At 36.3% G+C, this 144,179-nt stretch overlaps 1 protein-coding gene and 1 pseudogene across 1 annotated transcript; both read right to left on the reverse strand.

The window, feature by feature from the left end:
• Positions 1-52,782: 52,782 nt before the first annotated feature.
• Positions 52,783-112,133, reverse strand: LOC148951855 (regulator of chromosome condensation-like). Its single transcript, XM_089089364.1, has 8 exons — positions 112,119-112,133; positions 84,577-85,021; positions 78,854-79,047; positions 72,810-72,990; positions 68,957-69,181; positions 61,973-62,266; positions 59,660-59,821; positions 52,783-56,850 (listed from the first exon to the last, which is right to left on the reverse strand). The coding sequence occupies exons 1-8, from the start codon at positions 112,131-112,133 to the stop codon at positions 56,675-56,677; spliced, it is 1,692 nt and encodes a 563-aa protein (XP_088945490.1). The 3' UTR covers positions 52,783-56,674.
• Positions 112,134-131,743: 19,610 nt separating this feature from the next.
• The window catches only part of LOC148951856 (kelch domain-containing protein 3-like), a 36,042-nt pseudogene continuing 23,606 nt past the window's right edge, over positions 131,744-144,179 (reverse strand).

Below are 144,179 nucleotides of genomic sequence, written 5' to 3' on the forward strand. Positions count from 1 at the left end.
TTCGTTCTAACGAATTAAGCTTTGTGACATCTCCTTTGTTTTTTCTTGGTATTTCAGTAGGAGTTTCAAAGATCAGAGGAAATGGTTCTCCATCTAAAACTCCTTTTTGTTTCCAAATACTGTGTGGCCTCAGTAATTCTTCTGGATTTTCAATTGCATCATTTAAAAATCTAGAACGTTTAGAATACCGATCACCAATGTCGGTATTTTCTGATAATTGTTTTTCAAAATCCTTTGAATTCTCCTCTCCAGTTAGTAGCGGTATAGTAATAGGTCTAACGATGGTATTTGTTACAGGATAATTCAAGCCATTTGTGACTATATCATCTGCCGGACCACCCGTCAAAAGTTCTATCCCTATGCCTCCACTACGAGCAAATTTCCCATCGAAAGGTACCTCAAAACTTTCATCTCTTGAAAGGTGGCTCTTTTTATGGATTATTTTCCTATGTTTATCGTCTAAAATAAAGGGAACACCCTCTCTAACTACTCTTTTAACGCCTTTTGCAGTTTTATTGGTTTGCTGGGTTGATTCTTTGAACAGCGATGACTTAGGTTGTTCCGTAATTTTGACCACGTAGTTATCTATCTTACTATTTTCAGGAACTCCTCTTTTGATTTCCTCACATTCCTCAACGGTGAGGGATCTGTATCTATCCGTATCTATATATGGCTCTGGTAATTTGGAACAACATGTACATATTGAACAAATACATTGTGCGCACAAAGCCCAGGTGACTACACATGGGCAAACGCAATTAAACAACATTTTTCCATCACAGTCACAAGCAGGAAGGCAGAGACCGTCTTGAACAGCGTATCTATAGCAGTTTAACCAGTCTTGACACGTCGGAATGCATTCACACATTCGTGGTGGCTCTCGACAAACTGGACAACAGTCACACGGTGGGTGGTCATCTTTTTCGACTGGGTAGCTTTTTATCTTTGAGCCAACACGAAGATTAATTGTATTCGGAATAGCTAATATTGCTTTTCGTAATAATAAATCGATATACTTTCCATGCAAATTTTCAGCTTTATTGCTTATATGATAGTCAATGACATTTTGTAATGGTTTTGATCCTTTTACAAGGAACAGACTCTCCGGATAGTTTACCTTCAATGCAAGGATAGCAATGATGTTTTGCACTGGCGTGGAGGATGTTAAAATACTCCTCAAGTGAATAACAAGCTGTTTGTTGCGTTTAAGAAACTTCTCGAACCATTCAAATAGAGGCTTCTCAGACGGCGAGTCTGGATTTAAGGCTAAGCGTCCTATAAAACCTTCAAAAACTCTGGGTTTATTTTTTTGATTCAATTGAAAGTCACCTTGATTACGTTTGATCAGCTCAATTGCTTTTTTTAAAATTTCTTCAATTACAGTGGGCTGGATTTTTTCTTCTATAGACATAGAGAACAACAGTCTGCGGAACCGAATTTTTTCATTTTCTTTAAAAATCTCATCCCTTGATGTGTCAGCTATTCCACAGCATAGCATAGCTTTTATTTTGTCATAAAATATAAATCTTTTAAATAAATGTATGAATATATCCAGTTCAGACTTTTTTAAAATAAAATTCTCTAACGATCTGTTGAATCAAATCAAAAATACCAACTAAAATTCAACTATGGCTCAAACTTTTGATATTTAATCTTAGGTTTTTTGAATTGTTGTAAACCCTTATTAAAATATATGGGAATAATCTTGCAGTTAGCAGATTTTCGATTTATAAGCCCTTTGAAATAAACTCTCCTATATATGAAATTAAACTTTTCATCATTTTCATAAAATTACGACCAGCAACGGTAGCTAGCAGTCTATTAAGAGACGATCACGTCCCATACTAAGAATTAGTTACTATATGCCGTGGTTTGTTCTTTATATAATTCTTAATAAAATTACAAACAGGGTAAAGCCTACGGCTTTTTATTAGTTTGAATAGTAAGAGATGAATTTCAGATAATCAAGCAGGTAAGTAAGTAAAATATTATAAAATACCCAGAAAAGTTTACCAATCATAATATACTCTTTTTCAATAACTGTTTTTCAATATTTTCTCGAAGCATATAATCTTTCATAACACACAAGCTTCGGTAGCTTGGAGGGTAGAGCGTAGGTCTCTTAATTTTAAGGCCATGAGTTCGATCCTTTTCCAGTGCAACATTTTTAATTGTTTTCAAATGCATGATGACGGTTTCTAAGAAACTAATGTTTTATTACAAAGTTTTAATCTCTTTATGGGCTTTACTGTTGGTTCTTTACTTTATAATTTGTTTAATGTGAAATTTCAAACAAGAAAAAGCCTATTGCTTTTTCTTAATTGGAAAAGCAAGAGACCACATGGCTACAACCTACGATTATGACGTCATTAATCTATCTTTAACATGAAATATGCAGTTTTTCATAAAAAAATTGATTTTATTTTAAAAAGAATTTGTTTTAATTTCAAAAGGTTTTTAACCCCATTAATTCCCTTTAAAATGAACCATTGAACAACTCTCAACAATGTTCCAGTGCCAAGCTATCTGTGGAAAAGAAAAAAAGAAAAACAGATGCCGTTTAGGCAGAATGCCTTAGTAGATTCTACAGCAAAAGGTTTTCTACATAGGGGTATCGGACTAGGTGGTTCTAATGGTGTACTGTTTGTTCTTGTAAGACTCAATTTTTCAGAGTTATGGGTTATATTTCTTAACATTCGACATGGTCGTCTCTTACTAGGTTGTTAGCTACCGCTGATACCCGGATTATATGACATAATGAAGATTGAATATGTGTTATTTCGTGTCACTAGGCCGATCGAAAAACCCAAGCAGTGTCTCAACTGCCAAGGATCCAGACATCCTTGGATGTCTGGATCCAGACATCCTATATATATATATATATATATATATATATATATATATATATATATATATATATATATATATATATATATATATATATATATATATATATATATATATATATATATATATATATATATATATATATATATATATATATATATATATATATATATATAACTTTCTAGTTTATCACGGGCACAATGAAGACAATATCATTGAAATGTGCAAAATTCTAGTTTCAGCAATGAAAAATAATGTGAGCATGCCAAAATTTGTCATCTTTAACCCCTGCTCGGTTCCAGTCATCGGAGATGCGGTGAATGCAACAGTTACTGCCAAAGTAAATGAACTCTCTCGGAAGCTTGATAATTTTTTAGCTACCCAGTCCGGTCCAGCCACCAGTATTTTCACAAGCAGTCGTAGTGCACCTGAAACGTCCAAGCCCAGAAACTCTACCTATTCTGTTGTCTTGAAAAATCCCCCCAAGGAGCTCAATGGCCCAAATGACCAGAAAGCTTTCATAGACAGTTTCTGTGAAAATACAAATGACATTAGTGAACTTCGCAAATCTGCAAACGAATGGAAGCTTGTGGTCAGGTCGAAAGCTGCAGCAGCGAAAATCGTTGAGAAAGCGAAATCTTCCAAGCCCGATCTCAAAATTACTGTTCGAGAACCCCTACACATAGCTGTGCTTCGAAATGTCCCTGAGGATATAAACCGTGAAGGACTAAAAAATCTAATCCCGAATAGTACGAAGACTGAACAGTGCGGAAAATCCCGTTCTTTCAAAGTGTATTTTGACACTTTCAGTGAGCTCCAACAATTTCTGAGTGTTTCGGTGATTATCGGCTATGAGCGGGTACCTGCTGATCCATTTAAGTTCTTGCCAAGACGATGCTATAACTGTCACAAAATCGGTCACCTCGCTTCCCAGTGTACAGCTGAACCTTTATGCTCTAGATGTGCCTAAAGTGAACATCGTTCTACGCAAGATGAACTATGCAGACAGCCGACATTCTGCGTTGAATGCAAAATCGGCAGTCACACGTGTTACAGTGTAAAATGTCCCTCAAAAAGTAATCCACAAAAGAAATGACATATGAAGCTTCTACAGTTAAATGTTTATCGTGGAACCTTGATGGCTCGTTCGCAAATAAAATTCCGATCTTAGATGTTGTTTTTGAGCAAAATGAAGTTGTCTGTTTACAAGAACATTTCGTCACAAGCCGCAGTAAAAGTATTCTTAGTTTTAATAGTTCAGTATCGGTTTATTCAGTTTCAGCGAAGCAGCTAAGTGGAAAAGGGCGACCCTCCGGTGGTATTGCCACTTTTGTTCGTTCGACTCTAAGATCTAGAGTATTTGAAGTCAATGATGATTTTCTGGCGATTCGTGTTGAGGGCTGTGTTTTTATTACTGTATATTTGCCTACAAATTACCATGATGAGCGTTCGGAGCGTGCTTTTACTTATTCTATTGATAAACTCGGCTAGTGTATTAACCGTATTAGATCCTTAAGCCTTCAATGCATATTAGTTGGTGACTTCAATTGCGACTTGAATGAACCGCTCTTATCTAGGTCTTTACGTCCTACGTTGTTGCTTAGTATTTTTGGAGACCAGTTTGACCTCAAGTGCAAAGATTTAAATTTTACACACGTACACACCTCAATGTCCACATCAGATCTCGATCACGTCGTTGCGTCCGCATATTTCAGGATTTCGCCTGTCAAGGTTTGGCTTGATTTTCAGCTGTCTGATCACTTACCATTAAAGCTCTCAGCCAAGATTATTTGCCACAGCTTGGATGCACAAACGCAAACAATTTCAAAAATACCTCCTAGGTCTTGCCGTGATTGGTGTAAAATTAACCCTGTTTTATTTCCAGAAGAAGCCGCCAGAGTCCTTAGTAAGATCCGTGTCCCTTTTCATCTTCTCTCTGAATTAACTGCTCTTTCAAGGGAGGAAACACAACTATCAGTTGACTTTTATTGTGCGGAAATTGGCCATGCCCTTCACTGTGCTGAAAAAGCTACCGTCCCTCTAAGTAGACCCCGTCATCATACCCTTCCTGGCTGGTCTGACAATCCAGAATTATTGGATACCCATTCTAAGTCTAAATTTTGGCTTCAACTTTGGGTTTCTTGTGGACGACCTCGTTCGGGGGTAGTCAATTCAATCCGCCTGCTCACAAAAACAAAATTTGCAAAGGAGCTGAAAGCTCACAGAAAAAAGATGATTGATATCGAATCTACACGGGCCAAAATTAATCCTTCTCTCCTTTGGCGTTTTCTGTCCTCTAAAAGCGATGAGTCTTTATCCGCATCTGCTAGCCCTGATTCTGAACGGTACGCATATTATGAGTCAGAATTTTCGCCTCCTGACCCAGCCCTCAACGAAAGATACGAAGCTGAGTTGGACGACTTCTTAGATAGTTGTCCTCGGAGTGATTATCTTGTAACGGAGGGAGCTGTATGCAAGGCCATCTCTCACCTAAAACCTAAACAATCTTTTGGGATTGACGGAATCAGTGCACTCCATCTAAAAAGTGGTGGGCCCGCTCTCATTAGTCATGTAACCTTCCTGATGCAGATTATCCTCATTCAGGGTATTGTCCCAACCACTTTCTCAATTGGAGACCTTACGCCAGTTCCTAAAAAAGGAAATGTTACCAAGAAATGCTCCTCTTTCCGTCCAATCACGGTTGCTACCTCTCTCTGCAAGTTATTTGAACTTTTATTCGTAGATGAGTTTGAAAAACTGTGTTGCAGTCCACCCAGACAATTCGGTTTCCAACGCGGCATTGGTTGTATGGACGCACTCCATGTCATTGTATATGCACTACTGGATGCACACAAATCAGGAGACAGTCTAACGATCGAGGGTTTAGACCTGCAGAGAGTGTCTGATTCATTGATTCATGCGCTTAATTGGCCAAATTCAGCTAAAAGAGGAGTAAACTAAAATATCATCCGGGCTTTCCGTTATCTTTATTCTCGCCTTCGCGTACGACTCAAACTCCTTCCCGATAAAGGCCTTCCGCCAGCCCCGCGGTCAGCTTTGATACCAGTCCGTAAAGGTGCCCGTCAGGGAGCAGTTTTATCCCCCAATTTCTTCAACAACTACATTATTGAACCTCAAGACAGCTGTCCTTCATCATGCACTCTGAGTTCCATTGACATCTCCCTAGTATGCTATGTTGATGACACGCTGAATCTCAGCCGGACGCTTAACCGCCTTTCAGAAATATTCTCATGTCTGCAGTACAACTACGAGAAAGTCGGTCTGAGATTTAACTCCCAAGACTCAGAAGTCTTGCTTAACAATTGGAAGAATGACCCTCCTACTAATATCACACTAGGTGATTGCTCAGTAAAACCAGTTGATAAAATAGTATATCTGGGGCTGCCAATAGGTTCCTCATTACAGCATACCCGCTCCCTCCTGATCTCACATCTTGAACGGCGAATTTCCAGCTCCTATGCTTTGATCGTTAAATCCATTCTGAGATTTAACCGTCCACTACTGGCAAGTATTTACAACCCTACCGCTCTGCCACATATATTATATGTGACCCCTTTCTGGAAATTATTGGCAAACCGTGAAAAGTCTAAAATCCGCTCTTTATTTTTCCGTTTTGCAAAGTACTTGCTAAAATTGCCACCTTGAACAAAACATAGTTTTCTGATTCGGCACTACAACCTAGCGGACCCAAATCTAGCTGTTGAGACACTTATTAGCCGGTAAAAAACACAACCAGCAATTCTAAAGCATGAGTGGGCAAGTTTACTTATTTAATTTTCCCTCTTGTTTTCCGTTTTTTTCTTTTTTTTTTCTCCTTTCAGAAGTTGTTGTCTTTGTTGCTATTTTTGGAGAAGTTGTTGTTTCTGTTGTAATCTTTGAGTATGTTATCTCTCTGTTTCCACTTTTCGTACTATTTTGTATATTATTTAAGAAGTTTTTGCTTTTGTTGTTATTATTTTTTTCCTTAGTATATTATCTTTTTGTTTCCTCTTTTCGCATTTTTGCATTGAATATTGGTTATTTCGTGTCACTAGGCCGATCGAAAAACCCAAGCAGTGTCTCAACTGCCAAGAATCCAGACATCTCGCTCGGGAGTGGGTCAAACCCGACCAAATGTAGTAGATGTGCGAGCGATCATAGTAATAAGGACAAAGCGTCCCAAGCGGACATAAAATGTACAAACTGTGGAAAAGCCCTCAGAAGTAACAGCTTGATATGTGCAGAAACGAAAAAAAAACCTTCCCACTCAAGGCCAAAGAAATAATGCTACAGCCCTAAGGCGTTAAAAATCCATGTCAGTATTTAACAGAATATAAATTGTGCCCGTGATAAACTAGAAAGTTATATATATATATATATATATATATATATATATATATATATATATATATATATATATATATATATATATATATATATATATATATATATATATATATATATATATATATATATATATATATATATATATATATATATATATATATATATATATATATATATATATATATATATATATATATATATATATATATATATATATATATTCGTCATGTCTTGAAAAACTTGAAAAAGTTTTTCCAACTTACAAATAGCACGCGAAACCATGTAATCTTATACTAAAAAAAAAACAAAAGATATGTTTATTCCATTAAAAAGACTATAACAATGAAAACGAACAGAAATTACAGAAATTACCGAGTCAAACTTAAAACGAGCAACAATTGACATGAGTATGGCATACAACCCTTATGCCCTCTCAATACCAGGACATAAAGTTGCACGTTACTGAAAACAAAATACATGTTAAATGTTTTCTTTTCTTTTACTTTAATAAATGAAAAACTATTAAAACTCTAAGGAATAAATGTCTGCATATGCATATTAAACTGACAATCCACGATCATTTTTTTTTTCAGTAAATTGCAAATTATGTTCTGGTCTTGAGAAGGCATGGGGGGTTGTCAGCCTAGTAATGTTAATTTTTGATCGTTTTGAGTTTGACTCGGTCATTTTTTGTAATTTTTGTTTGCTTTGAGTTTTATTTATTTATTGATGGTGATTTGTTGTAGCTTTACCCTTGGAAGGTATTTGACTTTATTTCTGCTTATTTTTGGCTTAGTGAAGCTCTTTATCTTTCTTTGAAAACTTATTTTGTGGATTTTTTTTTTAAATTAATATATGTAAAAATGCGGTACACTGCATAACTTACAGCCCCCTGTTTCAAATATCCGCCGGGAAATTTTTCCAGAAACTTTCTTCTTCACGAAAACTTCTCCTGGTTGGAAATCTCCCCTCCCCTCCCCAAAGAAAACCAGACCTTTTATCTATGCTGAATCAAAGGGTCATCTCAAAATCATGATCCGATATCATTAAAGCAAAGAAAAGGCATGGGAGGGGGGTTACAACAGATGCTGAATTAGCTGGTGTTGTCAATCATACAGAAGATTTAGAGTCTATTTTTATCAAAGTAAGGGAAAAATTAGGAATAGAGTTAAAAAAGATTCTTCATCGCTGTGAATCATAGGCACAAAACATAGTATCGAAATTAACATTTCCTAGGATAATCAAACGGATACGGCAATCATAAAATTACACATTCACAAATAGAAACGGTGGAAGAGTTTTATTGTCAAACTATTTTTCTTCCTTGGTTTGCAACAGTAGAATGCGCCTTCTGGATTCTATGGAAGCTATAGGAAAACATTTCTATGGAAGCTATACACCTTTGCAAAGAGAGTGAGTATCCCCTCGCAATGTCGTATGGATTCTATGGAAGCTATAGGAAAACATTTCTATGGAAGCTCTACACCTTTTCAAAGAGAGTGATTATCCTCTCACATGGCCTTACATTCCTATGGAAGCTATAGGAAAACATTTCCAGAGCATGTACTTATGGATTTGCTTGCCTTATGTTCCTTCCTGTGTGATTAAGTTTTGAGGAGATTACGTTCCTTGGCACCTTTGGAGAAAAAGGGTTAAAGTGATTAGCAATTACGAGCGGGGATTCCCCGCTGTGTTTTTTAAAATCGAAAACTAGAGATTGTCAAATTGCGTATTTAGGAATTGTTTTGATCGAAATTTTTGCAAAAAGGGATAAGGAATTCGCAAATTGGACACTATGAACGATATTAATTAATGTTTTGAATAATAGGAGTGTGATTGATTCTAATTAGTGATTGGATAATTTTTTAACATGAAATCTCGGAATAAAATATTTTTTGGGAGATGGGTTGATTGTGTACTGTATAATACACAAGTGATGTTTAGACAGTGTTGTCAACTGTTGCCTGATTCCGTGTGGTTTTTCTTTACTAAGTGCTCATTAAAAACGAAATTTTTGTGTTAAATAAGTAGTTCTTGTATCTTTTAAAAGAGCTTTACGGGGTTTGAGAGACTCTTTTGCCTGATTCAATGTGGTTTTTCTTTACCTGGTGCCCACTAATAACGAAATTTGTGGTTTTTCTTTACCTGGTGCCCATTAAAAACGACATTTTTGTGTTAAATAAGTAGTTCTTTTATCTTTTAAAAGAGCTTTACGGGGTTTGAGAGACTAGGTTGCCTGATTCCTTGTGGTTCCGTGTGGTTTTTCTTTACTTGGTCCCCATTAAAAACGAAATTTTTGTGTTAAATAAGTAGTTCTTGTATCTTTTAAAAGAGCTTTACGGGGTTTGAGAGACGCGGTTGACTGATTCCGTGTGGTTTTTCTTTACTTGGTGCCCATTAAAAACGAAATTTTTGTGTTAAATAAGTAGTTATTGTATCTTTTAAAAGAGCTTTAAGGGGTTTGAGAGACTCAGTTGCCTGATTCCGTGTGGTTTTTCTTTACTTAGTGCTCATTAAAAACGATGTGTTAAATAAGTAGTTCTTGTATCTGTTAAAAGATCTTTAAGGGGTTTGAGAGAATCGATTGCCAGATTCCGTGAGGTTTTTCTTTACTTGGTGCCCATTAAAAACGAAATTTTTGTGTTAAATAAGTAGTTCTTGTATCTGTTAAAAGAGCTTTACGGGGTTTGAGAGACTCGGTTGCATTGTATTTTCCATAATTTTCTTACAAGAAACTAGAGTTTACGGTCAAAAACCCTTATTAGCTCAGATTTTATAGAAATAGTTTTATTTTTCGATCCAAAAATAGACTAAAGTTTCAGATTTGAATCAGAGAATTGTATTTTCCATAATTTTCTTACATCTTTGGAAATCATTAACGATAACAAACATGTTTTCGACCAGATGGGTTTTTGAAAGCACATTCATCATGGCGTGCGCTATTTTTTTTATCATGAACCCTTTAGAGACCAATTTGATCAACTTGGAGAAAGTTCAAATAGAATTGTTACTGATATTGATATTAGTGCGTAAACTACAAACTGACAAAAATATCCAGAACTTTTTTCTTATAGCCTTGACTTTGAGACTTTTTGGGGGTGTTTCTTTCCGTTTTTCGAAAATAAGGCAAATTTTCTCAGGCTGGGTTGTTTGAGTCTTTTTGGTCTGTGTTTGTCTCTTTGGGCCGTTTGTGTCTCTTTGGGCTGTTTGTGTTTCTTTGGGCTATGTGTGTCTCTTTGGGCTGTTTGAGTCTGTTTGCTCTGTTTGTGTCTCTTTTGGCTGTTTGAGTCTTTTTGTCTTTGTTTGTCTCTTTGGGCTGTTTGCGTCTCTTTGGGCTATTTGAGTTTTTTTTTTGGTCTGTGTTTGTCTCCTTGGGCTGTATTTGTCTCTTTGGGGTGTTTGTGTCTCTTTCGGCTGTGTGTGTCTCTTTAGGCTGTTTGAGTCTTTTTGGTCTGTGTTTGTCTCTTTGGGTTGTGTTTCTCTTTGGACTGTGTGTGTCTCTTTCGGCTTTTTGTGGCTCTTAAAGCTGTGTGTGTCTCTTTGGGATGTGTGTCTCTTTGGGCTGTTTGAGTCTTTTTGGTCTGTTTATGTCTCTTTAGGTTGTTTAAGTCTTTTTGGTCTGTGTTTGTCTCTTTGGGCTGTTTGAGTCTCTTGGGGCTGTTTGAGTTTTTTTTGGGTCTGTGTTTTGTCTCTTTGGGTTGTGTGTGTCTCTTTGGGGTGTTTGTGTCTCTTTGGGCTGTGTTTGTCTCTTTAGAATGTTTGAGTCTTTTTGGTCTGTGTTTGTCTCTTTGGGTTGTGTTTCTCTTTGGTCTGTGAGTGTCTTTTTGGGCTGTTTGTGTCTCTTAGGGCTGTGTGTGTCTCTTTGGGATGTGTGTCTCTTTGGGCTGTTTGAGTCTTTTTGGTCTGTGTGTGTCTCTTTAGGTTGTTTAAGTCTTTTTGGTTTGTGTTTGTCTCTTTGGGCTGTGTGTGTCTCTTTAGCCTGTGTGTGTCTCTTTGGGCTGTGTGTGTCTCTCTGTTGGATGTGTGCGTCTCTTTGGGCCCGTGTACGTCTCTTTGGGCTGTATGTGTCTCTTTGGGCTGTGGGTGTCTCTTTGTGATATGTGTGTGTCTCTTTAGGCTGTGTGTGTCTCTTTGGACTGTGTGTCTTTTTTGGGGGATGTTTGAGTCTTTTTGGTCTGTATGTGTCTCTTTGGGCTTTGTGTTTCTCTTTGGGCTGTTTGAGTCTTTTTGGTCTGTGTTTGTCTCTTTGGGTTTTGTTTCTCTTTGGGCTGTGTATGTCTCTTTAGGCTGTTTGAGTCTTTTTGGTCTATGTTTGTCTCTTTGGGTTGTGTTTCTCTTTGGGCTGTTTGAGTCTTTTTGGTCTGTTTGTGTCGCTTTGGGTTGTTTGAGTCTTTTTGGTCTGTGTTTGTCTCTTTGGGTTGTTTGTGTCTCTTTGGGCTTTTTGTGTTTCTTTGGTCTATTTGTGTCTATTTGGGCTGTTTGTGTTTTTTTGGTCTGTTTGTGTCTCTTTGGGCTGTTTGAGTCTTTTTGGTCTGTCTTTGTCTCTTTGGGCTGTTTGCGTCTCTTTGGGCTGTTTGAGTTTTTTTGGTCTGTGTTTGTCTCTTTGGGCTGTGTGTGTCTCTTCGGGGTGTTTGTGTATCTTTGGGCTGTGTGTGTCTCTTTAGGCTGTTTGAGTCTTTTTGGTCTGTGTTTGTCTCTTTGGTGTGTGTTTCTCTTTGGCCTGTGTGTGTGTCTCTTTGGGCTGATTGTGTCTCTTAGGGCTGTGTGTATCTCTTTGGGATGTGTGTCTCTTTAAGCTGTTTCAGTCTTTTTGGTCTGTTTGTGTCTCTTTAGGTTGTTTGAGTCTTTTTGGTCTGTGTTTGTCTCTTCGGGCTGTGTGTGTCTCTTTAGCCTGTGTGCGTCTCTTTGGGCTGTATGTGTCTCTTTGGACTGTGGGTGTCTCTTTGAGATGTGTATGTCTCTTTAGGCTGTGTGTGTCTCTTTGGACTGTGTATCTTTTTGGGGTGTTTGAGTCTTTTTGGTCTGTATGTGTCTCTTTGGGGTATGTGTTTCTCTTTGGGCTGTGGTCTCTAAACAGTTCATGATAAAAAAATAGTTTGGGACAAGAAAAAAAAAGGTTCGGCGATACGTATTTCATGGGCTGTGTGTGTCTCTCTGTTGGATGTGTGCGTCTCTTTGGGTCCGTGTGCGTCTCTTTGGGCTGTATGTGTCTCTTTGGGCTGTGGGTGTCTCTTTGTGATGTGTGTGTCTCTTTAGGCTTTGTGTGTCTCTTTGGACTGTGTGTCTTTTTTTGGGGGGGGGGGGTGTTTGAGTCTTTTTGGTCTGTATGTGTCTCTTTGGGATATGTGTTTGTCTTTGAGCTGTTTGAGTCTTTTTGGTCTGTGTTTGTCTCTTTGGGTTGTGTTTCTCTTTGGGCTGTATGTGTCTCTTTGGGCTGTTTTTGTCTCTTAGGGTTATGTGTGTCTCTTTGGGTTTTGTGTCTCTTTGTGCTGTTTGAGTCTTTTTTGTCTGTTTGTGTCTCTTTGGGCTGTTTGAGTCTTTTTGGTATGTGTTTGCCTCTTTGGGTCTGTTTGTGTCTCTTTAGGCTGTTTGTGTCTCTTTGAGCTATGTGTGTCTCTTTGGACTGTTTGAGTCTTTTTGGTCTCTTTTTTTCTCTTTGGGCTGTTTGAGTATTTTTGGTCTGTGTTTGTGTCTTTGGGATGTTTGCGTCTCTTTGAGCTGTTTGAGTTTTTTTTTTGGTTTGTGTTTGTCTCTTTGGGCTATGTGTGTCTCTCTGGGGTGTTTGTGTCTCTTTGGGCTCTGTGTGTCTCTTTAGGCTGTTTGAGTCTTTTTGGTCTGTGTTTGTCGCTTTGGGTTGTGTTTCTCTTTGGGATGTGTGTGTCTCTTTGGGCTGTTTGTAACTCTTAGGGTTGTGTATGTCTCATTGGGATGTGTGTCTCTTTGAGCTGTTTGAGTCTTTTTGGTCTGTTTGTGTCTCTTTAGGTTGTTTGAGTCATTTTGGTCTGTGTTTGTCTCTTCGGGCTGTGTGTGTCTCTTTAGCCTGTGTGCGTCTTTTTGGGCTGTATGTGTCTCTTTGGACTGTGGGTGTCTTTTTGTGATGTGTGTGTCTCTTTAGACTGTATGTGTCTCGTTGAACTATGTGTCTTTATGGGGTGTTTGAGTTTTTTTGGTCTGTATGTGTCTCCTTCGGCTATGTGTGTCTCTTTATGCTGTTTGAGCCTTTTTGGACTGTGTATGTCTCTTACCGATGTTTGTGTCTCTTTGGACTGTAGGTATCTCTTTGGGCTGTTGGTTGATTGGCAGAAGGATGTATTAGCGAAGTCATAGTGGAGGGCGAGTTGCTAGCGAAAAATCTAAGCTAATAAGGGTTTTTGACCGTAAACTCTAGTTTTTTGTCAGTTTGTAGTTTACGCACTAATAGGATTGAATCATAGAGAAACAACGAATTTACATTTTTTAAAAATGTGACTCAAAGACGTTTCGTTCTTTTCACTGGCTTGAAATTGCATACAAACGAGCCAATCAGATGTTACAAACCTTATGTTTGCTCAAAATTCGACAAAGCAACGACGGTTAGGCTAGTTTATTTTGCATGATATTTCTAAAGCCAATTAAGATGAAGAAATGTCTTCGAAGTCAAAGCTATAAGAAAAATAAAGTTCTGGATATTTTTGTCAGTTTGTAGTTTACGCACTAATATCAATATCAGTAACGATTCTATTTGAACTTTCTCCAAGTTGATCAAATTGGTCTCTAAACAGTTCATGATAAAAAAAATAGTTTGGGACAAGAAAAAAAGCCTAAAATAATGTCGTGAAATCATTTTCAACACTCAGAGCAGGAGGGTGTTTGGATTGAATCATAGAGAAACAACGAAATCACTTTTTTTTTAAATGTGACTCAAAGACGTTTCATTCTTTTCACTGGCTTGAAATTGCATACAAACGAACCAATCAGATGTTACAATCCTTATGTTTGCTCAAAATTCGACAAAGCAACGACGGTTAGGCTACTTTATTTTGCATGTTATTTCTAAAGCCAATTAAGATGAAGAAATATCTTCAAAGTCAAGGCTATAAGAAAATAAAAGTTCTGGATATTTTTGTCAGTTTGTAGTTTACGCACTAATATCAATATCAGTAACGATTCTATTTGAACTTTCTCCAAGTTGATCAAATTGGTCTCTAAACAGTTCATGATAAAAAAAATAGTTTGGGACAAGAAAAAAAGCCTAAAATAATGTCGTGAAATCATTTTCAACACTCAGAGCAGGAGGGTGTTTGGATTGAATCATAGAGAAACAACGAAATCACTTTTTTTTTAAAATGTGACTCAAAGACGTTTCATTCTTTTCACTGGCTTGAAATTGCATACAAACGAGCCAATCAGATGTTACAATCCTTTTGTTTGCTCAAAATTCGACAAAGCAACGACGGCTAGGCTAGTTTATTTTGCATGATATTTCTAAAGCCAATTAAGATGAAGAAATGTCTTCATAGTCAAGGCTATAAGAAAAATAAAGTTCTGGATATTTTTGTCAGTTTGTAGTTTACGCACTAATATCAATATCAGTAACGATTCTATTTGAACTTTCTCCAAGTTGATCAAATTGGTCTCTAAACAGTTCATGATAAAAAAAATAGTTTGGGACAAGAAAAAAAAGCCTAAAATAATGTCGTGAAATCATTTTCAACACTCAGAGCAGGAGGGTGTTTGGATTGAATCATAGAGAAACAACGAAATCACTTTTTTTTAAATGTGACTCAAAGACGTTTCATTCTTTTCACTGGCTTGAAATTGCATACAAACGAACCAATCAGATGTTACAATCCTTATGTTTGCTCAAAATTCGACAAAGCAACGACGGTTAGGCTACTTTATTTTGCATGTTATTTCTAAAGCCAATTAAGATGAAGAAATGTCTTCAAAGTCAAGGCTATAAGAAGAATAAAGTTCTGGATATTTTTGTCAGTTTGTAGTTTACGCACTAATATCAATATCAGTAACGATTCTATTTAAACTTTCTCCAAGTTTATCAAATTGGTTTCTAAACAGTTCATGATAAAAAAAATAGTTTGGGACAAGAAAAAAAGCCTAAAATAATGTCGTGAAATCATTTTCAACACTCAGAGCAGGAGGGTGTTTGGATTGAATCATAGAGAAACAACGAAATCACTTTTTTTTTAAATGTGACTCAAAGACGTTTCATTCTTTTCACTGGCTTGAAATTGCATACAAACGAACCAATCAGATGTTACAATCCTTTTGTTTGCTCAAAATTCGACAAAGCAACGACGGTTAGGCTACTTTATTTTTCATGTTATTTCTAAAGCCAATTAAGATGAAGAAATGTCTTCAAAGTCAAGGCTATAAGAAAAATAAAGTTCTGGATATTTTTGTCAGTTTGTAGTTTACGCACTAATATCAATATCAGTAACGATTCTATTTGAACTTTCTCCAAGTTTATCAAATTGGTCTCTAAACAGTTCATGATAAAAAAAATAGTTTGGGACAAGAAAAAAAGCCTAAAATAATGTCGTGAAATCATTTTCAACACTCAGAGCAGGAGGGTGTTTGGATTGAATCATAGAGAAACAACGAAATCACTTTTTTTAAATGTGACTCAAAGACGTTTCATTCTTTTCACTGGCTTGAAATTGCATACAAACGAACCAATCAGATGTTACAATCCTTATGTTTGCTCAAAATTCGACAAAGCAACGACGGTTAGGCTACTTTATTTTGCATGTTATTTCTAAAGCCAATTAAGATGAAGAAATGTCTTCAAAGTCAAGGCTATAAGAGAAATAAAGTTCTGGATATTTTTGTCAGTTTGTAGTTTACGCACTAAAATCAATATCAGTAACGATTCTATTTGAACTTTCTCCAAGTTTATCAAATTGGTCTCTAAATAGTTCATGATAAAAAAAATAGTTTGGGACAAGAAAAACAGCCTAAAATAATGTCGTGAAATCATTTTCAACACTCAGAGCAGGAGGGTGTTTGGATTGAATCATAGAGAAACAACGAAATCACTTTTTTTTTAAATGTGACTCAAAGACGTTTCGTTCTTTTCACTGGCTTGAAATTGCATACAAACGAACCAATCAGATGTTACAATCCTTTTGTTTGCTCAAAATTCGACAAAGCAACGACGGTTAGGCTAGTTTATTTTGCATGATATTTCTAAAGCCAATTAAGATGAAGAAATGTCTTCAAAGTCAAAGCTATAAGAAAAAAAAAGTTCTGGATATTTTGTCAGTTTGTAGCTTACGCACTAATATCAATATCAGTAACGATTCTATTTGAACTTTCTCCAAGTTTATCAAATTGGTCTCTAAACAGTTCATGATAAAAAAAATAGTTTGGGACAAGAAAAAAAGCCTAAAATAATGTCGTGAAATCATTTTCAACACTCAGAGCAGGAGGGTGTTTGGATTGAATCATAGAGAAACAACGAAATCACTTTTTTTTAAATGTGACTCAAAGACGTTTCATTCTTTTCACTGGCTTGAAATTGCATACAAACGAACCAATCAGATGTTACAATCCTTATGTTTGCTCAAAATTCGACAAAGCAACGACGGTTAGGCTACTTTATTTTGCATGATATTTCTAAAGCTAATTAAGATGACGAAATGTCTTCAAAGTCAAGACTATAAGAAAAAAAAAGTTCTGAATATTTTCGTCAATTTTTATTTGACGCAATAATATCAATATCAGTAACGATTCTACATAAACTTTTTCCAATTGGATCTAATTGGTCTCTATACGGTTCAAGATAAAAAAATAGTTTGGGACATGAAGAAAAAACCTAAGATAATGTCGTAAAAATATTTTCAACGCTGAGAGCAGGGGGGTGTTGGGATTGAATCATAGAGAAACAACGAAATCACTTTTTTTTAAATGTGACTCAAAGACGTTTCGTTCTTTTCACTGGCTTGAAATTGCATACAAACGAGCCAATCAGATGTTACAATCCTTTTGTTGGCTCAAAATTCGACAAAGCAACGACGGCTAGGCTAATTTATTATGCATGATATTTCTAAAGCCAATTAAGATAAATAAATGTCTTCAAAGTCTAGGCTATAAGAAAAATAAAGTTCTGGATGTTTTTGTCAGTTTATAGTTTACACGCTAATATCAATATCAGTAAAGATTCTATTTGAGCTTTCTCCCAGTTGATCAAATTGGTCTCTAAACAGTTCATGATAAAAAAAATAGTTTGGGACAAGAAAAAAAGCCTAAAATAATGTCGTGAAATCATTTTCAACACTCAGAGCAGGAGGGTGTTTGGATTGAATCATAGAGAAACAACGAAATCACTTTTTTTTAAATGTGACTCAAAGACGTTTCATTCTTTTCACTGGCTTGAAATTGCATACAAACGAGCCAATCAGATGTTACAATCCTTTTGTTGGCTCAAATTTCGACAAAGCAACGACGGCTAGGCTAGTTTATTTTTCATGTTATTTCTAAAGCCAATTAAGATGAAGAAATATCTTCAAAGTCAAGGCTATAAGAAAAATAAAGTTCTGGATATTTTTGTCAGTTTGTAGTTTACGCACTAATATCAATATCAGTAACGATTCTATTTTAACTTTCTCCAAGTTTATCAAATTGGTCTCTAAACAGTTCATGATAAAAAAAAAAGTTTGGGACAAGAAAAAAAGCCTAAAATAATGTCGTGAAATCATTTTCAACACTCAGAGCAGGAGGGTGTTTGGATTGAATCATAGAGAAACAACGAAATCACTTTTTTTTAAATGTGACTCAAAGACGTTTCATTCTTTTCACTGGCTTGAAATTGCATACAAACGAACCAATCAGATGTTACAATCCTTATGTTTGCTCAAAATTCGACAAAGCAACGACGGTTAGGCTACTTTATTTTGCATGTTATTTCTAAAGCCAATTAAGATGAAGAAATGTCCTCAAAGTCAAGGTTATAAGAGAAATAAAGTTCTGGATATTTTTGTCAGTTTGTAGTTTACGCACTAAAATCAATATCAGTAACGATTCTATTTTAACTTTCTCCAAGTTGATCAAATTGGTCTCTAAACAGTTCATGATAAAAAAAATAGTTTGGGACAAGAAAAAAAGCCTAAAATAATGTCGTGAAATCATTTTCAACACTCAGAGCAGGAGGGTGTTGGGATTGAATCATAGAGAAACAACGAATTCACTTTTTTTTAAAATGTGACTCAAAGACGTTTCGTTCTTTTCACTGGCTTGAAATTGCATACAAACGAGCCAATCAGATGTTACAATTCTTTTGTTTGCTCAAAATTCGACAAAGCAATGACGGTTAGGCTAGTTTATTTTGCATGATATTTCTAAAGCCAATTAAGATGAATAAATATCTTCAAAGTCAAGGCTATAAGAAAAAAAAAGTTCTGGATATTTTCGTCAGTTTGTAGTTTACGCACTAATATCAATATCAGTAACGATTCTATTTGAACTTTCTCCAAGTTTATCAAATTGGTCTCTAAACAGTTCATGATAAAAAAAATAGTTTGGGACAAGAAAAACAGCCTAAAATAATGTCGTGAAATCATTTTCAACACTCAGAGCAGGAGGGTGTTTGGATTGAATCATAGAGAAACAACGAAATCACTTTTTTTTTAAATGTGACTCAAAGACGTTTCATTCTTTTCACTGGCTTGAAATTGCATACAAACGAACCAATCAGATGTTACAATCCTTATGTTTGCTCAAAATTGGACAAAGCAACGACGGATAGGCTACTTTATTTTGCATGATATTTCTAAAGCCAATTAAGATGAATAAATGTCTTCAAAGTCAAGGCTATAAGAAAAAAAAGTTGTGGATATTTTTGTCAGTTTGTAGTTTACGCACTAATATCAATATCAGTAACGATTCTATTTGAACTTTCTCCAAGTTGATCAAATTGGTCTCTAAACGGTTCATGATAAAAAATAGTTTGGGACAAGAAAAAAAGCCTAAAATAATGTCGTGAAATCATTTTCAACACTCAGAGCAGGAGGGTGTTTGGATTGAATCATAGAGAAACAACGAAATCACTTTTTTTTTAAATGTGACTCAAAGACGTTTCATTCTTTTCACTGGCTTGAAATTGCATACAAACGAGCCAATCAGATGTTACAATCCTTTTGTTGGCTCAAATTTCGACAAAGCAACGACGGCTAGGCTAGTTTATTATGCATGATATTTCTAAAGCCCATTAAGATGAAAAAATGTCTTCAAAGTCAAGGCTATAAGAAAAATAAAGTTCTGGATATTTTTTTCAGTTTGTAGTTTACGCGCTAATATCAATATCGGTAACGATTCTATTTGAGCTTTCTCCAAGTTTATCAAATTGGTCTCTAAACAGTTCATGATAAAAAAAATAGTTTGGGACAAGAAAAAAAAAACAACCTAAAATAATGTCGTGAAATCATTTTCAACACTCAGAGCAGGAGGGTGTTTGGATTGAATCATAGAGAAACAACGAAATCACTTTTTTTTAAATGTGACTCAAAGACGTTTCATTCTTTTCACTGGCTTGAAATTGCATACAAACGAGCCAATCAGATGTTACAATCCTTTTGTTGGCTCAAATTTCGACAAAGCAACGACGGCTAGGCTAGTTTAATTTGCATGATATTTCTAAAGCCAATTAAGATGAAGAAATGTCTTCAAAGTCAAGGCTATAAGAAAAATAAAGTTCTGGATATTTTTTGTCAGTTTGTAGTTTACGCACTAATATCAATATCAGTAACGATTCTATTTGAACTTTCTCCAAGTTTATCAAATTGGTCTCTAAACAGTTCATGATAAAAAAAATAGTTTGGTACAAGAAAAATAAAAACCTAAAATAATGACCCCCTCCGGCGCGAGGGGGTTATTATTTTAGGTTTTTTTTTCTTGAACTGTTTAGAGACCAATTTGATCAACTTGGAGAAAGTTCAAATAGAATCGTTACTGATATTGATATTAGTGCGTAAACTACAAACTGACAAAAATATCTAGAACTTTTTTTTCTTATAGCATTGACTTTGAAGACATTTCTTCATCTTAATTGGCTTCGAATTTTGTCGAATTTTGAGCAAACAAAAGGATTGTAACACCTGATTGGCACGTTTGTATACAATTTCAAGCCAGTGAAAAGAACGAAACGTCTTTGAGTCACATTTTTAAAAAAAGTAAATTCGTTGTTTCTCTATGATTCAATCCCAACACCCCCCCCCCTGCTCTGCGTGTTGAAAATGATTTCACGACATTATTTTAGGGTTTTTTTTCTTGTCCCAAACTATTTTTTTATCATGAACCGCTTAGAGACCAATTTGATCAACTCGGAGAAAGTTCAAATAGAATCGTTACTGATATTGATATTAGTGCGTAAACTACAAATTGACAAAAATATTTAGAACTTTTTTTTCTTATAGTCTTGAATTTGAAGATATTTCATCATCTTAATTGGCTTACTAAATAACAAGCAATATTACGTAGCCTACCTGTTACCGATTTGTTAAATCTAGAGCAGGCAATATGACTGGAATTCCTGATTGGCTCGGCTGTATACAATTTAAAGCCAGTGAAAAGAACAAAACGTCTTTGAGTCACATTTTTAAAAAAAAAGTAAATTCGTTGTTTCTCTATGATTCAATCCCAACACCCCCTGCTCTGCGTGTTGAAAATGATTTCACGACATTATTTTAGGTTTTTTTTCTTGTCCCAAACTATTTTTTTTTATCATGAACCGTTTAGAGACAAATTTGATCAACTTGGAGAAAGTTCAAATTGTTCAGAATTGTTACTGATATTGATATTAGTGCGTAAACTACAAACTGACAAAAATATCCAGAACTTTTTTTTCTTATAGCCTTGACTTTGAAGACATTTCTTCATCTTAATTGGCTTTAGAAATGACATGCAAAATAAAGTAGCCTAACCGTCGTTGCTTTGTCGAATTTCGAGCAAACAAAAGGATTGCAACACCTGATTGGCTCGTTTGTATGCAATTTCAAGCCAGTGAAATGAAAGAAACGTCTTAGAGTCATATTTTTTTTAAACTTAAATTCGTTGTTTTTCTATGATTCAATCCCAACACCCCTCTGCTCTGAGTGTCGAAAATGATTTTTTTTTTAAAGTAAATTCGTTGTTTTTCTATGACTCAATCCCAACGCCCCCCTGCTCTGCGTGTTGAAAATGACTTCACGACATTATTTTAGGTTTTTTTTTCTTGTCCCAAACTATTTTTTTATCATGAACCCTTTAGAGACAAATTTGATCAACTTGGAGAAAGTTCAAATAGAATCGTTACTGATATTGATATTAGTGCGTAAACTACAAACTGACAAAATATCCAGGACATTTTTTTTCTTATATCCTTGACTTTGAAGACATTTCTTCATCTTAATTGGCTTTAGAAATATCATGCATAATAAATTAGCCTAGCCGTCGTTGCTTTGTCGAATTTTTAGCAAACAAAAGGATTGTAACATCTGATTGGCACGTTTGTATGCAATTTCAAGCCACTGAAAAGAACGAAACGTCTTTGAGTCACATTTTTTTAAAAGCTAAATTCGTTGTTTCTATATGATTCAATCCTATTAGTGCGTAAACTACAAACTGACAAAAAACTAGAGTTTACGGTCAAAAACCCTTATTAGCTTAGATTTTTCACTAGCAACTCGCCCTCCACTATGACTTCGCTAATAAATCCATCTGTCAATCAACCCACAGCCCAAAGAGATACCCACAGTCCAAAGAGACACAAACAGCCGAAAGAGACATACACAGTCCAAAAAGACTCAAACAGCCCAAAGAGAAACACATAGCCCAAAGAGACACATACAGACCAAAAAGACTCAAAACACCCCAAAAAGACACATAGTCCAAAGAGACATACACAGCCTAAAGAGACACACACATCACAAAGAGACAGCCAAAGTCCAAAGAGACACATACAGCCCAAAGAGACGCACACAGGCTAAAGAGACACACACAGCCCGAAGAGACAAACACAGACCAAAAAGACTCAAACACCCTAAAGAGACACACACAGACAAAAAAGACTCAAACAGCTCAAACAGAAACACAGCCCAAAGATACACACACAGCCCAAAGAGACACAAACAGCCCAAAGAGACACACACAGCCCAAAGAGAAACACAACCCAAAGAGACAAACACAGACAAAAAAGACACAAACAGACCAAAGAGACACACACAGCCCAAATAGACACAAACATCCCAAAGAGACACACACAGACCAAAGAGACAAACACAGACCAAAAAGACACAAACAGCCCAAACAGACGCAAACCGCCCAAAGAGACAAACACAGACCAAAAAGACTCAAACAGCCCAAAGAGACACAAACAGACCAAAAAGACTCAAACAGTCCAAAGAGACACACATAGCCCAAAGAGACACAAACACCCCGAAGAGACACACACAGCCCAAAGAGACAAACACAGACCAAAAAAACTCAAACAACCCAAAGAGACACAAACAGCCCCAAAGAGACAAACACAGACCAAAAAGACTCAAACAACCCAAAGAGAAACAAACAGACCAAAACGACTCAAACAGCCCAAAGAGACACACAACCCAAAGAGACACGCATAGCCCTAAGAGACACAAACAGCCCAAAGAGACACACACGGCCAAAAGAGAAACACAACCCAAAGAGACAAACACAGACCAAAAAGACTCAAACAGCCCAAAGAATAACACATAGGCCAAAGAGACACATACAGGCCAAAAAGACTCAAACACCCCCAAAAAAAAGACACACAGTCCAAAGAGACACACACAGACTAAAGAGACACACACATCACAAAGAGACACCCACAGCCCAAAGAGACGCACACGGGCCCAAAGAGACGCACACATCCAACAGAAAGACACACACAGCCCATGAAATACGTATCGCTGAACCTTTTTTTTTTGTTGTCCCAAACTATTTTTTTATCATGAACTGTTTAGAGACCACAGCCCGAAGAGAAACACATAGCCCAAAGAGACACATACAGACCAAAAAGACTCAAACACCCCAAAAAGACACACAGTCCAAAGAGACACACACAGCCTAAAGAGACATACACATCACAAAGAGGCACCCACAGTCCAAAGAGACACATACAGCCCAAAGAGACGCACACAGGCCGAAGAGACAAACACAGACCAAAAAGACTCAAACAACCTAAAGAGACACAAACAGACCAAAAAGACTCAAACAGCTCAAAGAGACACACATCCCAAAGAGACACACACAGCCCTAAGAGACACAAACAGCCCAAAGAGACACACACAGCCCAAAGAGAAAGACAACCCAAAGAGACAAACACAGACCAAAAAGACTCACACAGCCTAAAGAGACACACACAGACCAAAGAGACACAAACACCCAAAATAAACATACACAGCCACAAGAGACAAACACAGACCAAAAAAAAACTCAAACAGCCCAAAGATACGCAAACAGCCCCAAGAGACACAAAAACGCCGAAAACACACAAACAGCACAAAGAGACACAAAAATAACAAAAAGACTCAAACAGCCCAAAGAGACACACATAGCCAAAAGAAACACAAACAGCCCAAAGAGACACAGACAGCCCAAAGAGACAAACACAGAACAAAAAGACTCAAATAACACAAAGAGACACAAACAGAACAAACAGACTCAAACAGCCAAAAGAGACACACAGCCCAAAGAGACATACATAGCCCAAAGAGACACAAACAGCCCAAAGAGACATACACAGCCCAAAGAGAAACACAACCCAAAGAGACAAACACAGACCAAAAAGACTCAAACAGCCCAAAGAGAAACACATAGCCCAAAGAGACACATACAGACCAAAAAGACTCAAACACCCCAAAAAGACACACAGTCCAAAGAGACACACACAGCCTAAAGAGACACACACATCACAAAGAGACACCCATAGTCCAAAGAGACACATACAGCCCAAAGAGACGCACACAGGCTAAAGAGACACACACAGCCCGAAGAGACAAACACAGACCAAAAAGACTCAAACAACCTAAAGAGACACAAACAGACCAAAAAGACTCAAAAAGCTCAAAGAAACACACATCCCAAAGAGACACACATAGCCCTAAGAGACACAAACAGCCCAAAGAGACACACACAGCCCAAAGATAAAGACAACCCAAAGAGACAAACACAGACCAAAAAGACTCAAACAGCCTAAAGAGACACACACAGCCCAAAGAGACACAAACATACCAAAGAGACACACACAGCCCAAAGAGACAAACACAGACCAAAAAAACTCAAACAGCCCAAAGAGACTCAAACAGCCCAAAGAGACAAACACAGGCCCAACAGACTCAAACAGCCCAAAGATACACACACAGACCAAAAAGACTCAAACAGCCCAAATAGACACAAATAGCCCAAAGAAACACAAACAGCCCAAAGAGACACAGACAACCCAAAGAGACGAACACAGAAAAAAAAGACTCAAATAACCAAAAGAGACACAAACAGACCAAAAAGACTCAAACGGCCCAAAGAGACACACAGCCCAAAGAGACACACATAGCCCTAAGAGACACAAACAGCCCAAAGAGACATACACAGCCCAAAGAGAAACACAACCCCAAGAGACAAACACAGACCAAAAAGACTCAAACAGCCCAAAGAGAAACACATAGCCCAAAGAGCCACATACAGACCAAAAAGACTCAAACACCCCAAAAAAAAAGACACACAGTCCAAAGAGACACACACAGCCTAAAGAGACACACACACATCACAAAGAGACACCCACAGCCCAAAGAGACACATACATCCCAAAGAGACGTACACGGGCCCAAAGAGACACACACATCCAACAGAGAGACACACACAGCCCAAAGAGACACACACAGGCTAAAGAGACACATACAGCCTGAAGAGACAAACACAAACCAAAAAGACTCAAACAACCTAAAGAGACACAAACAGACCAAAAATACTCAAACAACCCAAAGAGACACACATCCCAAAGAGACACACACAGCCCTAAGAGACACAAACACACCAAAGAGACTCAAACAGCCCAAAGATACACACAGACCGAATCTACAAAAACGGTCTAAAAAGACACAAACAGGCTAAAGAGACATACACAGCCAAAAGAGCCACACAAATCCAGAATAGACAAATACAGCTTAAAGACCCCCCACCAGACCAAAAAAACTCAAAAAGCTTCAAGAGACTCACACACCCGAAAGAGACAAACACAGACCAAAAAGACTCAAACAACCTAAAGAGACACAAACAGACCAAATAGAATCAAACAGCCCAAAGAGACACACATCCCAAAGAGACACACACAGCCCTAAGAGACACAAACAGCCCAAAGAGACACACAGAGTCCAAAGAGAAAAACAACCCAAAGAGACAAACACAGACCAAAAAGACTCAAACGGCCTAAAGAAACACACACAGCCTAAAGAGACACAAACACCTCAAAGAAACACACACTGCCCAAAGAGACAAACACAGACCAAAAAAAAAATCAAACAGCCCAAAGAGACGCAAAGAGCCCAAAGAGACAAACACAGACCAAAAAGACTGAAACAGCCCAAAGAGACACAAACAGAGCAAAAAGACTCAAACAGCCGAAAGAGACACACATAGCCCAAAGAAACACAAACAGCCCAAAGAGACACAAACGGCCCAAAGAGACAAACACAGACCAAAAAGACTCAAACAACCCAGCCTGAGAAAATTTGCCTTATTTGCGAAAAACGGAAAGAAACACCCCCAAAAAGTCTCAAAGTCAAGGCTATAAGAAAAAAAGTTCTGGATATTTTTGTCAGTTTGTAGTTTACTCACTAATATCAATATCAGTAACGATTCTATTTGAACTTTCTCCAAGTTGATCAAATTGATCTCTAAAGGGTTCATGATAAAAAAAAACAGCGTACGCCATGCTGAATGTGCTTTCAAAACCCATTTGGTTGAAAACATGTTCGTTATCGTTAATGATTTCCAAAGATGTAAGAAAATTATGGAAAATACAATTCTCTGGTTCAAATCTGAAACTTTAGTCTATTTTCGGATCGAAAAATAAAACTATTTCTATAAAATCTGAGCTAATAAGGGTTTTTGACCGTAAACTCTAGTTTCTTGTAAGAAAATTATGGCAAATACAATGCAACCGAGTCTCTCAAACCCCGTAAAGCTCTTTTAACAGATACAATAACTACTTATTTAACAAAAAAATTTCGAACCACACGGAATCAGGCAACCGAGTCTCTCAAACCCCGTAAAGCTCTTTTAAAAGATAAAAGAACTACTTATTTAATACAAAAATGTCGTTATTAATGGGCACCAGGTAAAGAAAAACCACAAATTTCGTTATTAATGGGCACCAGGTAAAGAAAAACCACATGGAATCAGGCAACAGAGTCTCCCAAACCCCGTAAAGCTCTTTTAAAACATACAAGAACTACTTATTTAACACAAAAATTTCGTTTTTAATGAGCACTAAGTAAAGAAAAACCACACGGAATCAGGCAACAGTTGACAACACTTTCCAAACATCACTTGTGTATTATACAGTACACAATCATCCCATCTCCCCCAAAAAATATTTTTATTCCGAGATTTCATGTTAAAAAATTATCCAATCACTAATTAGAATCAATCACACTCCTATTATTCAAAACATTAATTAATATCGTTCATAGTGTCCAATTTGCGAATTCCTTATCCCTTTTTGCAAAAATGTCAATCAAAACAATTCCTAAATACGCAATTTGACAATCTCTAGTTTTCGATTTAAAAAAAAAACAGCGGGGAATCACCGCTCAAAATTGCTAATCACTTTAACCCTTTTTCTCCAAAGGTGCCAAGGAACGTAATCTCCTCAAAACTTAATCACACAGGAAGGAACATAAGGCAAGCAAATCCATAAGTACATGCTCTGGAAATGTTTTCCTATAGCTTCCATGGAAATGTAAGGCCATGTGAGAGGATACTCACTCTCTTTGAAAAGGTGTAGAGCTTCCATAGAAATGTTTTCCTATAGCTTCCATAGAATCCATACGACATTGTGAGGGGATATTCACTCTCTTTGAAAAGGTGTAGAGCTTCCAGAGAAATGTTTTCCTATAGCTTCCATAGAATCCAGAAGGCGCATTCTACTTGCAACAGCCTTAAAAATAGGTTTACTAGATACAGAGACATACTCTGCAGACTTGGAAGCTTTAACTGACTGGTAAACTTCTTTCCCCAGAAACTGATTTCTCCAGAATACGGGTAAACTGATTTGCCCGGGATCGGTAGGAGCAGTGAAGCAGCAGAATGGGAGCTTTGGCACAACAGTTTCCAGTTTACAGTTGGGTCAAGCTCAAGTACTGTAGAACCCAGCTGTCAAAATGAAACTTTCCTACGAGACACCCTAAATGCATGCGACAGTAGTTTTTCCCCAATGTGCGTATGCTATGAAGATTTTTACTACATTGCCAGTTTCTAAACATAAGTTGACATAGTGTTTAAATGTCCATCTTAGTGACATTTTTATGACCATTTTAATGACATTTTTGGTTTTGTCGCTCTCCCTCCTTATTGTTTTTGACCTTTTCAGCTTTCTTTTCGACCTTACTTCCAACGAACTACATACATTCATGGTAACTGCTAATCTGGAATTGGGTCAGTAATAGCAGATAAAGGATCCCTACATTATTAAATAACTCCACTGAATAAACCAATATGATCAGGTTAAGTTAGACTTCAGTTGATTCCGAAAAAATGAAGAGGCCTCCTTTCCCGCTTTTTTTGTGTTCGACCTTGGACTCTTCGGCCTTGCTTCCAACAAACTACTTACAGGCTGAAAGGTATATCAAGCTAAAAGGAATTTTTCCACGTTAAGAAGAAGGAAAACATACCCAAGGAATTTAGTGGTAGAGAATCAGCTGAATGGCCTCGCAAGTTTAATTATTTGCAGAAATGTTTCCTGTGACACAGAAGAGGTAACAGATATTTTGGAAAAAAATGAGCCAAGGTAACTAAATTTACTTTTATGAAATACAATCCTTGTATTTTTCACATCTCGTAATATATTATAATTATTTTATTTACATTAAATGCGTTTTTATAGCCGAATTTCTGGTCTCTGCAGGGTAGTTTGCAGTTTGCAGTTTTGGTCTCTTTCGGTGGGTAGTTCTAATCCTCTTGGTTTATGTAGAAAGCTTGTATCTTAAATATCATTTGGGAAAATTGGAACAAGCTCAAAGCATAAAGCAATCAAAATGCAACTTCGGGCTTTATTGTACAAAATTGTATTTTTTAGACTTTAAATTTCAATTTTTGTGCCTCCCTCTCCCAGTAGGGGTACAAACTATGAGTCTTGCTCACAAGTGCCTTTTTCAAAAATTTTACCCCTTCTGTAAGCAAAACAAATTGATGAGAATCACAAGCGGGTGGATCCAGGCATGTGTCCTTCCGACGAATAACATCAATTTTTAACGATTCACCCACTAATTTCTTACTTTTTTATATCGTTCACTCAGTATTTCACATCCTTTCAAATTTTTCTTAATTAAAGTAAACTTGCAAATTTAATTAACGCAAACTTGTATTAATTAAGCTAATTATTATACTCTAGACTACGCTAGGGGGCGCGCGCCCCTCTTACCCCCCTGGATCCGCCACTGATTTTTAAATAATTTTATTTTCTTATAATTTATTGATTATCAGAATGAATATATTAATACATTTTATCAATATATCAATTATCATTATTATTATTCATACTTTATTTTAATTTGTTTTTTCAAAATGAAACTGTGGTAGCCCGAAAATAAAATGAACAAATCCAATAAGCCATCATAAAAAGCTGTTCAGTTGGTAGGTTACAATCAAAGAGCGAAAGAGATATCGTCGTAAAATAGTTTACGATAAAAAAAAATATCCTTTAACTCTATTGGCTTATTTTTTAGACGTATCTTTGCCTCATCTCACCACTCCTTAAAGTTTATGATCCCTTAGGAAGTTTTTAGAATAGCATATAATAATCAAAATATTATTGATATTATTCATTATACATTGTTTTACATAATTACATAAAGTTTACAACCGAAGAATAGGAACAAGAAGAATAAGTGAAGGTGAAGAGGGGATGTTGGGTAACAAGACGAACAATCAAGTGGATAGCTTCACTTGCATGCGTAGTTTCATTAGAAAAGATGCTGGATGAAGTGAAGATTTTAAAAGTAAAATACCCAAGGCCCAGCGTGTTTTTTCACAGTTGAAAAGAGTTTGGAAAGATTGGAAGATATTTGGTTAACCATGTTTAGAATTTTGAAATCTACAGTGATGACATTTGTCAAGTATGGTTCTGAAGCGTGAGAACTCCGACAAACGGAAAAAGAATTACTAGAGGTTTTCCAGAGAAATTGCCAATGGATTATTTTGGGTGGTCGACTGACTGACAGTATTTCAGAAAGTAGTTTGTGAGAAAAAAGTGGTTCAATCCCACTTTAAAGGGCTATAATGAGAGAAAAGTTCAAATAACTAGGGCAAGTTCTGCGGACGAAAGATGACTGATTGCAAAATACGTCTAGACTGCCAAAGATTGAACAGGGCGGAAGAATATCATAAGAAACGATTTAAGAAAAGCAAGAAATTTAGTTTCGTTGCATTTTTATTTCAACTCGACGCCTTTTTTGATGCGTTTTGGATGGCTTTCGAAATTCTCATCGATTTGTTTTCGCTATAACGTTTAACGTTGAGATCAATAGAAAAAATAAGTTAGTATTCCTGAATCAACTTCGAATTACTATTTTTTCCCAAGACGAAATGCCTTGGTAAAATAAAAAACAGGAAACATATTGTACCCACTTCCCATTTTACATGACGTCATCGCAACATTACAATATATTTTTAATATGACATCATTAATGTGACAACCCGGTTGTAGCCTTTTATATTCATATATGACATCATAGTATGAGCACTGTATGAGCATGTATGAGAAAAATACCGTTGGAGTTCCATCCTCCTGTGCAGCAATAGCATTCTGGTGGGCTATTAAAAATATAGAGAATCTGAAACGGAGGCATGTTTAAGACAATATACTAGATTTGACAATTCCATTCTGATTAACGAAAGTATAACCAGTAAGAGCTGTGTAAGATCATCACTTGTTGAAGAAATCGCCAAGAACGAAGACAATTCTAGTGATACGAAACCTACATCAGCAAATGTTGAGAATGAAGTAGAGTAAGAGCTAAGTGGAGAAGAAACTAAAGACGGAGAAGAAGAGAAAAAGCAAGATGTTGAAGAGATCCCAAAGGACAAAGAAAGCCCTACTGACGTAAAACCTTCATCAACAAATTTTGAAAATGAAGTTTCGAGCGAGGTAACTTCAGACGAAACGAAAGACGGAGGAGAGAAAAACAAGTTTCTGAAGGGATCACAAAAGAAAAAGAAAGCCCTATTGACGAAAAATCTTTATCAGCAAATGCTGAAAACGAAATAAAGGGCGAGCCAACTACAGAAGAAACTAAAGACGGAGAAAGAGCCCAAAAGAAGGATGTTGAAGTCACCAAGGACAAAGAAGGCCCTAGTGACAGAAAATCTTTATCAGGAAATGTTGAAAATTAAATAAAGGGCGAGCCAACAGCAGACGAAACTAAAGACGGAGAAGGGGAGAAAATAAAAGTTGTTGAAGGGATCATCAAGGAAAAAGAAAGCCCTATTGACGCAAAATCCTTATCAGCAAATGTTGAAAATCAAATAAAGGCTAAGCCAACTACAGAAAAAACTAAAGACGATGAAGGAGAGCAAAGAAGGATGTTGAAGTCACCAAGAACAAAGAAAGCCGTAGCGACACAAAACCTTCATCAACAAATATTGAAAATGAAGTTGCGGGCGAGTCAACTGCAGACGAAACTAGACACGGAGAAGGAGAGAAAACAAAAGTTGTTGAAGAGATCACCAGGGAAAAAGAAAGCCCTATAGGTGCCAAATCTTTATCAGCAAATGTTGAAAATAAAATAAAGGGTGAGCCAACTACAGAAGAAACTAAAGACGGAGAAGGAGAGCAAAAGAAGGATGTTGAAGACACCATGGACAAAGAAAGCCCTAGTGACGCAAAACCTTCATCAACAAATATTGAAAATTAATTTGAGGGTGAGCCAACTGCAGACGAACTAAAAAATAAAGGAGAGATTTCTTGAATTTTATGTGAGAGTGTTACAATATGAAAAAAGGGAGGAGCGACAAATGAAAGAAAAGACTATAGAAGTGTTGTTGTCAGCAAAGTCTGACCGGCGACTAATGAAAAAAGAGGAAGAAACAAGAACAAAGAAGAAGAAGAAGGGGAATAAAAGGAGAAATTAAAGGAGAAATTGAATAAGAAAAGAAAAGGAAGAAAGAGTAAGAGTAAAAAAAAGAACTGGAAAGAAATGAGAATTTTTAGAGTGATACGTTAAAACAGGACTGGCCTAAGGTGAAAATTACAAGTGAGCAAGACTCGCAGTTTATGCCCTACGGTGGGAGGTATAAAAATTGAAGTTTAAAGTATAAAAATAGAGTTTTGAACAGTTTTTTACTTATTAGAACATGAAATTAATGTCTCTCAAAATGATTTATTATTGATTTAAATTGATAGGTTCTATACTCTTTCTATTACACGATAGGTTCAACTGGAAAACCAGAAAAATATATCGAGATAGTAGGAATGGGTTATTGACTCCGGGGGAGAGTGACGTCACAGTCAGATTATTGATCCACTAAGGGGACTAGATTTTTGGGAAAATGATTTACATAATCGACTGGGAATTATCGATTCTAACGGGACAGTATCACGTGTCTTTTTCAAGGTCAATCGGGGGATGTTTATAAGTGTATTGATCCACTAAGGGGACAAGATTTCTGGGAAATTTATTTACATAATCAGCGGGGAATTATCGATTCTAACGGGACAGGATCACGTGTCTCTTTCTAGGTCAATCAGGGAGTTACGTAAGGTTTCCTTTACATCACAATTCGCCCTTGAGATTTTGTTTATAATGGACATGCGTTGAGGTTAAATTATCATACAGTCTCAAGACATCATGTAGAGAACATCAGATATTGTTGATTTGGAAGCTTTAGCTACAGAGATTTATAATGTGAGATTTATAATGTTCTGTTAGTAAATTTTCTTAGGTTATTTCCAAATAAAATCATTTTTGTAGTCCCCAACCAGTATATTCAAATTCAGGTTATCCCCCCCAAAAAAAGAAAATCTCCACTATGTGATGTTTATAGTCGTTAGAAAGCGTAAAATACTCTCTTTTTTACCATGTAAACCCCCCCCCTGTTTACGATTTTAATTCTTTCATTGGAAATAATTCCCTTTTTCGACAAATATAAAAAAAAATTTATGCTTTCTATATCCTAGCTAAAAGTGACAACTTACATCCGTCAACTCTTTGATATTAATATACTGATCCCCTTATGACATTAAGCCGCTAAAGTGACTTTTATTATTTCCGTAAAGATTTAAATAGGGGTAATTATTGTAACCCGTCAAGTGCACATCCTATGTAACTCAATTATAATAGTCGGATCGAGCCTATTGTCTGATTAACCAAGAAAAAGGGTTTCACGAAAAAGGATGCTTTTTCCAGTCAAATTGACTACAGTAAATCCTTTGAATGTCTAGGGGTGTGGGTGTTAGTTATGATAAATAGTTTCATATAGTATTTGTTTCCCATTTTGAGTACTCGTTGTTTATATGGGGGGAGGGGGTTAAGAAAAAGACACATACCTACTATGAGAAGGTTTATTGAAGCACAGGTCATTTTAAACTGTATAAACCTTCGATTCTAGAGGAATAATGTGCAAATATATGCGTTGCGTCTCTAGGCATGCTTTAAAAAAATTTTTCTAAATGGTAAAAATAGGATTTCTATACTTTTCGGGTTTATTTCCAACACGGAATGTATTTAATTTTTTCTCTAAATGGTAAAAATAGGAGCTACTGACTGTCGCAGTATATTTCTTGCAAATTTTACTTTTTGCTTTGCTGAAAAGGGGGGAGGGGCTTATTTGGGACAATGGCAGATGCTTTTTAGAAAAAATTATGCCTCACAATAAATTCTGTAGAAGGGGGTACTAATTTTTCTTCTGTAAAAGGGGAGTTGTTATTTTATACTAAATTTTTTTTCTTTGTAAGGAAAATTATGAGAAATGCCCTCCTCCTGAAAAGAGAGCTAGGGTTAATGATGTAACTCCTATGCAACAGCTGGAGATGGCTGGCCCATCCAGAGCCACCCACATCCGTTCCAGACCAGCGCTACCTGCCCAAGTCCAATCCAATCAGACACCAATGCAGCCTGGCAGAAAATTAAAGAGAGAGTGGATGGCTGCTCACACGATTATGAACCCCGCTGGCTCATCTGTGCAAGCCAGTGACATCGCTGCCGCAGCTACACAAGATTGTGAGGTCACCCCCTATCAAACATTACCGGGACCTTCACAACCAATGCAAGGTGAGAATAATGTGGCCCCTACAGCCCCCCACATGCAAGCTGTAGACCTAAATGTAAGTTTAAATTTTATTTCTCGCGAAAGATTTTTTCTCCCAAAGGAAATATAATGCTCTCCTTAGAATCATGTCAAGTGCATGCATTCAGCCTGCTGAATTCTCTTGAATTAGGTTAGTGAAGCCAAAAAAGGCACAGTATTCCGGTCATAATTTCCAATAGTAATTAGAAAAATCCTTTGCAATATTGTTTCTCAAATAAAAACTGCTTTATTAACGAATGATTCATCTTGCCTCTACAGATATCATAAAAACAACTTTCTATCAGAATAAGTTGTGTATCATGACAGGAGATGGCCTGAAAGGGATAGGCTATCCATTTAAAACCAAGTTTTTTTTCCAAAGCAGATAAAGAGTATTAATGTGAAATTTTTAGAGGGGGGTTGTTTGAACAAAATCAAAACCTACTATGTGGTATATAGAGTAGAGTAGGGAACATAGTAGATATATAGTAGATATATAGAGTAGGGAACAGTGAATTAACCAAATGCTACTATGTGCATACTGCTTCTGCTGCTACTACTAAGCGTGTATTAAACAATACGTAAATAATAATCCAATTTTAAAAATAGGGTGATTTAGACACTTTGAAAATAAGCTATTTTCTTTTAAACATTGCATTGGTTCCATATTCTCTGTCTCCCTCCTCATCAGTTGAAGAAGAAGAAACAAGTTATGAACTCATTGACGGATATATGGAATTTCATGCCATTCAGGACAATGAAACATCACCTATCAACGAATGGCATGGTATTGAAATACCTTATGATATTGATGATTTTCTAAGTAATTATTTCAATGTAGATAATGGCACAGTTGAGCAAGGTAATGTAGCTAGTTAAGATTCGGACTTACCATTGCTAAGTCCGAATACATTGCAAATTTTAGATGATTTTGCCAATTTGTTAACTGAGAATCCTTCCCCCTCAAATTGCATTAATATAGTTCCAGTTCAAACAAGTGAAATGACTCCAATGGATTTACATAGCCCTATTATTGAACAAAGCGTGTGTGGAGGGGGGGTACAATAAACAAGAGGGGGATGGTAACATACACAATTTCCAATACTACCAGAATTCTATCAATAAAATTCGATATTAAATACAATAGTTGACTATAGTGCAATCTTTGGGGATCCCTTTAATTGACTTATGGGGGGGAATTTTATATTTGACCCTATAGATATTGTTCATGTATATGTAGAAAAAAATTCGTGCACTGTTAAAAAGCAAGATTCAGGTGTGGGGGGGGTAGGAACTCTATTCAGGCTTCAATTGTTTTAAAGATATTTTATTTAAACGAGGGCAAAAGCGAGGTGTACGGTCATTATGTACACACCGAGATGCTAGTGGTCTATTCTCATTTGGAAAATTATGAAACAGTTTTTATGCAGCGGATAGACCACATTATTATGCATCTCGAAAATTATAATGAAAATGGTAGGGGTTCCGTAGTTTTATTTATTGAAAATTTAAGCGTTAATATTTGTAAATTTAAAAAATATTTTATTTTAAGAGGGGGGCGAGGGGGGAGGGCATAGTTTTAAAATATAATCCAGATTTAGAGGGTTGTCAGGGCGTTCAAAGAATCTGTTTTGAAAATGGCCAAAAATGTTTCATGTACGCTTTCCTCATATCAGCTTTCCGACCTTTGAAAGATGATGCTACAAATACAAATTTAAGATACTGGGCTGTACATGGGAAGGAGGGGTACGATTTCCCCCCTGTAGATTTCTCTTGTTTAGAGGGAAAATTTCCAATAACGCTCAGGTTAACTGATATTTTCGAACGAGCCGATGCCTATTTAAATATCGGCATTGTTGTGGTCACGCGCTATACAGGGTTTGAGGATGCGGCATGTTCTCATAAAAAGAAAGTGACATTATAATTGGGTAGCTCGTCGGTTACATTCATGAAGCATTGGTTTCGTTTGTTACACGAACCACTTACCGAGCCCAATGCAATTGACCATTTCAACCCAATTACGGATAGCAGTAGAGCTATAGGAGGGGGTAAGAAAATGGGGGTATTTTTCTACTCTACAACATGCCTGTCTAGATTTCGTAGTGATTTAAAGTTACAGAATCATATGAAGCATTGTAGATGACATTGCTATCAATCAGTGGAAATAGTTTCGGGTGATAGTGCCATTTTAATATTTGAAAATTTTCAAAATATGCTCCTGCAAAGCAATAAGATCGCTTGAGATTGTGAAGCTAGGCTATCTGATGTGAACGTCGCTCAATATCATAAACAAATCAAAAAGAATCAAGCTATTACTGTTTCCTATGCCCACGCACACAGATAAGGCTCTAACAAAATGCAGTTGTTAGAAATAGTCGAAACATTGGACGAGAATGAGTGCATGATCAAGGCATTGACTAAATTAATTGTCACTGCAAATGGAGCTATTTCTCGTTTGAGAAATACTCATTAACCAATGTTGTTGTCCGCAGAAGATCGTCTGGCGATTAAAAATCAAAAAATATGCTGGGTTTGTAAGGGGGAATTTGAAGAGGGGACTAAGGGGAAAGGGACTAGGGGAAAAAGAGGGGGAGAGGAAAAAGTCAGAGATCATAATCACTTGTGGCAGGAAATATCATCAGGGGGTAGTAATTTTCGTGGTGTAGCACATCAATCGTTCAATGTGAATGTCAGCCAGCAGTTTTTATACCAGTTTTCTTTCACAATTCAAATTATGATTTAATATTCATTTTACCGGCTTTGGAACGTATGCACAGGAAGGGAGGGAGAGTAGATAGTCCATGGGTAAACAATTCATTTGCCTACAATATTATCCCCAAATCAGCTGAGAAGCTGGTACCTCTCGAGCTGAAATGGCAGGTAGTGAATAATGGACATACAGGCTGGAATAGAATCCAGTGATTATACTCATTTTGTTTTTTCCCGAAGGTTCTCTGTCAAGTTATGCAGGTGGGAACAATTAAAAATTTCTGTATTTTCTCTTTAATTAAACAGCACTGTCCAGAAGGTGAAATGTGAGACCAACAGAGTTATAAGGGCATATATACATATGAAAATTACTGTTCTGGCGGTCGGTTAAGCGAGGAGAAGCTCGGTCCAATTGAAGCTTTCTATAATTCACTTACCAATAGTGAATGCACTGTCGAGGAATATGAATTTGCCAAGAGGGTTCGGGCAAAGGGTAATTGTAAAAATGGGTGGGATTATTGTAGAATGTACTTGGCCAGTTACGTTTTAACTATATTAGATATTGTCTGTAAAAACACAGATCAAATTTATTCAGATTTTGGACTAGATATTGGCTACTATTTTTCCACACCACATTTGGTGATGGACTTGATTTTAAAAATTAGGAGGGAGGAAATAGGGTTGGAAAGATCGGTGAGGGGGGGTATGTTTTTCACGGAGATCGCGTTTTAACAACAGATCCAAGTGGACAAGACACTGGTGTAAAGTCTAATGCAGTTTCCACCCGGCAAAGAGTAGTGACGCATTGCCAAGGGGTATAATGAGTTTATGTCAAGGAAAACTGCATTGGACTTTACACCAGTGTCTTGTCCACTTGGACCTGTTGTTAAAACGCGATCTCCCTGAAAAACATACCCCACCTCATCTCACAAGGATTCTCAAGCCATTTATAGTTTCCACACGGCAAAGTTTCCCTCCAAGCAAAAACTGATTACAAATCTAGACCCTAAACATAATATCTTTGTTCACCATGTGCTTTTGCGATGGATGGTGAACAATGGTTTCAAGATCACAAAAATACATAGGGTCCTGCAATTCAGTCAGAAACCCTATTTTAAGACATTTATCGACACCTTTGTCGGTAAACGCTCTAAGGCAAAAAGTAAAGTTGAAAAGGAAATATACAAGTTCATTTTAAATTCAGCCTTTGACAAAATGTGTGAAAGCGTACGAAACAGATCCCGTTGTGACGACGTAACCTACCCCCAAGAATGTGCACGAATTATAGCCGACCCTAATTTTACAACATTCACGAGCATAGAGCCGAACATGGTTTTTCTACAAAGGAAGAAAATAAATTTTGTGCTGAACAAGAATATAGCGGGAGGTAGTTCAGTACTGGAAATTTCCAAAAAGCTCATGTTGTCGTTTATTCACAATGTGTTTAAGGTACAATGGCCAAGGGAGGGTGAGGTTCAAGTTTATTATGGGGACACAGATTCTTTACTGTTAAAAGTTAAAACGGGGGATTTATTAAATGATTTAGAAAATTGGGTGCACATCAGCTCGCGGATGGATTTCACTAACTGGAATGCATCCCTCTACCCCGAGTTGATGAAACGTCAAGCTCCCAATCAGCTACTAATGATAAAATCAGAGACGGAGAGCGATTTAATATCCAATGGGGTGTTACCCGGTCCTAAAGGTTATTGTCTAGAAACCCACGACAAAGATGTAAAGCAAGCGTGTAAAGGGGTGCCTACACATTTTGTAAAAAATAATTTCAACATGAGTGTCTACAGAAACTGTCTAGATAGTTGTCTAGTGCCGAGAGCACAAGTGCTAGCAATTTGCTCTCTGTAGTATAGAAACTATACTCTTAGAGTGGAAAAAAATGCCATGTCATGTATATCTGACAGGGTCTATGTGCTCGAGAATGGTGTAAATATACTCCCCCACGGACACTATCGAATTTCAGACCGGGTATAATGTATAGACTATCGCAACCAACTCGGTATGGATAAATTAAATTAACCCAGCCTCACCTGATAAATTAACTTAAATGCTCAAATAGTACAACCTAACCTAACCTGCAGCAGCAACGGCTATTGTATACAAATTCCCGACCCGCTTGGAGATCGCGGTCCCGGGAAGGAGGGGGGTCCCGGCCACGGCCGGCCTTCGGACTGCGGCTCCCACCCACGGCCGGCCTTCGGCCCAAGGCTCCCGGGGGTGGAAGGTATTCACATCCTTTAAATTCATAGAAATTGTTTCAACTGTGCTACTATTGTTCGTGTTGTAAGTTGTTTTAAGTTATTTTTATGTCAATAAGTCAAAAATAGTGTTGTTGTTGTTGTTGTTGTACAAAAAGTGTTGTTGTTAATAAATGAAAAATGCTATTGTTGTTGTTGAACAAGTAGTGTGTACTATTCTTGTTGTATTTTAAGTTGTTTGTGTTCTTGCTGTACAAAAAAAGTGTTTTTATGACAATGAATGAAAAATGTTGTTGTACAAATATTCTGTACTATTCTCGTTGTATTTAAGTTGTTTGTGTTCTTGCTGTACAAAAAAAAGGTGTTTTTGTCAATAAATGAAAAATAGTGCTGTACAAAAAGTGCTGTTGAACAAATAGTGTGTACTATTGTTGTTGAACAAATAGTGTCTGCTATTCATGCTGTACAGAAAAGTGTTGATTATAATAAATGAAAGAAATATTATTGCTATTGTTCTTGTTGAACAAATAGTGTGTTTACTATTGTTGCTGTACCGAAAAGGGTTGATGTTAATAAATGAATGAAATATTGTTTTTGTTGTTCTTATACTATATAGATCTATGGGAAAATTATTATGTATTCATTGAACAAGTATGGTTTACAGTTAGTTGTAGTCTGACTGTTGTCAACAGTAGCTGCAGTAGTATATATCAATTTAAAACAGCATTCAGATCATTTCTGTGTGGTCCATCAATGTCTTGGAAAACGACGCTTTTAGTTAAGATAATTAAAAATTCTAATAAAATATATTTGCAAAAACCAAAGAAAATTTATTATTGCTATAGTATTTGGCAGGAGTCATACAATCAAATAAAAGCTATTGCCACATCTATACCAATACATTTCTTACGGGGACTTAATGTTTTCAATAGTATTGAACCAAACTCGTGGTTGATTGTTGATGGTTTGACTGAATTAATTGAACAGTTCTCACAGGAAATCCTAAAGCTATTTACCGTTCACTCTCATTATTAACACATTTCTATAACCCTAGTTCTACACAATCTGTTTCATCAGAGCAAATGTATGAGAACCCTTGCTTTGAATTGCACCATCTATGTTATCTACCGAGTTGTTCGTTATTCTAGCTCGCTAATAACTCTCAATAAGCAAATATATCCAGGTGCTCCCAAATTTCTGCTGTCAGCGTACACTCAGGCATTAAATAAGCCCTACGGGTACATTTTGCTAGATCTTAATCAGAATACACCCGTGGATCTACGTGTAGTCACAGTTATTTTCGACAAAGAAATTACTGTATGTCTTCCAGTGAACAGTAGAAAAGGCTATTAGTTGACATCATGACACTGAAGAAACTACACGGACAACGGCATTTACTTTCCGTTTTAGGCACTTCAAAACCTCCACTCAGGAAGGCTATACTCAAATATGGTGTTGACAATGATTTCATTAATCTAATATCTGAACTTTGTTTAAATTGAACTGAGGGCAATGTACACTTGCCAGAAGGTGTTAGACAACAGACAAAGCAACATCGTTCCACTGTACGTGCCTTGGCTTGCAAAAACAAAGGAAATTTTCTTTAAACAAAACGTCTCCTTCAAGCGGGCGGTTGCTTTTTTATACCCTTACTGCCATTATTTGCAGGACTTGTATGTATTTTTCTATAGATGGCTAAAGACTATATATTGACGACAATAGAACTCGTGTTCTAGATCGCGAAGCATTCTTAAGACAAACTAAGAAAGTTTATCAACGACGAGATTTTTGCAGACGATAAAAAGCCAGTTTTACTTCATCATGCATTTAATTGTTTTGAAAAACCGAGATCTTATCATGCGTGACCCAACGCCATCGTCACATATCCCCCTAAAAATGAAACGACTCCTCAAGATTCTGCAGCAGTGCAATCAAATGAGAAGGAATTGAATTCCATAGTGACATCAATTGGAAACCTATTGCCAGTGACCTATCGACAACAGAGTAAAAGATTATTAACATATCTCATGTTGGAAACTGGTGGTGATGACCATCAAGTTCAAGTCGATAGCACAGGGAAACGAATTACAATTCAGGGAAAAAGTTATAATCTAGTTGATTTAATTAGTGATATGGTTACGAATCGTAAAGGACTTTTATCATTTGACAATAATCTATGCATCTTTCTAAATGGATCAAACTTCCCCAAAAGTCTTATTGGCAATAAACAAATTCTAAAGAAACTAAGAGAATATAGTCCTCTAACAACGCCAACACCATTTAAAAAAGAAGAAGATTCAATATTGTAAAATACTAGCAGCAGCAGCAGCAGCAGCCGTAGCAATGATTTTATAACACCAGTGGCTGCTAGACAAAAGTGAAGACGGATTGATTCACCCTCCAGTGTGCAAAAGGGGAGTGGACATTACGCTAGGTGTTTACGTTCAAAATAGATGAAGTTTTAAAACATGTCTATGAAAATATTGGTGAAGCAGGAAGTCTAAGTTCCTCCACAACGCTTTCTAAAGTTGCCTCTGACATAGATGGCAGCACATTAAAAAAAGCAAAAGAGTATCGAGAAAAAGAACCGAGTTACACACTGCACAGGAATCATAGGCTTCGTGACAAACAATATCGACAAAATAAGGGCTTTTTCCCTCTGCATATAATGCAAATTAATCTTTTAACTTTAGATGAGATTCAACAACATCACGATACACCTTACAAATATATTCTAGTAGCAGTTAGTGTATTTAGTCTTTATTCCTATGCCATACCATTGCAATCAAAGAGAGGTGTTGAAGATGCTCAGGCTTTAGAAAGTATTCTTGAACAGCATTGCTAATGAAAAATTCAATCGGATCGCGGTAGCGAATTTGTTAATCCTCATGTGCAAAAGGTTCTATTGAAATATAATACAACGCTCTATCATAGTCACAGCCCGATAAAGGCTGCCTTGGCTGAACGATTGATAAGAACGATTCGTCTATTAATTTTAAGATATTTCATGCTGCAAAATACTGCTGCTTTTATTCATGATTTAGATAAAATCATGCAAATATATAACTAACGACCACATCGATCCCTGTCCAATGTTAGCCCTCAGGAAGTTCATTGCAGTAACAATACATTTGACGCTTTTCTAAAGCAATATCCCAGTGTAAAAAAAAGATGTGAAGGAGAAATTTGTTGTTTGCAATACTGTTCGGATTATTAGTACCAACCCCATTTTTGACAAAGGGAATTACTTATATCGCTCTGTACTATTTAAAGCTTTTGGATTTCTGGGCAGCGTACCTATAGTAAATCAGTCATAAGCCACCGATGGCGTTTATACCCACAGCGGCTCTACTAACTATAAAGTGCGAAAAGTTAGAATTACTAGTGAAGTTTATCCAATTGAAAAGATATTAAAGAGTCGTACTCGCAGGGGCAAGAGACAGTTGCTTGTTCGTTGGCTAGGATACAACTCTGATTTTGATTCTTGGGTAGCAGTTGAAGACATTGACAATTCCCAATGATTTCTATGTGACATTTATGTCCAATGTTTTTGATCCTCTCTAATATGATTTGAATAGAACAAGTGATTTTTGGACGAAACTCTCTCCAACCATCAAGTTCGATGATGAAAAATATGAAGTGGCTCTGGTCGACTGTATTCTCAAAAATACAAATGACTCCTAGTGAGAAGACCACCAATATGATATAAAAATTTAACCCTATGATCGTCCACCAATCCATGCGATGAAGAAGAAATTCAGAAGATCAATTCGATGAATTATCCATATATTCAAGTACCCTATGAAGAACTCACCTGTGTGAATTCTTTAGATTGTTCTATCAATAAAATAATTTCTGCTCGTAAAAGGGAGCTTTTTAGTTCATCTTTGCAAAAAAGGAGGGTACGAACTACATTAGTTCACCCATTGCCGATGAAAAGGTTATTCTCAGTGATAATCTAAAAGATTTTCTTGGCTTTAAGCTCAATATAATCTATTGTAAAAGTGCCGGGAACACTAGTTTTAGTTTTGCTGACTACCCTCCTGCCTTCTCCACGGACACTTTTATATTTCTCTACGCTTTATTTATGGAAACATCCCGAGTTGGCAATGGCAATGTTCCCCTCCTACGAGTTCTTGAACAAAAAACCAATCAAGATAATATTCACCATTACAATATAAAGCCTCTTCATTATATCCCCGTAAACACTTCCTATTTGGAACTCTGTCAGTTAACACTAAGAACTGAATTAGGTAATCCCCTGGTAACATCAAAAGGTTTCGCTGTGATTACCTGCCATTTTCGACCCATTCAACAACAAGATGTCTAATGGAACAGTGGTATTCATTTGTCTTGATATTGACTGCTATGTTAATAGTCTTGGCCAAAGACAACAGGGCAATGGAATGGACTATTACAAAGATCGCTCATCAATGTCTGGCTGTGGTCTTGGCAGTTGGTTTGCTAAACTGTTTCGCTCTGCACCACCTATGGCTAGAAAATATATTGTACCGGCTGCGACTGATTTTGCATCCTCTACACTATACGATTGGAGCTCTGGCAAGGATTTTTAAAAAAGTGCTTCGGAAAATCTTAGGTCCAGTGCACAAACCCTTGGCGAACAATTGACATCTAATCAGAATGGAAAAGGTTTAAAAATGTCGAGAAACAGTTAACACTAAGTTAACACTAAGAACTGAATTAGGTGATCCTCTAGCAATATCAAAAGGTTTGGCTGTGATTACATGCCATTTTCGACCCATTCTTTCGACCCAGTACTGATATTGACTGCTATGTTAATACTCTTGGCCCAAGACAACTGGGCAATGGAATGGAATATTGAAAAGGTCGCTCATCAATGTCTGGCTATGGTCTTGGCAGTTGGTTTGCTAAGCTGTTTCGCTCTGCACTACCTCTGGCTAGAAAATATATTGTATCGGCTACGACAGATTTTGCATCCTCTACACTATACGATTGGAGCTCTGGCAAGGATTTTTAAAAAGTGCTTCGGAAAATCTTAGGGCCAGTGCGCGAACCCTTGGCGAACAATTGAAATCTCTCAGAATGGAAAAGGTTTAAAAAGGTCGAGAAACAGTGCACCACTCATCAGTCTCTTCTCAGGTCAGAAACGAAAGACATCATCTCTGTCAAAGAAAAGAAGAAAAAAGACGACACATACAGTAAACAGAAGAAGAAGAAGTCCCAGGAAGAGAATTGTTTGATCGAAAGTAGTTGTCTTTTCCTGAGATGTCATATCTACCGCATAAGGATTCTCATCCTTCAGTCACCTCATCATTATATCTATTCAATGCAGAAAATTTCAATTTGATTGTAAAATATGGTTACTATAAACAATTTTATTCACAACAACTCCTTTCTAATTATGTCCACTTTCAAATTAATTCAAATGATGAATAATTTATGGACATTTCTTCAAAAATTACAGAATTGCGAATAAAATTCCGGAAATCCGATAACACATTACCAATTCTTGCCGATGGAATATCCAATGAAAACTGTATATTACATAATTTATTTCGTCAAATCAGTGTCTATATAAATGGCACACTGGTGAGCACAAGCAACAATCTCTCAAATTATACAAGCTATATGCAATTTATGCTGATGACACCCAAGTCATACAAGGAATTGAGAGGCACCTCCAATGGATATAAATATACTGCTGATACTGATAGTACAAATGCACTTAAAAATGCTACAACTAGTGAATTACATCTAGTTGGAAAAATATATCATGAAATATTTAATATACCCCAATGACTACCACCCAATATTAAAGTGGATATAAAATTGACGCTTGCTCCATCCAATTTCATTTTACGAAAAGAACTTGCTACCAATCCTGATGTAACTCTCTCCCTCACCTCGGCAATACTACATGTACGCAAACAGCAGGTTATGAGTTCTGTTGCTTTGGCAGTGGAAAAACTGAGAGCCAGTGGAAATTATATTAAACTACTTGTTCCTCATACAATCACCAATCAAGGTCATATTTCCACAGGCTCACTTACCTTAACCGACTCATCCTTTATCAATGGCAAAATTCCGTCAAAATTAGCCTTTGCATTTGTAAAAAGCGCTAGTGCAATAGGATCGTCGACTGGATGCCCAAATATATTTGAAATGTTGGGGCTTTCATATCTTGTCGGCAAAGTAAATGTAGTCCTACCCTACGATCTATCCTTTGATAGATCCTATAGGACGTTGTATGAGTTGACTCTGCAAACCCTAGATCATGATTCACAACTATTTGAAAATGGTATAACCGAAGAAATGTTCGCTAAAACACATGGTATCATTGTATTGGATTTGTCTGGCACCCAGGATATGAGTATAGTAGAACTATACTACGTGTGCGTTTAGAGTGTACATTTGCCGACCCATTACCTGAGAGTATCGCACTAATCTTGCTAAATCAATTTGAAACCTTTTAGGAAATCCCTCCCGAAGGCAGTGTTCTACTAGACCTTGCACCATGAACACCAGTCAAATAATCAATGTATTTAATATGGACCCCTACATGTCCAAATACAGATCCTATTGTCTGCCCTCGGACTTTCTTGGAAAAATTCAAAGTGCCAACATCACCTTAATCCTTGTTGATAGTAGTCCGTCGACTGTGAATACTGGTCATTGGTTGTGCATCTTTCAAACTATAAAGATGGTTGAATTTTTGATCCTCTTGGCCTACCCCATACATTCTACACTCCAAACATCAGAAACTTTATTGTGAGCAGTGGGAAAACTATTATTCAAAATCGGAAGAGAGTGCAGGATCTGACGACTAAGACATGTGGCTTTCATGCACTACTATATTTTGTGTTCCGATGTCGCGGCTATACATACAAGCAGTTTCTCAACATTTATGCAGACAATCCACGTCTGAACAACTTTATGGTGGGAAATATCCTCTCAGACCTGTATAATATTGATTTTAGTGCCCTACGAGTAAAATGCTTTGAAAATGTATGTGAATCTGTTTATCAATAAAGAAATATATATACACAATAACAATGTCTTTATTCATCACTTTAGATTTCTTCTTCTTTTTCGGTGTATAGGCAACTGTCGTGAACCACTAATGCTGGTAGATTATTTGAATTCAGTGTATATTGATCTCGATTGACTGCAAAGTCAGGGTCACATTTTCTACAGTATAAAGTAACTTCACTCTTGTCATATCTCTTTGTATAGTAAATGATACTATTTGCATTCATATTGTAAAATTCACGTGTTTTAATACGTCTATTTGAAGCAATATCACAAACAGTGTTTTCAACTGGTGAATCATATTCGGTAACTGCCAAGTAAAAATCACTAGGTTTATAGTCATAATAGGCAGTGTCGTCACAACGATGAAGTAGAAACCAAATTGCCTTGTTACCCCAACAGTTGAATCGTAGACCTGATTCTTCCTCCCAAAATAATTTAAATCTACGACGATACCAATCTCGTAGAAATAAACTAAAATCACGTTTGGGGTTCTTTCCAATAATACCGGGATAAGTATTCTCCCACTGATCACATTTGTCATAGTGGCAATTAAAGCATAGTTGTCCTCTAGGGTGAGAGTCACAAATCTCTTCAATACATGAATTACATCCTTTAATTTGTACTGCATATCCTCTATGTAATTTAAAAGGATTACATAATTTGCACTTTTCATTATAGTCATCAATAATTGTACAATTCTCACATGATGACCAATTGTCAAGAGTGTACATGCATAGTGGACATGTATAGAACATTTGTTTTTTTTTGGTTTCCGATGTCAACTTTCTCATAGCTAAAAAGAAACTGATCCTCGTTCGATAAATTCAGTGGGTAATGGGAGAGGAGTAGCTCTGTGGCGTTACCTCTTTCGAAGGAGAAGCCATCTACATTGAATCTATGGCAATGTTTTCAAAAGTATATCCACGATATTAATCTGCTTTGTTTCAATTAATATATCAATAAATTGAGTATAAGCATTTGAGTAACATCGTAAAAGCTTCATACAATAGTCCAATGGGGGAGAATCACTTTTCATTATATTGTTATGTGTCCCCTGTAAGAATTTCTTCTGTTGAAGGGATAACTCGAGAAAATCGTCATCCAGAATCAAATGTTTTTCCATAATCACAAGATTCGATCTAAGTCTTTGTTTCTCAATTTTATTCATTTTTCGATCCTATCACTCTCACTGCTGATTCTAGACTAACCATGAATCGTTCTACTTAATCTAACATTCTAACAAAAGGGTGACATTTTCGATTTCGAAACAATTTTATTGTATAATTACAATAATAATATATATTACACATGTACAATTAGCGATACAGCTTATTGTCCTCGATATGCTTCACTATTGCACTTAAAGCACTTTGAAGTCTGTTCACATGTGCTACATCAACCTTTGCGGCGAAGCATAATTGATCCTCCATTTTAAATTTGCTCGAAGATATCACATATCTTGCATATACTTCATCCCATTCCAGACAAAGCTGTGATCCTCTCGTGATTTCCACCGCAATGTTAGGGGCTCTTTTATCAGTGCTACCAACTCCACTATCAACTTCTAATAGTGTAAACATTCCACTCATTATTACAAGTATATCTTAATGAGTAAAGTCAAACTGTTCTCACTCCTTGAGTTCTATTCTCCCACTAATAACAACTATAGCAAAAATCCTTCCTTATATTCACTGCGATCATGTCCCGTTAGTGTTTCCGGCTCCCTGATTGGCCTAGAAAGAGACAAGTGATTCTGTCCCGTTAGAATTCCCCATCGATTATGTAATCAATTTCCCAGAAATCCTGTCCCCTCTTGTCCCAGTCGATTATGCAATCAATTTCCCAGAAACCTAATCTGATCTTGTCCCAGTCGATTATGCAATCAATTTCTCAGAAATCTAGTCCCCTTCGATTATGTTAATCAATTTCTAAGAAATATTGTCCCCTCTTGTCCCATTCGATTATGTAAATCAATTTCCCAACAATCTAGACCCCTTAGTGGATCAATAATGTGACTGTGACGTCACTCCCCCCCCCCCCGAGTCAATAACCCATTCCTACTCGAGATCTTTGTACTTATTTTTCTATTAAGTTTTGATCCTTAAAAAATTAGAATTGAAAATTGCAATAACCGGACCCAAGATGAGTATTTTTTTAAAGTTTAATGGTAGATGGCTTATTTTTCAGCTCATAATATTCAGTAGCTATAATTATTGTTTTCTCTTTTCTTCTAGATTGATATCTTTGTTATTAACCTAAATGATCATGCACCTGCAAGTACTTTTCCACCGCATGAAGGAATGCATACGTACGGGAAATACTGGGGCGCCAATTTGCCGAACTGGAGGCTTGGGCCCAATTATATCGTTTATTGTGAGTATTTTGATTCTTTAATTTTTCTTTAATGGTTCTTTTGTTGAAATTAAAAAGAGCTCTAGTACTTTTAAAACACGATAGACCATTGACAATCATGCGTTTACTTCTTATTTCGTGTGGACCATAAAAAGCTATTAGATGATTTAATCTAAGCGGGGAAATCTGGTCAACGCGTCCTCAGACTTTCTTAGTGGCGTTAATTCACGCAAGTGTAGAAAAAGTAGGCAAGTTTGTTTCACTGAAACAAACTTTGTTTCATTTTTTTCACTGAAGATACAAAAACAAAGCATTTTCAATGAAAACTTCCTTAAAAAAGCTGTTTTTCAAAATCTAGGGAGAAAAAATCCAAGGGGAATCTGCCCCCTCCCCGGATGTCCCAATTCTTATCTAAGACAATACTGCTACGCAAAACAATTTCAGCCAGAAATTTTTTCATGGTCCTGCTAATTTATGATTAAAGATATAACCTAGGATTCAAGCTAGATCCAAAATATTCAAATAGGATTCAATCTAGCTCCATCCATACAGAAACACTATGCGAGGAAAACTTTAACTAAACGGCAACAACAACTCTGATGCCCATTTTATTTATATTATATTTATATTATTTTATCTAATATTTATTTTTATCATAATCAATGTCATCAATAATTTTATTTGATTCAAGACATTTGATAAACACTAAATTACTCATATTAAATTTATGTACCGTATTTGACTGATGTCTATTTCCTGAATAATTCCTAGTCGATTTCGATAATTTAATTTTATAAGAATACCCCTATCCCTAGGTTTTGAAAATAGATTCCCCCCCCCCTACTTTCGTGAACTACAGTGAACACTTAGACAACTTTGCAAAAAAAAACTTCTAGGCTGTTTTTCCATTCTACTGCTGTAAACAGATCAGATTGAAAGTTCCTGGTACAACTATCGACCGAAAATTGTACTGCAAAAATTCATTACGTTTGAGTAATTACGTTTGCGTATCATCTTAAACACTACGTTTGGGTAATCAATGTGTTTGTCGTCCAAATTGTGAAAAACAAAAATCCACCACTTTTCGTTGATTTAAAACCTAAGGTATAAGTCACTTTAAAAAAAAAGCTTTTTTTTTCTTTGAAACCATTGAATTCTTACGAGGTATTCTACTCTTTTAACGCAACTGCAATAAGAAAACAATCTTAATTTCGTCTAAAAACTGCCTTTCTGAGCGATGCGGTCCCAACTTAAAGTCTATACCTGTTCTCTACTCTTTACTAGCTCTCTACAATAGCCAATATAATGGTAAGGAGTAGGCAATGTAATGGAAATAAGGTATTTCTGCTAACCTATATGATTCTCACGACCCTTGCCTCAACAATGCTGCCTTGAGTCCTCCTCAGGCATTGAACCTTTAAAGTAGATAATCTAAGGTCGTAATGAGGGAGCTATAAGTCTTGATGTAGTTGAAGTACCCTTCCCTCTCCGTCGACTTACCCCTAAAAACCCAGAAAGTCCCCGGATATTTGTTTTGAAATATCATAAAATGCCGTCCTTTTATAATCCAGAAAGTGCTTACAGTTTTTGTGTTGTATTCCTTACAAACCGTTGTCCTGTATATATTTTTCTTTCTCATTTGAACTTACATCTAAATCTTCGGAAAATCAGCTAGACTGTCACCTCGGTCTATATAATGTTGATTTAAAAACAAAGTTTTTCTGACGGAAGTAAAGAGTGAAGTTGAAACTTAAAACTAACAAAATGTATTACTTCAGAGCCTATCTAATTTATATCTATAAAACTAGTACGGATAAACCAACTGGTGATATTTCCACGTGCTTGTGGGATTATAAAAACTAGCGCTTAACAGAAAACACAAAAGTCAAGTATAAATAACAAGAATGTTGATTTAGGAGTCAAAAGTGAGTACGTAGCCTCACAACCGAAAACTAATCTATAACGCGAAAACTGTTTTCAGTAAAGCGCTAATTTTCTATAATCCTAAGAACATGGGGAAATATCACCAAGGTGAATTATTTGCACTAGTTTTATCGATATATACTAGATGGGCTGTGAAGCAATAATTTTTGTTCGTTTTAAATTTCAACTTTGCTCTTTACTTCCCTCAGGAAAACTTAGTTTTTTAAATTAATCTTGGTCCGTTTTTAATTAAAAATTATATAGAAGGCACAGAACCATTATTGGAAAAAAAAGCACGAGATACTGATACGCCTGACAACGATACGCGCGTTACCAACACGCCCTATCCGACTTCGCTCTTTACTTTCCTCAGAAAAACTTTTTTTAATTAATAATAAAAAAAAACTGCCTCAAATATAATCTCTTCAGTAAAGTACAAAATGACACAATAACCTTTAAGGGGGCGTAACAAACACTTACATTTGTGACAGTTCTGTTCATTTTAGGTTTTATTTGTTTATTCATTTTAAGTCGTGTTCTTTTTAGGCTTTATTTCTGCTTTTTTTGCGCATTTACATCGCACCTTATCTTTCTTTTCAAAAAAATTTCTGGAAGACATATTTTTTTACAAATTTCTCGTCTTTAATGCATTCAGTTTTATTAAGGGTTAATTTTTGAATATTTGTGAAGTTTTTTAGGCTTTTCTGGCTAAGAACTAAAATACAAGATTGCAATTTTAATTCTAAGAAAAATTTCCTTAGGTCATTCAGTGACAGTGCCACAGCCATTGTTTTTGTCATTATTCTATTAGATTTCTTTTCACTTTAAACTTGGAGGTGGACGGGGTGGGAATTTTTGATACTACGTATGAAAATTCTGCATAATATTTGGTCTTCTACGGGGCTGAAGCAAACTTGACCCCAATCCTGCTGACAACCTTTGATATAGATGTGTTTTAGTCCAACATTTTATTAAAACAACCTTTACAAGTTCAGTCTTGTTATAACCTTTAGTGCTTAAAAAATAATTCTGACTCACTTCTGTAAAAAAAATGAGTCAGGAAAAAATTTCTGACTAGTTTTTACGGGGAGTGGGGGGGGGGTGCTCAATCAAAATGTTTTTCTTACATCAGGGTATCCTTGGTCAGAAAGCTTATGGATGTATGGTTAAAGCCGTTCGGGAAAAAAATATTCGGCCTTTTCAGGTCCTATTTCAAATGCAGTTTTCCAGTCGTTCAAAAAATGTTACACGTACATATATACAGTGAAATTCAATTTTAAAGAATTTTTGGACATTAGAACAATGGTAAAATGGGGATCAGTTCTTGTATTCACTCGGCTTACATACAGGCAACAAAACTTCAACATCGAACTTCAACAAACAAAAATCTTTAAATAGTCAGGTAATAGTAAGGTAGATTAGTAATAGTAATAGTAAGGTGTTAGCGAACCTCTACGAATCACTTGAAAGTGATTTCTACGGTAATAGTAAGGTAAGGTGTTAGCGAAACTCTACGAATCACTTGAAAGTGATTTCTAAGGTAATAGTAAGGTAAGGTGTTAGCGAACCTCTACGAATCACTTGAAAGTGATTTCTCAAAAATTTTGGTCGGCCCAGCTCCTAGTTGGACTAGTCTTGAGTGGAGAATTGATAGCAGGGGCGGATCCCCAGCATAAGAACCACCTTAAAAGACAACAGGCTAGGCATGCACATCTTAGCGGGTAGTCTTTGATCTGAGGGCAAGCTTAGAGGAAAATAGAAAAAGTAAAACATCATTCAAATACAAAATATTTATTTGAAGAAAACTAAATTTCACTGACAAAATAATTGTGCATATCAATTCTATCTCTAACAAGACACCATGGTCTTTATTATACTATCCAAGAGAATTATACGAAAGACAAATGAATTCACTTCTACATACAATTGAGCATCTTTACAAAAATAACTAAGTACATACACTTGGACATTAACAGCATCTGAAATGAATAAATAGAGAATACTTTCATTACTTTTCACAAAGGTAAATCTTAAAGAAGGAATTTCCTTTGGAAATATTTAAAGTACAAAAGTAACGTTAGAACTATTTGATAGAGCGTGAGAATGTGTATGTATTTACGATATGTAAAAATTTGTAAAAAAAAAATAAAAAATAAACGGAGCTTTGCTTTACATTAAGCAGGAGAAAAAAGTCCACTTTTGACAAATAATAATATATTTGTGTAAAAGTTACAACAATAAATATATTTGTGTAAAAGTTTACTCGCTTGTTTTTTGCATTTAAATTAGAAATTTTTCTAATTGAGAAATAGTTTAAAATAAAAGACCTGTCTATTTTTGGAAAAATTTTCATGCTGGATGCATAGAAACGTGAGCTTTGCTTAAACTTCAAATTTCAAAAAAAAAAATTAATTCAACTGAACCCTGTATGGAATTGTTCTAAATTGGGGTGACGGTGCACAGTCAGTCTTGCATATTTTAAGTCCAATAAAGCGCCCAAATTTCCTTATATTCAGGTTCCGATTTTCTTTTATACAAATCTGATCAATATATTAAGGTGTCTAAGGGAAAAGCACGACAGCGATAATCAAAAAATTCTTGTATTATTGAAAATTCCCAGTTTTTCTCTTAAGAAAGAATTCCATAAATAGCAAGATAGTTTACTATAAACTGCTGCAAATAGGCAAACCCCGAACTCCAATTTCCTGGAATGATTAAAATGGATACACCGAAAAGGCACATACAGAATATATTATTTCAGGAGACACATTTCTGGAAGAGGAAGGGGTGAAATTCAATTCCCATAAAGTGCCAAAGTTTCCTTATATTCAGGTTCTAGTTTTGTTTTATACAAATATGGCAAATGTATAAAGTTGACTGAAGGAAATAAAACGACAGTAACAATAAAAAAAAGTTCTTGTATCACTCAAAACTCCCAGTCTTATTTATTCCTTTAAAAAAAATCCCGTATTTAGCAGGATATTCTACTATAAACGGCCGTAAATAGGAAAATACCGAACCCCAATTAATTGGAATAATTGAAATACATACATCGAAAAGGTACGTACAGAATATATTTTTTCAAGGGGGCCCATTTAAGGAAATCTAGGTTTGGAATTTAAAGAAGTCGCAAAAACTGGCAAATTATACTAGAAATATCGTCCCTGTTAAGCCTACAAGTCGTATCTGATATTTTTACGCTTCCAAAGTAATTGTGCAACGTAAATAATCCGAATGGTGGAATAAAGGGCGCATCAGGTGGCGACACAAAGCAGTCCCCGAGGTTAACTATGACACAAGTTATGAACAGATATCATAGGTTTTATCTTTGAATTGATCATTTCTAAAGCAACCACATTTTAATAATCCTACTGCATCAAGAAATCAATTTAGGACGAACAAAACTTGGTTATGTCTCAGACTTTACGAATTGATACAACAGGACCAAAAGCAGCACATAGCAAGACTCAAGCAAGAAGTCTCCCCCCTTTTTCTTCCTCTTTTATAATGTAGATTAAAGATTATATAAATACCAAGCAACATATTGTCACTATTGTCACATACACACAAGCAACATATTGTCACTATTACATCTAAAGTTTTAACATTTTATTGCCAAAAACCTTTCGCTGAGCTGTTCTCAAAGGGAGAATCAGCAGGACAATGTAGATCAGTAGGATCGAAGTGGAATTGAAAATACATTGCTCTGCTGATTCTTCCTTTGAATTAACCTCAGGAAACGGTTTTTGGAAATTATCTCGGAAGTTCGAAAATGTCAGATATGGCCTGAGCAACGTAATCCAGCGATAGTATAGTATAGGAATCATACTATATCCTAACAGCAATCCTAACAGCGATAATATAGGAATCATAGAGAAAATAATAACAATTTCATATATTGGGTAGAGGTGGTTCTAAAGGCCTGCTTTTCCGACTTACGTATTTGGCAAGACAATTACCTTGGAGAGGCTGTTAATTAATAAAAATTATGTTGTAGTTGATTTGACACAAATCAGCAGCACCAGTTCACGAAAATATGAGGGGGGGGGGGCAAAACGTATTTTTCAACATCTAGGGGGCGAGGGGGGTTTTATTTCCTCTGATGAAAATACCAAAAAAAGAATTTTTCAATGAACATACCAAAAAAATGTATTCTTGAAAATCTAGGGGGGGGGGGACATGCCCAACCCCACAATCATACTTTAACATAGCAAAAGGTTGTTTAAGAAAATACCAGAAAAACCACAGTCGGGAGAAGCTGCAATACCATTATTATGGTGAATAATCAACCTGGTCTAAGACAGTCAGGGCCATATCCATAATTTCTTTCCAGTGGGGGGGGGTAACAAAAGAAGAAAGGGTTTACCTCCCCTTGACTTTACCTTAGTCTCAAGTAAGATTTTTCTTTACCTACATTTTCAAGAGCCCGGGAAATATTTCAGAGGGAAAGAGTCAAACCGGATGCCCCTCCCCTGGCTACGGCACTGAAAATAATATATAAAATTTGATCACAATAAAATTGTGTCATCAAATGCTACTTGTTTCATTGCCAGCTATTACGATTACCCATTCACCTTCTTCAGAACTTGAGATTTTCACCTCATAATTTCTTTTTTCCCCTCACCTATTTCACCTCCACGTTTCCAATATCACCTTTAACCTCCCTATTTCTCACTATTCTTTAATGGAAGTGTCTATCTTGAATTTTACTGCATTCTTTAGCCTCAATTCAAAATAGAAAGGCCTTCCAATCATCTCTTAAATTATCACCTTTTCTAAGGGGGGCGGTATACTGGGAAAAATGGCAATTCTTAAATTAGAAGAGACAGGAAAAATAGTCCAAAAAGAGTATCAAAATAAATAAAGAAAGATGAAAGGGGCGAGAAATAACAGGGCTAATAATATAAAATAAAAACGAAATACTAATAGTTAGTTTTTGTTTTCAAACGACAAAATTGAAGCATAGCATGGACTTGCTTGTCTTTAAGACTCCCAAACAGTAGAAAAGGTAAAAAAGAACTTTTAATTAGATCTCAAAATCAGTTTAATTTTTGACAATACGTGTTTTTGACATATACGAAGTTTTGAAATACGCAATCAGTTGATGTTTTGACACTGCTTTATTTGAAAATTAATTTTACAATTTAGTACCACCTTTTTTATTTAATTGTCAAAAGTAATACCGTTTTATTTCCCAAGGTTTATTTATGCTTTATGCAAGGAAACATTATAAAACTAATAGCAGATCAACCCATATTCTTCTTTCCTGGAGACTTGCTCTTAATCATTAGCATTAATTCACCCGATCGACCGTTTCCACGTTTAACTGATTGCATTCGTTTCAGCGGAATACTAGAATTTACGTTCTAATGTTGCTACTTTTTCTTCAAAAACGCCTTTAAAACACGAATTTGAAGAATATTGTGTCTGAAACTACTGGCAAAATACATCTTAATTAGACGCAATAAGCGGCTTTATTAAAATTTCGATTACCCGAAGAGCTGGCTTACTGTCCCTTGTTACGTATATTAGGGGAAGGGGGAAGGAGGTTGCCTAAGGCCATACTCTAACGAAATCTTAGTATTTTCACGATGTGTCACATTATTTTGTATATTTTTAATGCAGTTCACCAATTTGTCACATTTGTTATTTAAGTTGCAACCCACCCCCTCCAAAACAAAAAATAAACCTGCATGCGTGTCTGATAAACAAACGTCTTTTGGCTAAACACAACAGTAAAAATTTTCTCTTTTGGACATTTATAAAATTTCGAAACGAGCAGAAACATAAATTCTCTTGTCTTCTACTCCAAACTTAGTTTCTGCTCCAAACGCGTTTCTATATTTTCTGCTCCAAACGAGCTCCAAACTATAGTTTTTGCTCCAAACGAGCAGAAGCTATAGAAAGTCTTGTCTTCTAAAGTTAATCCCTCACCCATGAAAAAAAAAATCCTACAAGCGTGCCGAACTGATACATGTGTTTCAGCTAAGCATTGAAGTATCCTAACTCTATCCATAAAAAATCCCAGGGTTCTTTTTTAAAGCTAAGCCTCTCTCCCTCCCCTTCCAAACGAACAGGATCCTGAATGCGTGTCTGACTGACAAACCTCTTTTGAAAAAGCACACCAGTAAACATTTGGTCTTTTGGGCATTATAAAATTTTCTAGATGAGCAGAGACACTCTATTTCAAAAAAAGTCTAGAGTTATATCTTTTAAATCTAAGCCCTCTCCCCCCCCCCAGAAAAAAAAACAATAAAAACTTTAAAAATGGCATTTTATATGTTTTTTGTTACTTTTTACGAGTTGGACCAAAATTTCAGAGGGAGGGTTCAAATCCGGTAACTCCCTCCCCCTGGATACGACTTTGTATCTATTAGTTTTGTTCTGGCCGTCCTGATTACGGCCAGCTGGCCGTAATCACCAATTCTAAATTACCGATTGATGTATTACCATTTCTAAATTAGGTAATACATCAATGGCATTCTAGCTAAGTACAACAGCATGTAATTGATCTTTTGAACATTTATAAAAAATTTCTAAATGGAAAATAAAAAAATTTCTTTTGAATAGACAAAATTGTATTCAAGAGAAAAAAAAAACGTATAATTTATCTTTTAAAACTGAACCCCCACCCCAAACAAAAAAAAAAAATCATACAAGCGTGTCTGACTAACAAACGTCTTTTATCTCAACACAATAGGATGCAGTCGCTCTTTAGGACATTTACAAAAATTTCTAATTGAGCAGAAACAAAAATTCTATTTATAAGAAAAATTCTAGAGTTTTATCTTTTCAGAAACAACGAAAAGTGTGTGTTGACCACCACTAGAGACAGCTATAACACGTTTCTCTTGAGTTTCTTTGCTTTGAATATGGTGTGGAGCGTAGATGTCATCTTCAGATCCAGACCCAAGTTGACCATTTGTTCCCATGCCCCATGAATAACAATCACCTAAAAGAAGGGATCATAAAGCAATAGTAGAAAACTAGAAACTCAAATAATTTTTCAATGAAACTTTTACAACGCCATACATCTGATATCAGCAACAAGAAGTCATACGTTAGAGAGAAAAAAAAGGATGAATTAATAATATTAGCAGTTAATGTCATTTTATGATAAAAGATAATATAATACCTCACCAAAGCCGTACCAAGGATTTTGTTCGGGGGGGGGGGGGAAGCTACAATAAAAACTTTAAAAACGGCATTTTATATGTTCTTTGTTACTTTTTACGAGTTGAACCAAAATTTCAGGGGGAGGGTTCAAAGCCGGTAACTCCCTCCCCCTGGATACGACTTTGTATCTATTAGTTTTGTTTTGGCCATCCTGATTACGGCCGGCTGGCCGTAATCACCAATTCTAAATTACCGATTGATGTATTACCAATTCTAAATTAGGTAATACATCAATGGCATTTATCCGGCTTAATTAGGTAATTATGTATGGAAGCACCAGACAGGAAGAGGTCTTTTTTAGAAGGAAAAATCCAAATTTTTCGGTCTAAAAAAAAAAAAAAAAACCACTAAAAAAGCACTAATTTTTGCCAAGGCGAAACCACATTTTTAGAGCTATTACATTTTTAAAACGACTGTGAAACAAGTGGACCAGGTTTGCACAGGGTTCCCACGCCTAGTGATTTATCACTATTCCTAGTGATTTTTTCTCAAAATTTAGTGATTTTGACCAGGCAACCCTGGGTTCATCATCCTGTTTGTATCAGAATGTCTTTGATATTTTTAGGACAGATTAGCATACAATGTGACCGATTAGAGAATATTTTTTTAAGGTTTATGCCGCATTTATTTTTTAAGGGTGCAATGTTGCCCAAGATCTTTAGATACTTGAATATTTCAGGTGTTATTATTGTAAAGGGGAGTTGGTAATCTTGCTAGTTCAGATTAACTATGGATTTAACCACTTTTTTCTGTTAAAGAAAATGTAAAATTATGGTCTTCTAATTTTTGTTATAGCAAAACCGAATTTTTAAAAATCGTTCTACTTTTGAAATAACCGTAGACTTGTGCACCTGGTTCGTCATCTTATTAATATTAGAGCGGTAGTTTTTTTATATTTTAATGACAGGTTAGCAAAGAAAAAGACTGATTATCAAAGATTTATAGTACTACCGATTCACTACAGCACCAAGCCACCTGAGGCCAACGCTTCTACGCACGCTCCTCGTCCACCCCAATCTATTCCAAGCTTCACTTTTCACCACCTCCCCAGAATTTCTATTTCGTCTTAAATCTTCTCTTATCACCTCTTCTCGCCACGTTCGGGGAAGATTTGCTTTTCGTTTTGCCTCAAAAAGCACAACCTTTGGCAATTTTCTTATCTTGAATTTGTAAAACGCGCCATCTCAGCCTTTCTTTCATTACATCTCGAAACAGTTGGATTGAACCTTATTTCCCCTACAGCTCGTTGTTTAACGGTCAGTCAAACCTGTACCTAAAACTACCGGTAGACAATTCCTCCAGATAACATTAAAAAAATCTTCCTCTACCTTTCGAGGCACCCACGGTTCAGAACCTGTCCATACTTAACCACTTTCATTACCGTAGCTTCCAATATTCTAGTCTTGGTTCGCAAACTTATCTTCCTATTCTTCTCTCAAAAGATTCACGGCCGCAACATGCCACGATTGAGCTATTTAAAAGGTTCATCTCCCAATGAACAATCCTTTATATTGACTTTATTAGTGCTATATTACATTTCTAATTTTGAGTCCGGTTCGGACGGGGTCAAACATCAACTATGAGCCAACAACACGACAAGCTGCAGGTACAAAGATATTTGAATCTTTCCAAATTGCTAGGATAATAGTAACAATAACTACATTTTTAGGATCCAGAGCTTTATCCTTTTTCCAATTCAATAGGCTTTGTGTTTAAGGAAATATGCTGAAATAATTTAGACGAAAAGTAAAACTTGATAGTAAAGAGGGAAGAGGAGAAGAGGGGACAGTCCCCTAATATAGCAATTATAGCAATGGGAGGGGCATTATTACCTCCTACCCCACGCTAATAATGAAGGTGTATAGCAAGATACATCACTGGGAATCAAGAGAGATGATTTATCAGTCCCCCCCCCCTTCCAAAAAAAGCATTTTATATTTATCTAGAGGATTAACGAGAGTTAGGATAGCAGAAATTAAAATGAGATCGCTGAATAGATTAGACTTTATTAAGATTAGAATTTCTTATCCTTTTATTATTTAGTCTTCTTATGTATTCAAACTATATAAGAATAATGAATGCATTCACTTTCCTTAGAATTACAGTTCGCGAACTGCTTCCTACCTTTTCGACGGATTGCATGGAAGATTCCATAATCTTTGCAAGCCATCTTGTGGCTCTGATATTAAAAGGGGAATCCTGTTGTAAGTAGTTTCCATTGCAGTTTAAGAATAAGAAGGATAATAGTAACAATAGCTACATTCGTAGGATCCAGAGCTTTATAGGACCAAGTGTGAGGCCCTTTCCAAAGGGTAACAATAGCTACATTCGTAGGATCCAGAGCTTTATAGGGCCAAATGTGAGGCCCTTTGCAAAGGGTAACAATAGCTACATTCGTAGGATCCAGAGCTTTATAGGGCCAAATGTGAGGCCCTTTCCAAAGGATAACAATAGCTACATTCGTAGGATCCAGAGCTTTATAGGGCCAAATGTGAGGCCCTTTGCAAAGGGTAACAATAGCTACAAACGTAGGATCCAGAGCTTTATAGGACCAAAGGTGAGGCCCTTTGCAATCGTAAAGTTACCTTGATCAGTAATCGCAAATGACACACTTGACCCAACAGCAATATCAATCGCACGTCCTGGTATCGCCACAGAGGTTGGTTCAGATACGGCTGAGACGAGGGGGCCCAAATTTCCAGTGCCAAGGCGGCCGTACGTGGTTGATCCAAAAGATTGTACTTCTCCTATAAGTAGAAAGGAAATTAATGGACTGCATAAATATCAAAGGCACTAATGCACGCACAAGGCAAAAGTGCGTCTATCAAACGCCCAAATTTGTGCATTTAATCTTTTAAATAATTCTTATGGAAGATTTACTGGGTATTTCAAAGATGTTCTCCGTCTTTTAATGTGCAGATGTCAGTTTTAATTCCTACAAATATTACCGAGCCAGAAATATCATGTACTCATACATAATAAAATTAATTTTAAAAACTTTGTCCACAAGACAAGTTTTTCAAAGAAAAGTAAAGAGCTCCAATAAGCCAAGAATTAGCAAATATAAAGTCAAATAATCTTCCAAGCGTAAACCTACCAGAAATCGATATCGATAAATAAATGAAATGAACAGAAATTACAATAAATAACCGAGTCAAACTCAAAACAAGCCAAAATTAACAAAAATGTGCCCAAACCTGTGTATCTAATTTTTTAAACAATTCCTATTGAAGATCCACTGGCTATTTCGAAGATTTCCTCCTATTAATGTGTAGATGTCAGTAAAATTGTCCATAAATATTACCAAACCAAAAATATTATATACTGATAAATAATAAAATAAAATATAGCATAAAATAAAACATAGCATAATATGTAAAAATATATATACTGAACCAAAAATATTACCGGGGGACAGCAAAAACGAAGCAAAAAGCAAAGAACGAAGCACAGGGGTAAAAAAGTACAAACGGCCAGTCTCGCTAATTTAATATAGCACATAACTAAAATAGAAAATAACTATAAAATAGAAATAACAAGATATTTTTTTTTTACCTGGGGAGTGGAGGAGGGGTGGCCCCCGATTGACGAGCCTGCGTATGCCCTAAAACTTAGAATCCTGCTCTTTGACAAAAACTTTCTCTCCGTGCTGATTCATGCATACGAAACATGAGCGTCGACTAAGCAACATGAATACCAAATCTAGGAATCTGAAAATGACTACTTCAGACACATCCTTTATACATACTGGACACTCAGGATCCCTTTTTTGAGAAAGATGAAACAGCCACATGTGACTGATAAAACTAAAAGCGGCCAATGACGTTATTGAAGGTGCATGGTGAGAATTAGCGAAGGCCAACTGTCACATGATGTTTGGTGTTGAGTTCTACAACTTCAAAGTACTGAATAGGTCGTCGTAATAGGGATCGCTGTCTCCTAATGAAATACCTGACCTAACTAAGTTTACCCATGTTACGAATAGAATGTAACAAATAGCTGAAATGGTAATGATAACTTATGGGATATCAATAAATGCATTGTCATTTTTAATCAAGAAGGTAGTATGCTATTATTTTATGTATCTCAATTTGAAAGGGATTATCCTAAATTGCAGTTTAAGAATGTAATTTACAAGTGTACAATACAAGATCCCTTCAGTTGCTATCTTTCTTTCTTTAGCAACTGAAGATCCCTTCAGTTGCTATCTAAAATTCAAGTTGGTTTCTAAATAGCCCTAATAAACTTTATTGCGCTATATAAATTACATCTGAAAACAAAATCAGCTAAAACACACCTTGAATAGGCCTTAAATTACACCAAAGAATAGCTGTTTAAGGGTTTAGTGGGCAAACGTAAATAATAATTACACTTCTTCCCTTAGCTTTTTTTTCAAGATCAAAGTTGCTCCCTAATCAACTCTCATATATTTTGTTGACCGGTATGACAAGACTTGGAAACTAAATGAGCTAAAACTCACTTCGAGTCTAGCATATTTAGACGGCTTAAGATAAATAAATAAACTATAAAAAATTATTCATTAAATCAATAAATTATTCACTTATTTATAAAAAAAATACATTATTTAATTAAATAAATTAATTATTTTATAACAAATTATAGGAAAAAAATAAATAAATTATATTTATTATTTACACATTATATTTATCATTATCATAATTATGTTTTTTTATCATTACATTATTGCTACAATTATATTATTTCATTATTATATTTATTTTTATTATTCATTATTTATATAGTATACTTATCAAATAAACAAATTGTTTTATAAGTTATTATTTGATCAATAAATTATTTATTTATTAAAGTTAAAAAAGATCATTTGTTGCAATTAATAAATTATATAAAAAAAGTAAATAATTTAAAAGAATTACCGTTTACTGACATCGCCAGGCTGTGATGCTGCCCTCCAGCTACAGCAATTGCTCGCCCAGACAAATTGCTATTCAATATTGGAAAATATATCACTATTGCATCATCGCTATCACTTTCAGTTGCTATTTGATTGTAGTTGTTCAACCCACAAACATAGATCTGATCCGAGCTTTTAATTTTCATATACGTCGCCATTCCTCCAGCCCAAACGTTATCGAACAAGGCTACTTGCTTTCGTCTCGACTTCCCAGTTTTTATCATCAAGGCAATCTTCTGAGGCTCTAAGTACCCAGCTAAAATAGTATAATGATTATAGTCGTAAAAAAATGATATACAATAATTATATATAGGTATTTTTGAAGACCACACTGCCTTTCCATGACGTACAAATAACAGTTCAATAGGGACAGATCCTTTTATTTGACAGTGAAACAACAGAAAAATCTCTGGATATATCGGGCACATTTACAGTGGCCGTCTTCAACAGTTTATCTGCTGAATATTTAACAGTGAAACAACAGAAAAATCTTTGGATATTTCGGTCACATATACAATGACCATCTTCAGCAGTTTGTCTGCTGAACACGGCCACTAAATATATGACCGAAATATCCACCGATCTTTTTTTGTTGTTTCACTGTCAAACCAAAGAATTTGTCTCTACTGATCTGTTATAATAATTGTAAGAAAATTATAATCATATTGTTAATATTAAGTTATTAATTTTTATATTGTTATAATAATAGTTATTGTAATAAAAATAATAATATTTAAGCATAAAATATTATTATTTAAATAAATTTAATAAATAAAATTAATTAATTAATTAATTCAATAAATTATTTAATTTAAAAATTAAAATAAATGTTACATAATTATAATTATTATTATTATTAAAAATATCAATAATCATAAGAAAATAATTAACAACAATATTTAGGTAATTTTACCAATGGTCGTCCTTAGTAAAGTAGACGAAAGAATTAAACAAAGAGACTAATAAACGATTTAACTTACAATCAAAAGTTCCATGATAAAAACAAACTTAAAAACCAGAACTAAAAGCTTAAAGAACCTTGGCTAGTGATGACTTAAAATAGAGTAAAGTAGAAGAAGGACTTAAACAAAGAGACTAATAAAAGATTTAACTCACAATCAGAAGCCTCCACGATAGAAAACAACGTAAATTACCAATTACCAACTTTGCCTTACCGTCGTTGTCATGGCAACAGGATTGGAACTTGTATGACAACATTGCATCCACCGACATTCTTCGGGTCAGAATGTCAAGTATAAGGGAACATCAGTTTAAGCTACAAGGTAGACGCTTCTCAAAAGACACCGGAAGATGTACCTTCTCCAACCGGGTCATCAACAAGTATAATAGCCTGCCCTCATCAATATTAAATAGCCCAGATAGGTATTCATTCACGAAAGAGCTTGATAGGTCTGATCTCACCGATAGTATATAGCCCAGTTGGGGATTCATTCTCCAATAGGGTCATCAACAAGTGGAAGAGTCTGCCCTCATCAATAGTAAATAGCCCAGGTGTGGATTCATTCACGAAAGAGCTTGATACGTCTGCGCTAACCAATAGTATATAGCCCAGATAGGGATTCATTCTCCAATAGGGTCATCAACAAGTGGAATAGCTTGTTCTCATCAATAGTACATAGCCCAGATGGGGATTCATTCACGAAAGAGCTTGATAAGTCCGCGCTCACCAATAGTATATAGCCCAGATGGCGATTCATTCTTCAATAGGGTCATCAACAAATCGAATAGTCTGCCCTCATCAATAGTAAATAGCCCAGACGGGAATGCATTCACGAAAGAGCTTGATAAGTCTGCGCTCACCAATAGTATATAGCCCAGATGGGGATTTATCCTCCAATAAGGTCATCAACAAATGGAATAGTCTGCTCTCATCAATAGTAAATAGCCCAGACGGGGATTCATTCACGAAAGAGCTGGATAAGTCTGCGCTCACCAATAGTATATACCCCAGATGGGGATTCATTCTCCAGCAGGGTCATCAACAAGTATAATAGCCTGCCCTCATCAATAGTAAATAGCCCATATGGGGATTCATTCACGGAAGAGCTTGATAGTTTTCATTTACTTGATATGTTTTCTAGTTTCTTAGAGAATCGTAAGAGGTTTGTATCTGTATTTCTTTTTTTTTTCATTAAATTATCATTATTAAAAACCCAAACTGGAAACTATTACAGCCTTAGCTTATGATGACTTCACTTTCATTATTATTATTATCATTAACTGTCATTAATTAATATTATCAATATTATTATTAAAGTCAATAATATCGTAATATTATTGTTATTAATTTAAAAAAAATTCCAAAAAAAGAGTCTTTTCAAAGAGAACAAAAATAATAAAACCCAAAACGAACAGAAATTACGATACATAACCAAGTAGAAGACAAAACCAGAAAATAAAATGGTGATTGACACTTTAATATATATACTGATATTCATTCCTGAAAGCCTTAATAATATTGGATTTACTAAAGTTAAAAAGGAGAAAGCATTTAAAATGTATTTTGTTTATTCCACTGTATTTTTTCTCTGTTTTACTGTTTTATTCCACTGTTTGTTTAAATTATACCCGTTTTTCCTCTGTTTTGCTGTTTTATTCCACTGTTTATTTAAATAACACCCGTTTGTTCTCTGTTTTACTGTTTTATTTCACTGTTTATTTAAATTATACCCGTTTTTTCGCTGTTTTACTGTTTCATTCCACTTTTTGTTTAAATTATACCCATTTTTTCTCTGTTTTACTATTTTATTTCACTGTTTATTTAAATTATCCCCGTTTTTTCTCTGTTTTACTGTTTTATTCCACTGTTTGTTTAAATTATACCCGTTTCTTTCTCTCTTAAATTCTATAAATGGAAAAGCAGTCCAGCCTAAGAAATCATTCAGTTTTTGTATATTGCTAACTTTTTCATGTTTATTTATGTTCATATGCAATTTGCTTTCTTTTTTATTTAGAAAGACTCAATTGAAACGACCTTTCTAATATGGTATTTTTTTATAATTCAAAACTGTCAGTTTAACAATGTGTGAGTGGGCACTCTAATTAGAGACGGCACTTTTGTCAATCAAATGTGATTTTTAAAGTTCCATTTTGCTTATTATTTTGACGTAATTTGTTAATGCTTCAAAATTTATCATACATTTACAAAACAGAATTATACGTACATTTAAGACCGCGCTAAAAATATATTTTTCCAGTTTAGTTCAGTGTTGCCTATGTGAAAACTCCATTCTCCATAGATACCATTTCTGAACGTCCCGAGACAAAAAAGCCCAGTTCCAATGAGCAAAATGTTTATAAATTGTCTGAAAATGTATATTTTTATGACTGTTAGGTGTTCTGTTGAGAAATTCTGGTTGTGTAATTGTACTGGTTAAAAACAAAAGAAATGACAAATCCAAATGTTTCGTAGCTCCACTCTCCATTTCTGAATATCTCACAACGAAAAAAACCTGTTCTAATGAGCAAAATGTTACATATCTTGTTTGAAAATGTAGATTTTTACTACTATTTGTGTTCTGTCTAGGAACCATGGTTGTACAAGTGTTATGTACTAGTTAAACACAAAAAGGAGGACAAATCACTCTTTTTAAGGAGGGAGGACAGGGGTTAAACAGGAAGACATGTCCTCCTGTTAAACACAAAAAGGAGGACAAATTTTAAATCCTTTTTGTTAAACACAAAAAGGAGGACAAATCACTCTTTTTAAGGAGGGAGGACAGGGGTTAAACAGGAAGACATGTCCTCCTGTTAAACACAAAAAGGAGGACAAATTTTAAATCCTTTTTGTTAAACACAAAAAGGAGGACAAATCACTCTTTTTAAGGAGGGAGGACAGGGGTTAAACAGGAAGACATGTCCTCCTGTTAAACACAAAAAGGAGGACAAATTTTAAATCCTTTTTGTTAAACACAAAAAGGAGGACAAATCACTCTTTTTAAGGAGGGAGGACAGGGGTTAAACAGGAAGACATGTCCTCCTGTTAAACACAAAAAGGAGGACAAATTTTAAATCCTTTTTGTTAAACACAAAAAGGAGGACAAATCACTCTTTTTAAGGAGGGAGGACAGGGGTTAAACAGGAAGACATGTCCTCCTGTTAAACACAAAAAGGAGGACAAATTTTAAATCCTTTTTGTTAAACACAAAAAGGAGGACAAATCACTCTTTTTAAGGAGGGAGTACAGGTGTTAAACAGGAAGACATGTCCTCCTGTTAAACACAAAAAGGAGGACAAATTTTAAATCCTTTTTGTTAAACACAAAAAGGAGGACAAATCACTCTTTTTAAGGAGGGAGGACAGGGGTTAAACAGGAAGACATGTCCTCCTGTTAAACACAAAAAGGAGGACAAATTTTAAATCCTTTTTGTTAAACACAAAAAGGAGGACAAATCACTCTTTTTAAGGAGGGAGGACAGGGGTTAAACAGGAAGACATGTCCTCCTGTTAAACACAAAAAGGAGGACAAATTTTAAATCCTTTTTGTTAAACACAAAAAGGAGGACAAATCACTCTTTTTAAGGAGGGAGGACAGGGGTTAAACAGGAAGACATGTCCTCCTGTTAAACACAAAAAGGAGGACAAATTTTAAATCCTTTTTGTTAAACACAAAAAGGAGGACAAATCACTCTTTTTAAGGAGGGAGGACAGGGGTTAAACAGGAAGACATGTCCTCCTGTTAAACACAAAAAGGAGGACAAATTTTAAATCCTTTTTGTTAAACACAAAAAGGAGGACAAATCACTCTTTTTAAGGAGGGAGGACAGGGGTTAAACAGGAAGACATGTCCTCCTGTTAAACACAAAAAGGAGGACAAATTTTAAATCCTTTTTGTTAAACACAAAAAGGAGGACAAATCACTCTTTTTAAGGAGGGAGGACAGGGGTTAAACAGGAAGACATGTCCTCCTGTTAAACACAAAAAGGAGGACAAATTTTAAATCCTTTTTGTTAAACACAAAAAGGAGGACAAATCACTCTTTTTAAGGAGGGAGGACAGGGGTTAAACAGGAAGACATGTCCTCCTGTTAAACACAAAAAGGAGGACAAATTTTAAATCCTTTTTGTTAAACACAAAAAGGAGGACAAATTTTAAATCCTTTTTGTTAAACACAAAAAGGAGGACAAATCACTCTTTTTAAGGAGGGAGGACAGGGGTTAAACAGGAAGACATGTCCTCCTGTTAAACACAAAAAGGAGGACAAATTTTAAATCCTTTTTGTTAAACACAAAAAGGAGGACAAATCACTCTTTTTAAGGAGGGAGGACAGGGGTTAAACAGGAAGACATGTCCTCCTGTTAAACACAAAAAGGAGGACAAATTTTAAATCCTTTTTGTTAAACACAAAAAGGAGGACAAATCACTCTTTTTAAGGAGGGAGGACAGGGGTTAAACAGGAAGACATGTCCTCCTGTTAAACACAAAAAGGAGGACAAATTTTAAATCCTTTTTGTTAAACACAAAAAGGAGGACAAATCACTCTTTTTAAGGAGGGAGGACAGGGGTTAAACAGGAAGACATGTCCTCCTGTTAAACACAAAAAGGAGGACAAATTTTAAATCCTTTTTGTTAAACACAAAAAGGAGGACAAATCACTGTTTTTAAGGAGGGAGGACAGGGGTTAAACAGGAAGACATGTCCTCCAAAAAGGACGTCTGGTAACGCTGCTGATAGCGCAGTTCTTATGGTAACATTATATTTATAATGTTCATAAGATTATATCCTACATATAGGTATCTTGGAACTTTTTAACATAATAGCTTGTGTGAGATAATTTCATAGCTCTGTTCCAATTCGTTGTTAAGCTAAGGCTATTTATAATTTTTTAAATTTCTCGCTAAATGTGCAAATATCAAACTGGCTTGAGCTGTAGCTATTTACTTCATTGTAAAAAAAAGGTACGTTCAGACGGCTTCGTTTTAACCCCAGCATAAATCCAATGGTTTTGTACTTAACAACAAATATTACAGACAAAATGACAGAAAAAGATACCAAACACTGATAAGGTGTCAAAATTGACAAAAATTACTGACAAATGAAAAAGTATTGCACAGAAAATGACAACAACGAATCACAGTCTACCTATAATGGTTTTATACTTAGCAGCAAATATTAAAGATAGAGTGACAAAGGACAAAAAAATTACCAAACATTGACAACGTGTCAAAATTGACAACAAATTACAGATAAAATGAAAAAAAAAACATTACACAAAATGACAACAACAAATCACAACCAATTTCTTATGGTCTTGTATTGACAACGAATATTACAAAACCCGCATATGTTTTTTTCTTGTCACATATTATTAGCAATTGAATTTTCACTGTAACTCTAGGCATGTCTTTTTCGTCAATGCAGCCCATATACCTCAAAAGATTGAAGATCTTTGCTTTAAATTTGCCCTAAGCCAATCAAAAATAGTTTGTTTTTATTTTGTGCTAGGTTATTTGGTTGTATCTCAGATGTCTTTTTAAACCGATGGTGACAACCCTAAGGGGCAACCCCACAGGTTCATTGCACACGGTTTTGTTTTTCTTACATTTGCCCAAATATGTTGGCTATCGCCACCCCCCCCCCCTTCCCCTGGTAAATAATATGCCAAGCAAAGTAAATATCAAAGTTATTTATGGATTTTTCGAAAGAAAAAAAAACATGGATCAACCCCCCGGCCAAATCATTCAGCAACAAGTTGTAATTACTAAATATATTTTTAATTCAATCTCCCGGAGATGACTGTTTCCATGAAGAGTCTAAAACCTTAATTAAAAAAAAATATAAAATCATAACGATAAATAACTATAACTGTATTGAAATAACTATAAATTTATCACACCTCAATGAAATTATGATATCACTAAATACGACCTTTGGCTTTTGTAACAACGATAAAGGTTTCATAATAAGGTAAATAGAAATTATTTACCAACTGTTTGTCTACTGCTCCCTATACTAGCAGCTCTACTAGAGAATCTTCCCAGTTGACCTTGTTCAGGACAGCCAAATGTGTAAACATGTCCGGTTTCAGATAAAAGGATCATGTGATTTTCACCAGATGCAATTTTTGTGATTGGTACAGAAGGTAGAATTTCAACTGGCATCTCAACTTTTGCAGAACTGGTTGGAATTAGACCCAGATCACCACTTGCAGCTGAAAAGTGGAAATTCACGTTTAAAAAAGTACAGAGTTTACTGCTTATTTTCCTTTTTTCCCGGGCTTCTGTTTTTCCTCGTTTTTCTTCTTTTTTAAAAAGAGAGAATTTAACAAGGAGAGTAACCAAGAGTAAAACTAAGAAGAGTGTCATTGACTGAGTCTAAGATTTTTGGAGTATCTTTGAAAATATCCGGAGGCATTTGGAGAGTTACTAAGCTTTAGTCTACTAATTGGAGTTACTTTGCCAGTGCATCAATCCTGAGCCGACTCGACGTCTCCCAGACTAAATGGCTCAGTTGAGTCGTGGGTCTCCCATGACTGACTTAACCTAGCACATGGTCTGATTTCGTCAACAACGACCAATTACAGGCATGAGCTTTGTAATCACCTTTTTCCGTCAAGGTGCTCACCGGACTCTGCCACTGTTATGGTAATAAGGTCCCTGTTGGCATCCTGACTTGCATGTTATTCAGCCAAGGCTCAAGTACCCTAGCCTGGAGATGTCCAAGGGAAAGGCTTCTGTTTAATACGTCAAGTGGGAACTTGGCCTTGAAGCGCAGTAATCTTGGCCTTGAAGCGCTTTTTTTACATGTCCCGGACTAAATAGCTCGTTTGAGTAGTTACGCGGTTATGGGCATCTTCATCAGCCACCTGATGGCAACCAGACTGATATCCGAACGAAATACTCAGAAGGATTTGCGTTGTTATGGCAATAAATTCCCTAACAGTGCCGTAGATTGCATGCTGTTATTCAACCTGTTATCCATGTTATTCTGCTGTCCTAGGCCGAAGACATCCAAGCGGAAGGCTTCAGTCTAACACATGGAGTGGAAACTTACCGTTCAAGTGCAGTAGTCTGTAGCTTATTTGACATCTTCGAAAACTACATAGCTCGATTGAATCCAGGATATCCACTGGCCAGATTTACATTCAACTATGCACAATAACTTTCCAGCTGCCTTGTTCAAGTGGCCAAGGAGACGTTAAGGTATGGGCATCTCTACCATCTACCTGGTAGCACCCAAACCTCAATGCCATTCAGTCAAGACCCAGTAGTCTTAGGCTACAAACGTCCAGGGGGGTGGGTAGAGGTTAAAGTTTCCGTGGGGTAGCTTCCACAAGGGACCCATCGACCAGCTTGGTATTACACAGAAGGATACCCCAGCACTTGCAATTGTCCCCACATCGTATTGGAAAACTACAATAGTCTTAACGCTAACAATTGAGCACGAGGATAAATTACTTTATGAAAGCAATTAATGAGACTAAATCCATGCTAAAACGCACATTTTACGAAAGAACCAAAAAAAACTCATTTCCAGGAAGCTAAGAAGAAAAAGCAACCAATACCGTTAAAGTTATATTTTAGTCACTTAGTTATTTTTAAAGCAAAAATACAATTATCTTTTAAGAAAGGCAGGCTTAATCACTCCATGGGACACATATGAGGCCCTTTCCGTACAGCCTCCCTCAAAGCCCAATCAGGAATCTCCTTCTAAGGCAAAAGGGTCTCTATTACCACTCCAATTCAATGCAAAACGAACTGTTACAATAGAAGAATATCTTTTCTTTCTAATAATAGCATTCAAATCGATTCAAAATAGATTATTTCACTTGATTTACCTCTCTATATTCATTTCACTTCTTAACTAGCTGTAAATTGCTTTATTGCCTTTTACCAACTCTACATGCTCTCTTAATTTTAGTTTGATTTTTATCCTTTGATAATTTTTGTGTATATTTTTTACTATTTTGACTATGATTTGTTGTATTTTCTACTCTTATCAGTTTAAGCCTTTAATATATTTGTTATTGACTAACGAACTGTCTTGCTACTAACTTAATTTTGTTATTAAGTCAAGTTAGAACTTTTTTTTAATTGATTTTATGTTTTGACTGACATACATTGTCTTGATTTTTCTTTCAAAATTAGTGTTTGTCATGCAAATTTTTCATACTAATTCAATTATCCTCTAACAATAAATGAAAGTTCATCAATGTTTGCTAGCCCGAGTCATTTTGATGATTTTGTTTTATCTTACTCCGGAAAAAAAATTGACTAAATCATAGTGTAACTATTTAATTTATGAAAGAATTATGTCTAGGTGTACGAAATAAGAGGCCATTTTCAAGAAGATGCGAGCTGGATGAAAATTCTGTATCCATGTGAATTTATTTTCGCGCCGGATTTGTTCGCGCCGGATCAAATCATGTTTTTGCTCCCATCCTCCTCTAGCCTGTCTCTTTTTGAACTTGATAAAGAGCCGTCTCTTTTGATAAAGAGCCTTAGTTCAACTCTGCCTTTCGACCAGAGTAGAACTTGATGACCCACCTTTTCGTTGAACAAATGGATGTTTTCACGAGGTTGGGTGGTGAACATAAGTTCAATGCTTACTAACGATATGGAAATGCTTACTAACAATGCTTACTAACGATACGGAAAAATTCAAAACAGCAGCAACAAGATGCAATTTCTGGGAGGGCAATTAAATCAATTTTAAAAGAAAATTGATAGAATCTTTCTACGCAGAAGGCCTTTGACACTTGGTCAAACCTTGAATCTATTCCAAGCATTTAATTTTTGAAAGTTTTGCTTATGGTGGTTTCAGGCGATGATTACGCTGGTTTTACGTCAGTCTCCCGTGAAAGGACTTGTCAAAGTGCAATATTTCTACTTAACATAGCGCAACTTAACTACTGAAAATAGAAATTACATACGAAGCGTGTGAAAGCCGCTTTAGCTTTAATTTCTAATAGACCCGCAGCCCTTCATTATATACATATTATGTTTCAGAAGTAAATAAAGCGTAAACTATAAAAGGCTAAAAATATGCAATAGAATAGCGTTATAATATATTTAAAAACAAACATATAAGATCTATCTTTATTTAAATAGCGTAAAAATTCAATTATTTAAAAGCGTGAATTTGTGTTTTTGCGCTGGATTTGTTCAATCAAACTATGTTTTTGCTCATCCTATTCGTTGAACTTATGGTTGTTTTATCGAGGTTGGAAGATGAACATGAGTTCAACTCCCACTCTCTTGAAAATTGGCCCTAAGAACACTTGAGCTCAACTTAGAATTTTAGAATGAAGTTGAATCAAAATAGGCAAATTTGGAAACCTAGAGGGGGGGTTTAAGGGGCACATGATCCCATACCTTCTCCCCTATTTGACACCACTGTTGGCTCCCCCATCATTCAATGAAAAGTGAAATTTCTTTCTGTTACTCGTTGTAAAGTAGATTCTTTTATTTACAATAAAACATAAAATCGCGAAGAACATTTTATTTACACTATAATTGTTGTTACTGATAATGGTGATGATGGTTAAATTCAATGTTATCATCTAAGATCAATAGAAATTGACGCTTATCATTAAAAATTGATTAGCATCATGAAAATACTTTTTATTATTTTGCAGTTCAGTTTACAGCAAAGGAGTAACTCACTGGTCGTGAAATACAAATCGTCTTGTCATTAAACTATAGTTATTTTTTATTAAATTACTGTCCAAATTATTATAAACTGATAGAAAATTTAGGGCAAAGGATATGGAAAAAGATTCAACATTTATAGGAGGAAGTACTCTCCTGTGTAAGGGTAGAACCCTTTAATAAACTTACATTTGAATATACCCCACGCAAAGACCCGTCCGTCTTTTAACAAAGCAGCAGAATGAGCATCTCCTGCTGAGATCATACAAACTCTCCCAGGAAGTAGTACTTTTCTGGCTTCAAATCGGTCTTCTTCTTCTTCTGTCAGTCGTCCCAAGGCTCCCTCGTCATTGTTGCCAAATGTATAAACCTTTTAGAAAGATATTAAAATTATTAAATTACACAAGTAAAACTGTATTAGACGTTAAAACGCGAAAATTGGGCTTTGTTGATAAAGATCAGAAAAAAGTAAAGTAAATGGATATTATTCAGTGCAAAAAAAAATAAAACTGGAATAATGATAAAATCAATCATAAAAGCGGAAAAGAACTATCTACTAGCTATATACCTTTCTATTTAACTATGTACTTTAATAGGGTCTTTTTTTTAGCTTATCCTGGAAAAAAATGTGAGACAGTATTCACAGTTTACTTATGTAGATAACGCGAGATAGCAGATCTTTTCAGAAAGGCAGAGGCATGGAAGATCGCTTACTACGTAAGTGGAGCATAGTTACTACGTTTATATTCCAGATACTATTGAAATTGCATTGTCTTGAAGTTTATGAATTTGGTGCGTCGTTCTCAGCTGCACAAGTTGCTAATATTTTTTAGGGGGGGGGGGAGTGGCATGCGTTTGTACGGAAGTTTTGTTCGTGTTGTGCGGTTTTGGTGTTTGAAGTCAATTAAGTCATGCTTCTTCTGATTTTTTCTCCTTCTTCTGTTCTTATTTTATTTGAATTGCTTTTTGTTAGTGTTTTATTGTGTTTAGTCTTTTACAGCCTACAGCCTCTGGGGATTCTCGTGATCAAGGACATATCCGGGAGGGGAAGGGGGTTTGAACCCCCTTCCCCCTCCGAATGTTTGTCTGACTCGTAAAAACGTAACAAAAATTAATCAAAACATTTTTTTTTGCATTTTTGAGGGTTTTTTGTAACCCCCCCCCCCGCCATCCCCAAATAAAAATCCTTCTGTAAAACTTCCCCGAAAAACAAAATCCTGGATAAGGCCCTGCTCGTGATGTACGCATATTTTTGATAAATAAACCCAAACATTATTATTATTATTACCAAATAAATATACCAGATACTAAGGAAAAATGACTGTATCACGTGAGCAGGTAAAAAACTGGACCCGGCAGCTATTTTTTTAAAAATCTTATAACACTAGCATCCTCAAAGAATCTCCTTTCCGTAATCTTGCTCCCCCTCCCCCTAAAAAACACTATGTACCTGTATACACTGTGTACCTTCACCGATCTTGGTGAAAAACCATTAATAGGTAATGGCCTTTTGCATGGATTCTTTTGAGCTAAATATTAAAACAACAAAGTTCTTACCCTGTCCCCCGCCCCTAATGGCTCGATATGGCCCTAAAAGTTTGCTGATTTTGACAGTTTTCATTGTTTTCTTTTGGTTATTTCACGTCAGCAGTTGCTTTAAAATGCCATAAAATGCCGATTAAAAAAAAAAAACTCTTCCTGTAAAGACTACAGCAGTGGTCAGCAAACTTATTCTTCAAAGAGCTAAATATGAACAATAAAACGGCTGAAAATTTGTAAAACCCAAATCTGTTCATAAATTAAATAAACTTACAAATTTAATTTTAAATCTTCATTAAATTTTATTTATTAGTGAATAAAGACTGTGTAATAAAAAATTGCATCAACATCCTCAAAAAATACTGTTTATTAGGGAAGCCCAAGGGTGAAACTCCTTGGTAGACGTGTGCGTAAGGCTGAGATCTTTAGGATAAACCCCCTATCCACTGAATCCCAATATTTTAATTGGTTCTTACAATTTTCTGTATTTTCCTTATAATTTACCAGGAAAAAATTAACAAACATCAAATACGAACATAGACAAACGTATACATGACCATGCTGACAGGCACAATTGCCTGTACTTGTCAAATCAACCATACCTGACACAATAAACCCCCGTCCCCTCCACTAAAAAAAGAAAAAAGTTAGAAAAAACTACCTTTTAGGAATAAAAAACCAACAAAGAGAAAAATCTCTAAAAAAAAAAAAACAAAAAAAAAAAAAAAAAAAAAAAAAAAAAAAAAACAAACAAACAAACGAGACTGTGGCCAGTGGAGAGAAAAGAAAAACAACAGAAACAAAACAACGTGGATATTTCGCCTGTATAAAAACAAGGCGTCTTCAGCACGAAAGACACAAAAAAAAAAAAAAAACAACATAAAACTAAAAACCAATAAAACCACCACCAAAAAAAAACAAACAAAAATGTACAATCGGCGCAAACTAATCCCCGTAGGGAAAAGATGCTAATATAGAGTTATTTCAGTGAGGACACCAGAGTAACTGAGGAAAAATAAAAAAACTGTAAATTACTTTAATTATTCAGTTGCGAAATAATCCTTTTGTTAGCTATTACTGAAGCAAATCGTTTTGGTCTAACAGGTAAAATAGTCCCCTGGTGATTATTTAAAATCTTTACTCCCTTATTGACAATTGATTCACTCTTTAGAAGGTTATCATAAATTGGGTCAATATTTAAATTACCCGTGTCCCTATTTATGGAAAGGTTAGCAAACATATGTTTTTTAATTTCTATGGCTTCCCTGGCCCATTGGGTGTACCCCTTATCATTAGAAATAGCCAAGGCTTCATCAAATTTTACAAAATGGTCTGGTTGAAGCCAAATATGCTCTGCTAAAGCTGAAACAAAGTTTCTGGAGGATTGCTTAACTGTAGGGTTTTTTCTATTGAGTTTCGGTGTTCAATAAACCTTTCAACAAATTGTTGGTGAGTCCTACCAATATAGAACTTCCCACAAGAACACGGAATTTTATACACCCCACTTACTAAATTTCCCCGAGTTAAATCCTTACCAGAACTAAAAAAACTACTCATTGGCATCAGCGATTGGAAACATGTATCAATACCAAACTTATTTAAAACCCGTGAAAGTTTCTCCCCCAAACCAGGTACATATGGTAATGAAATGAAGCTTTTTGATACAACTAAATCTAAAGACTGAGAAACCTCAATAACCCTACTACTATGTTTGGCCCGTCTATTTTCAATTATTTTATCAATGAACTTAATTTGATAACTATTACAAAATAAAATATCCCTCAAGTATAACAATTCTGAATCCAGAAACTCCTGGGAACAGATTTTAAAGGCTCTATCCACTAGTGAAATTACAACCCCCCTTTTCACCGACATAGGGTGGCAAGAATGAAAATTTAAATAACTATCATTGTGCGTAGGTTTTCTGTAAATCGAGAAAAGTAAATGGAAATCCCTTTTAATTAATAAAATATCCAGAAAAGGTAATTTATTATTATCCTCAAATTCAACTGTAAATTTAATATTATTATCAAAACTATTTAAATGCTTACAAAAAAGGTCTAAGGAGTCCAACCCATGTTTCCAAACATTCTCAGTGCAAAACCCTTCTCAGTAAAAATATTTCTCAGTGCATTCCTTTTAGGAATGCACTGAGAAATAATGATGAAATATTTATTAAGTCCTTATAGTTGCCTCACAATGCAGATGTTGGGGTATCAAAACCCTTCCACTCACGAAAAATCTCTAGGACTGGCATGAAAATCTTTCGCACAAAGTTAAACAAGGAAAAAAGAACCCGCAATTTTTGTACTATTATTCAAAAGCAAATTAAGATACATTTAAATATATACTTTAAGAGTAAGGTACGTTCGGATACACTAATACATCTTAAATATTTATTTAAGTTAAATTACCCTATCTTAATTTGTTTCTGAATTATAATGTAAAAAATTTCGGTCCTTTGTCCTTGATATTATTGCTAAAATTGACGAGATTCGCCCTATTTCTTGTCTGTTTACCATTCGTTTTGATTCCAGAACATTCATAGTTCTATATATTTCAATCAATTCTTCAGTTAATAATTTGTACAAAATTATTTTTTATATGAATTTTGGAAGCTGTTAGTGATTGGGCTTGCAAAAAATATGCAAGGGTGCTTCGCTTATTTTTTATCTTGCTTATTGCGGCATAACGAATAAGGTTAAGTAAAACCATTTGTATATGCAGGGACACAAACTTGCAACAAATTTCAAGGAGAATTATAGAAAGTCTGTTTCGAGGAAGAACAAAATCTGATTTTCAGAAAATTTTCTGGAAATAGGGGAGGGGCTGTGGAGGTTCTGGCCTCTCTTGCGCCCGGAAAAATCTTAATTAGTATCCCCTCCCCTGTTCCCACATAATTTCCAGGCCAAGTTTTAACAAAATTTTCATTTATTAACAAAATTATTTTTAATTTATTAATTATTTATTGTTTAAATTTACTATTAAAAATTGCATAATTATTTTTATCTTTTTATTTATTTTTATTTTATTAATTAACTTATAATTTACTAATTATATTCATTTATTAATTGCACCATCTGCTTTATTTTAACGAAAATAAAATTTCAAAATTACAAAATAATCATAGCCGTTAGATTATTTATTTGAAATTTTGTGCCCTTGAAACTTCTGTGCCCGGGCAAGGGCCCCCTTTGTCCCTCCCCTAAAACTGCCTCTGGAGGGGGGGATTTTCTTTCAGGGGAAATATAAGAATCGTAGATGATTTCCAAAAAATTGGAGATAGTGGAACCACTGCTGCGGGTCCACACCCACAAGACATGTTGAATCGTGCGAGTCTCCCCGCACAACCTACCCCGCAGTCAACAACCAATCGATAACCTCATCATGACCTACCCACCTACTCGTGAATAACGTGCTAGAGACGCACTTAATGAGCCAAAGATCCACATCCGACCAAAGAGCCGTGATTTGACGATTACTGGCCCGAGGCTACATCCAGGCATTAGGGGGGGGGGGTAGCAAGAGACGGTTAAACTAGAGGCAATGCTGAAAACCTGATAAAATAGAAATTTTTACTGAGCCTAATGAAGTAAGAATTATGTTACAATAGGTGTTTAGTTCATAAAAAAAACATCTATAAGACTATTGCTTACAATTTCCGAATAATAAGGAGCTTATTGCGAATAAAATTTTAAACGAAACCAACTTCACATTAAAAAACAAAATTTTGAAGTTATAATCCTGTTCTCCATTACAACAGTCCAGAACGGAACTAGAAAGCTTATAAAGGTTTACAAAAGAAACGTTTGTAGACTAATGCTATTGGCATGAAAGAAAAGGCACCTGAAGCTTGCAAAAATTCATGCTCTGAAGTGCTGTTAAAAAAAAAATACCAAAGAGCCTTTCGAACAACAGGCAAAAAAAACCTAACATATAATCTTTTACGAGGGCGAGAGGAAAATTTTGTCCCTCCGCCAGAATACAAAATTCAAAGTCCCCTTACACACCTCTTCTCCAAAAGCATCCTCAAAGTTTTATCCCAATCCAACTTACCAAATCTTCAAATAAAATTCTTCAACATTTAATAAAAGTTACTGACTGCATAATAATGAGAAATACTCGCTTAGCTTCAGGCTCACGGTACCTGTAGTAGAACATCCTACGATTGTTTTCTGAGCTGCAGATTAGTGATTGGCTGAGAGTTACAGCAATTAGCCAATTAGATATGTCTTTGCATGGGAGACGTGACTAGATTACTCTGTACTAAGTTTAGTCTATGGTAAAAATCGCTCTCCAGACAAACTTTCTTCAGCATTTTAAAGAAAGTAGTAAAGCCAGGAAACGAAACTTTCTGAGATGATCTCAAATATCAATTCCTGAATACGTTTGAAAATTTCATTTGCTTATCTCAACTAACAAGTTATTATTAATTATTATCTGTAATTACTAATAATCATTATCAAATCAATTAAAAATTGAAAATCAAACTAAAGATTAAAAACAAAAAGAAATAAAAAATCATTAAATTAAAAATCAAAAAATTTTCTTACCAAGAATTATTACTAATATTAAATATCGACTAACACAAATAAGTACTATTAAACCTCTGAAATATTGAAGAAAGTTTGTCCAGAAAGCAACTGTTCAAGACAAGATAATGCACCGACTGTGATAGCCTTAGAATAGCCTACCTCTCCATCTGTTGTGAGTATTACACTATGCAGTCCTCCAGCAGCAACATCAATAACTTGTCCGACTCCAGGTATTTTTTGCGGCCTTTTCTTCTGTTCTACAGCTTGGGCCATGCCCAGTTGACCACAGTCATTTTGACCACATGCCAAGGCTACTCCTGTACCTCTGTTGTGTCTTGATACTGGTAATTCCACTAAACACGAATTTTTTTTAACAGATTAATTATATTATTGAAACAAATAGTGCGGGCTACAGAACTGATAACAAAGACATTTTAAAACTATTGAATTTGGACATACTATGAATTAGAAACACCGATGACATTGACAGTGTGACAGTGCAGCACTACCCATGTTACTGATTCGAATAGTGCAGCATAATTATGTTGCTTAAAGAAATCTTCAGTTATTTAACTTGGATTTAGTCAGAATTATAAATACTAATGCCATTGACTGTTCAACATTATTTATGTTGCTGATGCAAATAGCGCAGCATAATTATGTTGCTGGTATAAATAGTGTGGGATAGGGAACTGATCACAAAGGAATTTTATGTTATTCAACTTGGATTTAGTAATAATCAAAAATACCATTGATGGTGCAGCATTACCCAGAGAAACTAGACAAATTCATAACAAGACAAGCAACCAGCATATTTTCTTCAAAGCAGAAAACCAAGCAAGATGGCGCTTATAGTATTTCCTGCATTTCCTTCTGTTGGCGAAATTTTAATTAGTTTAATCCTGTATATTCCCTGAATGATTCCTTTAGGTGATTGTAACAAAGGTGTACCCTTAGATAATTGTCAAACATAAAAATGACCTAGAAATAACCCAACATCATTAATATTGCGTAAGGCAGGCGAGGTTGTGAGTAGAAACGCAAATATCCAAAAAAACAAAATGGTATAACATATTGTTATATTTGACATATTGATATAACATATGGTTATATTAACGTAAATAGCGACGAAGACCACACTGCCTTTCCATCATAAACAATAAGTAGTACAACAGGGAAATTTTTTTATACAAGACAGTGGAACGCAACTTTTAAATGAATATTTCGACCCTATGTCCAAGGGCCGTCCTCAGCAAAACAAACGAAGAAAAAAAAAAAAAACATTATAAAAGAAATTTACATTAAAATTCAATCATTAAAACTGAAAAAGTTTTTTTTTTTTATTAAAATTTTCAAAACAGCCCTAATATCATTACTTCAAGGAAGTTCAACCAGGACTGGTACACCAAGCGAAGTGGACAAAGAACAATTCATTCAAATGGAATAAAAATACTTACAGACAAGCTTTTAAAGCTAATCTCGCCTTCTTGGCAGCCAGCCTAGACGGTCTATTCGTAACAAATTGGGTGGAATGATTTACTGGTTTTTTAATATAATTAGTTAAATCATTTTTAATTGATTTTGTGTGTAGGGCATTAAGCGAATATATTCCCCCAAATGTCTATTCAAAGAAATATTACTGTTTATTTTTATTTTTATTTCAGTTGCCTTCGAGAGGCAATTGAAAGAACTTAGAAAGGACTTCATGAAACTTATGAAAGAGTATGGAAAATCCACGTTAATTAAAAGATCAATCAATTTATCATGGCCTACGTTTCCATAGGCATCTGACCAGTCAAATTGGACTGCCATTGTGGCCCTCTGGTTTTAAGAGAGTTGTAAAGATCAATTTTAAGGCGAGTGATGTTATCCACAGAGCTATGTCCTTTTCTGAAGCCTTTTTGTTCACTCGGAAAGCCATTATTAATTTCAGCAAACCACTCAATTCTTGAAAGAAAAAGCCTTTCAAGGACTTTACTGAAAGCTGGTAAAACAGATATAGGTCGGTAGGACTTTGGGTCACTAGATGGGTAAGAAGTATGGAAAACCTCTGGGGACTCAAAAATCCATTTTATGTAAATACCATCATGACCTGGGGAAGACTTGATATGAAGAGAACTGAGTTCTGCATTAAATTCATCTAGGGAAAATGGTTCCATCAAGGACCTTTTATGTAAAGAAGTACGAGGAAAGGTACAAAATGGAGGTCGAGGGTAATGAGAATTCGAACGATCATTCATGTAAATATCAGAAAAATTTTTTGCTTTCGTCTTATCTGAAGAAACTGGAGATCCATCCTGCATGATATCATATTTACAGAAATCATTAGTCTGCTTACCACCATTGAGTTGGCTAATGAAATTGTGAATCTTTCAAATTGGGGTTCTCCAGCTAATACCTGCACTAAAATTGGACCATGTAGACTGTTTAGCTTTCTTACATACCAATTTTACTTCAGCACATGCTTGCTTATAGGAAATGCAGTAGATGGATAAGGATTATTTTGAAACAATTTACTAGCCTTCCGTTTTACGTGTACTGCAACCATGCACTCCTCATTCCACCAATTCTTGGATATCTTGGAGCCCTTATCATAAATTGACTTTGACATGGGTATGGAAGATTCAGTTGACTGTAACCGAATGGATTTCACAGTGGCCTCAATAGCATTAATATCAGAATTGTTTAATAAAACAAAATTCAGCTTCCTTCAAAATTTCCCAAAACTGGGGACAATTGCCTTTGGAGTTGTTAAAAGTTGCAATGTGGGGTTTGGGTGAATAGCATACATGATCATAATATAAAGATGGATCAAGTAGCAAGTCAATAGTAGAGAAAGTATTAGATCAAATATTATACCGGGTTTGGAAATTAAATGGAGTGAACATCAAGGTATCTGGAATATTGGACAGAATATTCTCAATGCCTCTTCCTGCTTTGTTACTATAGGCTATCTGTTCCCAAAGTGGGCTATGCGCATTGAAATCACCAAAAATAAAAGAATTATTTCCTAAAATTTCAGAATCCAAAACCCTTTGGATATCATTGTTTCCACATGGATTGTACAATGATTTAATGACAAGACTACCACCATTAGCCAGGTTAAGTATAATAGAGAATTAATGGCTGAGGCGAATGAGGGATTGAATCATGAACAAAGATGGCAACTCTTCCTCCCTTTCTATTGGTAGATATGTCATTCCTATAGCACTTGTAGCCAGGCATTTTAATTTTCTAAAACTGATGAAGATTGGTCTCTTGTAAACAGATAATGTCAGTATTATTCTCAGATACATAATGAATGAGATCACCAAGTTAATTTGTATTAAGAGAAACACAATTCCATTGTAGGATCTGTAGTTTAGTTGCCATGGGTTGAGTTGAATAGGTGGCATGCTCTATATTTGGTGAGAATTGAAGATAAGTCCTTTCCTATCTCATCAAAGATAGAATTAGAAAAGTAGTATTTAGCAATATCTTTAGTTAAAGTAGCTTTTAGGGCTAGCTACCTTCCCCCCCCCCCACGAACCCCCGAAAAAACACAGTTTAATATCGTATACGCAATGCAAACCATGCTATCATTGCCTAGTCGACAGCGGTTAACATGTGAAAACGGGTTTTATCATTGCCTTCTCTACAGTGATTAACCCGAGAGGCCCGGATAATAGGAAAGTACCATGCTTTTCATTGACTCTAGGTTTAGAAAACACAATTCTATTGACTTAATATGATTTAACACCGTAATATATTCTTTTTTTTCGAATCTGACAATCTCCAATTCTTCAAAACCTTATAAATCAGGATTTAGGGCACTGTTCTATTAACCGGGCTCTTTTGTATACGACAATGCATACCAGTCACGAAATAGAATAGACTGAAGCTATATATTTAATTAGTTTTGTCATATAAGGACCATCTCTACTTCGAGCAGTGTTTGCTTGAGAGGATATATTAGGAGATGCTGCCACTCTTTCAGCCCATGATTTCTGACTAAATATAGGATTTTGGAGCACTGGGCATGCTTTGATTACATTAGGGAGCTCAATCAGTTTCTAGTTTGTCAGTAATTTTAAATCATTTTTAAGAGTGTAAAGGAGTGTTTTAGTGTTTTTTTTTGTTTTGTTTTTCGTTTTTTGTTTTTTGTTTTTGTTTTTAGTGTTTTTTTTAGTGTTTTTTTAATGTTTTTTTGTAGTCTAATTACGAATTAGGTTCTTAAAAGCATGAGAAAACTGCATTTTCAGGTCGGATTTGTTCAGAGGGGTTCCTCCAGACCAATCTCACAGGGGTTGAAAATCGTTCAACTACTGTCTTGAACTACAATGATTTTTTCCCTAAATGAAAATTACCACCTTGACTATTTTTGCACCCAACAAATATTTTTCTGCTTTGCAAAAGTAGATAAAAGAGAAAAGTCAAACGAAAAGCATAAACAGGGTGGCAAACGTGGTTCACCAGTCTCATTTGCGTAACGCTTCAGTATCGCTATTTTGGCAAAGTCAAGTTGGAACCAACAGTAACGTGGAATTCTTATTTTACTCAAGAATGAGTAGTTTTCACTGGCTGTCAGTGAAGCTTTGACTAAAGGCATAAAAAATCTTTTTTTTCCCCTTTTAATAGTTTATGTCAGTAGAAAACGCCACTGATTAGTTGAAGTGATGTAAGGCGATCACACTTTCATCCAGTAAAAGCCCATTCCACGCTAATGTTCGTTCAAATTTGAAACAGATGGTACAGTTTTTTAATACCCATCATACATGTACATGCGCTTGACATTGCGCAATCGCAGTAATCCAAAGCAGTGATACTGGAGGTTAAGTTTTTAAAATGACCGTGATACCTGTGGACTATGTTCACCATCCTGCTAAAAGTCAAAATCCATCAATGATCAAACAAGCTTAAGACATAGGTCTTCCAAAATCCAACAACGTTTATATTTTTCTATTATTTCTTTGATTTCTTGGGTTTTTTATAGTTTCTTCGATAAAATCTTTGATCTTTGACAAAATTTGCATTTTCTGCATTTTTGAATGCCTCTCAAATGTGCTGTTCCCCCCCTCCTCGTAGAAATAAACTTGTTCCTAGGACCACATAACATAATTCGGCAAGTTATCCCTATTATATGCTAAGATGTAATATTGGGTAGCAAGAGCATCTATCCAGTGGATAGCTTCATTTACCTAGGAAGTATTATTAGAAAAGACGGTGGATGCACTGAAGATGTTAAAAGTAGAATAGTTAAGGCCCAGGGTGTTTTTTTTTCTTCACCGTTAAAAACAGGTTTGGAAGAATAGGAAGGTATAAGTCTGAAAAACTAGATTAGAATATTGGAAGCTACAGTGATGACACTAGTCAAGTATGGTTCTGAAGCGTTGGTTGCTCTAAAAGATGGAGAAGGATTCGTTAGATGTTTTCCAAAGGAATTGTCTACGGGTTGTTTCGGGTACTCATGTGACTGGCCGTATTTCAAACAGTAAGCTGCATAGAAATGTGGTTCACTTCTGCTTTCTAAGGCTATAATAAAAAGAAAAGGTTGAGATGGCTAGAGCACATTCTGCATATGAAGGATGATAGACTACCAAAGATCATCCTCTTCAGCCAACCGCTTAGGGCCAAACAAAAACAGGTCGTCCTCAAATGGGGTGGGAGATGATCGTCAGGAAAGACTTAAGGGAAATTGGAACTTCTAGGGAGGGTGTAAAGAGGGATGCATTGAACAGATTGGGATGGAGGAAGAGCGCGCGTAGCTGTGTTGGTCTCAGACAGCTTGATCCTGCAGTGAGTTGTTAGTAGTAGTAGTAGTAGTAGAAGTAATAGTAGAAGTTGTATAAGAATAGAGGTGTGATTCCCTGTAGGTTTCGGAAAAAAAACGTTTCTTTACTCACGTTTCTTGGAAAGCTCGTCTACTTTTTCTTGCTCAGCAACAGGTTTCTTTTTCAGCACCTTCTGCTTTTTGGGAGGAGATGGATCAGTTTCTTCTTCTGGTTTCCTTTTAGATAGGGTCTTGGATTTTTTTAACACTTCCATTGGCTTGACTGCTTTTTTTACTTTTGGTTTTACAGTGGTAATACTACTTTTTATTTGAAGAGTTTTCAGTGGTTTTGGTGGCGTGGATTGAGATCGTCGCTTTTTTTGCAGGGATTCTTCATTAGAAGAAGCTGCAACACTTGCAGATCGCTTTTTCGGTCCTCTTGTTATTTGGTCCTCTTTTTTAGTCCGCACATCCTTGGTTACCTTATTGGTTCCGTTCTTAGTGGTAGATCTTTTCTTCTCATTTTTAGTTGTTCTAGTTGATGCTGGCTTAGCTGAAGAAACAACAGAACTCGCTCTCTGAAAAAGAATAAGAATTATGAGATAGGCTATATCTAAAACCGAGTTTAGTAATTCCTTTCTGCAGGGTCACCCAAGGTATTTCGGGTCTACAAGTAGCGATAAACTAATAATAGCCTAAGTCTTTTTCTGATACATTTCACTCAGTGACACCTTGAACATCTGCTTGAGCATTTTTGTTGGCATCACCTGTAGTTAATCTACATACACTGTGGCATCACATATTATGCAAAATATGTTTTAATTTATATGGACTGGAATTATTGAGGTGGAAAGGCATATCTAGAACATGAAGCCATCCATGAGAAGAAAATTTTGATCTAAAGGCTTGTTATTTTTGGTGTACTTGATGTTTAAGGGATATATACGTAAAGGCAACATCAAATAGCACCTTTGTGATAAAACCAAAACTATCTTCAGTGATTTAATGCTATACAAACTAATCCTCAATGTCCCATCTCTACTTTTTAGCACACACATCATTAAAGAAACCAAAATTTTGGTTTCCCATAAACGAACTTGCAAGGTAGGAAGATTTTCGCAGGTGAGCAGTGGCGTCAATTCACTGAAATATAAGTGGGAAGAGTAAAATGTGCTTTTCAAAATGTAGGGGGGGCAATTTTGTTGTTTATGTCCCATTTTTGTCAATGAAAATACAAAAAAGGCATTTTCAATTAAAATATCCCAAATGAAAGGTATTTTCAAAGTCTACGGAAGAGGCAAATGTAACTCCTCCAAAAACTCACCCACTCAAACTGACACCCATGGAAGGGATGTTGGTTTGCACTCCTAGGAAAAAATCTTCAAATTTACCCACTGAGAATCTAGAAATTCATTGGTAAAAGCGAAGTGCTGACTAATCAGGATTGGAATTTTTTTCAAAAAATTGAACCATTATCAGAATTGTTAAGTTTTTATTATTAAGCTGCAAATTTTAGGCTACACTCATGAAGTTGGGTGGGATTTAGGGCAACGTTTTTACCAACAAAATTGTAATAAAAGATTTTCAATTAGCCCACAGAAACATAATTTTTGTTAACAAAAAATGTTTAAGTACCAAGGACATGAAAATAAAAGCCTTTTTCGCCAGCTGGCTCCATCTTAGCTCTATTCATACCTGAAAACTGGGATTTTCTACGATTTTCATTTAAATTGTTATACAGCTGTTACGATTTTTTTTTATTACGTAAAATTTCTCCTTGTCGCCATAGTGAATTGTGAAAAAAAATAGACAAAAATTTTTCCTGTTTACACAAAAAGCTGAAACAAATGATTGCAACACCCAATTTACAACCTTTATCATATAGTATCACCTGTAACACATAATCAAACCATCAACAAAATTAAAATGTCTTAAAGAACCAATGACATGAAAATGAAAACATTCTTTGCCATCTGGCTCTATCTTAGCCCTATTCATACCTGAAAACCAGTTTTACGGTTTTTCTCTTTGTTATTACAAAACGTTAAAGGTCAGAACTCGAGTACAAAGTTTAACAGCTCAAATCCTACCATAAAATACAATATGTGGAGACTAATTTGGTAAATCCAATAACGCTTCTTGCACTTACAAATTATCATATAAAAAAGACATGTCTTGTGTTTTCCATTACACAGTATTTCATGTTAACCCTGCATGGGGCTAGTCTAATTGCCAATCATATCATCAAGCCAAACAGGTGAGGGGGATCAATGCAAGTTCTTTTTTTACACTTGTATGTATCATGTCTGTATTTCTTTCTTGGTTTCTGAATGAAAACAATCAATTTAACATTAGGACTTGATGTGATACAAGTTAAGTAAAAAGAAAAGTAACACTTTTCAAATAAATATTTGGAAGGGATAAATGCAACAAAATAGGATAGTTGGTCTTTCAAAAAGATGTTCTTTTAGGTAAGTCAACAACTAATAATCTAAGGCGTTGAATAATCTTACTAATAAACAAATTCCTAATGTTCCTTAGATTTCTAGCTATTCCATGATATATACACTTTTTCCAATTCCTATTTGTTAACAGAACTAAAACTTGAAAATATTTTTTGTTCAAAATTAAATTTACGTTTTTTCATAAAATTTTAAGATATCTATGGTTGTGTAAGTTTCCAATTAACCAATTTAAAGAGTTAGATTCCATTTTAAGTGTTCTTGGTACTTCAACAAGAACTCATGCCAACGTATATTAACAACCAAAATGTGACTACAAAGTTACAAAAATAACTGCCTCCAGCATATCTTTCAAGGCTCGGAATGATTCCAACTCATTAGGAAAGAGACTTGACGACCTGTCAAGGGACTTTTAGGGGTGAAAAAAAGGGACCAAAGTGGGAATGGATTTTGAATGCCATTCATGATCAAAACATTATTTTGCTCATGAATCGGAAGCAGTTGCCAAGTCACCCTAAGATTCATCATATTCATGAGCCTTGGAAGGAACTCACTTTCCCTGGAGATGGGTAGTTGTATTTATTTTTCCATTTTCTTTTTGTTCAAACTTTCAGTTATGTTTATTTAAAATTAAAATAGAAACAGAAATTTCAAGAGTAGTAATAGGTAAAAACAATCCATAAGACTTCAGCTTGCAAGCTAACTCATTCCCTTCTTCGACTTCTTTGAGAGATTGGTGAACTTGCTTATCAGATTCGACTTCCTCGACTTCCATACGAAAGTATGTCCTTTTCCACCTGTTTCGTTTTTGTTTTTGTTTTTTTTTCGTCTTCGCGCGTTTTCATGACACTCTAGAAGGGAATTGAACAATGCAATGTTCACAGAATCATTCGAAGCCACCGCTCTCTGAAAGCGATCGATGGCCTCTTTCAAGAGGGCGTCAACAGTTGCTCGGTTTTATTTTTCAGAGGCCCGCTTCTCTTGCAATTATTCCCCAAGTCTATCTAGCTCTTTTTTGCTAAGGATGTCCACTAGGTCTAGCTCCCTTTCTTTCTCTTGGTCTTAAATGCTTTGCTCAGCAGCTTGTTCTTTTGCCTTGCTCTCCACATAATCTTGATATTTTGACCAGGCCGACTTAGCCAAAGTCAACAATTCTTTGAGAATAGGAAATCTTTCTAGTTTGTCTCCATATATGTTCAATTCGTCAATCACACACAGCTTCGCATTCAGGACTCTTTCTGGCATGGTGGCTCTGTCCAATGGAAGAAGTCTTCCTGAGAGCAAAAAAAAACACCTCTCTATGTCAGTAGTGCGGTACGACAATGTCAACGCAGCTTTTACAAGCTTCGACAAAAACATATACTTTTGCCCACCAAAAACATCCAACATTGAGAAGATTTGATGCCAGTAATGGTCGACGTATAATGGTGTTGATTCTACTGAGATCTCGGCTTGTAGTAATATCCACTCACTTCTAATATTGTCAACACTAACTCCTTCAGGGGTTTCTCGAGAAAGCACAGCTATATCTGATAGACAACTTGCTCTTTTCTTTTCCGTGGGATCCAGGCACCTAGGCACTTCAAGGCTATTAGAAGGGATGGGGCACTTCTTAATCAACTGTTGGGCATCTGCCTTGAAATACCCTTGCGCCCTTTGATGGAACCCTTGTCTTTCTGCCAAGGTGAGTTTCTGAGCATCTAACACAAGCTCAACCTGCTCACCTACAATAGTGTCCATCAAATAGTTGCCCAAATTCTCAAGCAAACTGGTACAAATTTCATCAGCAGACATGATAATGTTTCAGAAGTCTCGCAAAAACAGTGAGAAGCAAGTTTTTCAGCTCGGCTGAAAAGTGAGCTTCAGCCAACCTGATTACCTACAATGGCTACAATAGTGGCCCGCAAATAGTTGTTCAAGTTCTCAAGCAAACTGGTAGAAATTGCATCGGCAGATATGATAATGTTGGGTTTCAGAAGTCTCAAAAAAAGTAAGAAGTAAGCTTCAGCTCGGCTTCATGAATACACGAATTTGAGTTCTGCAAGCATTTCTTTTCTTTTTAGACAGCTTACGATCATGAGGTACTTCGCTAATGACGCAACCTTCTTCAATTGTTTCTTCGATGGCACGTAATGGAAAAAAACACTCCAAGAGTGCCGGCCACTGATCAATCGCTCAGCAAACAGCAGGACTCCACAGCCACCTTGTTGGGACGTGCTGAATGAAGCTATTGTATGGGACGCCTTTCTTTTTCTAGCATTCAAAAAATCCTCACAACATTCGGGCCAGCTAAGGGAAAAAATGCCTCAAGATGACAACAAAGTCAGATGACTCCTTGTCAAATTCCTGGAGCCCTTTCATTTCATGGATGTAACGCGTTCCAATATTCACAAACTGTTTTGAAAACTTTTTCTTCTTCAATCAGAGGTCACCTGCAACCAGATGCGAAAGAAAAGTGACTTTAGTGCCTTTCCCATTCAGAAAGTGGCAAAAAGTGACTATTCAGAGGCATTCAGAACAGAGGCACAGGGACTGCAAAGGTCCTAGTCACTACTTTTTTCTTATATTTTGCCTCCAGGAGAGTCCTCCAGTTTGGCTGTGAATGAGGAGGGTAAAATCCTGATATTTCATTTATTTGTCGTTTTTTTTCTTACATTCATTATAAGAAGCAAAGAGGAAAGTAGCAAAAATAACAAGATTGTACTGTAACAGTACAACCTCAAACATCATGGTAACCTAATAAAGGGCAAATCCCAGCCCGCAATAACCAAGAGTAGAAATGGGCTCAAACAAATTCTTTTTCCTAAGTAAAATCCATTATTACTCAGAATAGAATCCAATTCAAGAGTGGTAACTATTAGCCACATCCCACAAAACAGTGTTTAGGAACTACGAAAATAAGCTTTCAAAATTTTCAGAAAAGAGCCTGGATTCCTTTGAAAATGGGTCTGATTAAAAAGAGTACAACTGATCATCCAAGGCTAAAAACCTGGAAATACGGGTTTGCGTCCCCCCCCCCCAACTCAAAAGTCACCTTTGAAATAAGCATACAATTTACTCTACAATTTAAAAAATTCTCTTGTCCATGAAACTCTTTCTTAAAAGTTAGCTTTCATATTTTCAACAACTGAACACTGACGGGTCTGGAGGGTAAAATTATGGGGGGAGGGGGGAAAAATTAAAAATTTTCGATAAGATACTATATCTTTTGTCCATTTTACGACTGAATAATTTTGGGGTCAATAAAAGGTTTAAAAACATTTTTTTTTTTTCTTAAATCGCGAAGTGTATTTTTCACTATATTCACTTCTGTGTTGCATACTTGGAAAAGCAAATACTATTAAAAAACAAAATCAACATTTATTATGCCCCAAAGAGGCAAACTTTCTGAGCTTATCATGAAGGATTGTCATTTTCTTCTTTTTACTCTCTTTTTGGGTGGTCCAAACTTACAGAATGTTTAGAAAATTTGGCAGAGGGCCCTTGCACTCTTTCTAGGCAAGGCCTTTAAGCTCCGGGTGGCTTAATTGGGGCAAGGGAAGACAAACTTGGAAAAAGGTTTGACTCATATAATTTTATCCTATAGTTTTACCAAGTGATTTTAGGACCCATATAATTTTATTAACTTGACTTGCCAACGGTTTTTACATTGATTTCAGTTCACTGAATATATTAAATCAAATGAAGGAAAAACAAATAGGACTTATTTGGCAAGACTGAGAATCTATGAGTTGAGACTTAACTACAAGGGTTTGTTATGATCGATTTGAAGGGTGCAAGGCCTAACAGGAGAGAGAGGGATCATCCCCAGCCCCAGGATCCGCCAGTCCAACTGATAAGGGTAAAGGGCACAATCAAAAGCTTGTGATGAAAAAGTAATGCACAACTTATGCAAAATTAATAAATGATGCCGCTTTGGAATTTCAAATTATATCTTTTTTATACTCCTGTGTCATATTAACATTATCATTACTTTCAAGCCTGTTATTTAATATATTTTTACATTACCTTTCTAGCTCACTGAAATAAGCACTAAATAAATCGAATTCTGAAACGGCAAAAAGTGACTTTAGTGATAACTTCAAAGAGAAAGTGACAGGCTAAAATAAAAGTGACAAAAAGTTATTTTAAAAAGAGATGAATGAAGTTGAAATAGATCAGCAACTAGTGCTAAATAAGGTGATTAAACTAAATCCTAAGAAATCAAGAGGACCTGATGGTATTCACCCTAGGCTTCTCAAAGAAATAGCCCGTTTCATTGCCTTGCCTCTAGCTGATATTTTCAATATGTCATTGAAATTAAAAATAATACCTGATGATTGGCATATGGCAAATGTTATACCCATTTTCAAAAAAGGAGATAAATACAGGCCTGAAAACTACTGTCAAATTAGCCTTACTTCTGTGTTGGCCAATATAATTGAGGGGATAGTGAGTGACTCCATTGTCAAACATCCTGATGATAATGATCTAACTACCAGTAATCAGCATGGCTTCAGACGTAATTGCTCCATCCAGACAAACTTAATCCAATCATACAATATTGTCACTAAACTCATAGATCAAGTCCTCCCAGTAGATGTTGTACTTCTGGATATGGCAAAACCATTTGACAAAGTTGACCATAATTGCTTGTTGATTAAATTGGAGGCTTATTGCATAAATAGCAATGTACTAGATTGGATTGGCGCCTTTTTAGTGGAAGGTTGCACAGAGTTTTTGTATCTGATGAAAGTAGAAAACAGGTGTATTCTAATCCAACATCAGTCATTAGTGGAGTACCTCAAGGAAGTGTACTTGGTCCAATTCTGCTTAACATTTTTATCAATGATTGCTCCAGTACATTCCAAAGCAATATTATATTATATGCTGATAATTGCAAACTCATTGGACCAGTGACAGATGGGATTCAGGCAGACCTTAATCACCTTGCTCACTGGGCTCATAAACGACTGATGGACTATAACCCACTATAGTGCAAAGTTATCCACTATAGAACCCAATAATCCTATGCGATCATATTACAAGCAAAATCCTTCAGGTCAAGTTATCAATTTGGACTCAGTAGATAATGAGAGAGACCTGGGTGTACCTGTTGATAAACAGCTTAAATTCTACTGTCGCACAAAAGCACATGTCTCTAAGGTTAATCGAGCTTTTGGTCTGATCAAATGAACAATTTCTTCTCATCATCCCTTGGTAGTTAAAAGCTCTTGTTCGTCCTCATCTGGAGATTGGTTACCCAGTCAGCAACCCTTATATATGAAAGTGACATTGCATTATTAGAAGGAATTCAAAGGAGATCTACAAAATTATCGTCTCCACACAAAGATATGGCATACCCTGACCGCTTGAAGAAACTTAACCTGCCCTCATTACTTTACTGACTCCAAAGGGGGATGTAATTCCATTGAAGAATTTATTTCAGAATAATATGATAGACCTGTTATTCAGCTCTACATTATAGTCTTCAACAAGGGGTTATTCATTAAAGCTGCAAAGGAAACATAAAAAAACGAGAGGGATGGAACTTGTTTTCTATTCATACAGTGCCAGCCTGGAACAGTCTTTGTGATTCTACTATTTCAAGTTCCTCTATAGATTCTTTTAAAGATGCTGTTGATTGTGAGTGGGCAAGTGTTGAACAGAAATATCACTGGGATGCTCCTGTGATATTCAGATAACATCATTTCCAACCCAGCGAGTCACTACAGGAGGTTATAGCCACCTTAACTTGCTGACAAGTGCGATTTAAGGTAATTTAAGGACTTATTTGGCAAAGTGGGGTCATTTCAACATCAAAAGAATATACTTCATGACTGAGAATCTATGAGTTGAGACTCAACTACAAGGGTTTGTTGTGATCGATTTGAAGGGTGCAAGGCCTAACAGGAGGGAGAGGGATCACCCCCAGGATCCACCAGTCCAACTGATAAGGGTTAAGGGCAAGATCAAAAGCTTGTGATGAAAAATAAATGCACAACTTATGGAAAATTAATCCGTAAACATTTAAATATGCTGCTTTGGAATTTCAAATTACATCTTTTTTATACTCCTGTGTCATATTAACATTATCATTACTTTCAACTAGTAACAGCCTGGTATTTAATATGTTTTTACATTACCTTTCTAGCTCAATAAAATAAGCACTAAATCAATCAAATTTTGAAATGGCAAAAATTGACTTTAGTGACAATTTCAAAGAGAAAGTGACAAGCTAAAATAAAAGTGACCAAAAGTGATTTTAGTGACTGATATTAGGACCATTGCTAACTATCTTTATTAATCTTTCAATAGGTAAATTATTGCTCCAAATGCAGTACATCAGCTTTTTTACAATTTTTGCTCCAGTTGCATGTCAATTGAAATACGTCACCAGATGGCGGCTCACACCTTGATCTCTTAAAGAGGACCAAAAGCACACTCTAATCTGCAGCTCTTTTTTTCCTTCAGTTTTTGTCGTTTTGTCGTATTCAAGAACAAAGTAAGCTTCACCTATGTTCTTCATTAGATTCTGTTTACAGTGTGGATGAAGTGCATCAGTTATCATGTACATAGCTTTGTTTGTACTCATCAACATCCCCAGAGGTAGCTTACCATAGAGTATGGGTTCAAAGACATCAATGTTCCTCTCTATACTTGAACAGCACCAAAAGCACACTCTAATCTGTAGCTCTTTTTTTCCTTCAGTGTTTTTAGTTTTTTTATGTTCAAAAACAAAGTAAGCTTCGCCTATGTCATTCATAAGATTCTATTTACATTGTGGATAAAGTGCAACAGTTATCATGTACATAGCTTTCTTTGCACTCATCAACATCCTGGGCAGTAGCGTACCAAAGAATATGGCTTCAAAGACATCAATGGTTCTGTCACGTGAAGCTGCAGAAACTTGCAAGGACTTGAGTACCCATATGATTTCTGCTTTGTATGGAGCATCTTTGTCATAAAACGTCTCAATAGTTTTACTTCCATTACTAGCTGATGGCTCTTCTCATTAGGACTGTTGCAAAGCAGATCCACACAATTGTAACTGTAACAGATTCAGATGGATTGCAATCTGTTTCTTGTGCTTGTCCAACAAAGCATGCTGATTCAAAGTATAAAAGCTTTTGCAGCAGCTAAGATTATACCTGCATATTTTGCTGGTCATCATCACCAATCTGACACTATTTGTTTACTTGTCTGCCACTCCTGTCTTCTTTAGTTAACCAGGAGCAACAAAGTTTGCAGTTGCTGACTGTCTTTCCTAAACAAACTTGGGAGACGTGAAAGACAAGTAGGTTTAAACACAGCAGGAAAAACATTAAAGTTTTTGCCATCTGAATATTCCACTCATGGTACTCTTCTCACTCAACCTGCTATTAGTTTATTAACTAGCCTAAGGGAAAGAATATATAATTTTTAACATTGGAATACAAGTCAATTCGAACAAATTCATACTGGTATGGTTTATTTTATGAAGCTATAAGAAATTATCTGTCCTCGAACGCTACCACAATATGACCAATCTGTCCCAATAACCCTATAGGTCAATGTTCCTCTCTATCCTTGAACAGTACTGAAATATCCCCCATGTGTCCCACCCACAACATAGGCCAGCTTTGTGCCGTTATAAGCTTCCTTTGTTTACAGCAGTTAATAGACACTTTGGCCACAGACAAAGTTCCCACTGTTTTGTTGCTTCTTTCTGAACTGCAACGGCGTAACCAAGAGACTAGTATAACCGCATTTGTGGAGAAGCTATATTATCTAAGAAGGGGTTTTCAAATATAACTTGCTTCAGTTTTTAAATATACCATGCTCCCAAATAGGGACTTTTGGGGGAGTTAAGGGACTTTCTGCATAAAAAGGAAGTTGAAAGGGACTTCAGCTGAAAAAAGGGACTTTTAGAGACTAATTCTGAGCCCTGATCTTGGGAATCCACAGGTCTAACAGAATTGTGGATGCATCCACTTGTGAATGAATACAGCAACTGCTGATAGTTCAAAACTCTAAGTAGCAGGTGGCAGTTTTGGGGTCACTTGGACCATATGGGCAATGGCAGGCTCACCCTTGATAGCTGGTGCTGGATTTGCCCAGCAACACTGGGTAGCCCAGCACCAGATGTTATGAGGGAGCCTACTACTCACTACTAGTGGATGGTTTGGATGATGCAAGTCATAAAAAATCCTATTGGGCCAATTCATTGGATGACTGGGAATCATTCTATGTTAAAATCTTTGCAGTGCTCTCATAATAAAGGTGGTGACTGGCCTGGATGATGCAATCCATAACAATTCTATTACAGAGCTAGCATACCAAGATCTATTGGGAAAAATTGATGACAGCAATAAAAGCCATTCCAGAGTAACAAAGCTGAATTTGAAAAAAAGATCTAAGAAAATGCAGATGTCATGCTGAATATAAAGGTCTGGGAAGGCTGTTTGGCCCAGATTGCAGTTTTATGCAGCATGGTTAAAGCTAAAATTGGCAGCATGGAATTTGAGCAACATTTAAAATTTAACACACATAGAGAAATTTCACAAGTCAATTTATTTTAGCTAGTTTTGTAGACGTATCTTATGTAGTTGGCAAAGCAATAACTTCTGTTCGTTTTAAGAGTCACTTTACTATTTGCTTCCATAAAAAAGGTTTGCTTTTTTATATTCATAATATTCATATACCAAATAAAATATGATAATTTTTATATGAAACTCAGTTCTTTATTGACAAGATTTTTTCCCTTTTATTCTTCTGCATGCAATTGTGCATCAAATTTCTTTGCTTTGCAAAAATAACACACATTCATTGAGTCGGCATAAACAAGGCTCACAAAATACAGTGCAATAAGATCAATATTCATAGAAAAGCATACGCAACAAAAGCTATGCATCGTTTGATATACAGCCTAAAGATACCATATACAAAAGAAATATACAATGAGATTCTCCATTCAATGTTCTTTGCAAATATAGGTGCAATGAATTGGTGGATCTCAGGGATTCACCAATTAAGATGTAGATAGCAGGGATTGACTGATGGTTGGGACTGGGCTAGTTAAGATTGGCTAACTACAATATAGGATAACCTTTTTTAACATTTAAACTTAAACAAAAGCCACACTTACATCCTGAACTGTTTAAACACAATTATCCTGTATATCATTTAAAATACTCAAGCAAATCATATATTTAAGCTAATATACCCATTATTCCAACAAATAATCACCCCTAAGGGGTGGATCCATGATTTCTTTTAGGGGGGGAGGGGGGTGCAAAATAGGTTGATCTGATAAAAATAATTTTAGGGGGGGCAAAATAGGTTGATCCAATAAACTTGCATTAGGAGCAAGTTTAATTAACGCAAACTTGAGTTAATTGAGTAAATTACATTACTTTAGACTACGCTAGGGAGGAGGGGCACACGCCCCCTCCCCATCCCCTGGATCCGCCACTGTCACCCCTTCAATAATTAAATCACTGTAAAATCTCTATTATACCACCTAGAAAGTAGATTGTTTCACCAGTGGATTAGTCTTAATTTTGTTAATAAGCACGTGGTTAGCGTGAATTCTTTAACCATATATAACAATTTTAAATGCACTGACAGTTGCCAGTTGCCTCTAACCACAGGTAATCACATTTTAAGTCTGAGCCTAAAATGCTGTCTAAGTTTTTGCATGGGATCTTAAAGCATAGGGGTCTTACCCAAAGTTTCTAAATCACATACAAACTCTATCATGGATACAATCAATCTAAGATGAATCTTGTGAAGCAGAATAATTTAATTTAAGTAGGCTAGGATGTAATGCTAATTTTTATTTAAGTATAAATGTTATTAAATAATTTTTTTTAACAGAAAGTAAGGAGCAAAATTAAAACTAGAAAACAAAAAGAAATTATTCTGTACATCAAGGGATTGCCCCCTCCTCAATACCTTGCTCTTCGAGCACTTTAAAAAAAAACTTCCTATTCTAATTAATAAGCCCTTTCATTTCAGGAGCCATTCTTAAAAAATTGGGACAAACAGTCAAACTATCATAGGCAGCGCGCAAGCGCTGCCTAAGTAAAGGACAATGTGGGCACAATGTGTTTTTGGTTTTTTTCTCCATACCCAGGCACTTCGTATCAAAAGAGTTGTCGTATAAACTTCGAAAAGAGCTCATTCGATTGGAAATTGGAGTGGCTAGTGCCCTTTTTAATAGTCGAAAGTGATTGGAGGGCAACTAGCCCCCCCCCTCACGCCCGTCATTCCCCAAACACATTCAATCAAAATTTTGAGATAGCCATTTTGTTCAGCGTAGTTGATTTCCGAATAGAAAATATATTTTTGAGGAGGACACTCCCCCACAACCCTCAGGGCAAGGGTTTTAAGTTTTGCCCTGGGGGCATCATAAGGTTTTTATAGAAGGCATTGTCATAGAAAATTCAAAAAAGGCTCATTTGATTGGAAATTCAAAGGGCTAGTGCAGTTTTTAATAGTTGAAAGTGATTGGAGGGCAACTAGCCCCCCTCCCACACCCATCATTCCCCCAAACACATCCACACAAAATTTTGAGATAGCCATTTTGTTCAGCGTAGTTGATTTCCAGATAGAAAATATGTTTTTGAGCAGGATACTCCCCTACAATCCTCGGGGCAAGGGTTTTAAGTTATGCCCTGGGGGCATATAAGGTTATTATAGAAGGCATTGTCATAGAAACTTCAAGAAAGGCTCATTTGATTGGAAATTCAAAGGGTTAGTGCCCTTTTAAATAGTCGAAAGTGAGTGGAGGGCAACTAGCCCCCCCCCCACGCCCATCATTCCCCCAAAAACATCCCATCAAAATTTTGAGATAGCCATTTTGTTCAGTGTAGTTGATTTCCAGATAGAAAATATGTTTTTGAGGAGGACACTCCCCCACAACCCTTGGGGCAAGCGTTTTAAGTTATGCCCTGGGGCATATAAGGTTTTTATAGAAGGCGTTGTCATAGAAACTTCAAATAAGGCTCATTCGATTAGAAATTCAAAAGGCTAGTGCCCTTTTTAATAGTTGAAAGTGATTGGACCGTAACTAACCCCCCTCTCACGCCTACCTTTTCCCCAAACACATCCAATCAAAATTTTGAGACAGCCATGTTGTTCAACGTAGTTTTAAGCTCTGGAAATTAGGTATTTGAGGATTACAACCCCAAACAGCCCTCAGGCCAAGGGTTGTAAGTTATGCCCTGGGGGCATATAAAGTTTTTATAAAACGCGTTGTCATAGAAACTTCAAAAAGGGCTCAATCAATTAGAAATTGAAATGGCTTGTGCACTCTTTAATAGTCAAAAGTAATTTGAAAGGCAACTAACACCCCTTCCACGCCCACCATTTCCTCAAACACATCCAATCAAAATTTTGAGATAGCCATTTTGTTCCATGCAGTTAAAGGTTAGGAAATTATACCTTTGAGCAGGACACTCCCCCAACAGTCTTCAGAGCAAGGGTTATAAGTTATGCCCTAGGGGCATACGAGTTTTTATTGAAATCTTTGTTGTAGAAACTTGAAAAAGGGCTCATTTGATTGGAAATTCAAAGGTCTAGTGCCCTTTTTAATAGTCAGAAGTGATTTGAGGGCACCTAGCCCCCCTCTCTCACCCATCATTCCCCCAAACACATTCAATCAAAATTTTGAGATAGCCATTTTGTTCAGAGTAGTTGATTTCCAGATAGAAAATATGCTTTTGAGGAGGACACTCCCCCACAACCCTCAGGACAAGAGTTTTAAGTTATGCCCTGGGGGCATATAAGGTTTTTATAGAATGCTTTTCTGTAGAAACTTCAAAACGGGCTCATTCGATTGGAAATTGGAAGGGCTAGTACCCTTTTTAGTAGTAAAAAGTGATTGGAGGGTAACTAGCCCCCCCCCACGCCCATTATTCCCCCAAACACATCCAATCAAAATTTTAAGATAGCCATTTTGTTCAACGTAGCTGATTTCCAGATAGAAAATATCTTTTTGAGGAGGACACTCCTCTACAAACCTTAGGGCAAGAGTTTTAAGTTATGCCCTGGGGGCATATAAGGTTTTTATATAAGGCATTGTCGTAGAAACGTCTAAAAAGTCTAATTGGATTGGAAATTCAAAGGGCTAGTGCTCTTTTTAATAGTCAAAACTGATCAATGGGCATCTAGCCCCCCCCCATGCCAATCATTCCTCCAAACACATCCAATCAAAATTTTGAGACAGCCATTTTGTTGAGCGTAGTTGATTTCCAGATAGAAAATATGTTTTTGAGGAGGAAACTCCCCCAGAGCCCTCAGGGCAAGAGTTTTAAGTTATACCCTAGGGGCATATAATGTTTTTATAGAAGGCGTTGCCATAGAAACTTCAAAACAGGCTCATTGGATTGGAAATTCAAAGGGCTAGTGCCCTTTTTAATAGTCGAAATTGATTGAATGGCAACTAGCCCCCCCTCCCCCACACCCAGCATTCCCCCAAACACATCGAATAAAAATTTTTAAATAGCCATTTTGTTGAGCATAGTTGATTTCCAGATAGAAAATATGTTTTTGAGGAGGACACTCCCCCAGAGCCCTCAAGGCAAGGGTTTTAAGTTATGCCCTGGGGGCATATAAGGTTTTTATAGAAAGCGTTGTCGTTGAAACTTCAGAACAGGATGATTAGATTGGAAGTTCAAAGGGCTAGTGCCCTTTTTAATATTCGAAAGTGATTGGATGGCAACTCGCCCCCGCCCCCACGCCTATCATTCCCCCAAACACATCCAATAAAAATTTTGAGATAGCCATTTTGTTCAGCGTAGTTGATTTCCAGATAGAAAATATATTTTTGAGGAGGAAACTCCCCCACAACCCTCAGGGCAAGTGTTTTTAGTTATGTCCTGGGGGGCATATAAGGTTTTTATAGGCGTTGTCATAGAAACTTCAAAAGGGACTCATTCGATTGGAAATTCAAAGGGATAGTGTCCTTTTTGATAGTCTAAAGTGATTGGAGGGCAACTAGCCCCCCCCCCCCCAGCCCATCATTCCCCCAAAACATCCAATCAAAATTTTGAGATAGCCATTTTGTTCAGCGTAGTTGATTTCCATATAGAAAATATGTTTTTGAGGAGGACACTCCCCCACAACCCTTGGGGCAAGCGTTGTAAGTTATGCCCTGGGGCATATAAGGTTTTTATTGAAGGTGGTGTCATAGAAATTTCAGATAAGGCTCATTTGATTAGAAATTCAAAAAGCTATTTCACTTAATAGTAGTTTAAAGTGTTTTGACGGCAACTAACCCTCCTCTCATGCCCACCCTTTCCCCAAACACATCCAATCAAAATTTTGATATAGCCATTTTGTTCAACGTAGTTTTAAGCTCTGGAAATTAGGTATTTGAGGATGACAACCCCAAACAGCCCTCAGGACAAGGGTTGTAAGTTATGCCCTGGGGGCATATAAAGTTTTTATAAAACGCATTGTCGTAGAAACTTCAAAAAGGGCTCTTTAAATTAAAAATTGAAATGGCTAGTGCCCTTTTTAATAGTCAAAAGTAATTTGAAAGGCAACTAACACCCCTTCCACGCCCACCATTTGCGAAAACACTTCCAATCAAAATTTTGAGATAGCCATTTTGTTCCGTCCATTTAAAGGTTAGGAAATTATATCTTTGAGCAGGACATTCCCCTAACAGTCTTCAGGGCAAGGGTTATAAGTTATGCCCTAGGGGCATATAAGTTTTATTGAAATCTTTGTTGTAGAAACTTGAAAAAGGGCTCATTTGATTGGAAATTCAAAGGTCTAGTGCCCTTTTTAATAGTCAGAAGTGATTTGAGGGCACCTAGCCCCCCTCTCTCACCCATCATTCCCCCAAACACATTCAATCAAAATTTTGAGATAGTCATTTTGTTCCATGCAGTTAAAGTTCAGGAAATTATACCTTTGAGCAGGACACTCCCCCAACAGTCTTCAGAGCAAGGGGTATAAGTTATGCCCTAGGGGCATATAAGTTTTTATTGAAATCTTTGTTGTAGAAACTTGAAAAAGGGCTCATTTGATTGGAAATTCAAAGGTCTAGTGCCCTTTTTAATAGTCAGACGTGATTTGAGGGCACCTAGCCCCCCTCTCTCGCCCATCATTTACCCAAACACATCCAATCAAAATTATGAGATAGCCATTTTGTTCAGAGTAGTTGATTTCCAGATAGAAAATATGCTTTTGAGGAGGACACTCCCCCAAAACCCTCAGGGCAAGGGTTTTAAGTTATTCCCTAGGGGCATATGAGGTTTTTATAGAAGGCGTTGTTGTGGAAACTTCAAAACAGACTCATTCAATTGGAAATTCGAAGGGCTAGTACCCTTTTTAATAGTCAAAAGTGATTGGAGGGCAACTAGCCCCCCCCCCCCTATGCCCATCATTCCCCCAAAAACATCCAATCATAATTTTGAGATAGCTATTTTGTTCAACATAGTTGATTTCCAGATAGAAAATATCTTTTTGAGGAGGATACTCCCCCACAACCCTCAGGGCAAGAGTTTTAAGTTATGCCCTGGGGGCATATAAGGTTTTTATAGAAGGCGTTGTTGTAGAAACTTCAAAAAAGGCTCATTGGATTGGAAATTCAAAGGGCTAGTGCTCTTTTCGATAGTCTAAATTGATCGGAGGGCAACTCGCCCCCCCCCCCATGCCCATCATTCCCCCAAACACCTCCCATAAAAATTTTAATATAGGCATTTTGTTTAGCGTAGTTGATTTCCAGATAGAAAATATGTTTTAGAGGAGGAAACTCCCCCAGAGCCCTCAGGGCAAGAGTTTTAAGTTATACCCTGGGGGCATATAATGTTTTTATAGAAGGCGTTGCCATAGAAATTTCAAAAAAGGCTCATTCGATTGGAAATTCAAAGGGCTAGTGCCCTTTTTAATAGTCGAAATTGATTGAATGGCAACTAGCCCCCCCCCCTCCCCCACACCCAGCATTCCCCCAAACACATCCAATCAAAATTTTTAGATAGCCATTTTGTTGAGCATAGTTGATTTCCAGATACAAAATATGTTTTTGAGGAGGACACTCCCCCAGAGCCCTCAGGGCAAGGGTTTTAAGTTATGCCCTGGGGGCATATACGGTTTTTATAGAAAGCGTTGTCGTAGAAACTTCAAAACAGGCTCATTTGATTGGAAGTTCAAAGGGCTAGTGCCCTTTTTAATAGTCGAAAGTGATTGGAGGGCAACTAGCCCCCCCCCCCACGCCCATCATTCCCCCAAACACATCCAATAAAAATTTTGAGATAGCCGTTTTGTTCAGCATAGTTGATTTCCAGATAGAAAATATATTTTTGAGGAGGAAACTCCCCCACAACCCTCAGGGCAAGGGTTTTTAGTTATGTCCTGGGGGGCATATAAGGTTTTTATAGAAGGCGTTGTCGTAGAAACTTCAAAAGGGACTCATTCGATTGGAAATTCAAAGGGATAGTGTCCTTTTTGATAGTCGAAAGTGATTGGAGGGCAACTAGCCCCCCCACGCCCATCATTGCCCCCAACACTTCTGATCAAAATTTTTAGATAGCCATTTTATTCAACGTAGTTGAAAGTTTTGGAAACTAGGTCTTTAAGGATGAAAACCCCTCCCCCCACAGCCCTCAGGGCAAGGGTTGTAAGTTATGCCCCTGGGGCATATAAAGTTTTTATTGAAAGCGTTGTTGTAGAAACTTCAAAAGGGCCCATTCAATTGGAAATTGAAAGGGCTAGTGCCTATTTTCATAGTTGAAAGTGATTGGATATTGACTAACTTGGCCCTCTCATGCCGACCATTTTCCCCAATACATCAAATAAAAATTTTGAGATATCCATTTTGTTCTACGTAGTTGAAAGTTCTGGAAATTTTGTCTTTTAGGATGATAACCTCCTCAGAGCCCTCAGTGCAAGGGTTGTAAGTTATGCCCTGGGGGCATATAAAGTTTTTATTGAAAGCGTTGACGTAGAAACTTCAAAAGGGCTTATTCAATTGGAAATTGAAAGGGCTAGTGCCTTTTTTATAGTTGAAAGTGATTGGATAGCAACTAACGCCCCTCTCATGCCCACCATTTCCCGAAATACATCCAATACAAATTTTTAAATATACATTTTGTTCAACATAATTGAAAAATTTTGACATTAGGTCTTTAAGAATTATAACCCCCTCAGAACCCTCAGTGCAAGGGTTGTAAGTTATGGCCTGGGGGCATATAAGGTTTATATAGAAAGTTGTTGTATATGATTTATAGAATAGATTTTAGTCTTCCTCAAATCCAATTTTTATTTACAAGATATTCTACCTATTCATATGGTAGAAACTTTGTGAGCTGCTGGATGGACGCTGGTCTTCTTCAGCAGTATCTAAGGCATCTCAGCAGTATCCCAAGAACAACTGAGGGTATTATGTTCAAACTTTTGAGGCTACTTCTGCTCTTAAAATTCAACCAAATCAAAATAGTGTAAGTGTATCCAAGCTATTAAAGAAAGTAAACAGTTTTTTTTCAAATGGTATCAAGTTTTCAATTTCAGATCAATTAGAGGAGGTATGAAACGAAATTAAACCTTACTGTTTGTGTCCAGATTTTTAAAAGGGTGTATGTTGTTAAAAATTGCTGAAAGTGTTTCTCCAGGATACAAATAGCAGGCCAAACTTCAAGGTTTTAAAAAACAAAAATGTTTAAAGAAATATTTTCTTTTTCCCTGATAAGAAAAGGGCAATACAAAACGAACAGACACTAATTAAAAAAGTGCTTCCACAAACCAACTTTTCCAAGGTAAAATAAAGAACTCCATGAAACAAAAATGAAAGAAAATAAATTAAAATATTCTAACCAGCGTGAAGCTACCGCAAATCAGCATCGATAAATAAATGAAACCCAAAACAAACAGAAATTACAATAAATAACCAAGTCAACCTCAAAACGAGCAGAAATTAACATAATTGGGCGCAAAACCCCTATGCCTTCCCAAGGCCAGAACAAAATTTGCACTTTACTGAGAAAATACAAATGAATATTCATTGTCAGTTTAATATACATATCTGATATTTAGTAATCAAATGTTAATATTTTTTGTTTTATTAATGTTATAAAAGTAAAAAATTTTATTTTTTTTTCAGCAAAGTGCAAATTTTGTTCTGGCCATGACTCGGTTATTTATCGTAATTTCTGTTCGTTTTGGGTTTCATTTATTTATCAATGGTGATTTGTGGTAGTTTCACACTTGGTAGATTAAATGATTTTATTTTTGCTCATTTTTGATTAATGGAGTTCTTTACTTTTCTTTGAAAAACTTATTCTATGGAAAAAGTTTTTTTAATTAATAGTGTAAAGAGCAAGGTATTGGGGAGAAGGACAAGCCCTTCATATACAGAATATACAGAATATTACTGAATATCAATATACAGAATAATTTTTGTTTGGTTTGAGTTTTGATGTTGCTCCTTTCTTTCAGTTAAAAAAAAAATATTTAATATCAGATTGTTTTTTAAATTATGCTGCTAAATTTGGTTCACCCTCCATGAAAAATCCCCCCCTCACAGGAAACTCCTCCATGAAAATTTCCTCCCTTGTAAAATACACCCCCCCCCCCATAAAAGTCCCTCTGGTCAGTTTTATCCTCACTGAAAATCCCTCCTGTAAAATTTCTTGCAGACAATTTTTTTTTTTTTTTTTAAGAAAGAAAGATTTATTGAAAAAAAAAACATATCAACAAAAAATTATTCCTTCCTCCCCTAGAAAGCAAAGCTTGTCCAATTCAGCCTGAAAAATTCTCCTTAGCATACTTTCATTTGAAAGAGACTTTAATTTTTAATTATTTTCTCGATCATTCTGGAATTCCCCTATTCCATGAAAAAAAATTTCCAGGAAATCTAAAAATGCTGAAAAAAGCCCCTAGATAATTCCCCCGGAAAATCTTCATATGCAAAATTGAGTTGGCAAAGCGAAAGTAAAACAAATTAAAATAATTTTGTACAGGAATTCGGTCAAATCCCCAAAGTGTAAAATTTCCCCTGGAAAAGTCCCCTCCAGAAAATCTTCCTATGAAAAGCCACCCCAAGCACAACCCCCCCCCACCAAAAAAAAATGTTTGTATACTTCTCAATCACAAATATGATACATAAACAACAGGCAATTTTCATAGATCACAGGCCTCTCCCCACAGACTTTGGGGGGGGGTCATGTTACCCCTTAGGTAATAGTTATTGCATCTTCCTACTATGCTGAACAAAATAATTATCTCAAAATTTTAATTGGACAACTTTGGAGAAAAAAAGACTGTGTGTCTGTGGGGGGGGGGGGGGGTCTAGTTGCCCTCCAATTTTTTGGGTCACTTAAAAAGGGTACTAGAACTATTAATTTCCAGAGAGAAGGCCTATATATAATTAGGGCTATATATTTGTTTATTGGGTGGGGAGTAAATTAAAGTAATGGGCTTTTAGGAATGATAAAGAAACACTGGGTTTTTTTAAAAATAAAGTATACATCATTGATTCCCTGAAGCATGCTTGTGCAGGAGAAAACCCTCCTAATAAATCAATAAACCAAAAAAAAACAAGATAAAAAAGAAAAAAAAATCATAATTAGAGCTCAACTTAACAGACCCAAAAACCACCAAACCTCCAAACAGCACCCAACAAAATTATAATATTTATAATTATAATCATATTTGGCTGCAACTAAAGTGAGTATATAAGTGAGTATGTTACAATGATACCTATGCAAAAATATGATTTTCATTGTTTTTCAATGTAGGGGGTGTAAATATTGTATTTATAGTTTTGCAACAGTGAAAACCATAAATCCAATGGTGTACTTTTTGTTTTACTGTAATGCCTTTTTTGAGGGATTTTGGACTCTTTTTAAAATTACAGCAAATTTGTTTTCAAAATAAAATTTTACTACTAAGACTAATGATAATAATTACCAATCCTGAATCATCTACAAATGGCAATACTTTCTCACTACACAGTTTTTTAGAAACACATTTTGAAATTCTTGGTTACTGTTGGCTGTTTCGAGCCCCAGGGGCTCAAAATGGAATTTTCCCTAGAAATGATTATTGAATTTGGAAAGAGTATACAAAAGGCATATAATCTGATTCAGGTTAGGCAATACATTTGCACATTAGAGGGTGGGGTTAAAGCAAAACGAACTGCTTTTACAAATATATATATATGTAAGTGTTTTAGGATTTTCATAAGTTGTTTTCAGGATTTAATGATGTTTCCTTTGGAGTGGGCCCAACTGTAGACTAAAACCTTATAAATATTCAAGGCTAATTATCTCATTTCCAAAAGGGCATCACTTTGCTCCCCCCCCCCTCCCCTCATAGATTAATGCACCTTCCCCTTCATATTCATCAGAAATTATACTAAACAACTATAAATTTACAAGTAAAACCTTAGAACTGTTGAGAAGGAAACATGTTAAGAAAACAATTCTTATTTCATTATGTGCAGAAAAAAAGTAGTTAACACATTTTGACTGGAATTCTACTGTAGCCTACTTTACCCCCAACCCCCTAATGTGCAAATATATAGCCCAAATTATATGCTTCCCATGAGTTTTTCTGTTTCTTGATTTTGTTAGAGTTGATTCAATCTATTGGTAGCCTACACAGGTTGATATAAAGTGATACATGGCAAAATAGCCATTCCTAGGGTGGGTGATGAACAGGAAAAAATTACAGTACATTCCTCCTAACTCACATATAAGCAAAATAAGCTGAAAATGAAAAATTTGATCAAAGTGGGTAGACCCCCAGCCACAGCACCTGGGGAAGTTTGACTGCCCCCCCCCCACTTGAACAGCTCTGATTAACATGTTTCCTTTTCAACAGCCCAATAGGCTATTATACAAATTTGCCAATAGTACTATCTGTGAACCTACATTTTAAGCTTATGCTAACCTAAGTAGCCTAGTCTAGGAAGACCTAGGTTAAATAAAGTGGACCCCACTGCATTCCTAAGCTGAGTTTCAGTCTATTAGGAATCAACCAATGGGTATATATTGGTCAATCTAGCTTCATTAACCGTTTACCCAATACCATAGTTTCTATGCAAACAGTGCAATCATTTAAGAGTGCTCTTGTTGAAACTGAGTTCTACAAAAAACAATTTCTGTAATATAGTTGTTGCATAGTTGTTTTTAATTTATGAATATTTTTTTGTTTTATTTCTTGTTTTGTGTTTTGCAGTTACTGCATTTGCATTACTGTTTGAGCTGTTATTTTATTTATTTTTTTTGTGTTGTTATGCGACAAGCCTATGGCTTCCTCCTTTATTGAATAAAATAAATAAATAAAATAGCATTTTTTTCTAAAGAAATTTCAATAAGAACTACAGAAATTCTGGTCACAATTTTCTAAACTCTTCTTCTCTCGTCAGTTATAGGCTCCGGATAAGTTCGTTTAACCTTTTTTGTATTATCTGATTATGTCAGGGGCATCCTGAGAAATCAAAAATAAAAATTAGTCTATTATTATTTAATAATTGAATTTATATATCATTGATGAAACCAACTATATTAAGGCAGTTAAAGACAGCTTTGAACAATTCAGCACCATTGATTGAAGAGTTTGATTTGTGTTAGTTGGTCAATATTAGGGGTTAGCTTATGGTACTTGAATATAGCAAATAAAGTTAGCCATTCTTTTTTATGGTTGGGAGTTGCCACAGGGCAACCAAAAAGAATGTGGTTTGATGGTCTTGTCATGGGTTTGGCATAGGCAGCAAAGAGGGCTTGTTACTGTCAGAGTAGTTGTGTTTTGGAAATAATAAGTTTGACAGTTAAGACCAGTAGCATTTGATCATATTCTGTGGTACATCTTTGAGTCTTTCCAGGATGCAAATGGAGAAAGGTTTGGTTTGCTAGATAAATTTTTAGGTGCCAATGGTTTATATATCTTACTGGGATAGGCCTTTCAGATATTATTCCAAGCTGAAGGGAAGATTTAGCTATTTCATCTGCCTTGTGGTTTCCTTTAATGCCCATATGACTTGCATGGGCGTAGGGAGGGGGGGCAGCTGCCCCCCCTAGATCTTTAAATTTACATTAGATATGGCTGAAAAAGCAGATGGTTGGAAAAGCAGTTGATAAAAGGCCCTCCATCACACTATTGACAGCCCCCCCTAGACAATATGCTGCCTACACCCATGATGACTTGGGATTTATTGGAATTTTGTTGATATACCTTGTTTAAGTAATTGGTTCAATAGTACAAGAGTGGTAGAGATATCATTGTCTGAATACTCTGGTGATATTGAGGCAAGGGCTGATTTTGAGTCCAAATAAATTATAAGAGGGGTGTTTCTTGGAGGGTTTGGCATCTTTATAATGGTTTCCAATGCAATGTTGATGGCAGCTATTTTGGCTGTCATGATACTCGCATAATTTTGGAGCCTTTCTGCAGCTGCTATACATAAAGATGGAAAGTAGACTCCACAAGCAGTCCTAGATTCCGTTTGTGAGCCATCCACAAAAATTGGGAGGTGGTGGTTATATCTCTGAGACTCAAATTCATGGAATAATGATTTTACATAGGCAAGGAAAAGATCTGCCTTAATAGCTGGTGCAAACAAAAGGTTTACTTCTGGGTAGTGGTTAGCCCAGGATGGTATATGGGGGTATATTTGAAATAAAGAAGATAAAGGTATGGGGATGGTCATTTGGGTGGTTGCAAATTCCCATGCAAGGCCCCTAAAAGCGCCAGGGTTTCTTAGCCAATCATGTAATCTATGGGAGCTATTACCTTGAATTTTTGTAAAGTAGTGGGCAAGTAGGTTTTCTCTATGTGTAGCAATAGAGCTGAGACCCCTTTCACTGAGGAGGAAGTTGGTTTTGGTGTGATTCCTGAGGCAAAGTATAGCATGGATCATAGTATTTTGGACAGTCTCTAGACTACATAATAGGGTTTTTAAGCATGGGCTGTAGACAATTAGTCCATAATTAATCTGAGATCTGATATAAGTCTTATAGAAATTTATTAGAGTTTTTTCATGGCAACCCCAAGGCATATTAAGTAGCCTTTGTAAGATGTGCATTTTTCTGGGTATTTTATCCTCACATTTTCAATATGGAGCCTGAAAATTAGTTTTTGGTCTAGAGTGAGGCCTAGATATTTGACATGTTGTTGCTCTTGGATGACAACACCATTTAGGGTTAATAGGGCAGATTGAGGGTTTCTCTTATTATGGAACTGTACTATAGCTGATTTTGAAGGGGCAGTGGGTAGGCATGAATTGTTGGAGAAATGTTCAAAGGCATAAAGCAACTTTTGTAACTTAGATTGGGCCAGTTCAAACTTTTTTGAGGTAGACTATATCATCTGCAAACTGAATATTTGTATAGGGTAAATTCAGATCCCATAAATATAACAAAAACAGGAGACAGCTGTGGACAGCACCTTGAGGAAGGCCTTTGGAGACAGACTTTTTAGAAGAGATGTAGGAATTTACTTGGAGAACAAAAGAGCATTTGGATAGGTAACTTTTAAAGAATTCACTAAGGGGAAGCAGAAAACCCATTTTGATAATTTTTGCAGTTGGAGTGGATGTTGGATATTATCATATGCATTTTGGAAGTCCAAGAAGGCAGCAACTATTATTTGGTTATCTTTCAGACACTCAGATATGGCATTGGTTAAGCAAACAAATGTGTCAGTGGAAGAATGATATTTCCTAAAGGCTGTTTGGGTATGTGAGATGAGGTGGTTAAACTCAACAAACCAAAACAATTGGGAGTGAATTATCTTCTCATATAATTTTCCCAGAACTGGGGTAATCATAATGGGTCTGAAAGAGTTGGGGTCATCTTTGGGTTTATTTTGGTTTAATAGTTGCAAGTACCATAGTCAAGTCTTTCAAAAGTAGTTTAGCCTCTACAGATTTCTATGCTAGGTCCTATCACAATCCAATTTGAGATTATTTTTACGTTTATATTACCTGATTTGTGAAAGTGTGACAGTTATTTTGTAAGTTTACTTTTTCGTAGGTTTCAATTATTAACAGATATGTTTCAGTTAAGTTGGTATGTTATTGTATGTTTCAGTAATAGCCTATTGTTTTTCCAATGTTTTTCAGTTACTGTATGTTTTTGTTATGTCATTGACATTGTTATAGACTTTTTTATAATTGTTTTGTGCAACAAGCTTGTTATTTATAGGGACAATGAGTGATGTTTTCCAGGTGGATGGGAAGAAGGAATTACTCCAAGCATTGTTGAAGAGAGATAAGTGTTTTTTTAAAGTCAATTGGAAGGTGTTGGAGCAAAGATGGATAGATCTGGTCATGGCTACAAGATGTTTTGGGTTTAATTGAATTGATTGCTTTATCTAGCTCAATCATTGTAAAATGTTGGAGTAGATACTGGGACCAAGGCAAATCAAAATGGGGTGTTAGACTGATCTGAGGTGAATTATGAGAGGTATTTTTGAATTTCTTCTAAAAAAAATCAGCTTTTTCTTTATTAGTTTCCAGCTGCTGACCATTTAGAGTTAGCTGGTAATGGAAGGCGTTCTGTTTGGAGAATTTGCCACACATCTTGTCTAGGAATTTATAGATCTTTGACTCTTGCATTTCACATGACACTGACAAGAGCAAGTTTTAGCATGCCTCTTCTTTTGCAAGTTTGATTGTTCTCTTAAGTTTTGCCTCTGCATGTAGTTTTGTTATATATTTTCCAGTGGATGGATTTCTCTTAAAGGATCTGATGGCATTCCTTTAATTGTGCCAAGCTTCTTGGCAAGAGGCTGTCCACCATGGCTTAGGGGGTTTATTATTCTTCAATGTTTTTGGGCATTGGGACTGGGGTATGGTAAGTTTTGCAGCATCAAGAAGTAGTGATGTGATATTTTTAGAGAGCTGGTTTTGGTTAGTGGACAGTGCAGAGTAGTTGTGGTCTGAGAGACTATGGGAGAAATTTAGCCAATCTGCTTTTTGCCACACATAGTGGGGAATGAAGTTTTCAATGATGGCTGGGTCACCAATCTTTGTGCATATGGCAAAGTGGTTGCTTAGGAGGTTGTCAATTCTGTTGGCAGTAATTTTATTTATTAAATTTGATGAGACTAATTGAAGATCAATAATTGAATAGCGGTAAAGTTCTACCAAGTCATATTATTGAGTTAGGAATAAAGTGAATACACCATTCGATGCCTTTTTTTATGCTGATTATGAATACAATAATCATTTATGTTGGAAATGAATTTCAGCCCCCCCCCCCTATATATACCTAACCTAGCCTAACCCTGAATTGGCATGTATAGGGGGCTGAAAATCATTTCCAATAGAAATGATTATTATATTTGTAATCAGCATAAAAAAAGGCATCAAATGGTGTATTCACTTCAGTCCTAACTCAATAATATGATTTGGTAGAACTATACCTGAATAGCTCCCACTTCTTTTATTGAAGTAGGTATTTAGATGTCTAGAGTCACTAGTACTATATTGGTAAAATTGGTGAGGAATTCCTTGGTAAATTTTTACCAATCATATTATTGACTTAAGAATAAAGTGAATATACCAATTGATGCCTTTTTTATGCTATTTTCAAATATAATAATCATTTTGTTGGAAATGAATTGTACCCCCACCCCTATATACCAGTTTAGGGTATAGGCTATTTGCAAATTTGGGGGGTGGGGGTAAAGTTTAAACTTACCTCCAATTTACATCAGAATTAAAATTTGCAAACAACCCCCCCCCCTAATCTGCAAATATATACCCTGAATTGGTATATATAGGGGTGGGAGTAAAATTCATTTCCAACAAAAATGAGCAGCCTATTATATTTGGAAAGAGCATAAAAAAGGCATTGAGTGGTATAGGCTATTCACTTTATTCATGAGTCAATAATATGATTTGGTACAAATTTACCAATTCCTCTATGTATTTGCCAGCACTATTTGAGGTGTGATCTTACAAGAATGGCAACTCCACCACCAATTCTATTGGAAGACCTATCTTTTCTTAGGACATGACCAGGAACTTTGAGATTAACTGATGAGTTTAAATGGGTTTCTTGGAGGCATAGTATATCTATGTTGTGAGAGAAGTAAGTTTAAAATCATTTAAGGATCTCACATTCCATTGCAAAATTGTGGTGGATAGAGATAACAGAGGGTTAGCCATTGATAGGTATATAGATTTAGTTTTTTTTGATATAATGCTAAAATTTGTGTTGGCTGTGTCCTTGAGATTTTGTGGGAAGTAGGTTTTAACCATCTCTCTTAAACTCAAACTCTTTTAATTTTTTACCGTGTTCCTTGCCATTCTTCTTATTCAAGTATTCAAATTTTGGCAAATTAAATACTTTCTTCAACAAGACTTGAAAAATGCAGCGTTGTTTTCTTCAACTGATCGACATTAGCTTGAAAAAGCTATACTCTGTACAACACTAACTTTTTTTTAAGTTCTCTTCCCTCCCCCCCTCCCTAACACATCCATTATAACCCAGATCCTTCAACGCTTGGACATTCCCTTTGCGCTACACTTATGCACCTAGCGGAAATATTACGGAAGGGCCCCTTTACTACAACTGAAGAAATCCTTATGAATGTGACAACCAATGAGCAGGCCAGTTCATCGTTTTCGAGCCCCTTACTTGCAGCTGAGGAACGAGGACTTAAAGCTGTAGCAAAGTATATAAACAGGGATGCGCTTTCGAGTGGTGTTAAGTCTACCGTGCAGCACATTTCTAAAAGAGGTCAGTGGCTTGCGTGAATGGCCTGAAAACCCAAACTTCGAAGAGGAGCGTTGCTTGTATGAGTTTGAAGCTTTTGTTATCGACTTTTTGCCACTGATTTGCCAAAAGCCACCAGCTGAACGTGAAACCGTCGAAATCTATGCCTTGCGGTTGCTTAAAGCCGTGTTAAAAGGGGTGGCTGAAACAACATGTGAAATTCATATCGCGGGTGACAGATAGAACGGACTGCTTCAACACACTGATCCAAATGGTGGCACTACACCTCTTAAGGACTGCAGTTGGTCTCACCAGTTACGTGGCCGCTGCTCAACAGTGTAATTTTTCTTGATGAACTCAAAAATTGGAAACTGGACAAAGATTGTTGCAAATACAAAGAGTAAAGAAAATTGATGAGAGCAATTTATGAGAGATGGGAATGAAATAGATTTGACTATATAAGCAGCTTAAGTACTACCGGCACCTTGCGTGTATGGCTGTCTGGAGGATTTGAAGACAGGATGAGAGCTGTATGTTTAAGTCATGATGTTTATTCGCTCAGTTTCGAGGAATTTCTGTGTAGCACATATGAGGAAGCGGACACCAGAATGGCTCTGCATGTTGCCTTTTGCTTCAGAAACGGCTTTGAAAGGGTGACCATATTTGCTAATGATACTGATGTAGCTGTGATGCTAGTGAACAAATTCCCTCGTCTCCTTAGCATTTTTTCTGGGAAGAATCTTGTGCCTCAACTCCTCCTGAAGTTGCCAAATTATTATGTCCCCATTGATATTTTGTTCCAGAGAGCGGAGAAGCAAGTGTTGCTCATACCTAGCGTTCATTCACTGCATTTCGGGGTGTGACACAACGAGTTACTTTTTCTCCAAAGGAAAACGAACATTCTTAGAGTCCGCCGAGAAAAGTGGTCTGTACATGGAGATTCAGTGTGCAATGCAGAAGTTGAGAGATGAAAATTTCACGGAGGCCAGTATGTTCTCCTTCTAAGACGTTGCAAGAAAGCTGATAATCAGTGCTTATGGAAGGGCAGGGGCGTCGTATAAGGGTGATAAGGGGGGGGGGCCAGTTGCCCCCCCCCACTAATGTAGAAACAAATATTATACATCCCATGCCCTTTGACTATCCAGATATGGACCACTCTTGCCCCCCCCCAGTAAAAATGCTGGAGATTCGCCCCTGTGGAAGGGATCCTAATCAGTTTATCCTCAGTGATTTGTGAGTACACTTGTACCCTCGTAAGAAGGAGCTGAAAGCGTTGCCTCCTACAGAGGGGGCGTTTGTGGAACATTGTAAGCAATCTTATTATCAGCTTGCAATCTGGAATGCAAGCTGATGAATTCCCTGATAAATTCCTCAAACCTTCTTTTGTTCGTTGAAGCCTGTGATGTTAGAATTTCGTTGGCTGGGTCCCTAACTATAGCTTATCAGTTGTTTTACATTTTATAACTCCGTAAGTAAAGACATAGTTTTGATTAATTTCTTGGTACCTAACGTCTCCTCCCATGGGTGCCCATAAGTGGGGGGGGGGTGCCAACCCCCTCCTGGCTGAATGATGTTGCCTTATTTTTTATTTTTATTTTTTGAGATTTCTATTATATAGCATTAAAAATGCTAATTAGACCAGGTAAGCCCTCCTGGAATTCAGATTATGGGCGCCCATGTCCCTTCCTCTTCTTTAATAATTCCTAATTTCTGTAACTTAACGTTACAAACACACTCCAGGACCCTGAAGACCTTAAGTCTCCAAATTTCTTTCATTTTTGATCACTTAAATTAATTAAAAAAACTTTTTCAAAAAAAAAAGTTTTTCACAGAAAAGTAAAGAACTCCATTAAACAAAGAATGAGCAAAAATAAAATCAAATAATCTACCAAGCTCGAAACTACCAGAAATCAGCATCGATAAATAAATGAAACTCACAGAAATTCGAACAGAAATTAAAAAAATAACCGAGTCAAACTCAAAACGAGCAGAAATTAACATAATTTGGGCGCAAAACCCCTATGCCTCCCCAAGGCCAGAACAAAATTTGCACTTTACTGAAAAAATACAAATGAATGTGCATTGTCAGTTTAATACACATATACTGATATTTAGCAATCAAAATGTTAAAATTATTTGATTGATTAAAGTTATAAAAGTAAAAGCATTTATATTTTTTTCAGTAAAGTGCAAATTTTGTTCTGGCTTTGGGAAGCCATAGGGGTTTTGCGCCCAATTTATGTTAATTTCTACTCGTTTTGAGTTTGGGTTGGTTGTCTGTTGTAATTTCTGTTCGTTTTGGGTTTTATTTATTTATCGATGCTGATTTGTGGTAGTTTCGAGCTTGGTAGATTATTTGATTTTATTTTTGCTCATTTTTTGTTTAATGGAGTTCTTTACTTTTCTTTGAAAAACTTATTTTGTGGAAAAAGTTTTTTTAATTAATTTCTGTCCGTTTTATATTGACATAGTCTTTTTTGGTGAAAAAAATAACATTTTAAATCTTTTTGTTTTTCAAGAATTTGTAGTTTTGCCTGCTATTCGCATGATGGAAAAATGTTCTGCCAGTTTAAACAACATGTACCCTTTTAAAATCCTGGACACTGATAATACTGTTTAATTTTACTTCATACCTCCTCTAGTTGGCCTGAAATGGAAAACTTGATACCATTCGCAAAAAAATTTGTTTACTTTCTTTGATAGCTTTGATACACTTACACTATTTTGATTTGGTTAAATTTTAAGAGTAGAAGTAGCCTCGAAAGTTTGATCATAATACCCTCAGTCGTCCTTGGGATACTGCTGAGATGTCTTATTTGGAATTAGCATTATCACAGTGCATTTTGATTTAATCTAAAGGCAACATTTAGTTTTCAAACATAATGGGCAAATGGGTGGGAGTGGAAGGGGGATTAGTTGACCTCCAATCACTTTCGACTATTAAAAAGGGCATCAACACTTTCTATTTTCTATCGAATGAGTCCCTTTCGAAGTTCCCACGAAATCTCCTTCGATACGAAGTGCCCTGGTCTAAACAACAACAACAAATATTACTAACCACTTTCGACTATTAAAAAGGGCTCTAGCCCTTTAAATTTCCAATCGAATGAGCTTTTTTTGAAGTTTCTACGACAACGCCTTCTATAGAAACATTATATGCCCCCTTGGCATAACTTAAAACCCTTGCCCTGAGAGTTGTGGGGGAGTATCCTCCTCAAAAATATATTTTCTCCCTTGAAATCAACTACGCTGAACAAAATGGCTATCTCAAATTTTTGATTGGATGTGTTTGGGGGAATGATGGGTGTGGAGGGGGGCTAGTTGCCCTCCAATCACTTTCGACTATTAAAAAGGGCACTAGCCCTTTGAATTTCCTGTCGAATGAGCTTTTATTGAAGTTTCTACGACAATACCTTCTTTGAAAACCTTATATACTTCCAGGGCATAACTTAAAACCCTTGCCCTGAGGGATGTGGGGGAGTGTCCTCCTCAAAAACATATTTTCTATCTGGAAATCAAGTAAGCTGAACAAAATAGCTAATTCAAAATTTTTATTGGATGTGTTTGGGGGAATGATGGGCGTGGGGGGGCTAGTTGCCTTCCTATCGCTTTCAAACATGTACAAGGGCACGGTCGCTTTAATTTCAAATCGTTACAGCCTATTTTGAAGTTTCTACGTCAACGCCTTCTATAAAAACATTATATTACCCCAGGCCGTAAATCCCAACCCTTGTCCCCAGGGTTGTGGGGGAGTGTCCTCCTCAAAAACATATTTTCTATCTGGAAAACAACTACACTGAGCAAAATGGCTATCTCAAAATTTTTATTGGATGTGTTTGGGGGAATGATGGGCGTGGGGGGGGATAGTTGCCCTCCAATAACTTTCGACTATTAAAAAGGGCACTAGCCCTTTGAATTCCCAATCGAATGAGCCTGTTTTGAAGGTTCTACGACAACGCCTTCTATAAAAACCTTATATGCCCCCAGGGCATAACTTAAAACCTTTGCCCTGAGGGTTTTGGGGGAGTTTCCTCCTCAAAAACATATTTTCTATCTGGAAATTAACTACGCTGAACAAAATGACTATCTCAAAATTTTGACTGAATGTGTTTGGGGGAAAAATGGGCGTGGGGGGGGGCGAGTTGCCCTCCAATCCCTTTCGACTATTAAAAAGGGTACTAGCCCTTTGAATTTCAGATCAAATGAGCCTGTTTTGAAGTTTCTACGACAACACCTTCTTTTAAAACCTTATAGACCCCCAGGGCATAACTTTTAACCATTGCCCTGAGGGTTTTGGGGGAGTGTCCTCCTCAAAAATATTATTTCTATCATGGAAATCAACTACGCTGAACAAAATGGCTATCTCAAAATTTTGATTGGATGTATTTGAGAAAATGATGGACGTGGGTGGGGGGCTAGATGCCCTCCAATCACTTTCGACTATTAAAAAGTGTACTAGCCCTTTGAATTTTCAATCGAATGAGCCTTTTTTGAAGTTTGTATGACAACGCCTTCTGTAAAAACCTTATATGCCCCAAGGGCATAAGTTAAAACCCTTGCCCTGAGGGTTATGGGGGAGTTTCCTCCTCAAAAATATATTTTCTATCTGGAAATTAACTACGCTGAACAAAATGGCTATCTCAAAATTTTGACTGGATGTGCTGGGGGGAATAATGGGCGTGGGGGGGGCTAGTTGCCCTCCAATCCCTTTCAACTATTAAAAAGGGTACTAGCCCTTTGAATTTCCAATCAAATGAACCTGTTTTGAAGTTTCTACTACAACACCTTCTATAAAACCTCATATACCCCCAGGGCATAACTTTTAACCATTGCCCTGAGGGTTTTGGGGGAGTGTCCTCCTCAAAAATATTATTTCTATCTGGAAATCAACTACGCTGAACAAAATGGCTATCTCAAAATTTTGATTGGATGTATTTGAGAAAATGATGGACGTGGGAGGGGGGCTAGATGCCCTCCAATCACTTTCGACTATTAAAAAGGGTACTATCCCTTCGAATTTCCAATCGAATGATCCTTTTTTGAAGTTTCTACGACAACACCTTCTGTAGATAGCCTTTTTGCCCCCCGGGCATAGCTTAAACCCCTTGCCCCGAGGGTTGTGGGGAGTGGCCTCCTCAAAAACATATTTTATATCTGGGAATCAACGACGCTGAACAAAAATGGCGATATGATAACTTCGAGTGGATAAATTTGGGGGAATGATGGGCATGGGGGGGACTAGTTGTCTTCCAGTTATATTCGATTATTAAATACGGTTCCAGCTCTATTAAATTCTAGCCAAATTAGTATTCTTTTAATTTTCTGCAACGGCTCCTTTCTTAAAAACCTAATATGCCTCCAGGGCATAACTCTAAAACCTTTCCCTGAGGGTTGGCGGGGTTTATCCTCATCAGCAAAAACTTTTTTGACTGGAAATCAGCTACCCTTAACACAATGTCTGTCTCTAAAGTTTGATTGGATGGGTTTGGGGGAATGATGGGCGTGGGAGAGGGCTAGTTGCCCTCAAATCACTTTCAACTATTAAAAAGGGCACTAGCCACTCCAATTTCCATTCAAATAAGCCCTTTTTGAAGTTTCTGTAACAAGTCTTTCGATACGAAACGCCTGGGTGTTAAGAACCAAAAAACAACGCGTTGTGCACAAGTAGTTCTTTACTAAGACAGCCCTAGCACACTGCCTATGATATTCTGAATGTGACAAACTGCTTTTGGTATGCAAAAGAAGCTTGTTTAAGATTCTATGTTTATTTTCTTAAAAAAGAAGATGTGGACGTAATGGGTATTTTTTTACAAGTATTATTTCCTATGAACACTATTGTAAGATTCTTTGTGTTTTTTAAGAAGTATTTCATATGTTAGAAGTATTTTATATGTTTTAAAAGCCTTTCCTGATTTTTAAGAATTATTTTATGTTTTGTAAGAACACAACCATGCATTCCCATCAATCATCAATGAAAATCAAGTAGTCAGTATTATAGATATGACAAAATTATCTGTATACCTTTCAAGGTAAATCAACTACAACGTTTAAGAGACAAATATTAATAAGAATTGCTGCTAACAATAATAATTATTATTACTGATAAATAGGGTTTTGATGTATGCTTAGTGGATGATACCATGAGCGCCCATAAGCTGAATTTCAGGAGGGGGGCTTACCTGGTCTAATCGTAACATCCAATGCTGTATAATAGAAATCTCAAAACAAAAATATAAAATATAAGGCAGCATCATTCAGCCAGGGGGGGCTGGTGCCCCCCTCTGCCCCCCATATGGGCGCCCATGGATGATACCCAATGCTTTTTCAGTGAACAGGAATTTTAATACATATTCAAAAATCTTACTGCTATAAGACTCAATATATTTTGGTCTATATTACGGATCTGCCATTTAAAATATCTAAAAAAGTTCGAACACTGGAATGTCTTATCAAAATTGCACTGATTGTTACGTGTTTTATTTAAACTATTTCAGAAATAAACTTGCCCCTTAAACTTACTTCATACGGGAAAACTTGGGCTCTGGGAAACTTAGCGGAAGATACTCAATACTTTTTCAAAATGTATATATATTAAATTTGAGTAAATATAATTAATAAAAACCAAAGAGAGGATTAGGGGCTATAGTAGACAACTAGTAAGTTGGCTACTAGTTTCTCACTTGCTTGCACTATATACTTGCTTGTAATATTTTCCTAATATTAACGAGTAAAAGAAACCGCCGAAACCTCTAAAAAAAACGTACCTAGATCTCTACCTTTTGGATGGTATGGAAAAGAGGGTTTTGTTTTTAATATGATGCACAATATATGTGAATTTTATAAATGTAAGCCACGGGCTCTAAAGGAGGCTTAGTGGACCATACTAAATATTTTTTTTTTAAATATACATTCATTAAATTTGGCTTAATAAGAATATTTTTCATTTAATTTTCATTTCAAAACAATTTTTGGAATTGTCAATAATTGTTTTTAATGAAAATTAATCAGATAATTAGTGGCTAACGGCGATACCTCTATTTAAAAAAATGCGCCTTGACCTCTACCTCCTGGGTGGTGTGGAAAAGAGGTCGTGTGAAAAATTATTTTCTTTGAATTTTTTTTAGTTTGAAGAAACATTGCCAAAAAAAGAAGGCTGAAAAAGAGAACAAGGAGGTTGTCTAAAAAAGAGAAGGGAATCGGGAAGAGGTGGAACCAATCAGGAATCAAGTTGCACTTTACTTCATCCTTTTAAAGACATTAATTAAAAAAACTTTTTCCACAAAATAAGTTTTTCAAAGAAAAGTATAGAACTCCATTAAACAAAAAATGAGCAAAAATAAAATCAAATAATCTACCAAGCGTGAAACTACCACAAATCAGCATCGATAAATAAACGAAACCCAAAACGAACAGAAAGTACAACAAATAACCGAGTCAAACTCAAAACGAGCAGAAATTAACATAAGTTGGGCTCAAAAACTCTATGCCCTCCCAAGGCCAGAACATCATTTTCACTTTACTGAAAAAAATATAAATGTTTTTAATTTTATAACTTTAATTAATAAAAAAACATTAAGAATTTGTTTGCTAAATATCAGTATATGTATATTAAACTGACAACGCACATTCATTTGTATTTTTTCAGTAAAGTGCAAATTATGTTCTGGCCTTGGGAAGCCATAGGGGTTTTAAGCCCAAATTATGTTAATTTCTGCTCGTTTTAAGTTTGACTGGGTTATTTATTGCAATATCTGTTCGTTTTGGGTTTCATTTATTTATCGATAATGATTTGTGGTAGTTTCACGCTTGGTAGATAATTTGATTTTATTTTTTTTTCATTTTTGTTTAATGGAGTTCTTTAATTTTCTTTGAAAAACTTATTTTGTGGAAAAAGTTTTATTAATTAAGTTCTGTTCGTTTTATATTGACATAGTCTTTTCAGGAAGAAAGAAAATAATACTATAAATCTTTTCGTTTTTTACGACTTTATAGTTTGGCATGCTATTTGTATGCTGGAGACAAATTTTAAGCAGTTTTTAACGACATAAACCCTTTTTAAACTCTGAACACAAATAGTACTGCTTGATTTAGTTTCATACCTCCTCTAATTGACCTGAATTTGAAAACTTGATACCATTCACAAAAAATCTGTTTACTTTCTTTGATATCTAGGATACAGTTACACTATTTTGATTTGGTTAAATCTTAAGAGCAGAAGCAGCCCCGAAAGTTTGAACATAATACCCTCAGTCGTTCTTTGGATACAGCTGAGATGCCTTATTGGGAATTAGCATTAACACAGTGAATTTTGATTTAATCTTATAGAAACATTTAGTTTCTAAACATATTTGCAAATAAGTAGGTGAGCTACTAAGAGAGACTAGTTTTTCCTCAATCTCTGTTGACTGCTAAAATGTGCATCAGCCCTTTCTGCATTCAATCAAATGAACCTTTTCCGAAATATCTGTAGCAACTCCTTCGATACAAAGCGTCCTGGTCTAAACAACAATTACAACAAAAAAAAAAAATATATTATACCCACATCGATCTTTACTATAAAAGTGTCAAGCTTTCCAATTATTTTCGACTATTAAAAAGGGCACTAGGCCTTTCGAATTCCAATCGAATAAGCATTTTTCGAGTTTCTACGACAACACTTCATATAAACACCTTATATGGCCCCAGGGCATAAATTACAACTCTTACCCTAAGGGCTGTGAGGGTGGTTGTCATCCTCTAAGACCTAATTTCCAGAACTTTCAACTACGTTACACAAAATGGCTATCTCAAAATTTTGAATGGATGTGTCTGGGAAAATGGTGGGTGTGAGAGGGGCGTTAGTCTTTCTCCAATCACTTTCAACTATTAAAAAAGCCACTAGCCCTTTCAATTTCCAATCGAAAAAGCCCCTTTTGAAGTTTCTACAACAACTCGTTCAATATGAAGCGCCCTGGTCTAAAAGATAGACCAAAAAAATAAAATAAAATAAATAATACACGACAACGCTTTCAATAAAAACCTTATATGCCCCAAAGGAATAACTTACAACCCTCGCTCTGAGGGGTGGGTGGGGGGTTGTCATCCTGACAGACCTAACTTCGAAAACTTTCTACTATGATGAACAAAATGGCTATCTGAAAATTTTAATTGGATGTGTTTGGGGGAATGGTGGGCGTAAGAGAGGGGTTAGTTACCGTCCAATCACTTTCAACTATTAAAAAGGGCAATATTCCTCTCAATTTCCAATTGAATTAGCCCCTTTTGAAGTTTTTACGACAACTCTATCATTAAAAACCTTATATGCCCCTTGGGCATAACTTAAAACCTTTGCCCTGGGGACTCTCGGGGGTTTGTCATCCTTAAATACATTATTTCCAGAACTTTCAACTATGTTGAACAAAATGGCTATCTCTAAGCTTTGATTGAATGTGTTTGGGGAAATGGTGGGCGTAAGAGTGGGGTTAATCACTCTTCACTCACTTACCACTATTAAAAAGGGCAATTTCAATTTCCAATCAAATGAGCCCCTTTTGAAATTTCTACAACAACTTTCTATATAAACCTTATATGTCCCCAGGGCACAAATTATAACCCTTGCACTGAAAGCTCTGACGGGGTTTTTATCCTAAAAGACCTAATTTACAGAGCTTTCGACTACGTTGAACAAAATTAATATCTCAAAATTTTGATCGGATATGTTTGGGGAAATGGTGGGCGTCGAAGGGGTGTTTGCTGCCTTCCAATCACTTTCGACTATTATAAAGGGAACTAGCTATTTCAATTTCCAATCGAATGAGTCATTTTTGAAGTTTCTACGACGACGCGTTCAGTAAAAGCCTTATATGCCCCTAGGGCATAACTTACAACCCTTATCCTGAGGGCTCTGGGGGGGGGTCCTCCTCAAAAACATAGTTTCTATCTGGAATTACAAAACACTGAATAAAATGGCTATCTAAAAATTTTGAATGGATGTGTTTGGGGAAAAGGTGGGCGAGAGAGGGGGGCTAGTTTCCCTTAAATCACTTTCAACTGTTAAAAAGGGCACTAGAGTCCAATCGAATGAGCCCTTTTTCAAATTTTTACGAAAAAGATTTCAATAAAAACTTATATGCCCCCAAGGTACATCTTACAATCGCTACCCCGGAGACTCTGGGGGGAGTGCTTGGCTCCAAGCTATGATATTCCGAACTTTAACTATTTGGAACAAAATGACTATCTCAAATTTTGTCTGGATGTGTATGGAGTAATGGTTGGCGTGGAAGGGGCCTTCCAATTGCCTTCCAATTACTTTAGACTATTAAAAAGGCACAAGTCATTACAATTTCTAATCAAATGAGCCCTTGTTGAAGTTTCTACGACAACACGTTCCATGAAAACTTTATATGCCCCCAGGGCATAACTTACAACCCTTTTCCTGAGGGCTGTGAGGAGGTAGTCATCCTCAAAGACCTAATTTCCAGAACTTAAAACTACGTTGAACAAAATGACTATCTCAAAATTATGATTGGATTTGTTTGGGGTAATAATGGGGTGGGGGGGCTATTTGCCCTCCAATCACTTTCGACTATTAATAGAGTACTAGCCCTTTGAATTTCCAATCGAATGAGCCTGTTTTGAAGTTTCTACGACAACGCCTTCTATATAAACCTTATATGCCCCCAAGCCATAAATTAAAACCCTTGCCCTGAGGGTTGTGAGGGAGTGTCCTCCTCAAAAACATATTTTCGATCTGTAAAACAGCTATGCTGAAGAAAATGGCTATCTCAAAATTTAGATTGGATGTGTTTGGGGTAATTATGGGCGTGGAGGGGGCTAGTTGCCCTCCAATCACTTTCGACTATTAAAAAGGGCACTAGCCCTTTGAATTTCCAATCGAATGCGCCTGTTTTGAAGTTTCTATGACAACACCTTCTATAAGAACCTTACACACCCTCATTGTATAACTTAAAACCCTTGCCTTGAGGGTTGTGGGGGAGTGTCCACCTCAAACACACATTTTCTATCTGGAAATCAGCTACGCTGAAAAAAACGGCTATCTCAAAATTTTGATTGGATGTATTTGGAGGAATGATGGGAGGGGGGGGCTAGTTGCCCTCCAATCACTTTCCACTATTAAATAGGGTACTAGCCCTTTGAATTTCCAATCGAATGAGCCTGTTTAGAAGTTTCTACGACAACGCCTTCTATAAAAACCTTTTATGCCCCCAGGCCATAACTTCAAACCCTTGCCCTGAGGGCTGTGGGAGAGTGTCTTTCTCAAAAATATATTTTCTATCTGGAAATCAACTACGCTGAACAAAATGGTTATGAACAAAAAGCGTGGGTGGGGGGGGGGGCTAGTTGCCCTCCAATCACTTTCGACTATTAAATAGGGTACTATCCCTTTGAATTTCCAGTTGAATGAGCCTGTTTTGAAGTTTCTACAACAACACCTTCTATAGAAACCTTATATGCCCCCAGGCCATAACTTAAAACCCTTGCCCTGAGGGCTGTGAGGGAGTGTCTTCCTCAAAAATATATTTTCTATCTGGAAATCAACTACACTGAACAAAATGGTTATGAACAAAAAGCGTGGGGGGGGGGGCTAGTTGCCCGCCAATCACTTTCGACTATTAAATAGGGTACTATCCCTTTGAATTTCCAATCGAATGAGCCTGTTTTGAAGTTTCTACGACAACGCCTTCTATAAAAACCTTATATGCCCCCAGGCCATAACTTAAAATCCTTGCCCTGAGGGTTGTGGGGGAGTGTCCTCCTTAGAAACATATTTTCTATCTGGAAATCAACTACGATGAACAAAATGGTTATCTCAAAATGTTGATTGGACGTGTTGGGATGATTGAGGGGCGTGGGGGGGGGCTAGTTGCCCTCCATTAACTTTCGACTATTAAAAAGGGCACTAGCCACGCCCATTTCCAATTTAATGAGCCCTTTTCGAAGTTTCTAGGACAACTCCTTCGATACGAAGTGCCCAGGTGAAGAAAAAACACATTGTGCCCACATCGTTCTTTACTTAGGCAGCGCTAGCGCGCTGCCTATCAAACAGTTCGTGGTAACGAACTGTAAGTAAGGAGCGACCCGGCTCAATGGTAACCGAAACTCTAGAAAACGGGTTTTTGATACCAATAGATACATCAAAAGAATCAGATTTTAATTCTGATTTCAAATATATAAGTTTCATTAAGTTTAATTTTACCCATCAAAAGTTACGTGCCCGAGAAAATTTGGCTGATTTTCGAAAAAAGGGGGAAAGACCCCCTAAAAGCTATAGAACCTTAATGAAAATCACACCATCATATTCAGCTTATCATAAAACCCTACTGTAGAGGTTTCAAGCTACTATCTACAAAAATGTGGAATTTTCCATTTTTTGCCAGAAGAAAGATCACGGATGCGTGTTTATTTGGTTGTTTGTTTTTTTTTTTTTTTTTTTTTTTTTCCCAGGGGTGTTCGTATCGACCCAGTGGTCCTAGAATATCGTGGGAGAGCTCATTGGAATGGCAATTAAAAGTTATATTTCCCTTTTTAAGTGACAAAAAAATGGAGGGCAACTAGGCCCCCACCCACGTTAATTTTTTCCCAAAATCCTTTGATCAAAACTTTGAGATAGCAATTTTGTTCAGCATTGCCAAAAATATTATAAAAATGTCTTTTAGGATGACTTGATCCCCCAAAGTCCCCAGGGGGAGGGCTGAAAGTTATGAACTTTACTCAATGTTAACATATAGTATTGGTTATTGGGAAGTATACAGACTTTTTCAGAGGAGATTTTTTCTGGTAGGTGGGGGAAGGAGAGGGGGGGGGGCGATAGGGAAGGATCTTTCCAGGCAGGACGTTGTCATGGGGGAAGGGACATGGCTAGGCCGGGCGCGCCGGATTTCCCAGCATTATTAAAGAGAAAGATCAGGAATTAAATAAAAAAAAACAAGTTTTTCAACTGATCAACTGATTGTGATTAAGAGGTCATTTTTAAAGAACTGGAAAAAAAAATTCGAACTATAGTTTAAAGAGCAGGGTATTGACTAGGGGGCGAACCCCCTAATATACGTGTTAAAAATTTATGAATATAGAAGTTCGTTACGTAAGTTAATTCTAAGTTACGTATATTTATTACTAATATCCTAATTTTTTTTTTGTACGTCAGAACCTAATTTAGAGACAGCCATTTAGCAAAAGAAAAGTAAAATTTTTATGCAAATTTTGTTTACTTATTCAATGACGGCGAGCCAAAACAAAAGCTGCATTAACTAAAAAACGATCAGAAATTAAATAAAAAAAAACAAGTTTTTTAAACTGAAAGTAAGGAGCGACATTAAAACTTAAAACGAACAGAAATTATTCCGTATATGAAAGGGCTGTCCCCTCCTCAACGCCTCGCTCTTTACGCTAAAGTTTTTTATTGTTTTAAAAAATAAAGTTGTGAGACAGAGTCAAACTTTAGCGTAAAGAGCGAGGCGTTGAGGAGGGGACAGCCCCTTTCATATACGGAATAATTTCTGTTCGTTTTAAGTTTTAATGTCGCTCCTTACTTTCAGTTTAAAAAACTTGTTTTTTTTATTTAATGATAGGAAGAAACCGGTGACGACGGTGACGGCAATGTTCTTCTGTTCCGGGGATATAATTATGGGGAAATTTGGTCCGTCACCACACTTGCTTCCAAGCCGTTGTTAATTCCTACATCCAGTGCCGACGCAGAAAGACCATTGCCATTATTGGGCCAGATTCTGACTGTTATAAGGAATTAGAAGGTAAACGACCTTAGTTCACGCAGAGTGGATAAGTTGATTTTCATTCACGGTAACTATAGTCACATCCCGCAGTTCTAATATACTTCTGAAGTTTGCCTGAAGGAGTTTTTTTTCGACGCACTAATATTTAAAGAAAAATGATGAATTTTGATACGGTATTCGAACTTTTGTATACAGCAATTTTTGTGGAATAAAAATAATGCTAATTTTGATTATTAATTCTGTTAAAAAAGCATAGCTCTTAGATTTTTCAACTATTCTGCAAGGATTCTGAAATGCCACAGCCATTTCATTTTTATCAGATTTCTAATTCTCTTGATGAGTGATGAAGAAGACATCCAGCCAGTGTCTCGCAAAGTTTCTACCTCATGAATAGGTAGAATATCTTGTAAATAAAAATTTGATTTGAGGAAGACTAAAATCTATTCTATAAATCATATACAACAACTTTCTATATAAAATTTTTATGCCCCCAGGGCATAACTTACAACCCTTGCACTGAGGGTTCTGAGGGGGTTATCATCCTAAAAGACCTAATTTCCAAAACTGGCAACTACGTTAAACAAAATGAATATCTCAACATTTTGATTGGATGTGTTTGGAAAAATGGTGGGCGTGAGAGGGGCGTTAGTCGCTATCCAATCACTTTCAACTATTAAAAAAGGCACTAGCCCATCAAATTCCCGATGTAATGAGCCCTTTTGAAGTTTCTACGACAACACTTTCAATAAAAACCATATAGACCCCCAGGGCATAACTTAAAACCATTGCCCAAAGGGCGATGCGGGGAAGGGGTTGTCATGCTTAATGACCTAATTTCCAAAACTTTCAACTACGTTGAATAAAATGGCAATCTAAAAATTTTGATTGGATGTGTTTGGGGAAATTGTGGGCGTCAGAGGGGGGTTAGTTGCTCTCAAATCAATTTCGACTATTTAAAAGGATACTTGTCCTTTGAATTTCCAATCGAATGAGCCCTTTTTCAAGTTTCTACGACAAAGATTTCAATAAGAACCTTATATACACCCAGGGCATAACTTATAATCCTTGCCCCGAGGGCTGTGGGGGAGTGTCCTCCTCAAAAATATGCTTTCTATCTGGAAATCAACTACCCTGAACAAATTGGCTATCTCAAAATTTTATTGGATGTGTTTGGGGGAATGATGGGTGTGGGGGAGGCTAGTTGCCCTCCAATCACTTTCGACTATTAAAAAGGGCACTAGCCCTTTGAATTTCCAGTCGAATGAGCTTTTATTGAAGTTTCTAAGACAATACCTTCTTTAAAAACCTTATATACTCCCAGGGGATAACTTAGAACCCTTGCCCTGAGGGATGTGGGGGAGTGTCCTCCTCAAAAACAAATTTTGTATCAGGAAATCAATTACGCTGAACAAAATGGCTATCTAAAAATTTAGATTGGATGTGTTTGGGGGAATGAAGGGTGTGGGGGGGGGGGCTAGTTTCCCCCCAATCACTTTCGACTATTCAAAAGGACACTAGTCCTTTGAATTTTCCAATCGAATGAGCCTGTTTTGAAGTTTCTACGACAACGCCTTTTATAAAAACTTTATATGCCCCCAGGGGATAACTTAAAACCCTTGCCCTGAGGTTTGTGGGGGAGTGTCCTCCTTAAAAACATATTTTCTATGTGTAAATCAAATACGCTGAACAAAATGGCTATCTCAAAATTTTGATTGGATGTGTTTGGGGGAATGATGGGTGTGGGGGGGGCTAGCTGTCCTCCAATACCTTTTGAATATTAAAAAGGGCACTAGCCCTTTGAGTTTCCAACAGAATGATCTCTATTTAAAGTTTATCCGACAAGGTTTTCTATAAAAACCTTATATGCCCCCAGGGCATAACTTAAAACCCTTGCCCTGAGGGATGTGGGGAAGTGTCTTCCCCAAGAATATATTTTCTAGCTGGAAATCAACTACGCTGAACAAAATAGCTATCTTAAAATTTTGATTGGATGTGTTTAGAGGAATGATGGGCGGGGGGGGGGGGGGCTAGTTGCCCTCCAATCACTTTCGACTATTAAAAAGGGTACAGTTCCTTTGAATTTCCAATCGAATGAGCGCTTTTGAAGTTTCTACGACAACACTTTCAATAAAAACTTCATATGCCCCTAGGGCATAACTTACAACCCTTGCACTGAGGGTTCTGAGGGGGTTATCATCCTAAAAGACCAAATTTCCAGAACTTTCAACTACGTTGAACAAAATGGATGTCTCAAAATTTTGATTCGATGTGTTTGGGAAAATTGTGGGCGCGAGAGGGGTTTTAGTCGCTATCCAATCACTTTCAACTATTAAAAAAGGCACTAGCCCTTTCAATTTCCAATTGAATGAGCCCTTTTGAAGTTTCTACGATAATACTTTGAATAAAAACTTTATATGCCCCCAGGGCATAACTTACAACCTTTGCCCTGAGAGCCGTGGGGGGAAGGGTTGTCATACTAAAAGACCTAACTTCTAAAACCTTCAACTACGTTGAATAAGATGGCTATTTAAAAATTTTAATTGGATGTGTTTGGGGAAAATGTTGAAGTGAGAGGGGGGTTAGTTGCCCTCAAATCACTTTCGACTATAAAAAAGGGCAGTATCCCATTTAATTTCCAATCTAATGATCGCTTTTTCAAGTTTCTACAAAAAAATTTCAACAAAAATCTTATATACCTCCAGGCCATAATTTATAATCCTTTCACTGATGGTTTTGTTGTAGTGTTCTCCTCAAAAATATGTTTTCTATCTGGAAATCAACTACCCTGAACAAAATGGCATGGCCCCCACACCCAGAATGATGGGGATGGGGAGGGCTAGTTGCCCTCCAATCACTTTCGACTATTAAAAAGGGCACTAGCTCTTTGAATTTCCAGTCGAATGAGCTTTAATTGAAGTTTCTACGACAAAGCCTTCTTTAAAAACCTTATATACCCCCCGGGCATAACTTGAAACCCTTGCCCTGAGGGTTAGGGGGAGTGTCCTCCTCAAAAACATATTTTCTATCTGGAAATCAACAACGCTGAACAAAATGGCTCTCTCAAAATTTTGATTGGATATGTTTGGGGGAATGAAGGGCGTGGGGGCTAATTGCCCTCCAATCACTTTCGACTATTAAAAAGGGTACTAGCCTTTCTTATGCAAGGGATAGTTGTATAAGCTTTAGAGGTGGCTTATTTTCCTGAAATCGGAAGCTCTAGCTCCCTTTTAAGAGTCAATAGTGATGAAGGTGAGGTAGCCCCCCCCCACCCAACTACCATTGTTTTTACCAAATGTATCTGATTGAAATTGTGCGATTGCAATTTTGTTTTAAATAGTCCAAAGAATATATAAAAATGCCTCCAGGGTTGGCACCCCCCCCCCCCCAAGGGCCCTGGGGATCTGTTAAGCTTTAAGTAAGGGCTTTAAGTTATGCCCTGGGGGCCTATAAGGTTTTTATGGAATGGGTGGTCGTATTAAATTTAGATGGGTTTCATTTGATTTTTAATTGGAAGTTATAGTGTCCTTTTTAAGAGTTAAAGTGATTTGAGAGACCCTCCCCTGGCCCATCATTTCCCATGACAAACATCCAAACAAAGTTTTGAGACGTCGATTCTTTCAGCATTGTTGAAAGGTTCAGTAATTATCCATAGCAATAGTTGTAGCAGCATTAGTAGCATTAGTAGCAGTATGCAAATAGCACCTTTTTTTTCAACATCCTTCAACCCACGATGAAATTTTAACTTAATACCATCAACCGGTCCTGAAGCATTGCTGATACGTCCTCTTGACAGCCTTTATGGGCATAGTGTGTTTCGATTTATTTCGATACGGCTACAATATTGCCCAAAATATTTGCCTTTATACCCTTAGGTTTATTAGTAGTAGTAGTAGCACCAGTAGTTTTAGTAGTAGCAGTAGGAGTGCAGTTAATAGTTGTAGTCTTAGCCTTCGTAGCAGTAGTAGTAGTAATAGTAGCTGTAGTAGTAGTTGTAGGAGTAGAAGCAGTAGCATTATTATGCAAATTTTGTCTTTTGGTTAGTTCAAGACCCCCCACAACAAGCGTTGTATGTTTAAATTTTACACTCGGAACCGTTCCTAAGACATTGCTGATATACCCTTTTGACAACCTGCATACGGATGGCAGGTTGTCATCCGTACAACAGAAATATTCTCTGAAAATTTCACCTAACTAGTCAGAAAACTAGTCAGGAGACACGTGCGTATACATTTAATGCTGCTTTGACGGTTACTGTAAGTAACGACACTAATGGTATTAAGTTGAAACTTTTGGGGAACATTTAAGAGGAACTTCAATTAAGCGAAAAACTATATGCATGCAGGTATTAAAAGGACATACAAGCAATATAGGACATATAAGTACATAGGCAGCGATGCTCTATCATAGCTAGTAATACCATTGATGTTTTAAAGGAGCTATTTGATTAAAAATAAAATTTCTAGTGCCCTTTTAAGTCTCATAAGCGATTGGAGGGCAATCAGCGCCCCCTTTAGCTCATAATTTCTAGACGCTTCCAATCAAAATTTTAAGACAGCATATTTGTTCAGCATAGCTGAATAAACTAGTAACTATGTCTCTAGGATTATTGGGTTAGTAAACCCCTCCAAGGTTATGTCTTTTGCCCATTATTCTTAAACAATAAATGTTGCTTTAAAATTAAATCAAAACGCACTGTTCGTATGCTGGGTGGCAATAAGACATTTCAGCAATATGCCAAGAATGACTGAGGGTAAGAAGGTTCAGCGCTACTTCTTTTACTACTTCTGCTCTTAAAAAATTATTAAATCAAAAGAGTGTAAGTGTATCCTGGCTGTGGAAGAGAATAGATATAATTTTTTTGAGAATGGTATTAAGTTTTATTTATCAGGTCAACTAAAGGATGTATATGATTAAATTAAACATTAATATTTGCGTCATGATATTCAAAAGGGTTTATGTTATTTAAATTTCTAAAACAGTTTTTCCAGCATACAAATACCAAGCCAAACAATAAATTCTTAAGAAAAACCGGAAAAATTCAAGCTGTTATTTTCTTTTTCCCTGAAAAAGATTATGTCAAAATAAACGAACAGAAATTAATTAAAAAAAACTATTCCACAATATAAGTTTTTCAAAATAAAGTAAAGAACTCCATTAAACCAAAAATGAACAAAAATAGAATAAAATAATATATCAAGCATACAACAACCACAAATCAGCATCAATAAATGAATGAAACCCAAAACGAAAATAAATTAATATAAATAACCGAGTCAAAGTCAAAACGCACAGAAATCAACATGAGTAGAGTTCAAAACCCCTATGCTTTCTAAAAGCCAGAATTAAATTTAAACTTTACTGAAAAAAATTCAAATGAACGTGTGTTGTCAGTTTAATACATATATACTGATATTTAGTACTTAAAATTTTAATTAATTTTTGATTTCTTTAAGTTATAAGAGTGAAAACATTTAAAAGTATCTTGAGATTTTGTTTTGATCCGTGATACATTGAAGTTGATGCCTGAATTTTTTAGGTAAACTACAAAAACTTCTGAGGGAAAGATTTTCAGGCTCAAAAGACATAGCGTGAAAAGTGAAGGTGCAAAACAAGAATAATCAATTCAGTAAGGTAGAGTAATTTACTCCACCTACCAGGAGTTCCTCCAAAAGTAACGGCTTTTTTTCGAACAACACACGTTGTATGTCTTCTTCGCTTTGAGATTAGATTATCACTGTGTTTCCTTTTATGCCATCTATTTTTTTTAACAATAAGCTCATAAATCGCTGAAATGTTGGTCTAAGATACCATTGTATCCACCAAGAACGAATATCTGGTCCTTGTATAAAAAGGCTGAATGACTTAGCCTTCCAATAGGGGAGACTGAGGAATTTTCCACCACAGGTTTATGCCACTGGGACTCTTTGCTGTCAAATACATACATTGTGTTATCATAATCTACTGACAATCTGATGACATCAACAAATCCTACTGAAAAGTCTCTTGAAAGTGTTAAGCTGCTTCTTCCACCAAAAAAAAAAAAAATAAACACAGTGACCATAAGCTGTTGCTGAATGAAAATATCTCCCTGTAGGAGTAACACCTCGAGTGACTACAGTTCTCCAAGTCATGCCTGGTATATGGAGGGAAATTATGTCTGGTGAATTTTAATATTCTTTAATATCTAATCCAACAAAAATAAACATCGTATCATCAATAAGAGTAGTATTGTAAATTTTTCTATCATTAGGCAGCTTTTTTCAAAAAGTGTTTTTTTAACTTTTGGTTACTATGAGCTGCGGTTCGCCTTTTACTAGGATGCAGCTAGAGGTGCAACAATGATAAATTACAAACAGGAAAATGCGTACGGCTGTTCTTAGTTTGAATTGTGACAGACGATTCTCAGAGAATCAGGCAGTAAAGTAAGTCAAATATGGCACCATATCCTAGTAAAAAAACTTTTGATTTGTTCTTTACTAGGTGTCAGCTATCTCTTCAGCCATGATACCAATGAAACTTGCATATTACCTATTTATCATGAACTAAAGTGATCCCTTATGTGAGATACGTAAATATAGTTCACTCTTCAATATAATCATATTATAATTATGAGGTCATAACCAATGTCCTCAGAGGTAACGTCATAATATAGCGTTTTTCTATTTACGTCATAGTTCTAATGAAACTATGACGATATTCAGTACCTAGAATATGAAAATGCAGTTCTCTGTAAAGCATTGATTTTGTTCTCAATGTTTCTTTTTCTATTACAAAAGCACGTAGAGGTGACAAATTCTTGATGTTAATAACATAAGCTACTACAGTGTTATAGAAAAATTCAGTTTTTCGTAAAAAATGATAATATTTAAAAAATAAGTTTTTTAACTACAAAAGTCACTTCATGTGTCACTACAAAAGGCACTAGACTTGTCATTTTTTTTCGAGGTTGTAGTTACCACTGCAACCCAGAAAAAAAACAAAGTTGCTGTCGATGTATAAATTCGTGGTTTCAGCCACTTTTCTTTTTTTTCAAGCCAATAGATTTTCCTCGTTATTCAAGCCAAGGGACTGTAAGTTTTCTATACAGAGGTTTCGGACACGGTGGTTCTAATTAGACCCCGGCGCCGCACCGACGGATCGACCGAACGCCGCCGACGAGACTTCCGGTCGAACGCCGCCGAAGTGTCATTCCGCCGCCGGCAGAGGCGGTGGTGTTCGGTCGATTTCAAATTAATTTTGCGGCAATTCTTTATTGCGTCAACCGCAAAGTCGGAGCTTTTTCTTCTCGTGTAGTTTAGTGTTTCGATTTGAATGATTAGAAATCAAGCAGGGCTTGCACTATCCCGAATTTTCGAGTATTTTCCCAAAAATCTATGCGTCACCCCGAAAAAAAATTTGGTTCCCCGAATCCCCGAAAATCATGCAATCACGGTGCCACCCATAACGATTTATCCCCATTGACTTTCCCTGACAAATATTACTTTGAATACCATAATTCTTCACTACTCTCTTGTTCATTAATTTTCGTCTCTTTTGTTACTTTGCATAAAAACCAGACAGATGCAATATGCAATTGCAAATATTGTAATATACACAGTTCTTCTAATGTTGACAAAAAAAAATCGTCTTTATGAAATGAGCTTAAGCTATTTCTAATGCAGTTTCCGAATCACTATTTCTTACATCAATCGTAGTCAAAAATTTCGTTTTCAAGTTTAATGGAATTAAAGAACGCATTCACTACTATACAGCTTCAGCCTTCAGTTGGATTTTGAAATTGACAGCTGACAGATTGTTTCTACAGCTGAATTGTAAATTTTCATATTTTTTTTTGCTGTTTTTAGATAAGACTTTCTTAATGTTTCATACTCAATTGTTGAACGCCTGATAGAAAATAAAATCTTCTTTCTGTAGCATTTTTACCCCCCCCCCCAAAAAAAACCTTCTATTGAGACAAAATTTAGCTATAGACTAAGCTATGTACAAGGCTGGGGAATCAAAGCTTAAACCGGAAGTTACCCCAAAAATATACTTCATAAATAAATTGTAAATTATTGCCTATAGGGGGGGATAGGGGGCTATCATTTAGAAATGATAATGCCTCATTTTTTTTATTAAAAGCAGGGTTGCATAAAAGATAATAAATCTTTTCATTTAAAGTGGAGACAGAAGAAAATGATATCAATGTCCTTGAGAAATTACTGAAATACTTTGATAGACCTAGGGCTCCCCATTAGGACTTGGGTATTTTGCAATTTCTCATAGGCTACTGGCCTAATTTGGATTTTTTGTGTGCTCCCTTTAAATTAGATTCTTTGGATCTTATTGAATGCCATGGAGAATCTATGACTCAGTTTCCCCATAATTTGATGTATATCTGAATAATTTCGACATTTTTGTTGTTGTCTTTGTACCCCTTTACTCATACTCTCAATTTTATTTCAAGGAACACTAAGCTGTTTAACATTATTTTGCGTGTTTGTTTGAACCAGTTAAGTATTAAGTAAATTATTTTCTAATGAAAGCTGAGACGGTATCCTATCAAGGTGGTATCCAGAGAGGGGGGGGTAGGGAGGTATTACATTTAAATGATAATATCTCGAATTTTTTTTATTGAAAGCAGGGATCCCAAAAAGTTAATTTTTTTTTAATTTAAAGCAGAAACGGCATCCTATCAAGGTGGTATCCCGTTGGGGGGGGGGGGGTAGAGAGCTATCATATTTAAATGATAATACCTCGATTTTTTTTAAAGCAGGGGTGCCAAAAAGTAAATTATTTTTTTTTATTTAAAGCAGAGACGTTATCCTATCAAGATGGTATCCAGAGGGGGGGGGGCATAGGGAGTTATTATATTTAAGTGATAGTACCTTGATTTTTTCTTTATTGAAAGAAGGGATGCCAAAAAGTTGAAAAGTTGACAAAAATTAACACGATTTTCGTGAGTTATACGTGATACAGCACTTGCATGATTTTGTCGTCCAAAAGGAAAGGGACATATGCGTCCGACCCGTTTTTTTTTCTTATTGATGAAACGGGTTTACTTTGAAAAAATTCATTCATAAGTACCAGGCAGATTCAAACTAAAACGAATTGGTGGGACGAAAGCAATATCGACATCCCCACCTAACATTGCGCTCGAGTGACAATGGCTCCCTTTGTCCAGTTCCCAAGTTACATTAAAAGGCCAGGTCATAATAAAAAATTTCAATTTGGGGGGTTCAAGGAGGAGTCTTTGACAGTCTTAAGACCTCAGGGTGCTAGATGTTGCAATGTTCTTAAGTATCTACAAGGGTTTAAAAAATTCAATCACCCCACAAATGATTACCAAAAATATGCACAAATATAACAAATGTAACATTTGGAATATTATAACACTTTTTTCAAAGCTTTGAAGAAAAGCAAAAAAGGCTAAATACCCCTAACTACGCTTAAAAGCTATTTTAAAAAGAAACTCTTTGGAGATTTCCATGGAGATGACCATAGCAGAAGCTTTGAGCCTGGGTGGGGATCAAAGAGGAGTCTTTGAGTATTTTGACCACACGTGACTTATTCTTGCGACTTTCTTAAATTTGGTAATTTTTGTGAGCATTTGGAAATCAAAGCTTAAACTCAATAACTGATACTAAGTGTCCTAACATTTTGCTTGGATTAAAAGTGACGAACTAGGATGAAAATCCCAACAACCTCCTGGAGCTACTTCAGTTTCCATATTATTTCATTTAATTAAATTTAAAACGGATGAGTGTTTCATTTTTTAGCTAAGAAAATAGCTGGCACTTCGTTTTTCTTCATACCGAATAAACCATTAAGTGTTTTTTGTTTCATTGTAATTGAAATGTTCTCATGTGAAGTGTTCATCATGTATTTTTCAATTTGATAAATTTACTCCTTTTAGATGCAGTTTATAATTTGACTGATATTAGGTATTTATCTGTTTATAATTTGGAATGAATCCCCAAAAGAAAAAATGAATAATATCCAAAAGCAGCCAAACCAATAAAAAAGCATCATTTCAGAATTATCATAAATGAAATATTGTATGTAAAAAAACCAAACAAACTTTAATTTTCATTTTTTTTATTTTTTTTTATAAAAATTGTTTTTAATAGAAGAAAGGATTTTGTTTAATAACAAAGTGTACAAAAAACAAAAAACAATCAATAAAAATTTAATAAAATTAAAATGTTTTATAGGTGAAAAAACAGATGTAGGCAAAGGGCATTATGAAAAAATTAAGCTTCCGAGTTCAAAGTTATATTCAAAGTTTTTACCCAGATAACTAACGAAATTTATGATATGGTATTTGAAGTTTTGTATGCAGTAATGCTCGATGAAAAAACTACTAATTTTGACAATTATCAAACAGTTCGTGGTAACGAACTGTAAGTAAGGAGCGACCCGGCTCAATGGTAACCGAAACTCTAAAAAACGGACTTTTGATACAAATAGATACATCAAAAGAATCAGATTTTAATTCTGATTTCAAATATATAAGTTTCATCAAGTTTAATCTTACCTATCAAAAGTTACGCGCCTGAGGAAATTTGGCTGATTTTCGAAAAAAGGGGGAAAGACCCCCTAAAAGTTATAGAACCTTAATGAAAATCACACCATCATATTCAGCGCATCAGAGAACCCTACTTTAGAGGTTTCAAGCTTCTATCTACGAAACTTGGGAATATTCAATTTTTTGCCCTAATACATATAACAGTTGGTTTGGTATTTGTTTTTTTTTTTTTTTTTTTCCCAGGGATGTTCAGTTCTAACCATGGAGTCTAGAAAAAAGGGGGAGGGGTCCTTGTACAAGAACTAAAAATTTATATTTCCCTTTTTAAGTAACTAAAAAAAATGGAGGGCAACTAGGCCCCCTCCCACGCTCATTTTTATCCCAGAGTCACCCAATCAAAATTTTGAGATAGCCATTTTGTTCAGCATGGTCGAAAATACAATAAATATGTCTCGTGGGATGACTTAATCCCTCAAAGCCCCCAGGGGGAGGGCTGAAAGTTATGAACTTTACCCAATGTTTAACATATGCTATTGGTTATTGGGACCCGGCTCAACAGTAACCGAAACTCTAGAAAACGGTATTTCGATACAAATAGATACATCAAAGGAATCGAATTTTAATGCTGATGTCAAATATATAAGTTTCATCAAGTTTAATCTTACCCATCAAAAGTAACGCGCCTGAGAAAATTTGGCTGATGTTCGAAAAAAGGGGGAAAGACCCTTTAAAAGTTATAAAACCTTAATGAAAATCATACCATCATATTCTGCGTATCAGAGAACCCTACTGTAGAGATCTCAAGCTCCTATCTACAAAAATGTGGAGTTTTGTATTTTTTTGCCAGAAGAAAGATCACGGGTGCGGGCTTATTTGTTTGTTTTTTTTCCCAGGGGCGATAGTATCGACCCATTTGTTCTAGAAGATCGTGGTAAGGCTCATTCGAATTGAAAATAAAGGTTCTAGTGCCTATTTTAACTGACCAAAAAAAATGGAGGGCACCTTGGCCCCATCCCGCGCTCATTTTTTCTCAAAGCTACCTGATAGAAATTTTGTGATAGCCATTTTGTTCAGCATGTTCGAAAATATTATAAGTATGTCTTTTAGGATGACTTAATCCCTCGAAGTTCCCGGGAGGAGGGCTGAAAGTTATGAACTTTACCCAATGTTAACATATAGTATTGGTTATTGGGAAGTATACAGTACAGACGTTTTCAGGGGAGATTTTTCCTGGTAGTGGGGGGGGGGGTGAGTCGGGGGTTAGGTGGGAGGATCTCTTTATGAAGTTTTCATGGGGGAAGGGACATTGCCATGACGGGGATGCCGGACTTCCCAGCATTATTTAAAAACAGATCAGAAATTAAATATAAAAAAAACAAGTTTTTCAACTGCAACAGCATCAACATCAAAACTTTAAATGAACAGATAATATTACATATAGGATTGGGTTCACCCCCTAGTCAATACCTAACTCTTTAATCCAGAGATTTTTTAGTACTTTCATAATAGCTATTTATTCTAATTAAAGGCCTTTGTGATTAAGCGATCAGTTTTAAATAATTGTAAAAAAATTAGAACTTTCGCTTAAAGAGCAAGTTATTGACTAGGGGGTGAGCCCCCTAATATAAGTATTTAAAATATATGAATATAAAAGTTTGCTACGTAAATTAATTCGTAAGTTACGTGTATTTGTTACTAATAAAAACCTTCGTAAGTAAAATGAAACAACTTTCGAAAAAGCGGTTTGATCAAATAAAATTAAATTAACACGAACATTTTGTTTTAATTAGTCATGTACTGTGAGCGAAGATCAAAACTTGCATTTATTCAAAAACGTTCAAAAATTAAATAAAAAAAACAAGTTTTTTTAACTGAAAGTAAGGAGCGACATTAAAACTTAAAACGAACAGAAATTATTCCGTATATGAAAGGGGATGTCCCCTCCTCAACGCCTTGCTCTTTACGCTAAAGTTTGACTTTCTCACAACTATATTTTTTTTAAACAATAAAAAACCTTAGCGTAAAGAGCAGGGCATTGAGGAGGGGACAGCCGCTTTCATATACGGAATAATTTCTGTTCGTTTTAAGTTTTAATGTCGCTCCTTACTTTCAGTTAAAAAAACTTGTTTTTTTTTATTTAATTTATGTTAAGAATACATAGCTAATAGATACTTCAACTACTCGCATTATAAAAGGGTTCTGAAACGTCACAGCCCTTTCGTTTCTACCGGATTTCTGCTTCTCTTGATGAATAACGAAGAAGACCAGCTTCCAGCCAGCGACTTGTGAATTTTTGAACTCATGAATAGGCTCGAATCTGTTGTAAATTGAAGCTGTGATTTGAGAAAGACTGACGAAAATATTAATGTTTGCGGTCAACATTGATCGCGCCGGCGGCGCGCTGCCGACATCTTACCGGCGGCGCGGCGTAGCGCACTAATTTTGGCCCCGCCGCCGCCGGTCTTCCCTCATCGGCGCGGCGCTGGGGTCTAGTTCTAATAGTTGACTTCTGATCTGATCTGAAACTATTTTCGGAAGTTATGGGCTTAATCTGAAACTATTTTCTGGAGTTATAGGGTATCACATTTTTTAGTATTGGACATGATCGTCTCTTACTAGGTTGCTAGCTACCCCTGCAACCCGGAAAACTTTTTGTTACTATCGGCTGTGGTTCACCTTTCATAAGGTTGCAGCTACTACTGCAATTTAGAGTTCTTTCTTTACTATACGTTTAAAATATATTTGTATTCTATTATCTTGCCAAAAGTTAAGTGTTGGTCGCATCATTATCTATGTAATCATTTTAAAATATCTGTTACTATGAGCTATAGTTCGTTCTTTAATACGTCTCGTATAAAAATACCGCAATAACCACGATTTACCAAGGCCAGATGCCAGGCCAGAACAATAACCAAGGCCAGAACATAATTTGCATTTTACTGAAAAAATATAATTTTTTTTACTTTTATAACTTTAATAAATAAAATAATATTAACATTTTGATGACTAAATATCAGTATATGTATATTAAACTGAGAATGCACATTCATTTGTATTTTCTTCAGTAAAGTACAAATTATGTTCTGGCCTTCGGAAGGAAGAGGGGTTTTGAGCCCAACTTATGCTAATTTCTGCTCGTTTTGAGTTTGGCTTGGTTATTTATTGTAATTTCTGTTCGTTTTGGGTTTCATTTCTTTATCGATGTTTATTTGCGGTAGTTTCATGCTTGGTAGATTATTTGATTTTATTTTTTCTCATTTTTTGTTTAATGGAGTTCTTTATGTTTCTTTGAAAAACTTATTTTGTGGAAAAAGTTTTTTAATTAATTTCTGTTCGTTTTATATTGACACAGTCTTTTCAGGGAAAAAGAAAATAATACTTTAAATATTTTCGTTTTTTTAAGACATTATAGTTTGGCCTGTATGCTGGAGAAAATTCTGGAAAAAAATTTTCAGCAATTTTTAAAAACATACACCCTTTTAAAAATCTGGACACAAATAGTAGTGTTTAATTTCGTTTCATACCTCCTCTAGTCGACCTGAAATGGAAAACTGGATAGCATTCGCAGAAAAATCTGTTTACTTTCTTTGATAGCTTGGATACACTTACTCTATTTTGATTTGGTTAAATTTTAAGAGCAAAAGTAGCACCAAAAGTGTGAACATAATACCCTCAGTCATTCTTGGGATACTGCTGAGATGCCTTATTGGGAACTAGCATTAACATAGTGCATTGTGATTTAATCTTAAGGCAATACTTAGTTTTTAAACATAAAGGCAAATGGGAGGTTGGGCGTGGGAGGGGGATTAGCTGCCCTCCAATCACTTTCAACTATTAAAAAGGGCATCAGCCCTTTCTTGTTTTCAATCGAATGAGCCCTTTTCAAAGTTCCTACCACAACTCCTTCGATACGATTTGCCCTGGTCTAAACAACAACAACAACAACAACAAAAATAGTCAATCACATCCATATCGATCTTTTTTATAAGAATTTCAAGCCTTCCAATCACTTTTGACTATTAAAAAGGGTAATAGGTATTTTGATTTCCAATCGAATGAGCCCTTTTTGAGTTTCTACGACAATGCTTTCTATAAACAACTTATATGTCCAAAAAGCATAAATTACAACCCTTACCCTAAAAGCTGTGAGGGTGGTTTTCATCCTCTAAGACATAATTTCCAGAACTTTCAACTACGTTAAACAAAATGACTTTCTCAAAATTTTGATTGGATGTGTTTGGGAAAATGGTGGGCGTGAGAGGGGCGTTAGTAACTCTCCAATCACTTTCAACTATTAAAAAAGGCACTAGCCCTTTCAATTTCCAATCAAATTAGTCGTTTTTGATTGGATGTGTTTGGGGTAATGGTGCGCATGAGAGGGTGGTTAGTTACCCTACAATCACTTTCGACTATTAAAAAGGGCACTAGTCCTCTCAATTCCCAATTGAATGAGCCCCTCTTGAAGTTTTTGCGACAACTCTAACTATAAAAACTTTATATGCCCCCAGGGCATAACTTAAAACCTTTGCCCTGGAGGCTCTGGGGGTGTTGTCATCCTTAAATACATAATTTCCAGAACTTTCAACTACGTTGAACAAAATGGCTATCTCTAAACTTTGATTGAATGTGTTTTGCGAAATGTTGGGCGTGAGAGTGGCGTCATTTACTCTCCACTCACTTTCGACTATTTAAAAGGGCAATTTCAATTTCCAAACAAATGAGCCCTTTTTTAAATTTCTACAACAACTTTCTACATAAACCTTATATGCCCCCAGGGCATAACTTGCTACCCTTGCACTGAGGGCTCTGAGGGGGGTTATCATCATAAAAGACCTAATTTCCAGAACTTTTGATACGTTGAACAAAATGTGTATCTCAAAATTTTGATTGGATGTGTTTGGGGAAATGGTGGGCGATGAGAGGGGGGTTAGTTGCCCTTTAATCACTTTCGACTGTTAAGAAGGGCTATAGACCTTTCATCATCCAATTGAATGAGTCCTTTTTGAAGTTTTTACAACATCGCTTTCTATAAAAACCTTGTATGCCCCCAGGGCATAACTTACAAGCCTTGCCTTGAGGGTTGAGGGGAGGAGGGGTTGTCATCCTTAAAGACCTAATTTCCGAAACTTTCAACTATGTTGCATAAAATGGCTATCTAAAAATTTTGATTAGATAAGTTTGGGGAAACGGTGGGCGTGAGAGGGGGGTTAGTTGCCCTCTAATCTCTTTCGACTATTAAAAAGGGCACTAGCCCTTTGAATTTCCTATCGACAGAGCTCTTTTTCAAGTTTTTACGACGAAGATTTCAATAAAATCTTATATGCCCCCAGGGCATGATTTATAACCCTTGCCCTGAAGACTGTGGGAGGAGTGACCTGCTCAAAGGAATAATTTCCTGAACTTTAAACTGCGTGGAACAAAATGGCTATCTTGACATTTTGATCGGATGTGATTGGGGAAAGGGTGGGCGTGAGAGGGGGGAGTAGTGGGGACCCTGAGGTTTCTGACATGCCCATAGCAAGGCTCTCTACAACACCCATAGGGAATTTCCATAAAGTTTCCACAACACCCATATCCCTTTTCCTACAGGATCTCTACGGTAGCCCTCTGACCATGGGCGCCCATAAGCTGAATTCCAGGGGGGGCAAACCTCGTCTAATTGGCACTTTTAATGCTATATAATAGAAATCTGAGAACAAAAATATAAAAATAAGGCAGCACCATTCAGCCAGGGGGGCGGGAGCCCCCCCCCTGCCCCCTCATATGGGCGCCCATGCCTCTGACGTCACAACACCCCTGGCAAAATTCCCACCCCAGGCAAGATTTAGAATGTCCTCGCAAAATTCCCAGGTGCTATGACATAAATAATTGGAATATGGTCGGTATAATACACACGTTTTAATATTATGGAGAGCCTCTAGTCCCTCACACCTGTTTCTAGTTTGCGACATTCCCGCCCTTGGCAAGAGTTCAATGGTTCAGTTAGGTCAGATGTTTTTCTATGACAAGCCCTCTGACGTCACACCCTCGCACCCGTACAATGCGGTAACCTGTTCTAATAAAGGGAACACACTTGGCAAGACTCCATGACACACACCTCTGGACTCCAATGACGTCATACGACTTACCCGTTTCTATTGGACAGATATATAATTTGCGTCAGGAGCCCATGGGGAAAGCACGTGCTTCCATGGGGAAAGCACGAAAGCACACACCTTACGGAATTATTGTGTTACACTGTCATGTAATACTTTATTTTATGGCTCAAGACATTTTCTTTTTCGGTGTTTAATTTTTCGCTCGAAACAGCTTTCATATTTTTTCTTTTTCTACAGTTCTTGACCCCGCGCGGACTCAAAACGTCATTCCCTTCCAATGGTTCAGCTCTTCAAGCAAGTCGTCCATGAAATTATTTCCATTATTTTGTTTCTGACACCATATTCTAAAAATAACCTATTGCATGACACCTGATATTCTTCATTTTTTTGGCAAACACTAGAATGACGTGTTTACAGCCAAAATTTGGCACGGACTCGGAAAACATCTATTTCCAGGGGACATTTTCTCTCAAGATATTAATGACGATAAAACGAAAATGTATCGTTCTTTATGTGGGATATTAGATTTCACACTATCGCAACAACCCCCCCCCCCTCTAGCATCCAATACCGGAGGAATAAGGTTGATATTAGGTGCAATTTTCAGGCATTATTGTGGCTTATAAAGGGGTAAAATATAAAGAATAACATGCGTAATTTAAGGGAAGACGAGGGGACTCCAGGAGAGGAGGGGGCCCACTGTGAGGGGAGGAGGATCATTTTTCCGTCACCAGCTCCGCACTGCCCTCTTTTCATTCATTTTTCTCAGTGTACTTATATTTATAACTCTTTTTTTCATTGCGCAAAGGGGTAATCTTCAAGTTAATATTTATTGTTAGCCTGCCTCCCTCCACTAGGGTACCGGCCCTGCTCGCTGCTCGCCTCCGAGGGACTGTTCAGAGTCCCCCGAACAGTTTGTCTCAGCCCTAACCCAGCTCCCCGGGACACATTTTCCAGCAAAATTATCAGAGAGGGGATCAAAATATACGTAAAAAGGACCGTGTATTATAGAAAATTGGGGGTCCTAGCATGCAACCAAGGGGGGTAGGAAGGAGGGGAGTGATATTGGATGCAAATTTAAGAAATATTAAGAGCTTTTAAGGAAAGTATCCCTTTTTTCATTAAGATAAATTTATGAATATTTGACAATATCCTAACAATAGGTTCAACCCTCGTGGTAGCATTCATTTTCAGAGGGCGCCTTGATAATAGACGTTATTCTTAGGCATTATTGTGGCTTATAAAGGGATAAAACACATAAAGAATAGCATGCGCAATTTCAGGAAAGATGAGGGGAGAGGA

This window comes from Artemia sp. Qi Xiang Cuo, chromosome 5, assembly GCF_049724085.1.
Source record: "Artemia sp. Qi Xiang Cuo chromosome 5, ASM4972408v1, whole genome shotgun sequence".
Taxonomy (NCBI): Eukaryota; Metazoa; Arthropoda; class Branchiopoda; order Anostraca; family Artemiidae; genus Artemia; species Artemia sp. Qi Xiang Cuo.

Bases quoted from the DNA above. Each gene is read 5' to 3' on its own strand.
- LOC148951855 (XM_089089364.1), bottom strand. The intron at 59,822-61,972 runs GTAATTCTTTTA...TTCTACTTATAG, and splicing joins CCTGGCGATGTCAGTAAACG to GAGAAGTACAATCTTTTGGA. The intron at 56,851-59,659 runs GTAACTTTACGA...CCCTTCTTTTAG, and splicing joins ATTTGCGATTACTGATCAAG to GTGATTGTTATTCATGGGGC.